At 38.9% G+C, this 144,179-nt stretch overlaps 2 protein-coding genes and 1 long non-coding RNA gene across 3 annotated transcripts; 1 reads left to right on the forward strand and 2 right to left on the reverse strand.

Annotated features, from left to right (window-relative positions):
• Positions 1-1,859: 1,859 nt before the first annotated feature.
• PPP2R5A (protein phosphatase 2 regulatory subunit B'alpha) lies at positions 1,860-63,628 on the reverse strand. Its single transcript, XM_079107601.1, has 13 exons — positions 63,267-63,628; positions 31,751-31,947; positions 28,723-28,824; positions 17,972-18,064; positions 14,359-14,489; positions 13,167-13,226; positions 12,259-12,367; positions 11,557-11,610; positions 6,382-6,432; positions 6,007-6,126; positions 5,798-5,925; positions 4,984-5,085; positions 1,860-3,045 (listed from the first exon to the last, which is right to left on the reverse strand). Exons 1-13 carry the CDS (start codon positions 63,445-63,447, stop codon positions 2,913-2,915), a joined length of 1,461 nt encoding a protein of 486 aa, XP_078963727.1. The 5' UTR covers positions 63,448-63,628; the 3' UTR covers positions 1,860-2,912.
• Positions 63,629-85,992: 22,364 nt separating this feature from the next.
• LOC306641745 (mitochondrial import inner membrane translocase subunit Tim9-like) lies at positions 85,993-86,886 on the reverse strand. Its single transcript, XM_079106984.1, has 2 exons — positions 86,765-86,886; positions 85,993-86,671 (listed from the first exon to the last, which is right to left on the reverse strand). The coding sequence occupies exon 2, from the start codon at positions 86,643-86,645 to the stop codon at positions 86,376-86,378; it is 270 nt and encodes an 89-aa protein (XP_078963110.1). The 5' UTR covers positions 86,646-86,671; positions 86,765-86,886; the 3' UTR covers positions 85,993-86,375.
• Positions 86,887-98,187: 11,301 nt separating this feature from the next.
• On the forward strand, positions 98,188-100,383 carry LOC306641112. The gene is made up of 3 exons (XR_013758033.1): positions 98,188-98,315; positions 98,685-98,859; positions 99,719-100,383. It is a non-coding gene; the product is annotated as an uncharacterized lncRNA (long non-coding RNA).
• The last annotated feature ends 43,796 nt before the right edge of the window (positions 100,384-144,179 follow it).

The following is a 144,179-nucleotide window of genomic DNA, read 5'->3' on the forward strand; positions in this document are numbered from 1 at the left end:
TCCAAAAACAAAAGGTAGCAAGGGTCTGGACTCCCAGCATGGATGGAGCTGACTCCTGAGGTAGGTCATGATTGCTTCCGGGGCAGGTAAGTTGGGTGTGGTGATTGATCGTAGGTGGCCAGGAAGAGGAATCCATCACAGCCCATGAATAAGCTGGGCAGTGTGTCCTCCAAAACCACCTGAGAAAAGGTATGCAGTGTGACCCTCAAAGCTATCAGTCTAACTTTTGACAGAGATGAGTACCAAAAAAAAAAAAACAAAAAAAAAACCAAAAAACTAGTATTTTTCACATTGACTGACTGAGGATTATAAAAATTGTTTTCAGAGTTTCAAAGTATTTACATGCCATTGCATGCAAAGAAGATACGGTAGCATTTTCTGAATTCACAATCTGCCATTAGATAATCCAAAGAAAACAACTCGGATGTCTAAGTAGGACATTTTTATCTTGTGTCTAACTTAGCAGTAAGAAACGATTTTTTGGTTGAATAGTAAAAATGTACTTGTGTAAAGAAATAGTTCCTCCTGCTTTGCTGTTCCACAAAAGCATGAGAATTCAATTTTTAGCCTAGGTCTATTAATTTTTACTGTACGATAAATGCAAAGCCAAGCACAAAAGCTTATATTTACAGTATTGTAAACAGGTTTGTGTTGTTTTTTAAAGCTTTGCTAAGGATATAGTTCAGTGATACAGCATGTGCTTATTTGTCCCAGCACCCAATAAAAAATTTAAAAAAATAAGCCCCAACTAAAATCCTTGTAATATTACTGAAATATCTATAAAATTTGCTTCAGGGAACATGCTAAATCTATATCCTGGTATTGTGGAAAATGGAGAGGCCTATTAAATGTGCTTTAGAAAATAAGCATAAATATTTAATAACAGATATACAAGAAAATATTTAATAAGTAGGAAATAAGTGAGCACATTTACCTGTTCAAAGAAAAATAAAAACAAACCTTTAACAACTATTAGTTGTAGCCTGTCAAAATGAACTCTAGCTGGTCTTCAGTGAAAGAAATATCCCCCCGAAACCTACGAAATAGACATTTAGTTGTGTTCGATTCTTTGGTATTTGCACAATCCCAGAGGGCTGGGGACTCGAACCTGGGTCTCCAGCATGAGAGTCAGGCACTCTACGAAGCGGGCTATTTGGCCAGCCGAAATAGACATTTAGATGTGACTTTCCTGTTTTGGGAAGTCAAGAGCTTGCCTTCTTGTCAAGTGTTCTGTAGGATCATCCTTCAGCTGTGTGGTCTCGGGCCCTCGGCACTGCTGCTGGCTCGGGGCTAAGTGTGGCAAGCTTGAAAGGGCCCCCTTGCTGGCTCTGTCGTTTGAGAATGTAGTGTGACCTGTGCCACTGTGCAGGAAGTGGGAGTTTTTCCTAGGGCTACAGAGAACAGAGGATGACCTTCACAATGACCTGGGAGTATTGTGCAGCACCTGTGCTGGTTTTTGACTGAAGAAGTAGTGTGTGAACATCAGTAGTTGGAAACATGTTATAGTAATGTCTGGCTTGCAACTGCTATAGTCTCCTTGCCCTTCACATTCAAAATGTGCTGTTCTGTCTGTGGATTATGAGATTTAGCATCTTGGCTCAATTTTAATTAAAACTGATTTTAGAGGTAAACATGAAGGAAGATGGAAGGATATCTGAAACTTAGAATTTGATGAAAATACTTTGTAAAATAAAGTTGGAAAATGACTAGAACACTAACCTATGAACCACAATCTTCCTATTTTTAATTAGAATACATTTCACAATTAGTCTTAATTTTCTGTAAATATGTTTACATATGTTAAAGGGGAGCATGCTTCCTGGATGCTAAGCTTACAGCTGAAAAAAGCAAAGACCACATAAGGCAAAATACAAACATAGACTTTATTAAATGCTGCTCAATCCCCCAATGAAGATCTTCCATTACAAAACACTTTTCCACACAACTGCAAATTAAGAGATTGGAATGGTACTCTGATAACAAAAGATGTGAGAAATACTTGACCAGGTAAAAACATACAAGACCTCTATGTAGTCAACTTTTTCAGAACTCTACAGAGGAAGTCTACTGCATTTCCTTTAAATAAAGCCAGGCAGTGACAACTAGCAATCTGCACCACCACACTGTGGGACTTGTAGCCTCCATCCCTGGGTCAGGAGGGCCTGGGGGAAGGGCAGGTTCGGGGACTGGAAAGGCCCTGCCTCCAGCCTTGCAGAGGAAGAGGAGGAATGAATCCAGAGGCAGCGAGTGTTCACCCTGGGGCGCTGCAGATGAAGGGGGACATTCATGAGGAACAATCTGAAGAATTTTGGTTTACTTTCCCAGCTTTTATTTATATTTTGTGCTTTAAAAGCCTGGAGATTGAAGGTTTTACTCAATTCCTGAATATAGTAATATATTTAGTGAGGATGGCTGAGGGCAGGTAATCCCACCATCCTGGTTCTGGGAGAGACAAAGGGAAGGGTGAGGATGTTACCTTAGTTTTATTTCAGGACGTACTCTTTTTCCTAAGATGTAACTAAGGTCTGCAGCAATGTCAAAAGCACATTATAAAAGGGGAAAATATACAGAGCGGACTACTTGATCTATGTGCAACACAATCAAAAAAGAATTCAAGTCATAATTCTTACCACTCCCATAATTTTCTCACTCTTATCATAGATGATAAAATTCATTTCTGTGAAACTTCAGAAGTGACACAATAAATCAATGATTAGACAAAGGTTACAATATACTGTGGCCATACAGCACAGGGCTATGTTTAGTCCATATATTTTTTTCATTTACAGTTGCCAGAAAAAAAATTGGCCTTTTAATTATATTATACTGATGAGGTTTTGCTTTGCAATTTTTACATATTCCAAAAAAGTGTACAAAACTCTGCCTATCCAGCAGACGTGATAGGCTGTTTTTTATTCGGCACTTTTATTGCTGAGAATACTGTGCATGTTGTAAGCACTGTTCTGTTTTTCAAGAGCTTTCTTTAGCTTTAGCTCCTCTAATTTTTTCCATAATTCTTCACGTTCCAATTCCTTCTTTTTCTCTCTGTAGATAAACCAAAATTTTTGTAATCAGGAATTATTTCAGAAGATAAAGAAAGGTGCTGTTTGGGAGTTTATTGAGAACCCACCGTTGAACCACATGTCACTTATATCCCTCTGCGACAGCACCGGTGCTCAGCTACCAGGAGCATCTGAGTTCTTCCTGTCACTCACTGAGTGGGATTAGCCTGCTCATCGTGGCCCCTGGCCTTCCCTCCCCACACATCACCCCTACCACAAGCCTGCTTTACTGTAAACAAGGCACTTTAACATGAAGTTTCTAATGTTAACTTCTGCGGTTGGTGTAGCAGCTGGATCACTGTGACAGACCAATGGCAGTGGCCACAAGGGCATTCTGAAGCACCCTTCTGTTGCAACTCTAGTCACCACCAGCTGGTATCTTACTCTCCTCTGTCTCTTATGTATCAGATGAAAACCTTGAAGTCTGAACAGTCTCTCAAAGTCAAAATGTTTTATATGTTGTTTCAACAAAAATTGCAGTTCCAAAGTGAATTTGTTTTGTGGCATTGGTGACTGAACCCAGGGCACTCTACACTGCATTCACATTCTTTTTTATTTTTTGAGACAGGGTCTCACTTAGTTCCTGAGGCTGGCCTTTAACTTGTGAAGTCTCCTACCTCAGCCTCCCAAGTTACTAGAATTACCCCTGCACCCAGCTAAGGGAAACATTTCTAAATAACTTGGAGCAGACCATTCTGAATGTGTAAAACAGATGCTTGTATTTTTGTAGTTCTATGTAATTTAAAAGAACTTTAAAAGGATTTGCTGATTTATGCAGAGAGTAAGAAATGACTACTCTTAGTCATGTGAAATAATACATTTTTCATGGGGCTGGGGCTGCAGCTCAGTAGGAGAGCACTTGCCTGGCATGTATGCAGCACTGAGTTCAATCCTTAGTACCACATAAAAATTAATAAGGTATTGTGTCCATCTACAGCCTAGTCACTTTTCTTTCTTTCTATGGCTTCCTGGGACTCAAATCATGTGCCAATTTCTATTCCTGCCTAAAGGCTGCTACTTAAGAGAAATAATACGTTGGATTCTTGAGGAAGGGCTAGCTCCTTTCCGTATCTGGCAAAAGAAAACCATTACTAGGAACTTGTAGTAAAAAATAAATCAGCTTTTCTAAATGGAACAGATAATACACTTATTAGAAGTAAATGGTCACTATCCTTGAATGATGTGTGGACTCAGGTACAGTGATCACTTGCCTATCTTATGTTTTATTCATAAACATTTATTTCAAGATTATAATAATTTGTAAAATTCTCAAAAGGAGGTAACCACTAAGTCAAGGTCCCTAAAGGCTGATATGAACTCATCTCTCCTCTAAAATATATTTGACACAAGGAGCAGCACAGTGCTAGAACCCAAGCCAGAGGTGTATCATGTGAGTTCCCCCTTCCCAAAGGACAGCTGCATTGCCCTTATACCCCACTTTCTGATGATCCACAACATCAAAACTGTGAAAACTATGATGTAAGGGACAGTTGAAAAGTGATGCTCACTATGGAAGCCCATGTGCACAGAAGTTCCATAAATATCATAATCAAATTGTTTACATTGGTATTGAAAATTCAGCATAAACTGTATTTCGCAATGTAGATGCTAGCAGACTGTTGAAATCTAAGGCTCAGAATGAGATAAATAGGATTTATGATCCACAATGAAATCATAATCTAACCATTAGGGTAAGTAAATTATATGACAACCTTAAATAATAAATGTCACTGCTTTTTCTGCTTAGCGTATTTATAAAAGCACTGGGGCTAGTTTATCTGGAAATGACACATTTAGAGACTTTCAAATTATGTTTCATGTAAGTGACTTTGTAAACATAACTCAGAAGATACCTTGCTGAACTGCATCACATTCAGCTAAAATGTTAAGCTAATTTTAAAATTTCAAAATATCAAAATACCTCTGTCTTTCAGCTTTGTATGAGCTGGTAAGGTCGTCAAAGAGCTTGCCGTTCATTTCCATTAAGGTTTTCAGCACATTGTACACCAGTGCTACGATGGTCCTGAAACGAAGCAAGCCAGTCCTGTTACTGATGCTAGCAGACAGAGTACCGAGGGTTAAATGTTGGCTGATTCATTTAATTTGGGGTGTTTTAGAGATGACAAAACTGAGTTTCAGAGACTTATAATGTGATCAAAGTCCCACGGCCAGTGGTGGTCAAGCTGGTCTACTTCCAAAACTTACATCCTTCCCATGCTATGCTTAAACTCACTAAAAATGTTCTGGTTATCGTCATCTCTGCTTTAGTCTCATTATTTGACACCCCGAGCAACAACATTAAAATAAGATAAAAAAGATCTAATTACCATAAATCAAAAGTGGAAAGCAGCAATAAGAACATTACAGGAAGGAGAAATACACATGCTTTCCGCATATCACTGTGGCTTAAACGGGTCAGCTTCTCCCCAGGATCTTGCAACCCCAGAGGTGACCGAGCAGCGCAGCCCTCCCCAGCACAGCAGTGTGCACATCCTCCACGGACGTCTGGCTTCTTCCATGGGGTTTGACCACGCACTGGTACAGAACCTTACACCAAATACTAAAGTACATTTACAACTTTATAAAACTCTAGTATATAAAATACGGAACAGAATAAAACCATGATGTTAACCGCTGGCATAAGTTCCCTCTCTACAGGTTTTCATGTATGAGTTAGGAAATCAAATGATAAAAGGGTTTGAAAGACAACACAAGACCAACATAAAAACACTTACGGATTCCAGTGTTCTTTGGAAATTTTGTACAAACTGGCAAACATAATTGGCAGAATCTTATCAATATTCTCCTCAATCAAACTGAGAATGTATTCATTATTCCAGAAATACAGGGCTCTTTCTGCAACCTAAAAAACATTCAGAATGTCAGAACTCGAAGAGAAAAGCATAGTAAAAAAATAAGAATGGTGTCACTGGAAATAGCGTACCTGAAAATGGGAACTGGAGACACACTTGGATATCTGCTTAAAAAGTGGCTCTTCAATTTTTTTGAACTGTGTTGGTTCAATGACATCTAAGATTTCTTCAATTTCTCCTAAAAACATCACCTAGGTTAAAAAAATTTTCTTTTAAAAAAAATGACAAATTATATGATGTTTACATAGATACCATGTTGATGAGGTTAATCTACAAATTATAAAGTGAGCAAAAAAGGTCTGGTTGGTGTACAGTTTACTGACACAGCTGTCCCACCAGGTCCCCCACATCTGCATCAGCAGCACTGCAGCCCAGCCCGAGAGGCAGTCCACAGCCTGGGGTGCAGCGGTTTTGCCAAAGTGCACCGTTCAGTGAACAGAACCCACCTCTTTCTGACTGCATGTTTTGGGCCAGAATTTCAGCAGTCCTCTGATAACCTGCAGAAAAAGAAAACTTTAGAGTGAATTGAACAATGAAGCTAGTTAATCCCAGGACATTTTTAATGGCGATGATTATTGACATTTATTCTGAAGTAAAATACTTAATATCTAAGTTTATACCCCGGTTTTCTGCTCAGCTTTAAACCGTCAATGTTTACTGAGTGCCTGTTATATACCAGGTAGTGTTCTTAATGCTAGAAATAGAGGTTTCTGATTTTCATGAAGCTTCTGTTCTAATGGAGGGAGACTGACATAAGTGATCAACTAAATATACAAATAAAACAATTTCAATAGCAGTATATGCTAATAAATAAAAAGACATGATAAACTGGTGGGGTAAAGGAGGAAAGTTATTTTAGGGAGAAACCGTAAAGAACAGATAATTTGTTAACTATTATGAAGCACACACACACACAAAGCCAGTGTTTCCCTGTGTGTTTCATGGCTAGCATAATCTACATAACCAAAATGCAAGAAAGGATCTTGTATGTAAACAAACACAGTTGCCAAGAATTTGTGTTAAACTAAATCTAACAGTATATTAACAGAACAACATTTCATGGCTAATTATAACTTGTTGTAGAAATGCCAGGATGGTTCAACTCTATAGGTTAAAAGGAAAAAAATTGTAGAATCTTAAATAATTTTGAACAGTTATTTGATTTTTTTGATGGACACTATATATATATATATATATATAAAATATATATATATTTTATATATATATATATATATTTTTTTTTTTGTATCTGGGAGTGATCTAAGGTATACTCAACCACTGAGCCACAGCCACATCCCCAACCCTATTTTGTATTTTAGAGACAGGGTCTCACTGAGCTGGTTAGTGCCTTGTCCTTGCTGAGGCTGGCTTTGAACTCGAGATCCTCCTGCCTCAGCCTCCCAGGCCGCTGGGATTACAGGCATGCACCACCATGCCTGGCTGACTATATATTCTGATTAAAAAAAAAAAAGAAAAAGACAAAACCAAGAGAATTTATCAGAGACCATCAGCACTCATTTTACATAATGGTTTTTTAGATACAGGCTACAAAACCATCTAAGCCTGAAGGAATTGTGGAAATACGTTTTGTTTTGTTTTTTTAGCCTTATAGGTCACTTAATAGTTTGCTGATCTGATCCAGTAATGAAGAACTCCCATTCAAGTTAAATTTGGGAGGAACACAGTTTGGAAGCCATGATTCAGTAAGATAAAAGGAATTAGATGAATAATGATGGCAAGGAATAATAGAATCATATTTAAGTATATAGTAGTATATGCTTCCTTAAAATTACTAGAATGAGTAGAAAAATTCAGTATGTGACTAGATAAAAAGTAATATATAAAAATCTTTAATAGATTAAAAATGGCTTTCATAAACAACTACTACAGTTATTCTTTCTCCTGTCCTTTAAAAAAATCTATTGGCCACCTAATAGGACTATTAACTATTTTTTTCTCTTGTACTTAATCTATAAATTCCAAACACCAATTGAGTTATCTTTGGAACTATGTAAATATTTATTTTAAAATTGGTTAAATGTAATCAATAGCCAAGATTTATTTATTTTTTGGTGAGGGAAGATTAATGGAACAGAACCTATACTACCCATATCAGCATAGAAACTGACAGAAAAGATAAATAAAATAGAAGAGTATCTAGACAGACTCAGGCATATATGGTTTTAATACATGACAAAGGTGGCATGGAATAGAATGTCTGTCTCCCTTAGGGCCTCTGGTGACATCTTGACTTCTGACCTCCAGAAGTGCGAGAGTAAGTTTCTGTTGTTTGAAGCCACCAAGTTTGTGCTGACTCATTATGGAGCCTAGGAAACTATAGCTAGAATAAAGATGTAAAAGTAAAAGGTAACTCTAAAATAACTGGAATATATAACTAGAAAACTACAAAAATTAGTGAGACTATTTTTATAATTTCAGGGGGGGTAGAAACAGTTTTCTTTTTCCCTTTTTTTTTTTTTTTTTTTGTGGCACTGGGAACCAGGGCCACTCTACTACTGAGCTACAGCCTCTTTATTTTGAGATGGGGTCTTGCTAAGGCTGGCCTCAAGCTTGCGACCCTCCTGCCTCCTGAAAAGCTTGGATTTACAGGTGTCTGCCACTGCAACTGGCAAGGGGATAAGATTTAAAAAAAAAAAAAAAAAAGTATTTTTTAGTTTTAGATGGACACAATATCTTTATTTAATTTGCTTATCTTTATGTGGTACTGAGGAGCAAACCCAGTGCCTCCCACATGCTAGGCAAGCAGTCCACCACTGAGCTACAACTCCAGCCCATAGAAAGATTTTTCTAAGTATGACAAAGAAATAGATATGACATAAAAATATTTTCTTTAAAGATTATAAACAGTATATTCAAAAATAAACTCCAAGTGGACAAAAAGTCTTTGCAAAATACAATAGGGAAAGGGATAAAAGAAGGACAGAAATATAAATAACCAGCCTGGGGATGTAACTCAGTTGATAAGAGTGTTTTCCTCGAATCACATCCACAAGGCCCTGGGTTCAATCCCCAGCAACACACACACACACACACACACACAATATATATATATATATATATATATATATATGTATGTGTATATATATGTATATATATGAAAATGACCAGTAAACACACAAAAAGGATGGCTCGATCCTGGTATAACAAAATAGCAAATTAAAATATTTCACACCTTTTAGGATAAACAAAGATCATTAAACTTAGGATTTAGCATTGATCAGCTAACCGTAAAGGAAAATAAGTATTGTCACATTCTGGAATAGAGTATTGTGAATACGGTCTAAACTTTTTGGAATGCAACATCTAATATGTTAAAATTTGCACATAGTCTGACTCAGCAGCACAAATTTTACTTTTCAAATGTTTTTATTTCTCAAATTTTCAGATAGTAAAATCCCTCTTTTGCTTTTGACAGATTGTTCTGAGGATTTACAAAGACTTGTTTGTAACCAACACCACAGAGAGGATACAGAACACAATTCTAACACCCCAAAACACGCTCTCCCCAGCAACATGTTTATGGCAGTAGAAATCTCAAAAAACTCAAGTGTCCACTAAGAGAGGATTAATTAATAGTTACCCATTAATGAGATTTTATGCCAAAGTGGAAAAAATGAAGTGGATTAACATGGAGAGATAACCATGTTATCTCTATAACTATATTCAGGACTATATTCACCAACTTATTATAGCTAAAGGACAAAATTTCAGGGAACTTTCACATTGTGCTTTAATTTTGTATTGTGTGAAACTAATTTAATATACATTATCTTTACAAATAGAAGTAACTGTGATTTCCATTTCAGAAAGTAACAATAATTTCAAGATTTAGATACTTTTAGATATAATAAGATAGCAAAAGCCCTAGCCTGTTTATAATTTGTAGGTGGCTTTGATATGAGTGCAGGTTTCCAGATAACTAGTACAGATGATGATGGTGTTGCCTCCCAGTAAACCCATCATTAAGTTGGAAATAGCCTGTCAAAAACGCCTGTGAAACATCTGACCTATGAAATATCATGGTTTGGTAACATGGTGCCCCATGGAGTACTGGCTGTTGACTTGTGATGGTAGCTGACTGGGAGCTGTGGCTCACTACCACTGCCCAGCATTATGAGAGTGTATTATACCATGTATGGCTGGCTTGGGGAAGGGTCAAAATCTGAAGTATGGTTTCTTCTGAATGAAGATTGTTTTCAAACCACCATAAAGATGAAAAATCATCAACTTGAACCATCATTATGTTGGGTACTGTTTGAAGGCTGAAACCCAAGTAATGTCATAATTTGGGCATTGGAATGGCCTATGGTAGAAATTGCAAAATCTGTGTATGTAGAAATCTTTATGAATTGAAAAATATTTTCCTTTGTTTACCTGGACATGAACCTTCCTCTTGCCTGTTTCCATTAACCCAACTCACCCAGGCCAAATATCTGGGTATCATTTTTCTCTCTAATCTTCTCTTTAAAAAGAAATCACCTATCCTCCTTATCTACCCCAATCAACAAGTAAAATTATACTGTTTACTATTTACCAGGCATGAACCATGACTTATATGTATTTTCTTTTTCTCAGTTCTAAGAGGAGTTAATATGGATTTATATTAAGTGTTGATCTCCTTTAGAGGTTATATATTTTCATGTGAAAATACTGAGCGCCTATTTCTCCTGATTTATCTTTCAAAACTTTTCAGCAACAACTGTGAATCTAAAACTCAAAAAAAAAAAAAAAAAAAAAAGTTAAAAGAAAAAAAAAAGGAAGTAGAAAAATTCTTGTTCCTTTATAAAAGGTTCAAGTGAAAGAAGACATCATCAGTACATATTTTTTTCAAGCATCCCTAGGGGGCGCCTAAAAAGGTTTTTAAAAATCTTTAAAAAATAATCCTTCAAACCTTTTGCTCTTCTTCACAACTATCTTAGTTTAAATATTAATTTAAAATGTCTAGAAGGCATTCTCTGAAAATACTTATTTCACCAAGGTTAAAATAGTTTCTATTCATTTGTATTTCACCCTACCTCAGCTCTTTTTGCATAATAAGCTGTCTTTCTTTTCTCCTTAATTTTCATTTTATGGACAAATAAGCCACAGAGTTCAAGGACTAAATTGCTATGCAAATTCATAATGTAAACAACCTTTATTCTCGGATTACATCTTAAAGGCAAGGAAGTGTCCTATCTTGAGATTTATCTTTAATAATAGGCAACATCCTATTTCTAAAAGTAAAACAAAAACTCAAGGGATTAGTTTTGAAACTTCACCGTATATTTTAATTCTGAAAGGTAAATTAAAAGTAAATATTATCAATAAAGATAATATGCATATAAAATTTCACTGTGGTCGTTTGATCCTATCATCACACATCTCAGTTACTACCTATTAATATTCATCTTTATTTATATTATTCAAGACACATAACTCATGAGCAGTCTCCCCCGCCCCCAGCCCTGTTCTTTACAGATCAACATCACATTCCTCCTCCTAAGTGATTTTAGCTTAAGGTACATTATTACTACTGTTCAATAACTGTGAGACTACACAGAAAGTTAAAATGAAATGCTATTAATGCAGACCAAAAACATGAACAAGAATAGAATACTTACTGGTTCTGTCAGAGTTGTATCTTTCTCCAGGAACTGTACAACACAGTATGCTAGCTAGACGGTAAAGAAAAGTTTATAAATGTTATTGAGTGAAATAACATGTAGGGATGGAAGTTTTTTGTATTTAGCCAAAAAAAAAAAAAAAAAAAAATACTTTGACAAATTTTACTCTAGTTTATTTCAATATATAAAAATGAATATACTCAAAATGTATAATTTTTTAATCTTGAAAGTAATTTCTAGTTCAAAATTTCTTTTTTAAAAATAGTGATTTCTGACTATGATGTTCACTGAAATAAGTCTAGAGCTAACGATTTAGTTTTTTAGCATGTATTACATATGTGCCTATACTGACATAGTATTATTCTCTAAATATTAATAGAGGAGACCAAAATCTTTCTAGTTTTCATGATTACAAGTACAGTCTGAAGAAATGTGGGATTTATTCAAAGTCACAAAGTTAATGAGGTCAGGACCTGGATCAGAACATAAGTAAACTTGACATTAATTTAATTTTTCCGTATCTGCACTTAAGAGTCCAGTGGTTTTGTTTAATAACTAAATATAATATTTTAAACCTATAATGCAAATTTGCTGTAGGCAACTTACAAAGCAAACTATGTAAACTTAAAATTGTCATCTCAATATTTCTCTGCCTTTATATTTGTCTTTTAAACAAAATTCATTTCATTTGAAACTTACCTGAGCATGAAACAAAGATAATCCTTTTGCAGTATGCATAGGAATAAGAACCTTCATTAGAAATTGTTTATGTTCTGCTTTCAGTGGCAATGCAAAGCCATTGATAATACTGGAGGGAGAAAAAGGCAGGGAGGAGGATTCAGTAGTTACTATTTTGTTCCTAATAGTGATACTATCCACGAATACATAAGGAACAGTGCTCTGCTTCAATCCTGGTGTTGTGCATTCATTCATCTTTGAACTACTTTAGAAAGACTAGTACTATGAATTCTGTTCTTCTGTCATTCTAAGTAATCCCAAAAGAAAATTATGTCTGCCAACTAATGCCATAGTGTGTAATTTGTTTCATTTTCTATAAAGACTTTCACTTTATTTATGCATTTTGCCTTTATTTTTCTCCCTAAAGCCATAGGAGTCAATGTCACAATAGTTAGAATTTTCAGAATTTTCTGAAGTAAATGGGTAGTTTCTTTTACTTTGTTGGATAATCTGCAATTAAGTCGTAGTTCTCTCCATGCTTATTTTCTAAATATTAATTCTCTGAACAGTAATAGAGGGTTCTAAATTCTCAGGTTAATACTGTTTTGTAGTGAATAAGGCAGTTTTTTGCAAAATGTTTATGCAAACTAAAACTGAGAGACTGAAGATTATGATAAAAAGAAGAGATGAATAAGGAATGATCTATCAATACTGAACAAGAATTCCTTTAACTTCATCAAATATTCACCGTATCCTGAGAAACAACTACTTTTCCCTGTAGTACAGGGGACTGAACCCCAACTTCTTGCATTCTGCTCTATATTTAAACACTAAAATAGGAAATAAATGCTTCAATTCTAGCTAAGATTTAGTATACAGAATATTCAAAGTTACTTAATGAATAAAAAGAACAAGAAAACCTGACCTACCTTCCTAATATCTCAAGGAGTTCAGCGACACCATTGAAATGTTCTGTTTCATATATAAACCTGAATTTAAAATAAAGTAGATATAATAAACTTCAGAAAACCAGAAGAAACAGGAAGGTGAAGAAATCATGCTACAGGCAACAGTGTGAAATACAGGCATGCTTGGGGTTTTCTTCGTAAGCTCATTTGCTCCAAATCAGTTAATTCATAGCAATCTTAGCAAAAGATCTATTTCCTACTAAATCATATACTTTTGTGAAACTTGACATGTGGAAAGAACAAATATCATTTCACGTGGAATATTCCATCTTATTTAATATATAAGATGGGGGGCTGAGGATATAGCTCGGTAGAGTGCTTGCCTCGCATGCATAAGGCCCTGGGTTCAATCCCCAGCACCACAAAAAAAAAAAAAAAAAAAAAAAAGAAAGATGGGTTTCGAAATACTTTTCAAAATAGAAAACCGCTTCTCACAGGAAAATCCAAGAAAAAAAGACTGGTATATAGTAATGCGACTTTTGTTCAAATAACATAGGCTGCCTAGCCCTAAAATACTAGGATCTCCTTTGAAGCTGGGGATCATAAACTCAAATACAGTAGGCCAGCACACGACTGAAGTGGACTTAGATGACGAGAGAAACGTGGAAGATGCTCTCCCTGGAGGAGGGAGTTGTCACTCATCCACAACTACTGAACATGGGAATGCTGGCCTACTTTGGCCAGGTCTTCAACTAATTTTAAAAAAACCTGAAATGTTGGGTGTTAAATGTGAAGTATCCTGATTTGAAGCAAAATATTTAACAGATTAACAGTAGTCAAATGAGAGTCCCCATAAATAGTTAAGTAGATTGTCAGAAAAGTCAATAGAAAGTAATTTCAAGAGCCACTGGTTTAAATAGTACTTATACAAAAAAATTAAATAAGCTCAAAAGGAACAGATAAATTCTCCTCTCAATAAACCATAAATATGAATAAGATTGGTACTGTCTATCAAAAAATTAACCTCATTTACTACTCTCCACTGTGGTTTCTAAAAAGATGCAATCAAACGATATCCACGAAACAAACTAAAAATGACCCTAGTACTATCAGTTATATTTGCAGATTTCAGATGTCAAAAATTAATGTAAAATGATTTGAATGAAGACAAGATGGGGGGGGGTGTCTATTTAGGAATATATGAATAATTTACCTGAGGAAAATATTGTTAATTTGTTTTCTGATGAAAGCTCTTAGTCCAAGAAATTTCCCATAAATTCGATGCAGAACAGTCTTCAGGAAGTCACGTTCTCTGGGATCTTCACTATCAAAAAGCTCCAGGAGCTTTAAAAAAAATCTGAGAAATTACTTTTAAAAAATAATCGAGCTAAAACTTCACTTTATTTTGACTTTAAGAGTATCCATGAAATCTTTAAATTTTTTCTTAAAAGATTCTGCCTTATCAGATTGATTTTATCCTTGTAAATAAATAGAGCAAAAGAAAAGCTTAGGGAGTATTTCTTTTCATTAATTTCATTTTTAAAATGACACAACAAATAATATAAACAATGTAATGCTTTTGGGGGGCTATGGATATAGCTCAGTGGTAGTGTGCTCTGGGTCCTTTTTTTTTTTTTTTTAAATTTTTTTTTACTTGTAGATGGATACAATACAGGAGCCCCACATGCACCAGACAAGCACTCCACATTGAGCCACAACTCCAGTCCAGTGCCCTGGGTTTGATCCCCAGCACTGGGAAAAAAAAAAAAAAAAAAAAAAAAAATCCCTTTACCTTACCATTGATTTTTAACATTCTATCCTTCTCTTGATTATTAAACATAGCTTATAATTTTTAGAGTGTAAAAATTTGAGAGGTGTTTAATGCTTCTTGATAGTAAGTTAACACCTTAAGCTTTTAGATTGCACATCATCAAATAAATGAAGTTTTAAAAACTTAATTTAAAAACTTCAAAACGTCATTACCATATGTGTGTCATGTGGATTTTTATGTTCTGAACTTTGGTACTGATAATTATACTAAGTTTAGACCCAAAGCTTGCAACCTCATCAGAAGTTTTTATTCCATTGTGCCTTTAATTATAATTGTATATAATTGCATATATATACAACTCCAACACAAGTGGGTATTTTGAGGCTTAGTGATGGCTTAAGTTTTTTTTTTTCTTCTTCTTCTTATGGATACCAGGAATTGAACCCATGGGCACTCAACCACTGAGCCACATCCCCAACCCCATTTTATATTTTATTTAGAGATAGTGTCTCACTGAGTTGCTGCTCAGTGTCTCACTTTTGTTTAGGCTGGCTTTGAACTTGCAATCCTCCTGCCTCAGCCTCCCAAGCCACTGGGATTACAGGCGTGCACCATGGCACCCAGCAAGCCATTTTTATATATACCTGACAAGTTAATTGCTCATAGTTTGCACTCTTTGTTGGCTAGGTTAAGTAAGGCAATGCATGAGTCTCCAGTAAGAAACAAAACAAAACAAAACAAAACAAAAACCATGGTATGTGAAAATTATGTTAATATGCTTAATTCAGTTTAAATGATTTTAATTAAAAATAGTTAAACTGCTCATCTTACACTCAAATTCAAGTTTCTGATGTTGGGTTTACTTGAAAGACATGCTTCCAAATTAATGAAAGGGGCCTTTAATTGTTAAGGTCATTGTGTCTAAGTCAAGAACAAATATTTCAATACAGTTGATTTTTAAGAGGAAAACATAAGAGAACAGTTGTTAGCTAAGTTTCAAACCTATTTAAATAAATCTATTTTCAAATATTATAATCTAAACAAATAATTTAGAAATATAATAGTCACATGATGAAACATACACAAAACTAATAATCAGGAAACCCATTATCCTGGTTCTGCTACTAATATCAAGGTGCTTATAAGGGTCATTCATAACCTCTGAGCCTGTATCTTTATTGATAAAATAAGACCAAATTTTCCTTAGGAGAAGGTGCTAACATAGAGACTTTAGCTCAAATCCTGATTGGGCCTCCAACTAGCTATGTGAAATTGGATGTGGTCTGGCTTGTAATATAAAAGCAAATAAGGACAGTGCTCAGCACAATCTTAGCTTCCTCCTTTCTTCTGAAATTCTAACTTGAACATAAATTATAATTATGCAGCTGTTTTCCAAGTTTAATAATTTTTCTCCTGCCTTTTTAAGTCTTAAATCATTTTAAAATACAAAAGCTAAGAGTTCTCATACATACATTTTTAAAGTAGCACCCCAAGAATACCTCAGGAAGTGATCTGTGAAAGCAGATCATTGCCGGGTGCGGTGGTGCATGCCTGTAATCCCAGTGGCTTGGGAGGCTGAGGCAGGAGGATCGCAAGTTCAAAGCCAGCCTCAGCAGAAGTGAGGCACTGAGCAACTCAGTGAGACGCTGTCTCTAAATAAAATACAAAGTAGGGCTGCGGATGTGCCTTAGTGGTCGAGTGCTCCTGAGTTCAATCCCAGGTACCAAAAAACAAACAAACAAAAAAACTCAAAAAAACAAAAAACAGATCATATAAACTGCTAAAATCAAATTCTGGGCCTTAGCTTCTCAGACAATTCAGGCATTTGAAGTAGAAGGTAGAAAATGGGTTCTACCCTTCCAGTTTTTTTCTCTCAAACTCATAGAAAAATCCAGCATCCAGTCAAAGAAAGCACTAAATAAGGTTCCCCTTAACCTGCTGTTATCTGAGATGTGATTTAATATGGCATTACTAGAGTTCTTTAAATATATCTCACATGAAGCCAGGTGCAGTGGTACATGCCTGTAATTCCAGCAACTTGGGAGACTGAGGCAGGGAGATCACAAGTTTGAAGCTGGCCTCAGTAACTTAGTGAAACCCTGTCTTGAAAATAAGGGCTGGGGATGTAGCTCAGTGGTAGAGCACCCATGGGTTCAAACCCTAGTATCAAAATATATTCTGTGTGTGTTTGTCTGTGTGTATAACCCCCATGAGAAATACAGAATGAAATAAAATATGCTTTCATTTGCAATCACCCAAATAATACAGCTTGATTTAATCTGATTTTTACTCACGATTGGAATGTATATTTTACTGTTAACACACATTTAATATTTCTGTGCAATTTATGAAGAGGTACTTGAATAGTTAGGCAGACAAATGTTTTTCATTTATCCACAGCAACTGGTCAGAATACTTTTTTTTTTTTCAACAATTTCTAAAGTGTTGAAAAGAGTTTGAAAATAAAAAAAGTGAGCATACTCCTAGAAATTGTGAGTATGTAAGCTCCAAAAATGATCTAATAACCAATTTATAAAAAGACAGAAGATACTGCCTGTGTTTACCACTTCATGATCCCATTTTATCTGTGGTTTAGGAACTGGGTGGCTAGGATGCCTAAGGTGGTAAGGGGAAAGAGAACTGATGCTTGTTGATGGAAAGGAGCCTCAGTTCAAAGTCACAATGCCTAAAACATACACCAAGTTCAAGTACAAAGACTTAAAAATCTAAAACAAAAGTTGGACCCTTTGATTGAATGGTCATACCAAATTTTCTCAGTAGATACTGCAGAAAGGCTAGCATCTCTGGTCTTTATAAAATAACTGAGAATTCAGGACTGGATAGGATGATTTGATTGACTTCATTAGAAGCTCACCCTTGAAAAAAATACTTTTATATTCTTAACACTTCTTCATTTTTATCCTAATTGTCTGGCAAGAATATTAAATGATGTCAAATTAAAATAAACCATTTTAAGTTTTGGAAGACTACTTTAATTATAAATTAATCACTGCTGAGATGAATATAAAAAATTTAGGACATAAGAGTTCCTTACCTGTTGTACAAATTTCTGATCAATGTATCGTTTTGCAATGCTAGGCTGGAAATCAGGGCTCTCCAAAAATCTCAAGAAGAATTCATACACCAACTATGAGAGAAAGTCAAATAAAAGCTAAGATGATGCTAGAAAATTCTACACCAAGTTATCGTACCTTATACAAAAAACACACCTCCCTTACCAACTTAGTAGAGAGATTTCTGAAATTATAAAATTAGAAAATAAGAGTTTTTAGGGCTACATATGTAGCTCAGTGTAGAGCACTTGCCTAGAATGTGCAAGGCCCAAGGTTTAATCCCCGGCACCGGGAAAAAGGAAAAAAAAAAAGTACAGTTTTTAAAAAACATTTTGCTGTTTGATCTCCTAAGCCAATAAATTCTGTCTTGCTTCCCTGGTTAGTGAACACGCTCTCGGGAGCTGTGCAATGCCTCACATCTGTTCACATGGCCCATAGCATGGTTCCGGACATGAAAACAGGCACTGAGTGAGTGGTGTGGTCAACAAAACTGCACGGCAGCCCACGGGAGACCAACTCCATGTGTAGTTTTGAGCATTTTTTGGTATGTTTGTACCCAAAGCAAAATTAACTATATTGTTGTTTGAAAATTATCCATAAGTAAACATTGGCATCAACCTCTTTTTCTTGTTTTATCATTAATGCACAATAAATGAAAAAAATAGGTAATATTAGACCACATAAGCATTGCTTCCTTTGCATAGATGGGGAAAGAGGCATCAAACAAAATAATATATGCTTAGATCACAAGACTGTTGTTAGTCTTAGAGTATTATCGATCTTCATAGTAAAAATCTGCTCTATGGTGAATGCTGTAGGGTCTGTGGATTTAACATAGTCATCTTTTTTCCCCCTTTCTTCCCTTCTCTCACTAAATATTTAGTATTTAAATATTAAAAATATATAAAAGGTATACTAATCGTATTTATTAATTATGTGGCACAGACTATGAGTGCAGAAGACATTTAGCAAAGGGCTGTTACACTGTGGAATGAGGTCAGCAGGACAAGGTTTGAGGGAGATGTACAAACTGAGCCCTGCATTCAGCTGGATTCTGGACAAGCCAAGAAGAAAGTGGAGGTACATAATAGAAAGGCAGGTACATGTCTTGAAGATGTGCAGGGTGTAAGTTGGTGGTACAGAATCCCAGACTCAGTATCCTTATGCAGATCCCTAGTTCAGTGGAAGTTAAGAATCTGTGGAAAGGTGGTGACAGTTAGCCAAACGGGCACGTGCTAGCCTATCTACTCTTCAGATCTACATCAGAAATACAGGATGTTAAGATTTAACAGTTTTAAGAGTAACAGTGTGTCCTCTGGGAGACTTGCCTGACATCAAGCTCTAAATCAAACTAAATTCTCTAAAATATACATTGTTGTGTGTGTGTGTGTGTGTGTGTATTTATATATATAGTTGAAAGTTGTCATTCACAAATACCACATATAATTTTTAAAACAGTTTTCATCTACATCATTTACTTGACGCAGTGAACATCAAATGATCCATCAAGATTAGATAGAAAGTGCTGTTATACAACCAACTCAGCATCTCTAAAGAAATGAGCTGGGGAGATAGCTCAGTCGGTAGAATGCTTGCCTTACAAGCACAAGGCCTTGGGTTCCATCCCTAGCACCGCATTTAAAAAAAAAAAAAAAAAAAAAAAAAAAAAAAAAAAAAGGATGGCAATTTTATCTATTTACATGATGCATAATTATTCCAGATAGAAGCAGAAAAACACTAGTGATCTACAGAGATGAAAATCCTCAAAGTGGCACAAGATTTTTCTTCTGTAAAAATGAACCCTGCCCCCAGAAACACTATCTACATATCCCTTAATCCTGATTTTTTCTTGTACTTAATCATATCCTGACATAGGATGTATTTATTTGATTATTATTATTACAAAGGTCTACATTGTAAGATATGTAGTTCTTTTCCACTAGAATGTAAAGACCTTTGCTTAGTTCTGTACTTTACCCCAATGTTTAGAATGCCTGGCACAAAACAGATGATTAATAAATATTAATGGAAATCATAGTTGTTAAGAGATCGTGTTTCTGTGTTAGTTTCTCTATATTCTTCTACATGCTCAAAGAATCTAAGAAATGGGGTTGCGAAGAATAACAGACACTTCAGCAATGGCTTTAGTTCACTAATATTATATGTATATTATACACATGTATTATATGTATTATAGGTATGGCTGTTCCTACTTTTGCACACCAAAACATACCCTAAAGATGAAGAATAAAAAAGCATAGGGAATGGAGGATAATGTTCCTATGCTACGGAGTTCTGACCATGTCTTTTCTAAGGTAGTCAAAATAAAATATAAAATTCTGGTCTTCACCACTAAAAGATTTTATAGACAGTATAACAGAAAACAGTACAGATGATTTAGTATCTATAAAACTTATACAAAAAGTTAAGGAAACTGAAAATGTTTGGTCCTAAGAGGATAAGACTTCTTTTTAAGGGGTATAGTGACCACATGCTTTCCAACTTCTATTAAGAGGAAACTATTGTAAAGGGGTTTTGAAAATTGATTTAATATATGAGAGAATTCAGATAAGAATTAACATATGTAGATCTATATGAGACACATGAAATGCCTAGAGCGCTGCCTGGCACACAGTAAACACCAACAAAACCTTAGTTCTCTAAGGATCTATTTTTCTCCCTGTAATCCTGTGAAAACAGAACAGATACTGCATGAACATTGAACAGTTTAAGTCTGGTAAGGCTTGTTTTTTTTTCCCCTTTGTTTTTTTATCTGTAGGACTAAAAAGATGCCAGGTGTGGTTCCCACACCTACAGTCCCAGCTACTTGGAAGGCTGAGGTGTGGGAGGATCACTTGAGTCCATGAGTTCAAGATCAACCAGGGCAACACAGCAAGATGCTGTCTCAAACAACAAACAAACAAACAAAAGAACTATGAAGAGAGGGAGGGAGAATGGGAATGGAAAAGACAGTAGACTGTCTTGTGTTCATATGTGAATTCGTGACCAGTGTAACTTCACATCATGTACAACCACAAGAACGGGAAGTTATTGTATGTCAAAAATACAATCTACTGTCATGTATATCTAAAAAGAACAAAAACAAAAAAGAACTAAAAAGATAATAATAACTGTTCGTAATTTAAAATGTCAAAGTAATACAAAATTTTCTCAACCTTCCATAAGGAGAGAAGACACTTCTTTTTATTTCTGTGTCAATATTGTAGTGACAGAGGCTATGATCCCTATCATTTTACATTCTTAACACATGCGAATATTTAAAATATACTATCTGACCAACAAGAGTTATTTGAATGTAAAGGTGTACACTGTAAAATATGCATGTTACTAGTCTAAATTTCTAATTATAGAGGCCACAGAGAAGATCCTTATATTCTCTAAAATACAGGTTATTCCTAAAAAGGTATATGTTCTTTTGAGCAGCACATGCCACCATGCCTGGCTTTATTAATTAAATCTTAATTATCTGTGCCACTGAAGTAATTAATAAAAGAAAAAGAAAACATTATACAATATTGGTATGTGTATTCCAAGCTGGTAACCTCCTAATTACCTAAAAGGATATAAACAGAAATTTACTATATTATTCTTCATCAATAAACAGAAAACAGTAACAGGAAAGAAAAGAGAATATAACTTTGAACTGTTATACGTTAACCATTACCGTTAACAATTACCATGTAAAACTACACTTGGTAAGTTAAAATATATAACCCATTCCTGGTACTGAAAAGGTCTTTTGTCTCTTTTTTCTGTCTCCCTTTATTCAATTGCTCATTGATATTTCCATTACATGTGAAAGGAAGCAGGAAGAGAAAAACTTGTGAATTAGCATTTTTAGAAAATTCACAAAAAGGGTTAAGGAACCAAAAGTCTGGAAGGTTTTGGGATTACTTGTGATTACTCTTCTTCATTAACAACTCAGTGTTTATTTTCTACCATATCAAAATAATTTCTCATGTTAAGGATCTGATAAGCAAAACATAAAAATACAAGCCATTTGATTCAAAGCACATTTATAACAGGGGAGGAAACATTCATTGAACGAATTTCTTCTGTGTGATAACTCTCTATAATCTCATTACCAGAGCAGCTTTTCAAATATTCTGTAAGAAACCTTAAGATGATTAAATATGTATGTAGCCACAGTATGACAAATCCTATAAATCAAGTGACAGTGTTTAGTAGTTTCTGATGTCCTTAATAGCCAAATTTAAAAATTATATGCCAAATATTAATAATTAGGAATATTTTTAAACTATAAACATATGTATCTAGAGCAATCTTTTATTCAAGGAACCATGGATGAATGAAAATGTCTTGTGGGTCCCTGTGGGACGTGTCCTGGGTGAGAACCCATTTTTTAGAAATCCTATTTTGAAAGTAATTTACCACCTCCTAAAATGTTAAGAAATACTCATTTCAGGGAATTTAAATAAAAGTTCAGATTATACCAGTGAAAAGTGGAAAGCATACTGTTTATTTGGCTGAATTTCTACTGTTAATTTCCTTGAGTATATAAAAATATTCTAATGGAAAAACTGCCTTTATTTTTAAAAATTCAGACTAATTAAGGAATCTTTTTCAGACCATCCTGCTCCACGTTATTAAAAAAAAAGTAATGTCAGCTAACGAGAATGTCATGTTTTTAAAATCTTTGTGATATGAAATACAGTATCACTAATTTTATACCAATTATGGCACAAAATTTCGGATGTTTCAGATGATCTGGCATACAGTTCTATTAAAAATAATTTACCACTTCACATTTTCTAATTATATAAGCTTTAATGTGCTGATAAATATTAAAATTATCAGCTTTCACTAATTCTAGAGTCTACTTCCATTGTATGTGGAAGAATAATTAAATAAACAGAATAAGTAAATAAGTAATGAAGCAAACTACTGCCTGAAGTGTCCTGAATAGAATGTAATTTTATTTCTCTTGTCTTTAATAATAAAAGAAAATATAATGGCCATTAAAAATATAAGTCCTTGCAAAATAAAAAAAAACAATTTAATCTGACGTAATGCCTTGCACCCACATATTAAGCAAAGATCCTCTATATCTCCCAGGGACTATGTTGAAAGTAGCTGATGTTACTGATGATCTATCCTATTGTTTGTTATTTAAAAATGCACCATATTTATTTTCTTTAAGAGAGACGCTTCCCTCTTATAGTTCTTGTCTGTGGTAAAGCACTGCTGGTTAACTAACCTAACACCCATTCTATTCCCTTTACCTAACTCTGCAGAAACTAAATATTCACTCTCTCAGACTGCCTTGTAACTAGAGTCAGGGAATAAAGGAAAAAAGAGGATGAGACAGAAGAAAACCTAAAATCACCCAAAAGAATGAAGAGATTAAAAACAAGAGTTTAAGAGAAAATAAGAGATCACAGAGGCAAAAAAGAGCCAACACTATGAATAGCAGGCACCCCCAAAGAAGAAAAGCAAGTTAAGCAAAAAGAGAGATAAAGAACTATTAAGGAAGAAAAATACTTTGGAAACATAAGCAAATTTTTATAGTGAAAGAACATTAACCAAATAGGAAAACTGACCCAGAAAAACCAACAGTGAGGTATTGCCGATAAAGCAACAGGCCATTAAAAGAAAAGTATCCTTTGGGCATTTAGGCAAAAAGTCTAAGTGTAGAGACAAGGGAAAGAAAATCAAAGTGAAAACAGGAGATAATGGAATAACATAGTTGAGGTACTCAGTAGAGAAGCTGAACCATGAATTTTATGTCAAGTCAAATCGATCTTTAAAAATGAAGGATATAGACAAACATATAAAAACGCAGGAAGTAATGTTTTCATGAGCCCTTCTGAAGAATAAGCTCTAAATTATCCCAACGGTGACTAGAGATACTTTGATATAAGGACTGATAGCAAACATTTAAATATATTACCTGTAGAACTACTAATGAATGGTGGGAACAAAAATAATAGAATAGTATGCAATTAGTTAAAATGTCCTGACCGTGTAGGTATTATACAAATATCTAAAATATGGAGCTGGGGACTGGATGAAGATTTTACAGAAAGTAGAAGAATATTCAAATTGTCATTAGAATTTACTGTGATAGTAAAAAGGTGTTACTTTACATTAGATGCTAAGGAAGAAGGAAGTAGGAAAAGTAGAGACTACTTTCTATTTCAGTATTCTCATTCTAGGGAACCAATAAGTCAGTTACAGAAGAGAAAACAGGTATCATATTGTCGTCATAAAGATAACTGTAGAGCAAAAATATACTTATTTTAAAATACTAAAAGTAATATATCTTAAGAAAACAAAAAGGGAAGAACAACAACAAAAACCGAGAATATAGCTTTTAAAAATTATATGAGGTTTTGTATATACATTATCTCTTCAATCCTTGAATCACCTTTTCATCCTAATTTTAGAGAGTGCAGGCTCAGAGAAGTTAAGCAGTTAAACCAAGATCGCATAGCTCAAAATGTATCGAAACTGGAATCTGCCCTGGGCACTAGTACACACCTGTAATCCCAGTGACTTGAGAGGCTGAGACAGGAGGATTTCGAGTTCAAACCCAGCCTCAGCAACTTAGTGAGGCCATAAGCAACTTAGCAAGACCCTGTCTCTAATATAATATTAAAAAGGGCTGGGGATGTGGCTCAGTGGTTAAACACAAACAAACAAACAAAAAACCCCATACCAACAAACAAAAACTCCCCATAGAACTGGAATCTGAATGGAGATCTGTCACCATGATAATTTTCTTTCACTATGCTTTGCAATAATAACTCCCTTACTAGTTAGAATTGTATATATAAACTCTTGCTCCATATACATAAGGCACATCTCAACTCACTTATGAGGGCTAAAAGAAAAAAGTGATGGTTAGTTGAATGATTTGGGAGACCTAATATACTGATGCTATAATGATACTTAAAATATGAATTTAATCTCATAAAAATTTATATATACCTATTTTAGGGTCATAGACTATTATAGGGTCACAGATGAATCTAAGAAAGATAGTAAAGCTTTTGGGTTATAGCAAAAAAATTTGGAACAATACCTAAGTTGTAAACCTGATTCTGCCGCTTACTATTTGTATCATCTTGGGCAGATTTCTTAATCTTTTACATCTAAGCTTATCTATAAAGTGTAAATAACACCTACGTTATAGTGCTACTATAAGGACCAAATGAGATGATGTACAAGAAGCAGTTTCCACTATCTCTAGAACAGGGTAAGTGCTTGACAGTTGCTATTATTAACTAAACATGATCAGTAGTCTAATAAATGAACATCATTGGTCATACATAGGCAAATATGTTACATTTCTATAAAAAACACTTCACTGTGCTTGCCTGCAAATTTGGGACCATTAGTATTATCTTTAATGTATGAAAGACATTATATTAGAAGCATCAGACATGGACTTGAAAACTTTCCTTTTCTCCTTCAGAGTCCGGATTGTTTTAGAAATAAGAAAGCATCTGTAAACTGAATGTGCCATTTGAGCATCTCAGAGCATTTTAACTAGATATTTTAAGGGAACAAAATAAAACCTAAAGTATACTGTCAAAAAGATCACAAATACCAGATATATAAGAACATATGCATATATTTTATGACTATAATGAAATCTTTATATTAATTTTTATAACACAAGTGGTATAAGAAGATCTAACCTGAGTTCCAGTTATTAATGTGTCAAGTGAAGTAGTACCAAAGTGATTCTACTGAGTGAACCCTGGTTGATGTATTAAAGCTACTATAACTAAAATATTTGAGGGAATGTTTATATGAAGTAGCTGAAGCCAGACAGAAATTAGGGAAGGCTGAATGGAAGAATTAGTTCCACCTATAAAACAAGTTTTTATTCTCTTTTGTGGTACTGTGATTGAACCTAGGGGTGCTCTACCATTGAGCTATATCCTCAGTCCTTTTTATTTTTTAAGACAGGGTCTCTCTGAATTGCCCAGGCTGGCCTTGAACTTGTGATTCTCCTGCCTCAGTCTCCTGAGCAGCTGTAATTACAGTGCACACCACCACACCCAGTTAGAAGTTTTTATTACTAACTTTCCAGTGATTATTGGGGTGGTGAGTTGTCACACATGGCATACAGGGTAGGAAGACTACTGCACCACCAATCTCTGCCAAAGATGTGTCACAGAGATGGACTTCTGCAATGGGAGAGTGAGGATATCCGTGAACTTGCATTCCCATAAAGACAATTCTGAGCTGGCAGAGAGAATAAGTAAATGTGAAAATAGGTCAATAGACATTATCCAGTTTGAGCTTGTTTATCCAGTACAGAAAGGGAAAAGAATGAAGAAAAATGAACAGAATTCAGAGACCCACAAGACACTATCCATTGTAACAGTATATATGGGCGTCCCAAAAAAGAGGATGAGGGGCAGAAATATTTAAATAACAACCCTAAGCAACTCAGAGTTGATGAAAAACATTAATTTATACAATGAACTCTAGTTGAAACTCAACAAACCCCAAGTAGAATGAAGTCAAAGAGATCTGCGCCTAGATACATCATAGTCAAACTGACAAAAGTTAAAGAGAAAATGTTCAAAGCAGTGAGAGAGAAAAAAAAAAAAAAAAAAAAAACAGCACATACGACATCCTCAGTACAATGAATGGCTGACGTGGCATCAGGAAATCATGGACACAAGAAGACAAATGGGATGACATCTTCAGAGTGTTCAAAGAAAAAGACTCTTGGCTAAAATTACAGACCTAGAAAAACGCTCCTTTCAAAGTGAAGGAGAAATTAAGACATTCCTAGATTTAAAAAAGTCATAACAACAACAAAACACCCCAAAGAGAATTTGTCGCTATCAAACCTGCCCTAGAAGAAATACCAAAGGAATTCCTTCGGGCTGAAATAAAAGGACACTATATGGTATTTTGAATCCACAGAGAGAAATAAAGAATGTGTGTAAGGGTAACAGTATAAGTAAATACTAAAGACAGTAAATGTATTTTAATTTATAACTTTTATTTTCCCCCTTAACAAAGCAGTAACATAAAGCAATTAGTTAAAACCTGTGCTGATGGATATATGTGTGTAAAGATGTGATTTTATGACAATATCACCACAAAGGAAAGGGTAGTAATTGAAGGAATACTGGACCAAAATTTTGCATATTACTAAAATTAAGTATTAAAACAAACTAGATTGTTCTAAAATGCTAACTGTAATGCTCAGGGCAACCACTATGAAAATAACTCCGAAAAAACCCAAAGAAACAAGGGAATTAAAATGATACCCTAGAAAATACCCATTGAACACAAAAGAAGACAATAAGAGGGAAGCAGAGAAAAAAAAAAAAAAAAAAAGACATAAAACCTAGAAAAAAAATGGCAGGTATAAATTCTCCCTTATTAGTAATTACACTAAATATAAATGGGTTAAACATTCCAATCAAGAGAGATTATATAAATTGTTTAAAAAACATGTTTCAACTATATGCTATTTATAAAAGACATACTTTAGAGTAAAATAAACACAAAGGTTAAAAGTAAAAGATGGGAAATATATACCATGCAAACAGTAACTAAAAGAGAAGTGGAGTGGCTATAGTAATATCAGACAACATACACGTGAACACAGAAGTTATTATTAGAGACAAAGGACATTTTATTATGGTAACGGTCATCTGTGAGGATGTAACAATTATAAACATACATGTACCTATCAACTGGGTCCTTACAATATCTAACATGAAAACTTAACAGAAATGCAGAGAGAAATAGGTAACTGAACAATAACAGTTGGACACTTAAATGTTACTTCCGCTTAACAGACTTCTACCAAACATTCTACCCAATAATACAACATATAATATTCTCAATGGGCACACATGAAACATTCTCCAGAATAGACTATACACTAGGTCACAAAATTCAAAAGAACTGATATCATACAAAATATATTCTCCAAACAATGAAATAAAATCAATAACATAACAAAATTTGGGAAAGTCATAAACAGATAGAAATTAAGCAACCTATTCCTGAATAATTAATGGATCAAAAAAGAAAAAACATGGGAAATTAGAAAATATTTCTAGGTAAATGAAAACAAAAATACAACATATCAAAACTTATGGGAAACGAATGTTCAATAAGAACTTGTACATGAATGTTCAAAATAGCTCTAGTCACAATAGCTAAAAGATGGAAATAAGTATCAAAAACTGATAAATGAATAAAAACATAGTAGTAGCCATACAATGGACTATTATTTAGCCACAAAAATGAATGAAGTATTAATTCATGCTGCAACATGAATGAACCTTTAAAATATATGGTAAGTGAAAGAAATCAGATACAAAAATCCACATATTATGATCTCATCTACATAAAATATACAGAACAGGTATAGACACAGAAAGCAAATTAGTAGTTGTCAGAGCCTATGAAGATGGGGAAATGGAGAGCAACTTCTAATGATAAAGGGCTTTCCTCTTGGAATGATGAAAAGTTCTGGAACTAGATAGTGATGATGATTTCAGACCATGGTCAGTGTATAAAATGTACTTAAAAATGGTTTAAATGGTCAATTTTATGTGTAGTGTATTTTATCACAACAAAAACATTTTGGGGAAAGAAAATGTATTAAAAATGTTTAAATAGACACTCAGAATCTGAGAGAGACCCATGATTTCAGCAGAATATCAAAATATAAACATTGTCAATGCATAATTATGTTCCATACTTGTATATGAGGCCAGGAGGCCTCAAGTGTGGGTTCATCCTCTTCTGGATCAAAATCTGGATTATCACTTGGAGGAAGAGTACGGAAGATATTAGCACTGATCTGCAAAGAAAAATACATTTAGATTTATGTTCTTTGTTATATAACTGAATTTAGTAAAGCAAAATGGAATATTTTTTAAGAACCTTGATTTAAGAAAAAAGTTGTGACTATAAAGTTAGCTTAAAATTCTATAAATTTCTTCAAGATATGAATGAAGGAGGCAGGTGTTTCTCTCTTTTCTCTATCTAATAATGGACTTCCTGAAGTTACTGAAGATTATGGATTACTTCTAGATTCCTCTTCCTTAAATAGAAGTTCTTTCTAAGTTTTGCTTAAAATGAAAGAGGGGAGAGGACGGCAACATTACTAATTTAGCCTATCTCTAACTTGATTCTTTTCATCTTTCCACGATTCCTCCCATATTCTGACAGCCATATTCAATGCTTGCAACACAAACAAGTTCAATAAAACAACTTCATTCTTATAGGTACATGCCACACTAAAGGAGAGGTAAAATGCCTTCACCGTTATTACAGCTGTACCTTATAACAACTCATCATTTAATTTATTTTATTTCCTCTACTTTGAAACTTTTTAAAAACACATGATCTGAAATCAGGACTTGCTTTGAGATTCCTCATTTTAGATCAATTAAACACAGTATTTACAATTTCATCCTGTGCATCATCCATCCCCACACCAAGGTAACCACATATTCTTTTTCTCTAGTGAAGGACAGACCATAGTCCCAACCCCTAGTTCTTTTAAGAGTGATGAATGGACTGACAAACCAAATAGTTTAGTAAACATTTAAGGACAATTAAGGGGTTGGTCATTTGAGATAAACTACCTAGGGGACAGAGGATAAGATAAGCAATGCTTGATTATGCAAGTAAGTTTCCAAAAATTCTTTTTTTTTTTTAATAAAGTGCATCTATGGTAGAATGATACTTCTAATACTATTACTCTTACTTAACTAATAACTAAAAAGAACCAATAAAAAGACTCAACTACGTCTCACATTTGTCAGCAGTAAAAGTTAACCTTGTACCCATCAATAAAACTGCCTGTATATAACAAATATTCAGGAGAGTTTTAAAGGACTAAGTGGGAAAAAAATGGCTCAACTAGAAATTAAACAACAAAACACACACATCTTTGCACTTGGGCAAATAAATTAAATAGTAGAATATATGTAGCAAATTTGTTCAAATATTTGAGTACTTTCAACATCTATGAACAACTTTATAAAGATTAAAAATAAAGAACAGTGTGCAAGATTTTCAAAATTCCTGAATACAAACCATTAGAAATCAATAACATTAAGAAATGGAGATTTTATTCTTGGAATTTTTTTAAAGGGTAAAATAAAAATAAAAAATAGTAACTCCATTAATATTTATTATTTATATCCTCAAACTGTTGCTCCCTTTTTACTGTCTGTGCAAGTTTAGGAAACCAGTTTCATTTTGATTAATATATAGGTTATACTCGCTATTACCTTTTTAAAAAATTGTTCTTTTTAGATATACATGACTGTAGAATGTATTTTGACATATTATACATACGTGGAGTATAACTTATTCTAATTAGGATCCCATTATGGTTGAACATGATGTGGCATTACACTGGTTGTGTATTCACACATGAACATAGGAAAGTTATGTCAGATTCATTCTACTGTCTTTCTTATTCCCATCCTCTGCTTCCCTTCATTCCCCTTTGTCTAATCCAATGACTTCTATTCTCCCCCCACCTTTATTGTATGTTAGCATCCACATATCAGAGAGAACATTCGGACTTTGGTTTTTTGAGATTGGCTTATTTCACTTAGCATGATAGTCTCCAGTTCCATCCATTAACCAGCAAATGCCATAATTTCATTCTTCTTTATGAATGAGTAATACTCCACTGTGTATATATACTACGTTTTCTTTATCCATTCACCTACTGAAGGGCACCTAGGTTGGTACTTGCTATTAAACTTTATACTATAAATAATATAAATTTAAATTGTGTATTCAGCAAATCTCTATTCCAACTAATTTTTTTGTTTTATTAGAATATAATGAAATACATAGATCACAAATCCTATGCAAATTTCTGTTTGATGAATAATCAAGTTGAATTATCAATAAATAGCATCCTGAACAACATTAATAAAGTTGGCAAGGGTTAAATTTTCACATCAGATATTATAAACATTTACTTGTACAGGCTGAGGATTCCTTGTCCAAGATGTCTGGAGAAATGTCTTGAATTCTGGGTTATTCTGGATTTTGGAATACTTGTATATACATAATGAGATATCTTAGGAATGGAATCCAGATCTAAACACAAAACTCATTCATATCATATATACATCTTATAAACATAGCCTGAAAGTAGTATTTTATACAATATTTTTAGTGTGCCCGTGTTTTGACTTCAACCCATCATACGAAGTTAGGTATGAATATTTCCACTTGTGGATTCATACTAGTGCCCAAAAAGTTTTACACATCTTATTTTGGATTAAGGATGCTCAATTAGAAGGCATTACTTAACTTCTCAAAGGACCCAAGTTTCAATTGAAGTATTAGTCTACATACACATTAAAATGTCCTAAATACTATTTTTAAGCCTAACTCCCTTAGCTAACACTGCTTAAATGCAGAGCTCCCCAAAGTTTTTCACTGGTCCCATGACACCTCCATGACATTACCTATTATCAATCTATATGTATACCTTAAGCCTACATTTTTCCCTAAGCTCAAGACTACACTATCCAAGATGGTAGCCAAGAGTAAATATGACTACTAAATTTCCTAACTCCTAAGCATCTGTGAAATGGATGGATAATCTTTAAATGGACTATTTTATAAAACATGCTTTTGGATGTATTAATTATGCACATTTATTAAAAATCAGTCTCTAATTCATGGTTATACCTCAGATCTTACTTTGAATTTATATCAATCTGAGGAATATAAGACTAGAGGCTTACCATTTTTACTATATCAGAATACGCTGATTCAACAATTACACCACGATTAGTTGAAACATACTCAACCAGTTCATTCAGTGTTGCTCTTTTAATTTCTTTGCTCTTCAAGTCTGAAACAGAGTCCATGAAATCAAACAGTATACAACACTGCTGTAACTTCTGACAGAACAGTTCTTGTTGTTCATTTGAAGTGGCATCTATAAATAAAAAAAAAAAAGAAAAGCTTAGAAAAAAACCTCAAAAGTTACCTTTATATATTTATTAATTTTGTAGAAGTTACTCACATACATAAAACTTTTCACAGAAAGCTAGTGGTAAATTCACCCATCTAATACTATGATTTAGGGACTTAAGCTGGACTCCTCTCATTGCCTATAATCATTACTAATTCTGTTTAACATATCTAAAATCTATCCTTTTCTTCTTGCTCCCCCTATCACTTTAGACCTTTATCATACCTCATCCAGACCACGAAAGACATCCTAATTGTTCTCTTGAACGGTCTCATAACCATTATCACTCCTGATTTATCTTCCAAGTTACTTTGAAAAGATAAAATCTTGCTAAAATTAGAATCAGTATGATCATACACAATACTTTTCAGCGATCCCCAATAATAACAATCTGCTCATTCTCTGCAAAACTAGTTGTATTTTGAATAATAATTCTTTTCTTAAATTCTTTAGTTATAATCCTTGAAATTAAAATGGTTACATGCATTTAATTTCAATTAATAACCTGATGTTTTCCAAAACTGATACTCAGTTGATTTTAATAAATAAGCAGATGTCTGCTCAATATTGATACTTGCTCCCTACTTGTGCTAAACTTACCAGATTGTATATGTGTGTGTGTGTGTGTGTGTGTGTGTGTGTATCTATCTATAGAAGATGGTGACTAATTAGGCTGGTAAGAATCATTCTCAAACTTGATAAGAAGTCACCATAGGTCTCTCAGTTGCTTGATATCTCTACTTCCAAAGATATCTATAAACATTAAATAGCTTTATTATAATAGATAATATACCTGCCTGACATCTTTTATAATTAATACACTTAATTATAATGATAATTTGGGAAACATTTAAAATATTTTTAGCTTTTTTCCTGATGCTAAAAGTAACACACAATATCCTGCTTCAATATGTGATCGCCTTTATGGCCAACTCCTATTCTCTCCTTCCTCCCACTCCTTTCTCCTTGGCACAAAAACAATTACCTATTTTTAAAGGCCATGTCTTTGTTCAAAATCTTTTCTCTATATGAATTTTTTTTTTTTTTTTGGAAGTACCCAAGGGGTGCTCTACCACTGCTACACCCCAGCCCTTTTTATTTTTTTATTTTGAGACAGGGTCTCACTAAGTTGCCCAAGCTGGCCTTGAACTTGTGATCCTCCTGCTTTGGCCTCCTGAGTTACTGGGATTGCAGTTGTGTGCCACCATGCCGTCTATCTGAAATATTGTGCCAGATTTCCTTCCCTGTCTTTCCAAATTCTATACATTCTATAAGAATAAACTTAGATCCCACATTTTCCACCAAATTTCCCATGGGTAGGTCAGGATACAATGATCTCTCCTTTCACTGAACATTTACAGTACTCAGAACAACAATTACACAGTTGAATATGTATTATCTTTAAGGTCTATATTCAATGTTTCCTTATCAATCCCCAAAAGATACCAGGGCTTCTTAAGGGCAAGGATCATTCGCTGACTGAGTAGTGTTTCCCTTATCTAGTACAGGGTATTTAAGAAGTTGATGAACATTTTATGCCTGAAAAAAACTCTGAATTTGAACAATAAAGATTATGCACTGCATAAGAGACTACTGAACAAAAAGTTCAAAATTGATACTAGATACCAAAAATGGCATAGTGAATTTTTATATCATGGCTATGTTTAAGAATGGATAACAACCATTTTTATCGAAAGTATACCCTGATGATAGAATTACATGAATTAAATGAGATAATGATTATGAAGGTTAATGCATATAATACTTCAAAATGGATTACAAAAGGCCTTTCCCCCACCCTTACATCACAAGCTAGATTACAAAAGGTCTTTTCCTTACATCATCAGACAGAAGACAGAAAATGGTTTCAGGACTGGCAAATAGTAGGTTTAAAAAACGTTACACATTTTAAAAAGGATTCTGAGCATTTAATTCTTGGTCTTCGGAAATAAGTTAAATGTTTTTCATAGCTTCTCCATTCAATAATTCACTTCTTGGCCTAAAGATTTATTTGAATTTTTTTTTTCTTTCCAAGAACTATATCCAAGTATTCAACTGATGCTTTGGTGAGATAGATCACATGTAAATTCCCCTCAAACATTAGAAATTAATTAGATAGCAGTTTAACATTTCAATTCCTTTAGCTCTGGGTTAAAACAGAAGTTTCCAATTCTAATTATTTTTAGGTATTATGTAATAGAAAAATCTTTCCTATTAAGCCTTCCCAGAAGTATAAAACATTTACTGAATGCTAAGTCTGCTGTGCTACATAATAATACACGGCACTATCATTAGTAACCTCAGTACTTTCTTCATGCCAAAGATAATTCCAAGTGTTTTATATGGACTAATTCAGTTAACTATCACAACCACGCTTTGAAGTAGGTTCTGAAGGTTAGAGTGACTTTCTACCTTCGAGAGATTAGAGGGAGATTGGGAAGACAAGACACCAAACATAAAAAGATGATATTATCAGAGCTAGGTACAGCGGCACACGCCTGTAATCCCAGGGACTCAGGAGATTGAGGCAGGAGGACCCTAAGAATTCAAGGCCAGGCTCAGCAACTTAGTGAGACCCTGTCTCAAGTAGAAAAAAAAAAAATTGGGCAGGGGATATATGTGACTCAGTGGTAAAATACTGCTGGGTTCAATCCTCAGGGACATTAAAAAAAAAAAAAGATAATTTTATCAGGCAAAACACAAAAAGTATTGCCATTTATCATACACTCTAGATAGACACGTACCAATATATATACATACTACCTATTCTCCATACAATCTGTAATCAAAAAAATTTTGAGTATTTAAAGATTAAATATAAATAAAAATTTAAAATGAAACCAAAACTAATTAAAAGTAGGAAAGTATTAGTTATTACAGGGTATTTGACTGCTATATTTAAGAACTTTCTTTGCACTGAATTTGTTGTCAGCCCAGGTAAAGCAGCTCTAAAGGTTAAATGAGAGAGGAAGCTACGGTTATCTACTTATGGGTGTGAGACGTGCAATATTTTTACATAGGTCAAAACCTATATGAGGGTTGGGGATTTAGCTCAGTTGGTAGAGTGCTTCCCTCGCAAGCACAAAGCCCTGGGTTCAAATCCCTAGCACCACAAAAAAAAAAAAAAAAAAAAAAAAAAACTGTATGATAGTAATCCCAGGAGGAAAAGAGAGCAATCCAGGGTTTTCATCATTAAAACATCAAGGAAGTCAGGACTGGTGGCTGCACCTACAGTCCCGGCACTCAGGAGGCTGAGGTGGGAGGCCATGTGAGACTGAGGCCTGCCTGGGCAACACAGTGAGACATCGTCTCAAAGAAAGAAGAGTATCAGGAAATATCTTGTAATTGTAACATTTAATCTGTCCCAACTCTTAAGTACCTTTCTATAACAGTACCACTGGATTTTTCCTCTTAATAAAAAAAGAAAAGTAGAAAATATATTTTCAAGAGTTAAAAAAAAAATCAGACTATCTACTTCGGATATTTCATAAACATGAAGAATAATCTGAGAGAAAAAGAACACAATAAATCTGTGAAATATAAAGAGTATTGACAACATCTACACTGGCTGCTTACAACTTCTCCACTGTAAGAATTGTTGCAAATAAAGTCCGTTATACACTCAGTATTATTTCTGTCTGGCAATGTCTTACAGTAATGTCACATACTGTTTTTTCCTTGGCTATTTTTTTCTCTTTTCACTTTATTTTAATTGGCGCATTATAGTTGTACAAAATGATGGGATTTGTAGTTACATATTAATACATGTATACAATATAGCAATATAATTTGGTCAATATCACTCCTAGTCCTTACTCCCTGTCTCCCACTCCTTGGTCCCTTTCCTCTACTGATCTCCCTTTGATTTTCATGAGATTCCCCACCCTCTCTTCCTTTTTCCTCTCTAGCTTCCACATAGGAGAGAAAACATGACCCTTGATCTTGTGAGTCTGGCTTATTTTGCTTAACATAATCATTTCTATATCCATCCATTTTTCTGCAAATAACAATTTCATTTTCTTTATGGTTGAGTAAAACACTGCATATATATAAACCACATTTTTAAAATCCATTCATCTGCTGATGGACACCTAAGCTGGTTCCATTGTTTGGCTATTGTGAACTGTGCTGCTAAAGTCATGGGTAAGCATGTATCACTGCAGTAGGATGACTTTAATTCTTTAGGATAAATACTGAGAAGTGGGATAGCTGGGTCATATGGTGGTTCCACACCTAGTCTTTTGAGGAACCTCCATACTGACTTCCATAGTGGTTGTACTAACTTACAATCCCTCCAACAGTGTAAAAGAGTTCCTTTTTTTCTCCACATCCTCTCCAGCATTTATTATTATTTGTATTCTTGATGACTGTCCTTGAACTGATGTTGATTATCCATTTGCCATTCTCAATGTGGACAACTCCATTCTGACTGAGATGCTTCCTCACCTGGAATTCATTCTCCCTCCAATATTAACTATATTATCTACCAGAATTTTACTTGAAGTCTTAAAAATAAAAACATCTCTAGACACATGCAAGTTCACAGGAAAACTTCAGAACATCATACAGCAACTAGAATTGTGGATGCTGACAGAGTAATTATTTCCCATTATGTCCTGAGTACTACAGTGTAGTCAAAAAGCAGTGAGAAGGAATATGTTCAACAGAAAGCTACTTTGGATTTTGATTCCCTGGGATAGAGATACATGGTATGATATCCTTTCACAATGCTGGGCGACAGTAGCAGCAAGTCACAGTTCATAGTCTTATGATCACAGGGTAAACAACCAATACTCTACACACTGTGTTGCTAACCTATGATATTCACATGACAGACTAGGTGTATTAAATAATTTTTTTTTTTTTTTTTTTTGATACCAGGGATTGAACGCAGAACACTTTACCACTGAGCCACATCCCCAGACTTTTAAAATATTTTATTTAGAGACAGGGTCTCACTGAGTTGCTTAGGACCTCACTAAATTGCTGAGTCTGGCTTTGAACTCATAATCCTCCTGCCTCAGGCTCCCAAGCTGCTGGGATTACAGGGGTGTACCACTGCGCCCAGAGATTACATGCATTTATGACAGTGTTGTTTTTGACTCAGAATGACTTTGTTGACTGTTATCCTGTCATAAGTTATAGAGCATCTGTATTTGCTCAGTCACGATGAATTGAATTATTGTTAAATTGCTGGGGCTGCCCTTGAATTTGTGATCCTCCTGCCTAAGCCTCTTGAGTTGCTGGGATTAGAGGTGTGTTTAGGACAATTTTAACAGTCTTGCACTGAAGACATGTATTTTTTTCAAAGGGATATTATTTTCTTCCAAAATGTATAAATGAATCATGAGTACATTAAGAACCTATTAATTCCATTTAAATCAAGAAAAAACTCTATCCTACATGTAAACTTATAAATACACATTTTGATCTCCCAAAGTATTTACAATGGAGCAATTCAGACCACCAACTACTATCAGTGCATCATTTTCAACAATTTCAAATGCCTTAAGTGTTTATGTTACCTCAAGGAAACTTGACCACAATTTTAAGAATACTATATAATAATTGATCTCCAGCACCACACAAGAGTATTATGCAATAACCTGCAATATCAATTTGTATTCATATTATCAATAACAACCCCAGAGCTAAGTATTTATTAAAAGCACTCTGCTAGAAAACATTACTAAATTCCCAATAAAAAAAGCTCTCTGCATGAATATTATGAAAGGTACAAGACAAACTGCACAATGAAGGAACTATCTAAACAAGAAAAACAGATGTGCCTTGCTTTTGCAAAATACATAATTAATTTAAACTTGGCTGGAAGATGATTTTCAAAATGCATCTTATCTGTTTTCTATTTTGTTATGACTACAATTTGATCCCACTAATGAATCCTCGCCACTGTAAAAAATTCCTGCATGGTGTCTAGTAGAGAGGGAATCCGACAACTCCAGGCAAGTGAGGTATTTCATCATTGGAGAATGGTTAACACACCTTTTTTTTCCCCCTTTTTTCTTTTTCCAACACCCAACTTGAAGATGTATCTGGCTTACACTTTTTGAAATAATGCTTTAGAGTACTGTTTTTCAAAGTGTGGGTTGTAATCAACTGATGTGTAATAGGATCACTTTACTGGGTCATATCTAGAGTGAACAACAACAACAACAAAACAGGCTAACAGACTAAAAGCAGGAGGATCGCAAGTTTGAGGCCTGCCTCAGCAACTTAGTGAGGCCCTAAGCAACAGAGACCCTGTCTCCAAATAAAAAATAAAAAGGACTGGGGATGTGGCTTAGTGGTTGAGTGTCCTTGGGTTCAAGCTCTGGTACAAAACAAAACAAAATAAGCCTGAGTATATTGCAAGTAAGGGTAAGAGTTCATTTGAACTGAAAAAGGATACTGAGTTATGAAGTAAGATGTGTTTCATATTGTACTTTGTAGTTAAAAAAAAAAATCAAATTTTAAAAAGTCACTGCTCTACAATATATAAAATGTAAGATCAAAGCCTGGGGTATAGAGTAGTGGTTGAGCCCTTGCATAGCATGTATAAGACCCTGGGTTTGATCCCCAGCACCCCAAAAATAAATAAAATTAAAAACTAAAAAATCCCATCCCATATAGCATGCCTAAGACCAGAAAATAAATTTGTAACAAAGCTGGGATTCAAACTACTAGAATGCAAGGAGCACTAACTTTGAAACAGCACATGTTCATTTACAAGCTGTATTCTAAATCCTCAACCACTTAAGAGATGTGCACGCACACTAATTAAAAGTGGCCATTTTGTTTAGCTCTTACCCCTCCCTCTAATGTCGACAGATGAGGGGCGGGGAAGGAACCGACAATAACAGAACAGAAAAGGCCTTAGGCAAGAGACTTCAACAAAATTTCTGAAAACTCAAAGTAAGAAACTGACAAAACCATGATAAGGGAAGTCACATGCTGGAATAAACAGAGGACTACAGATGAGGGTTCTACAGAACTCCAGTGTAGTTCAAGACTAAGAAATATCTAGTGAAATAGAGGAAGGGATTGAGACATGAGCTGAAATGGGGGAATAAATAAAACGTCTGGTCTGGGGATGTAACTCTGGTAAAAACACACACTTAGCACACACAAGGCCCTGGGCTTGATCCCCAACACCACAAAAATTTTAAAAATATATTTAAAACAGACCCCACTCCAGAAGGAAGTCATGCAGTCATACTACTGGAAGAAGAAAAAAAAAAATTAAAAGGTTCTTCTCCAAAGAAATTGAACAGTCTCAGAGAGTCATGCATTCTAACTTTTAACTAATTCCATGCTTGGGGTAATTGCTAAGCAAAACCAGAGTCCATAACCACATCTAACTCCTGAAATGATTCTTGTTCACTCATACACAAGAAGTGGAAAATAAAGAATCAACAGACATTTGAAGAAAGCCTGCAACAGGAAAGAAAACCAAATAAAAAGAAAAAATGACTCAGACAAAAGGATAATCCAGCAGATCCCTGAAAATTCAGATGTCCTGGAGGAAAAGCTAAAAGCTTTTGCATTAAAAAAAAAAAAAAAATGCATCCACAAAAGAACCAAAAGTAGATATCCATCAGATTTCTTATCAGTAAGAGTCATGCTAGATACGGGGTTATACCCACAGACAAGGGAGAAAGCTACGCAGCCTGGCTGATTACCCTGACTCACCGGACAATGTAAGGCATCTTGAAGTAAATTAGAATCTGTAGGAAAGTCTTGCAAAGAAGTTTTACACTGTATTCTTTGATGTTATTTTATGAGTCCTACTTAGGAAAAGTTGTACCACTAAATTAAGAGGACTTTAAGACAAGTTTGGTCCCACTCCCACTGTTATACCTGACTACAAAAATGTCATGGAAAATGAAAACTCTTACTCTCAAACACATACCTGGTGTTCATGAAGAATTTTCAACATCTAAGTCTTTAACTTATAGACTCATACATTTTTAATCACATACAAACACAAATTAGCGAAGTTCATAAGACAACAATAAATGCCAACTTATTATTTTAGGATTAAAAAAATATTCCCCTAAGTACTATAATATTCTAATTATGTGTTCTTGTAGATAGACCTACAGGAGAAACCAAATCAGAATCAGAATAATGTCTGGTGTATTCATTTTCTATTATTTGGAAACAAATTACCCCCAAAAACTCAGCTGCTTAAAAATAACAATTGTTATTTCTCAGCTTCTTTGGGTCAGGACACAGCAGGGACAAGCTTATCTCAGTTAAAAAAGCTATAAAGTTAGGGACTGGAATTCTGTGAAGCTAAATCACTCATATATGCCTGGCAGCTGATTCTGGTTTTTGGCTCAAAGATAGTACCAGAACCCCGACGTGTAACCTTCCCATGTGGTCTAAGCTTTCTCAGAACATTCTGACTGGGTTTGAAAGGCAAAGAATCTAAGAGGTTTAACAAAAGACACACAAGAATTTCATGAAGAAAATTACAAAACTTTCATGAAATAAAGACACAAATGAAGATATACTATATTCATGGATGAGAAAAATTAATGTCTTCCCAATAAATATATGCAAGATATGCAATTTGGATCAATATCAACATGGTGCTTTGATGGAACCAAAAGAGTTGTTCTTAAAAATTCACCTGAAAAAATAAAGAGCCAAGAATAGCCTAGATGATTTAAAAGAAAAATTTTTTTAGTTGTAAATGGACACATATCTTTATTTTATTTTTATGTGGTGCTGGGGATCAAACCCAGTACCTTACACATACTAGGCAAGCAAGCACTCTAATGCTTACAAGCCCAGCCCCAGCCTAGATGATTTTTAAGAAGATGAAGAAGTGAAGAGTCATCTATCCTTATTAAGTAATTAAAATGGCATGGTGTTGTGCAGAAGTAGACAAAAAGACCACTAGGGTGGGGAGCATAAGACACTTAGAAACATGCCAGTGTACACACATCCAGAAGGTTAATATGTGATATAGTTAGCTGTAAGTTCCTTTTAAAGTCAGTAGGGATTTTCTTTTTTCTTTTGGTACCACAGATTGAACCCAGGGGCACTCTACCATTGAGCTATATCCCTAGTCCTTTTTATTTTATTATTTATTTATTCATTTAATTGGTACACTATAGTTACACATAAAAGTAGAATTTACTGCAATATGTTTGTTCACACACGCACATAACATAGTTTTATTTTTTATTTTGAGACAGGATCTTGCTAAGTTGCTGAGGTTAGGTTCAAACTTCTAATTCTCCAGCCTCAACCTCCCAAACTGCTTGGATTATAGGTGTGTGCCATCACACTCAGAAGTAAGGAATTTTAAAAATTCAATAATTTATGGTGACTACTTATGAAAAAAATAAAATAGATCCTTCCCTCACACACACAAACTTCCAAGAGAACTAAAAAACTATATGTGAACAGGAAAACTAAATAATTTAGTTTTATAACCAACAAAGGACTGGTATCCGGAACACAAAAGAACACCTACAAATCAGGAGAAAAAAGGCAAATAATATCTGTAAATAAAAATAAAAGGTCATGATACCTAAATGACTAGTAAGCATACGAAAACACACTCCAGCACAATGATAAGCAAAAAAAAAAAAAAAAAAAAAAAAAAAAAAAATGTAAATCTGTATAAACTATACTTATGAATTTAAGCATGAAATGTCATGCATCACTTTATATCCACTGGATAAGGAAGACAAAAAGCGTGGGCAAGACTTCTAGCAGACTAGGCCTGACACTGTAAACTACTAAATGCTAGACAACGCATATGAAACAATTATTTCAGCTGTTGGCAAACAGGACCTTGATCCCTGAGAGAAGGAAAACAGTGAACGCCACAATCACATCAGTCATTTGGTGGCACTTTTCAGAAAGAGGAAGCACTGGGAAGAGAAGACCCACCCAAATGAGCAAGCAGGTTAACACAGAGATGGAGATCAGGTCTACTGAGGCAGCTAGAATCGACAAAGAAAAGTACAAAAGTGTAAGGAACTGTTCAGAATAGCAACTTTCTGTGTGTCTCTATTGGAATGATATGATTCCCCCCCTTTATTCTATTTATATAGTGAGTAAATTTTAAATGTATACCCAGCCTTGCATTCCAGGTTTAAATCCCACATGATTATGACATATCACCCTATTTTATATTGAATTAACGGAATTCAATCTGTTAATTTTTTCAAAAGATTTTAAAATCTATGTTCATGAGATACCGTGCTCTGTAATTTTCTGGTAATGTTCTTCTTAGGGTTTTTAATTAGGATTCAATCATACAGGCATAACTATTCAGATTTTTGTTTCTTCTTGAGTCAGTTCTAGAAAGTGGTTTATTTCAAGTAATTTTCCCAAAGATTTCAAATTTAGTTACAAGCTTATATACCTGAAAGCTACGAAGTCCTACATAAGAACTAATTATTACTTTAAAACTAATTAAAATCATAGTCAAGAGAGAGAAACATCTGGCAAGACCAGGAAAGGAGCTCCACAGTCCTGCTGCCCAGGGAAAACATGAAAGTTATGTTCAAAATAACCATTTAAAGCCTCTGAAAATGGCAAAGAGCAAATGAGGAAACATCTATCCAAAAGCCTCTATAAAAATTAAGTTAGAATAGTCAGTCTGTGGTATTTGAACCAAGACAGCTTCTTCCCTCTTGGATCAGCTAGGTAGGAACTCCACTTCAAAGAAGTGAGCCAAGAACACAGCGATCCCTCTACCCCCAGCTCCCTGCCAGCTTTCTTCAAGTGGGGAGCAGGGCACTGGCACTTCTCACCCTACCCACAGCTGCTTGTTGATACGGCTAAGTTCTAAGCAAGAGCAGCCGAGAAGTGAGGGCTCCCCTGTGCCCACCTGCCACTTGTGGGACAGAGACTACACCTTTTGGGCAGCATCACTGAGAGTATTGGGGCCCTGATCACTCTAGCACTGGACCTACTGGACCTCTTCGGCATGCCAAAAATACCTAGGCCAATGCCACCCCTTCCATCAACAGCTCTTCAACTTTTCCCGAAGGAATCAGCTTTATGTGCAATGAGCCTGAAAAAAAGTTCGAGCCTAAGAGTGCTCTCAGAAACAGGGGAGGATGAGTGGGGAAAGGAACGGACTAAACTACAGGCCAAGCAGTCTGCAGGAGACCCAGGAAGAGAGAGCTTGGAGGAGTCCTCCTGGTGTCAGGGCAAATATACACTGATCTTGGGAACTATTCCTTCGAATCCTGAATTTGATTGGATTAATCTGTCGAATAATTTGTGCCCCAGAGCACTATTAAAAACAATTGAGAAGTCAGCTGAAAAACAGCAAAATTTAATAGCAGGGAATATGGTTAGGAAAAGACAAAGAAAACAATGCCCACGCCACCACCATCCCTGGGTGACTGTGGGCAGAACCAAATCTGCACCTCTCAGAGGAACATCAGGGGCCTGACATAGCAGTGTACGTGTGTATGTTGGGGGTTTGGGGGTTTCACTCAGGCATTAAACAAATAAACAAGTAACAATAAGCCCTGAGGATGAGGACTGAGATCAGAACTCTGTGTTGCTACAATATGTTTTTTAAATGTCCAGCTGACAAGATACACAAACAAAACAGGAAAAGTATGGCCCATAAGTCAGAAACAAACAAACAAAAAAAACCCAACAAGGCAGCAGAAACTGCCTCTGAGAGTGACCAGATGCTGGATTTAATAGAATATGACCTTCAGAAGTAGCCATTACAAATACATCCAAAGAACTGAAGCAACTGTAATTAAAGAAGTAAAGAAAGGTATGATGATAATGTCAGATCATAGGTTATTAACAAAGAGAATTTATAAAAAGAGAATCAAACAGAAATCCTAGTGTTGAAAAGCATAACAAAATTAGAAAAACAAACTAAAAGAACACATTAGAAGATATGAACTGGCATCAGAAAGATTTAGGAAACTTGAAGATATATCAGTAGAGATTGTGCAATCTGAAGAACGAAAAGTAAAAAGAATGAAGAAACCTGTAGAACACCATCAAGTGTACCAATAAATGCATAATGGGAGTAACAGAAGGAGAAAAGAGGGAGAAGGAGCAGAAAAAATATTTAAAGAAATAATGACTGAAAAATTCCCAAATGTACTGATACCTTGAACCTAATGTATCAAGAAGAATTAAACTCAAGGAGATCCACAGACTCACTGCAGTAAAAGTGCTAAAAGTCAAAGACAATGAGAAAATCCTGAAAGCATTCACAAGGGCTAAGATTAATAGGTGACATGTCAGCAAACACAACAGACGCCAGAACGCAAAACAATTATTTTCAAAGTACTCACAGAAAAACAAAAACAAAAACAAAAACAAAAAAAACCTGCCAACTGAAACTATTATAGCCAATAAAGCTATCTTTAAAATAGAAGTAAAAATAAAGACATACCCAGATTTTTTTTTTTTAAATCTATTCCTTGGAACCACCAGTTGACCCAGTTGTCCCACTCCTTGATATATACCCAAAGGACTTAAAAACACACTACAATGACACAGCCATAACCATGTTTATAGCAGCTCAACTCACAATAGCCAAGCTATGGAAACAACCTAGGTATCCTTCAACAGATGATTTAATAAAGAAAATGTGGTGTATACATACACAATGGAATATTACTCAGCCATAAATGAAATGAAATTTCATTATGCCATTTTCTGGTAAATGGACAGAACTGGAGAATATCATGCTAAGTGAAATAAGCCAATCCCCCAAAACCAAAATGTTCTCTCTGATTTACAGATGCTAATCCAAAACAAGAGAGGTTGGGGAGGGGAAGAATAGAAATCTATTGGATTAGACAAAGGGAAACGAAGGGAAGGGAGGGGGGAGAGGAATAGGAAAGGCAGTAGAATTAACCAGTCATAACTTTCCTAGCCTTTTATTTGTATACACTACCAGGGTAACTCAACCTCATGTCGAACCACAAGAGTGGGATCCTAAATAAGTTATACTTTACATATGTTATCACCTGCCAAAATACATTCTACCATTATGTATAACTAATAATTTTTTAAAAAATCTATTCCTAATACTTGTCTCACAAGAAACACTAAAGAAATTCCTTCGAGCTGAAAGCAAGTGACCACAGATGATAATCTGACCAAAAACAGAGATCACCTGTGAAAGTAATTATGTAATTTATGACATATAAAGGCATTTTTTCTTAACTGATTTTAAAAGTGATTGGCTAAAAGTAAAAGTGATTGTCTAAGTACAGATAAACTGTATTGCTGTGTTATTAATATGTAGAAATATATTTTGCTAGTAATAGCACAAAGGAGGTACTGGAATAAAAAAAACTACTAATGGTGGTAAAGTAATAATTATAACAATGTATTATTAGGGTTGTAATATTAATAGATACAATTATGTAACAACAATACCACAAAAGGGAAACAAAGTATATCTTACTAGAATGAAGCTGATTCTAATAAGAGGCATATGATAAACAGAAGAACAACTGCTTTAAAAATGCTTAATTAGAAAAAGGTCACAATTCTGGGTCTGGGGAGATGGCTCAGTCGGTAAAGTGCTTGTGTTGCAAGCACAAGGCTGTGGGTTCGATTCCCAGCACCACAAAAAAAAAAAAAAAAAAGGTCATAATTCTAAAGCAGTAAAGGAAGGACACAGAATAAAAAGATACACATAGAAAACAAAAGATGGACATAAATCCACAACAATATTAGTTAAATTGTATCAATTTACATTATATGTGAATGAATTAAGCCAAGGAGACTGGATTTTTGAAAAAATGATCTAACTATATGATATTGCCAGAAAATACAATTTAGATTAAATATACAAAGAAATTGAAAGCAAAAGGATAGAAAATGATATATCACGTAAACACAAAAAACTTTAAGTGGCTAACTAGTATCAGACAAAACAGACTTTTAAAAAGTTACTAGAGTCCAGTGCCATAAAGCCTGTAATCCCAGCAGCTGGGGATGAGGTAGGAGGCATAAAAGTTTGAGGCCGGGTGCACAACTTAGCAAACTTTTAAGTAACTTAGTGAGACCCTGCCTCGAATTAAGAAATAAAAAGGGATGGAGATGTGGCTCAGTGGTTCAATCCTCAGGATCAAAAAAAGGTTACTTGAGATAACAAGGGTCATCCATTAGAAATACATAACAATTATAAACATATTGCACCTACTAACACAGTACCAAGACACATGAAAGAAAAAACCAACAGAAATGAAAGGAGAACTAGATAATTCAACAGTAATAGTTGCAGGCTTCAATACCTTATGTTCCATAATGGGTAGAACAATGAAGCAGAAGATCAAAAAAGAAACAGAAGACTTGAATACGATACAAACCAACTAAACTTAACAGCTTTCTACAGAAAACTACAAAATTTATGTTCATTTGAAAACACTCCACCCAAGAAGAGAATATATAGTCTCAAGCACACGTGGAATATTCTCCAAGACAGACCACAGGCCAGGTCATAAAACCTAAAAACGACAAACAAACAAACAAAAACAACAACAACAAAACACTAAAAGAATAGAATTAAGTATGTTTTATAATGAAAAAGAATGAAATTAGAAATCAATTATAAAACAGAAGGACGGGAAAAGGGAAGAACAGTGGAATAAAACTGACTGAACTTTCCTATGTACATCATAGCACAGTGAATGTCAACATCAACCACATCCACAAGACACTAATTTAAAAAAAAAAACTATAAATGAACTGCAGAAAGATCAGTAGAGTAGAGGGAGGGGGGCAGGGGAAGTGCAGGGGACTAATTAGAGCAAATTATATTCCATACTTTTGTGATTATGTCAAAATGTACCCTAATATTATATATAACTAAAAAAAGGGGGGACTCAACAATATGTGGAAATTAAACATACTAATTAACTAATTAACTCATTCTAAATAACTAAGGAGTCAAAGAAGAAACTGAAAGAAAAATGAGAAATATTTGAGACAAATTCCAGAAACTTACAGAAGTTCGGAGGGGAAGGTATAGCTATAAATACCTATATAAGAACAAATATTTCAAATCAATAGCCTAACCTTTGCAACTGCAAATGGCCCAGAGTTGTCTGAACAACTTTGAAAAAGAGAAACAGACAGGTGTGCTAGCACACACCTGTAATCTCAGCAACTAGCAACTTAATGAGGTCCTAAGCAACTTAGCAAGACCATATCTCAAAGTGAAAAAATAAAAAGGACTGGGGATGTGGCTCAGTGGTTAAGCATCCCTGGGGTCAAAGAAAAAGAGAAAAAGGAGGAAGATTTATATGTCTCCCCATTTTATAACTTACTATAAAACGATAGTAATCAAGACAGTGTGATACTGACACAAGAACAACAGACAAATCAATGAAATAGAACTGAGAATTCAGTTAATTTTCAATAGGGTGGTAGGGCCATTTAATAAAGAAAGAACAGTCTTCAACAAATGGTGCTGGGACAGCTGGATAGCCACATGCAAAAGAATTAATTTGGACCCTGACATCATATCCTACCCAAAAATTCATAAAAATGGCCAAAGTCCTAAATATAAGGGTTAAAATTCTAAAATTCTTAGAAAAAACAGGGTAAATCTTCAAGACCTTAGATTTTGGAAATATTCTTAGATATGACATCAAAAGCATGAGCAAAGGAAAGAAAAAAGACATTTTATACTCAATCAAAATTTTAAAACTTTTGGGTTGGGTAGCAGTAGAGTGCTTGCCTACCATGCATGAGGCACTGGGTTTAAACCCCAGCACGCGTGCGCACATACACAAAAAGCAACTTTTGTGCTTTAACAGGTAGCATCAAGAAAATGAAAAGCCACCTGGCATGGAGGCACACACCTATAATCCCAGAACCTTGGGAGGTTTGGGACAGGAAGATCGCAAGTTCAAAGACAGCCTCAGCAACTTAGCGAGACCCAGTCTCTAAATAAAATACAAAAAAGGGGTGAGATGTGGCTCAGTCCCTGGGTTCAATCCCTGGTCTAAAAATAAAAAAATGAAAAGCCAAAGGAATATGTAGCAAGAATATATAAAGAACTGTTATTACAATTCAATGATAGAAAGACAAATAATGAGGGAATGGACTGGGCTGGTGCTACAGCTCAGTGTGGAGAGTGCTTACCCAGCATGTGCAAGGCCCTGGATTTAATTCCCTAAAAAACAAAAAGGGGTGGGGGCGGGCAAAGCATCTAAAGAGCCATTTCTCCAGGTGATACATACCAATGGACAATAAGCACATTAAGAGATGTGTGACATCAATAGTTATTAAGGAAATGCAAATCACAACCACAAGTAGCCCGCTACTTCATATACATAAGGATGGCTATAATCAAGAAATCAGAATAAGAAGTATTGGAGGGTATGGAAAGATCAGAACCCTCAAACCCTGCGAGTGTAAACATAAAATGGTGCAGCTGTTGTGAAAAATAGTGTGGAAGTCCCTCAAGCAATGAAACCCTGTATTATCATATGGCCCAGAAATTCCACTCCTAGGTGCTGGAAGTCATGTGTAAATTATGGGTTTGTTTGAGCCAACATAAGGCAGGAAGGCTACATTTCTGGGAACTCCTGGGTGAAATTCCCTGGGTTTGAGAAAGCCCAGATCGTGCTGGCACCATGCCTTAGCTCACACACAGCCCTAGGTTCAAATGCAGCCTCCAGGAGATGGGCGTAACCTGCCAAGCCACAAACAACCTGTTTTTCCTACTCTGATCCTGTTTTCCTCAAGAAGCCTGCCACACTGAAACTGTTTGATGTATTTCCTCTTAGATAAAGGACGGGGGCCTTTTTCACTTGTTCAGTTCCTGTTCCTATCAGTGTTGGAAGACCCACCAGGTGCCCCCCTTTTAAATCTAATTTCTAGCTTTGTCTTTTATTCCTTGCTGATAATTTTCAGACTATTTTCCTAGCTGACACCTCCAAGCAGGAATCTGCTCTACTGGGGTGCTGGTAATCCCAGCACCTAGGTATACACTCAAGAGAAATGAAAACATTCACGCAAAAATTTGCACACAAATGTTTATAGCAGCATTACTTATATATAAACAAAAGGTAGGAAAAAACACTGATGTTTATCAAGTGATGAATGGATAAAATATGGTACAGTCATACAATAGAATACTATTCAGTCATAAAAATGAATCAAGTACTGACACTGGCTACGACATGGATGAACCCTGAAAGCACACTAAGTGCAAGAAACCAGCTACAGACCACACATCGTATGATCCCATTCAATGAAATGCCCAGCTACCTAGGGAAACCTAAAGAGAAGAAAACAGAGTAGTACTGCTTAGGGGTGGCAAACAGGATTCTAGGGGCCTAAAGGGTGATAGTTAAAGGGTAGGGAAGTTCCTATTTGAGATGACAAAAATATTCTAAAATTGACCATGGTGGTTGCAATTATCTGTAAATATACTAAAAGCCACTAGATTCTATAATTTAAATGGGTAGATTGTATGTATGTGAATCACATTTCAAAACAGTTGTTTTAAAAATGTAGTCCAGTCCTGGTATCCAAAATATTTTCTTATCAAAATCCCAAGACATTACTGAAAGTCAGTAAAGTGTAAAGATCAGCTGTGGTAATGCCACTGACCAACATGTCCACCACACGTGGAAATGCCAACTGTCCACCACAAATATGTACGGTACACATCTTAGAATCCCCCTGTATTGTCTTTTTTTCAGCCTAATTTTTAACACTAAATTAGATTAATAAAAATTTTGAAAGGACAGAAATGAGAATTCCCAAATCACATAAAATGAAAAAGAGGTAGTAATATTCTATTAATATGGCTATTTAGGACTGATTTTAAGAATAGTTCACTGAGTTTTTAAAAATTTAGTATAGTTAGACAGAGTTTTCCCCTACATTTTGTTTTGCTGGTACTGTTTCAAATGTATCTTACCAGAAAATATAGTCTATATTCATGTATCTCAAGATTTTAAATAGCAAGGAGAAGTACAATGAAAGTTGAGTGTATTAACCATCATACAGTCTTCCTTTTCTTGCCCATCTTCATTAGAGTATTTTATAAATTAAATTTCTTAGGGATAACTAATTTCAAGTTGTTCATTTGTTAACCCTCTATATTTAAGGATAAATATTTGAAGTAGCAGGTATCATCATTTATAATAGAAATAAGTTATGTATATATAATTTTGCTGAAAGGAAAAAGCTATCACATTCCCAATTACTGCTGCTTATGTATTTGAAATTTAAAGTAAGATCTCATATAGGATTCATGCTACAAATTATAGCACAAGCACTGTATCATAGCAACCCAGCAATACCACTAGTGACATGCTGAGGATGCAATCCAAAATTCTAATTTAAGAAAAACTGGCACAGAATATAGGACATGTAGCTTTTTTTGGCAATATCCCTAGAACATTAATAACTAAGAGTCTAAAATCAGCTTTTATTTGAAACTTTAGAGATCAAACTACTATAAAGTAATAATGGAAATGTTTATTAACAAATGACTCACAGCACTATGACTAAATATGACTTAGTTAAGTTTCCGGGTTTTGTTAAAATTGAAAATGGTGAGAAAAATTGTGGGCATCACACTTTAGAAAATCTGAACACAGGCACACTACCAGTTTGATAATATTCTAATAAATAAATGTATGATATTTTAAGAAAACTTCTAGAATACTATCTAAAAACTCTCAAGAGCATGAACATTTCCATGCTTTAATCAATTATCAAATTATAAGTATATCCATAAGCATTAAATTACAGAAGGGTTAAAATACACTGGTCAGTTTTTATTTCAAAAAATTATCTTACGTTTGTACTCGAAAAATTCTTCTGATAAAGCAGAAAGAGCAAGAAATGAAGATAAGCTAACGACATGTAATAAGATTCCTTGGGATGCAGAACCTTGGACTTCAGAAAGCAGAATACTGAGAACATTCCATTTACTCCTACGAGAGTAAATGGAAGCTTTATTATCTCCTTAATTCAATTTGAATATAAACCTGCTAGTCATTAAATAAGTTTTCACAAGTATCTTTCTCATCTGTAATTTTCAGGAATAAGAAATATTAAACAGATCTCTATAGATGGAATGGAGGGCGATAGTTATTTTCAGTTTTGATGGTGGTGATGAGGATCTACCTTGTAGCTATGCCTACCTGTAACTCCTGAGAAACATTTGCTACTGTGTTAGGAGAAGGTATTATTCTAACAAGGTGTTCAAGTGTCCACAGGAGGACCTAAGCTCTACAGAAACCCCACTTCCCTCCACCATCACCACAGATTAGCCCTGGGGCCATGGCTGAAGGCAGAAATCTAAGAATCCTGAAATTATGTACAAAATATTGTATATATTTTCTGAAAACAGATGCATTCTTTTAATGGGATTTTCCAAGAGATCTACATATAACTTCTCTAATATTGATTACCAGAACATTTAAACATTATTTCCTCTCCTATAAATGTAAGGAATGTATAACCAAAGTTTCAGAGGAGTTGATTCAATATTTCCACAAATAAAAAAATTATTCAAAAACAATTTAATATTGATTTCTTTCTTTCAAAAAAACGATTCTATTATAAATATTAAGTGAAAACAATGGGTTAGAGAACAGTACAATGCATGATCTCACTAAAAGGAAAATGCTAAAAAATGTGAGGAGTTTCCTCTGTATGGGGATTTATATTTTCTACCTTTATAATTTTTTAGTTGTTTTTAAACAGTCTAAGTTTTTACAAAAATAATAAAGCCATTATAAAATAAATAGGGTAGTTAAGACTACAACAGTTCTCATCACATATTCTTTAAATAAGTTAATTTTAGAAAACCATGAAAACTGAAACTCACTTATGACTCACAGCAAGTATTGTATCCTAAAATAAAGTCATTACCATTCCATAGGAGAAACTTCTCTTGATCTTTAAAAAAAAAAAAAAAAAAAAAAGCAGTTCTCAAAATATGTGAAATATGTGTAGGATCACTCAGGTAATTCAAATTTAAAAAAGATCATCAAAACAAATTAAGTACCAAAACCAGTTCCTGGGTATCTGGCAGCTAGGTAAAAGCTGTGTTATTTTTACCTCTCCCATGTGAATAACCAAAATTTCCTATGAAGGAAATGTGACTATGGGAAATAAATGTACCTTAAAAGCATTTAATTGTTATATTGGCTACTATAGTTCCACTCTGGATTCCAAGTTAGGCTGGTTCATTCACTGGAAGCACAAAATCATCTGGAAAGCTATTTAAGGAGAAGACATGTAATTGTTCAATTTCATCTTGTCTGGAGGTTTTAGAATAAAGTCAGTAAACTGATAGATGAATTAGACCAAAATGACTTTTATATCCAAGTTTCAATTATCTTGCCCCAATTTATTTTCCTTTCTCAAATTGCAACAAATGAATTAGAAATTCAGTGCTATGCTAATGTGGCCACAGTATAAGAAAAGTTCAAAAATCTATGTAGAAGGGTACTGAAATACATCCAGCATTTCCAAAAGAGAGGCAAAAATAAGTAGACAGAGTCTAATCAGTTCTTGATCATCTGTAATAATTAATCCATGTTTCTAATTACAGATCATTATAACTTGAACTGAGTGGTTTGACTAAATTTTAAATCTAGCTGTGCCACAAATGTGCTGCATGATTAATAATTCTAATTCACTTCACCTTGTTTCTCGGTACTCATTCATAAAACAAACGTTCTCAATTTTTTTTCTTGAGAAAAAACTTCAGGTTACTTAGGAGGGTTGGTGAAGAGAATGGTACCAGGGAGACTACAAAGAAAATCTATGGAACTTGTTTATATCAGAAGAGTTTAGTAAACAAAGATCCTCCACTTTAAAGGTTCTTAGAAAAACCTATGTTCAATAATGGCCCACTTTCCCATTACTTAAAGAAACCAGTTCTCTCTCTTGGTAAGGCTCTCGATTTCAAATATTTCTCTTTTGATGCTCAGTTTTGCTTTGGTGCAGGCAATACACATCTTCAGTTTAACTCTGTAAAAGAGGAACCGATAACCAATTGAGAAGATCAAGCTACAAATAACCTGCAGAAATATACCTAAGTTTTGGATTCTTCATCTACAAAATGCTAAGAAGTTCGGGGTTGTATGTAAACATTACTCAGTTATAATTAATTATATAATTGTGAACTTCTGCATGATACAAAATGGTATTTTTCTTTAAAGCAATTTAACAGTGTTCACTTCATTATTTCATTCAATAAATATTTAAACAGCTCTGATTCCTAAATGCTATGTGGGAAGATATGGATATCAGGTGTCAAAGCACTTACTTTACAGTCTAAAGGCAGAAAGCAGGCCATTAAGTAATTTTAACCTTATTCATAAACATCTCCCAATATATCTTGTGATCTCCCTCATACACATACTAAACCACCTTGCTATCAGGTATACACAGAAGATATTTCATTGAGGAGTAGGGAATATTTCATTGAGGAGTAGGGAATATTTCATTGAGCAGTAGGGAATAGTGCTAATTTGGTCAAAGACCAAGTAGCCAGCAACTTAAATTATGGACATCTAATAAGTAAACTTGAAAGTCTTGGCAAGTCACTGAATGTTATAGTGAAGTAATTAATGTTTAGAAGTCATAAAATTACCAAGTGGGTACTCTTTGATTCATATTCCCAAAGGTCTAGCTGGCATTTATAACTGGATTTCTAAAAGTCATATCAAATATAAAGTTTTCAAAATTAGACTGGATTTTCCCTCTGTACCTGGTTTCTTCTCTAGGATTCCCCTCTCAGTGGTAGTACATATGCCTATTCACCCAGGCATCCAAGTTAAAACACATTGGGAATCAAGCATCCTGGATGCTGCCTTTCCCCTTCTGTCTGCCCTTGCCCCAAATACTTCATTCACATGTCTTATCTAAGACATATCTCAAATAAATCTCATTCCATCCCTACTGCTCCCACCCTAGATCAAGCCATATCATGCCTTATCTAGCCTATTAAAATAATCTCCTAAATGGCTCTCCTTGTAAAAATCTTGTTCTACTACAATCAATTCTCCCCTCAGCAGCTATGATAATTTTTTAAAAAACTGTCAAAGTTCCTGAAAGGGTTGTCCATATTACTCAGCTTACACAATTTCCACTCTATTCACCTTACAGACATCTAATTTCAAGTCTATCAATCCTCAGAAATGCCTACCAAGTCACCAGTGATGCCTGAAGACCGCCAAATCATTTGATTTGTCTGCTTCTTCAGTGCTACTCCACCCATCCTCCAGTTTTTTTGTTTGTTTTTTGGGTGCTGGGGATCGAACCCAGGGCCTTTGTGCTTGCAAGGCAAGCACTCTACCGACTGAGCTATCTCCCCAGCCCCCACCCTCCAGTTTTTAAGTCTCTTTACTGCCGCACTCCCATGTCCCTTGTTTCTTGGCTGTTCCTTTTCCTTGGCCATCCTAAATGCTGGCAGTCTTGGGCCTCTTCTCATACTATGCATTGTCACTGGGCAGTCACTTCAACTTCCACTACTTCAAAAGTTACTTATAAGCTAAAGACTCCCAAATTATCACCTCTATTAGCACAGATCTATGTAGCTCCAGACTCAAATTATTTAACTTCCTCCAAGGCAGCTTCACTTGGCTTTTCTACAGGCACTTCAACCTATCCCACAAGAACCATTCTCTTTGCAATCAGTCTCCTTTTTCCCTTTCAGTAAACTGCTGTGGTACATCTAGTTGCCCAAGGCAAAACTCAGTCATCGTTGGTTCTTCCCTCTCACCAAGTCCTGCCCGTGATACCACCCCATCCCCACTTAGCCAAGACCATCTTCATACTGTATCTGGATTGCCATGCCAACATCTTACTCAGCTCCTCAAACACTCCTCATACTACAACTGTCAGGTATAAAGGCAGCATAATGTTTATGCCCTAGGATCAAGAATATGACCTAGATCTTAAATTGTTGCTCCAATCTCTCCTCCACTGGGACCCTTATTATGTCCTATATCATGGCCAACATAAATGTCTGGCAATTCCCCATACATGCTATGGTCACTGATGAGTCTGTTGAATTGTTCTTTAGGTGGACTTTAGACCCATCTCTCTTGCCCTGACACCTTCTAGTCTTTCAGGTCTCAGTTTACCTATCACTTTCTCCAGGGAGATTTCTTTCCCCGTTCTCTCCCCTCCCATGCCAACTAGATTGAGTATCTCACACACTCCCCTAACAACTTGACGCATCGCACCAACTGAAAATGCCCCACCAACTATAAGCTCCTAAATACATATAATTTCAAAAGAAAAAGCATTCATTGTTTTATTCACTTAACTGAGTAAAATTTTAATCTTTACAATGGTTCACCTACATTTTCAGCATTATGGAAATAGAAAAGAGGAAATATCTCAGTACTAAATTTTTGAAAGCAAAGTATGTGTCCAATTTTATCCAGGCAAACAAACTCCTCTGGTCAATTAAAAAGAATGGTAGTACAAGTTTTTTTTTTTTTTTTTTAATAAGATACATATTTCTACAGAAGCTATGTCTTATTTTACTTATAACATGTTTATATTTAGAAAAGTCTGTCTGAAAAGTTATGTTTTGAAACCTATCCAGTTTGCTAAGCAAAATTCAGAGGTTATAAGCAAAACGTCTCATCTTTTTCACATTTATCAATTTAGAGGTACAGGACCAACAATGGATTCAAATAATCTTTGACTTCTGACGATAACTATAATTCTAGAACATCCTTTACTAATAAGTGTGAAACAAAGACAAAACTAATTAAACAAAATACAGTTTTTGAAGTTACATTTAAGATCTGATAGTCCTGAATGCAAGTTCTAACCAGTCATTTAAAAAGTCTTGTTTCAGGCACTTAATCTCTTTAGCCATTGTCTATAAAGTTTATTCATTAATTAAGCAAAACCTGAGAGAGTCTCTAAGAGATAAAAATCCCATGCACTGTCTTTCCTACTTACAAGAAAACTGGTCTGATGAAATGACTAGAAAGCTAATTATTCAGAACAAGAATAATGAAAATCAGTTCCCAAAGGAGGCTAAACAGAATGACCTCTGCGGTCTCATTCAGCACTGGAAGACTCAACTAAATACATCACAGTAAGGTTATAGTAGGTGCAATTAGCATCGCCATTCCAGTAGGAGGAGTGTGTTCCCATGAAATCTCCTGCCTTCAGTATCTACGTTAGAAATAGGTTCTTTGAATTTCATCATGTGAACCTATCATATTCAGCAAACTGCAAAAGAAAGAAAAAAAAATTCCAGTAGGCTTCTTTAGTAAATCTGAATCAAATTACAGGATTTCTAAAATTCTTCATTACTCACTCAAAAAGCCCACATAAACAAATTCCTTTACGGCAGAGTTCAAAAAGATATACATAAAAAATAATCTTGAAACTGCTTATTAGTTAATTATCCTGCTCAGACAAGTAGAGTCTACTTTGCATAAACCTAGACTGTCATGTAAAACTCTTGCAGCAATTAGATTCCTTGTTACATAATAACATACTAAAAGTAATTATATATTTTAAATATGTTCCTTTCATCTCCTTCAAGGACATCCTTGTAGTAAAGACTGCACCTCAACTTTAGAAATTACTGTTAACAAATTATTTCAGTTTATTCAATCTTAAGTATACATATGTCCAAGTCAGAGAGTCAACCCAGTATTACCTTTCCACACAAGCTTTATACAATAACTTTCTTAGCGACAAATCAGTGTTACATATCACTCACACTAGTCATTGGCAAAATACAAGGACAATCTTTTGTTTTAAACCTACATACATTTACTGTTTACTACCAAACTATTAAGAATAGTTTGAACTCAGAATTCATTTACTTTAAAAAGGTTGAGCCAATTTTAGGAAAAATATATTAAAACCCAAATAAACAGAAGAGAATCAATTTCTGGTAGACAGCATTGAACATCGCTGGAGCAGGGCACAATGGCACACACCTGTAATCCCAGTGGCTCAGGAGGCTAAGATACTAGGATCATGAGTTGAAAGCCAGCCTCAGAAACTCAGCAAGACCCTGCGTCTCTACTATAACCCAAAAAAGGGCAGAGGATGTGGCTCAGTGGTTAAGCCCCCCTGGTTCTAATCCCTGGTCCAAAAAACAAACAAAACAACAAAATGATCACTGGAAAAAGCACAATCAATGGGGCAGGAGAGTGGCTAGAAGACAACCAACAGGTAATTTCTTAATCAAAGTAGGGATTCTGTCTACATGTTCACATTTATTATGCACAGAATACCACATTAAGTACTATGATGAGTTTAAAAAACCAGAAAATGATATCTGCTTTCACACACACACACACAAAAGTTACCATCTCATTCTGGACAGAGAACATCACTATATAACAACTGACCACTCCCCCAAAACGACAAATGAACAAGTATTATACAAACTGATCAGCAAAAAGGCCAAAGGAAAAATAAGGACATGGAACAAAAGTGGCCCTGGATTCTCACTGCTATACCTTCAATAAAAAGCTGTGGTCATGATTACATAAAATCATAGATATGAAAACACTCTGGAGAAAAATATTTCTTGATCCGAAATAAATACAAGGCATGACCAAAACCATAGTAAAGTTCAATAGTTCATTAGTTCAGTACTTTTTATTCACCATGCCAGTACAAGTAGGTCTAAATCTTCAAGAAGCTGATCAATATGCATTATATAAAAGAAATCAGTTTTTGTCTTCTAAACACATTTATTATGCACAGAGTACCACATTAAGTACTATGATGAGTTTAAAAAACCAGAAAGTGGTGGAAGTCATCACCGTTTTCCTGAAATGATGGGATTAAAACTAGGCAAACCTCTACTATGTATTCTCAATTTTACCTACATACTCAAGTCTCCGTTCCAAAAATCAGAGTAAAGAAAACTGACCACCTGGCACTGAATGATAGCTGAGCTTTAATTATAATACAGCAAAATCTAATAGAATCATCTCATCATGCCTAAAACTCCAGAATCTTAACAAGTACTATCCCCTTCAGGAAAGCAGCTGATTAGCCACAGGGGGCAGCAAAGTTAAGAAAGTGAATGTAAATACCAGGAGGTGAAGTGAGGGCAGGAAATGTTAATAGGCTGGGTAATGAGCCATGAGTATCAGAGAAAAAAGGACAAAGTCTCAATTAATGAATTAAATCAATAGACAGATAATGCTAAGCCAGTGATTCTCGACCCTGACTGCACATTAGAATCACCCCGGGAGCTTTTAAAAATACACAAGCATGGATTTTACCTTAAACCAATTAATTTAGAATCTTCTGTGAGTGGGGCCCAGATATTGATATTTTTTTAAAGCTCTCCAAGTGTATAACAAGAACTAAGAACATTAAAAATAGAAATAAACTCATCTCCATCCCCAACTGTTTACAATTTTAAAGGTTAAATTGAAAATGCAAAGCATAAAAACCTATTATTTCCCAAATGTATTATTTTTGTTGATAAACCTGTTTTTGAAATCCAAAGGGGGGATAACTCATTAAAGACTAATTCACCTACAATTTGTATCAATGGAAAAAATGTTATTCCTGCAGGTGAAAATAATTAAACTAAAGTTCAAAGGGGTTAAATAACTCTCCCAAAGCAATTGTGAATCATCAGTGATGCAGTAAGACAACTTAGATCTACTCTTCACAGGACAGGGCTCTTCCCCAATGGTCATACGAGTTTGGCAAATACATTTTCCTGGATTGTCACTTTATTCATTTAGACACTTCATAAAATAATTCAAAATTAAATTAAGAATCAAAGAAGGTAATAAAATAGGGGAGAAAATATGATCCTGAATAGGATTTCTGGAGATGTTAGACTTAAAAAGCTTTGCCTCCATGTGAAGAATAGCACTAGACACTATACTTAGCAATTTCTCTAAGCAGTACATGCTAAAAAAGTTTTTTTTTTTTTTTAAATTTAGGTTAAGTCTTCCAGAAAACATACGACAATAATCCTAAAAGAAAATAGTCCTAAAATGTTATATCCCTTTAAAAACAATTTTTTTAAACATTCAGATGAATTTCAACTTTCTCCTAATGCCATTCCAATTACAAAAAAGGGGTTTGTGGCTAGATGAAATGAAACTAACTTTGTGAACATCTATAAATCTTAAAAGTTAAGAGAATAGTAGTATTACCTGTCCCCCACAAAACTTAAGATAGTTATGAAACTTCAGCTGTCAGTGTTCTTGTTTCAGTTAACTCAGAAGACCATATACCTCAACACACACACACTCTCTTTTCCCCTAATGCTAAGCCAGCCACTTCAATCAACAGCACTGTTTACTGGCTTCAATACTTCCAGTGGGATCCAATTTCTAAGAACCGACCAACAAAGAATCTGAGTGATACTTGGGAAGTTCTTTTACCTCATCTGAAGGGGACATCAATCTCAAAATCAGTTTCATCTGTTCTTTGTGATTTACTGGTTGTATCCTATGAGAAATGAATATCTATACAATTCTACTAGTCAACTGAATTTCTTTGGTAAAAATTTTCTTACAACTTTTAATATTTTAAAGAGTTTGACTTAACCCTATTTTCATTTCTACACTCATACTGAAAATGTTACAGCCTCATCACATAAACCTCATCACTTCACATAAACCACATCTGAAAACTCATTATAAATCATACTTTAAGTACATTAGGAAAGTTTACTATTTAAATAATCCTATTAATTCTTCATTTAAAAATATTTTTAACCTAGATTTCAAATATCAAAGAGAATGGGAACTAACATTCTTTGCCTATTTTTAGGCATTTAAATTATTCCACTAAATCCCCTCAATCCTGGGAGATAGAAGGCATTATTCCCCATTTTACACATAAGGAAAATGACTCAGAATAATAAAAATTTACCTTTCACTCGGGACTAACCTTAGTGACTCAACTTTTTCTATCATACTGCTTTAAATTTATGTAAAACAGGTTAGTAGCAAAAATACTGAAATCATTTAACCTGAGTCCCAAATCAGTTGCAACACCATCCAGATAAATAATCATAGGTCTGAAACTAATCTGTTTAAGCTTCAACTTTCTCATCAACAATATGGGAATAATACTGATTTTGCAAGAAGTTAATAGAATGTCCCAAGGAAATATAATATTTGTAAAAGTATATTCAGCCATGGCCTATCATACAACAGCATTACCTTACTGGTGTGAAAAAAACAGATATCAGAAATTAAGAATTACACACCTTCGGATTATTCCACTTGTCATGAGCAATACAAATTAATAATAAAAATAAAAATACAAAATAACTTGAAAATGCTAAATTGTCATAAATGTAAGGCATTACCAAACCAATCCTTCCACTAACTTTAAACAAAATAGGTTAAACAGGCTGAAAAACGTCCTACTGTAACAAATTTTTTAAAAAAGTTTCCTAATTGTTGGTTACCAGATGAAAAGTTTAAGGTGGAGTAATTAAGTCCCACACCAATGTAAATTTCAAATACATGATTGATAAGAAATGACTGACAAATGTTCCTAATTTTATTTTCTAGTATCTAACTCTCAGATGAGCTTACATAATTAACAAGGGATAAAGTGTTTTGAAAAAAAATTAGTTTCACAATATATGGCTGTTTAATTTTCAAGACCCACATAACAATTTCTCATTTTTAAAAGCCTTTTAACAAGACTTGTTTATTTATTTTCTATAACAAAACTATTTTGTACATTTTCACTATTAAAAACCTGCAACCCACTTACTAAGTGATTGTACAAACACAAACTTCTGGTAGATGAAAAGGCTGGATTATTTTGTTAATCCTTACTCACAGTATGCTTTCAGGAAAACTCATTGGCACCTTTCCAATTTAGACCCACATGGACAAAGTGTAACATAAGCAGGTTGTTATAAACACTTAAAAGATCTTGGATGCCCACAGATATCTGAATCATTCCACACTAAGATTATATTTCAGAGGAAGAAGAAAAATTCTCTTTCATACACATACTAAATGGTTCTCCACTGTTTTTTGTTAAAGCCACAAATGGAAAAAACTACTACTGATAGAAAAACACACAACACTGTGGTATCAAATACACTGCCAAACTACAAACTGAAACAGTTGAAATTTTCAAAAAATCACTTTCAAGCACTTGGCACCTACAGCAAAAGTAGTTTTTCCTATTAGTAAGGAACCCAAGTAAGGGGCTTATTTCCTCACTTAAAACTGCATAAATTTTCCTTGGATAATTTTCCTATGAGGAATACTATGCTTTCATGTAAGTATCTAAAATTAATCTAAAATTCTAATTTTATTATATTTTGCCCTACTATGACCAAACCCTATAAATAAAATATTTAAGGCACCTTTCAACTTCTTGAAGAAGACACCATATAACTCAGATGATTACTGATTCTATGCATATTTTCCCCAGGCTTTTAAAAGTAAAATGCATACAATAAGGTGCATCTCCTGGCTGAAACAAACCACATGTTTAATATTCAATTTATTCTTATTTTTATTACATAAAATGAAATATGAGGACTGGGATATAGCTCAGTTGGTAGAGTGCTCGCCTTGCATGCACAAGGCCCTGGGTTCAATCCCCAGCACCACAAAAAAAAAAAAAAAAGAAAAAGAAATAAGATATTAACAAGTACAATACTAGGAACCAGAATATCTTACTAAAAAGCAAGTTCAATAAATATGAAAGAAAAATGTTAGCACCAAACCCTCAAATTGCAAAGATAACTTGATAAATTAATGAAAAAATAAAAAGCATAACAGTAATGATTTTTAATTAAGTGTAAAATAGCAAATTTAATACATTAATAGGTAAGATGATGTACTTTTATAGTCATGACATCACTCAAGAATTAAAGTCTTAGCAATGCCTACCACTGTGGTCTACCATTGATTAACATGTAAATTTTAACAATTTTAATATGCTAAGGAGCCATCAAATGTGATAGCACAGACTAAACATATCTTAAGCCCTCTTTTCAAAAGCCAGTTTATTCTGGCTGTGAATTGTCCTTGATTTAGAAGAACCCCAAGAGGCAGAGCAATGTAGGATCTGAATGGGGTTCCAAAGCCATTGTAGGTCAGCTGTGATTTGATCTGGGGTTTTCTTCAGACTCCTTGCCAACTCAGGCTGGATTCACAGGCCCAAAGACAAATCAGAACCAGATTGGTCTTAAAGGAGATGCTGGGTCTTTTTCAAATGGACTAAAAAAAAAATCTGCTGAATGTTTATCTATTTTAGTATGAAACTTCAATTTCCTGGCCTTGTAAAACAGATTACCTAGATTTCTATCGGGTATCTTTTGTTGCAAGAATTTTTAAATGTCTGGGAGCATAATCATTTGTTCCATAATGATTTCTATCTCATAAAAAGCAAAGATATTAAAATGACAAAAATTAAAAGCCAGTAATTCTCAAAGGAACAAGCAAGAACACCAGAAAACAACTTATTGAAAAACTTCTAAAACCTAGTGGGAAAGTGTGCCAAAGCGAGAGCCAAGTACTCCTGCAAGGCATTAGGCATGGATACCAACTTGAATTACTGTACAAACCTACAAAATCCCTGGAATCACTGCCTAGTGAACTAAGTTCCCACTGCTTTGCAAAGCAATACTATCTATTCCTTGATACTTCTTTAAACTAGTCGTGTGTATCCTCTAAACGACAGAGTATTTTAGGGGAAAATATTTAAACTTAACGATATTGTTAAAAAAAATTACACTGATTTGATTTTTAGGTTTTTTTCTTTATATCTAAAGACAGCTAACTCTTAACCATTGGTTGCACTCAGATTCCTGGTCTGATGACTGAGGAATAATCAATGGGAAGGAGAGTTAAGAAGAGGGTGGTGCACACATATTTATAATAGAAAAAGTGAAGGATTAGCTAGGAGCGGCTAAAAGATGAAGAGATGAGACTCGGAAAAGTGAGGGTCGAAAGACAAGATGTTAAAGCAGGACCGAGAAAGGATAAGACAGAGAAGAGTGAAGAACTCTACCTGCAGGACCCAAGAGTCCTAATTGGAGGGGCAGGTTAAGCAAGCGCGCAGGTGGGAAGGGGTGTTGACCTCCAAGATGGGAAGAGTTAAGGTGAATCAGGGAGAAGTAAGAAGCAACAGCCTTCGCATCAAACCTGTTGGAATAAAGGGGGAGGGGGACGCCAAGGTATCATGGGAAACACAGTTCACACACTAAGACCCCAGCAGGGCAGGAAAACCAAGCCCCAGAAGGAAATGGCTCTGCTGACACAGAGGCGAGCGGAGCCAGCCCCTGCGCTCGCTCCCGGGGCTGCGCCCTCGGAGGTTACCTTTGAGCTGGGGCAAGGGGTGCAGCTCCGCTTGGCTACCCTGGCTGCGAAACTGCGACGAACCCTGGGAGCGCTTCTGTCTCTGCGCCTTGCGCACCGATTTCCGGGTGAAGCCGTCCACTTTCTCCGAGGCCGAGATGGCGGCGCTGGCAGCCCCCGCCGGCGGCGACGACGACGACATCTCCGCGGCCCTGGCGCTTGGCAGCTCCGGCGGCTGCTTGCAGCGCACGGGCAGCGGCAGCGACGGCAGGAGGAGGAGGCGGGGGAGAGGCACGGAGAGCTCGCGCCCCTGCGCCCCGTGCTCCCGGCCACTCCGCCCTCCCGCTCCCGGGTGCCGCCGAGCTTCTCCTCGCCGCCCGACAACGCCTCACAGCCACATCTCAACGCCGGAGGTTCCTGGTCCCCGCTGCGCGGCGAACTCCCGGGGCTGACGGAGGGAAGGGCGGGGGTGGAGGGGGGTGAAGAAGTTGTTGACTCCGGGCGCGGAGGGCGGGTGGAAGGGAGCTTGAAGTTTAGACAACTGAGACGAGGGCGCGGGGCTGCGGACGCGGAGTGCGCCTCTCGTCCCGTCAGTGCTGGTCGCCAGCCGGCCGGCCGGCCAGCCCCTCAGCACCCGCTGCCAGAGCCGTCCGCCCTGCCTGGAGCCTCCTCCCAGGGCGCTGCCATCGCGGATCTTCTTGGAGCCGTCGTCGCGGTGCCTTCTCTTCCCTGTCAGCGCTGGCCCCTCATCGCCCGGGCGGTGACCCGCTGCCCGGACCCTCGGTGCACACACACTCGCCCCTGGCAGCGTCGCGCGGTGCGAACCCCCTCCCCCAGGCGCCCGCCGGCCGCCCACGGAGAAACCCGGGCGAACGACCGCTACAACTTGAGAAGGTGGTTGGTACAGGCTAGGGGAATGTGTGTGCGTGTGCGCGCGCGCGAGGGCGCGCGGCCCGGGGGAAGGGCTTCGCGGGGGGTGGGAGGGAGGAGTTTGACTGACAACTTCCGCGGGGTCCCACCAGCCTCTCGAGGCTCCGGAGGGGGTGAGCGAGCATGCCAGCTCCATCAGCCAATCGCAGGGCTAAGCGGCAGAGACGGGGTAAGGCGTGGCCTCCTGGGCAATCTCTCAAGTGTCAGGAGCTGGGAGGGAAGGCAGAGATGGGGGCGTGGAGGGGAGACGGACTTCAGCCACAGCCAATCGCAAGTGAAGGCGGTGAGCGGAGTGCCATCTGCGTCACAACAGTGTAATAAATTCTCTCGCGAGGGAGGGGACGTGCCCCTCCACCAGCGGGCCTTGTACGCCTGCGCGCAGCTCCAGTCTACAATTGCTCTGCTGACGGACTTTGACACCAGACTAGAGTGGGTAGTTCAAAAATCAAAATAGATCGCCCCTTGCTTTCCCTCTCCTCTCTACTAACCAATGAGGAACTGGAGCGACGAGTGGGGAGCTTGAGGGCTGGGGCGCGAAAGAGCGCCAGGTTTGCGTCACTAAAAAGGGGCGGAACAAAGATTGGGTGGGCGCGCGAGCGGTGTGATTGACAGGCAAAGGAGCCCCGGGTGTAAGCGAAGTGAGTTTATCCAATCCGAACGAGGTACTGGACTCTGGGGAGGGCTTTAGCTCTTAACTGGCCCTAAACCGCATAATTGGTAGTTGGGTAATAAATTTGTAGCTTTGGTGGTTTAAGCACCGCAACTCCCTGAGAGGTACTCTTGCATGGGGTTTGGGCAGTCTAGCATCTACTATTTCAAAGAGTTCTACAGGTCCATGACCTTCAAAAAGAGGTCCTCATTCCCAACTCAGTAATCCACTAATTTTTCACTCCTTGAGCAGAAGGCCTCATGACTCCAACACAAGTGCAAATTCTCTGCTCAGTGGTTTGTGGATTTGGAAGCCTACTATTTATTCTTGGGGTCTCTTCCTTGGAGGTGCCACCCAGATTTTAAATATCTTAGACAAGAATTGTCCATCTTAGTTTTTTTGTGCAGTGCTTTCCACATAATGATACTTAACCAAGTGATATGAATAGTATGTCTCCTTTTACTCTGGAGCACTTAAATCCAGTCATCTCCTGCAAGCCCCAGATCTTTTCCTTTCAACATGATAAAAACAACTGCCATGTATTCAAGCAAAGCTACCTGCTACATACGAACAGAAGATTCTAATTTGGGGTAGGAAGTTGAATCTAGACCTGAACTCAAAACATTTCCTGTTCAGACTCACTGGGTGGTGAAATTGTAGTCTACCTGGTCAAGGAAGATTGGAAGCCTCAGATGCATCTAATAAGACACTTTTCCCTTTCTTATCCTATCAAGCTCCAGATTGTATTGAATCTACGTTCACAGAAATTCAACAGTCTTTCTTTAGAATTTGCACAACTGACCACCAAACATAATTGAGGACTTTTAAAGTCATTTCCACTTTTTATTTTATCTGCACCTTTGAAGAATCATCCAGTACCTATAGAATACAGTCCAAACTCAAGGATCTCTTCAATCTCACCCCTGGCTGTATTCCTACTGCATGTATTATTCATATCATTCGTAGTGTCAGTCATTTTCTGTCTGAGATGGTTGTGTTCCTCATCCCCTGAAATTTGTAAATACCAAGAGAGTAAGAATTTATTTTTGTCTTTGTATTCTGAGCACAGAATAGATGTGTAGTATACAACAATCTAATTTTTAATTCTCAACAACAGAGTTCTGAAAGTGTGGTTATTGTATAACCTTCATCAGCATCCTCTGGGGGTACTTGTTTAACATTCAGATTGCTGGACCTTATCCTCACCTCGAAACAAGAATCAGAGCCTATGGTAAAAGCTCTAAAAAATATTTATTTATTTATAAATAACAGGGACTGAACCTCGGGGTGTTTTGTCACTGATTCACATCTCCACCCCTTTTTATGTTTTATTTTGAGACAGGGTCTCACTAAGTTACTTAGGGCCTTGTTAAGTTGCTGAGGCTAGCTTTGAACGTGAAATCCTCCTGCCTCAGCCTCCACTGGGATCACAGGCATGCACCACCTTGCCCAGCTAGAAGTCTACTTTTAATAAGCTCTTTAGGTTATTCTTATGCACCCAGAAATTTGAAGCCACAATTCTCACAATCTGAATTAAAAAATAAATGGAAATATCTGGAAACCAGTGGTAATATTATTGTAATAAAGGTAAGTCATAAAATATAAAGGAGCAACAAAGAGCAGGATGCAAACTAATGCAGTAAAACTAAAATTTATACTAGAATGTGATAGATAATAGACGCTAGAAATACAGAATGGATAGAATAGCTAGAAAATAGATAGTGAAAACAAGTTGTTGGGGGGCTTGGAACCAGCAAAACTGTCCAGACTTTGTCTGAAATGATCCTTTTTTTAAAAAGCATGTTTCAAAGAAAGAGCAAATCAAAACCTGAAAAGAGAGGATGACATTCCAGATTCATGTCACCAAACATTTTGGGGAGGAAAGAACAAAAAGCTCAACAGGCAAAGACCCGACTTTAAGTCAATAGTATGATTCTTTCAAATCATTCACCCTGTCAGAGCCTAAGTTTCCACAATTTATACATAAAAAAAAAAATTTAAAGTGAACTGCCTTCTTCACAGGTTGGCATGGAATTTAAATACCACATGACCAAAAACACTCAAGGTCATGAAAAATATACAATGATGATCTTACACATACATGTACTTACCAAACGTTTGTTTTCCATTCCATCTTGAATAAATACGGTGTCTGGTTTGTAAACAGAGACTTGGTCTCTAAGAACCATCTCCAGTGTCAATTCTAACCTGTGTGTACCCTTGAAGCAGGAAGAGTGTTTGATTCTGTGCCATAGAAGCCCTGCTCCTTCCCAGGTATGAAGATCTTTGGCAAAGAGCAGTTCAGAGGCCAAGACTTTATCACTAACAAATTTCTTGGTTTGTCTTCATATGATTTTACTTCCTTAGTCCATGAAAATACGCAAACTTCTGATCTCATTCTTTAATTCATGTTGCTCAATTGCTGGGGAAAATGATTCATGAAACGAACAATATCCACGGTAATCAAAATGATGGTCCTTTAATGATGCTGAAGAGTGTATCTGAGAGAATAGTCTTCCTATATCACTGTGAAAATCCTCTAAAGCATATCCAAGCAAAATTTTGATTGTCAACATTGTCTTAAGGGCTAGATTCCCAAACTATGCTTTACTGGAACACCAGAGCAAGGTACTTTATCTACAGAATCAAATAGTATGGTATTTCCCCAATTAAGAAAAATAAAATTTCTCCCTTATGTCTCTTTGAAATGTTTGTTTCTTACTACCACCTTACTAGAATTTAATCAAGGGAGTATCTGGTTTATCATCAAAATGTTAAATTTTTGTGCTCATTTCTTTTATTTAAATACATTCACATTATTGAAATTTCAAAGGAGGTAAAAGGGTAAAAGAAAAAGTCTCACTCTCACCCATGTCTCACAATATCCAGATCCTGGTGACAACCAATTGTATCATATTTTATAAATCTATCCAGAAATACATATATTTAATCATTAATGTTTAATAACAGTCTCATTTTAAGAAACTATACAACTTAGAGGTATTTAACTTCCTGAAGCAATTTGAAAACCAGTACCCTAGACTTCAGTATAGGGCTTTCCAGAGCTCATATAAGCTTTTTTATATTCATTCTTTGGTTTGTTAATTCACTCACTCATGTAACAGATATTTATAAATGTATGCAGTACCTCAATAGAAGATGGAAGTTGAAAAAAATCTTCAAAGCTGATCAGTACAGGGACGGTCAAATTGGTATCCAACCTCAAGTCAACCAACAAGTTCCTTAAAAGATTTTTTAAAATGCCTTACAGGAGACTTTCATTTCTATTTGCAACTGAGCATTTTTCTAGACTTTACAAGATCTCAAATTCCACAATGCTTATCAGACCACTTTGTAAGCACAAGTGCACGTGGATTTTGAGTTTGTTTTTGGGGATTGAACCAGGGGTGCTTTACAACTGAGCCACATTCCCAACTCTTTAATTTGTGGTTTTGTTAAGTTGCTTAGGGTCTTTCTAAGTTGCCCAGGCTGGGCCCCCAACTTGTGATCCTCCTGCCTCTGCCTCCTGAGTTGCTGGGATTACAGGCACGCACCATGCCCAGCACAAGTGTACTCCGAGGTGATTAGAACTCCTGCAATTTTTAGGAAAGAACTTTATTAATAGGGCAATATTAGAGTCATTGTTTTCAGTATAAACTTTTCAGTAAGTTTATTATTTTTAAATTCAGTTTGTTGTGGGCTATTGTACAGGTTATTTTGTTGGTCAATCAGGAACTTACATTAAGTCAGTAGCAATTGAGATGATTAGATTAGAGATTTAATTTGGATAAGGAGTAAGGACTTGCTGATAGATTGAATGTGAACTGTTGGAATTTATTTGTGGTGCTTGGGATTGAACCCAAGGCCTTATGCATGCAAGGCAAGCACTCTACCAACTGACCTATATTCCCAGCCCCTGAGCTGTTGGTATAGCAGAGCTAATATTAATTCCAAACATGCCAATGTAGTTATACTTTCTGATCACTGCCAAATTCCTTTTCTATAGCTATTAAGTCTTTTAAGCTATTAAGCCCATCTAAATGGGCTATTATAAATGTCCAATAGCTCCTGGTCTACCCAATCCTTTACCTGTGTAGATGAGAAACTAGGACATAATTTGAAAGGGCTCAACTCATGCCACCTACTACTGTCCTTGAAGAGTGAGACTAAAAACCCTGAAGCATTTAATTCAACTTTAATTCAACCCTGCAAGCATTTCTCAAGTGTCCCTTTTGTGTCAGGCAATATGCCAGTCACTAGGAATGAAAAGATAAAGAAAGCACAGTCCTTGAAATTAACCCAGTAAGGAGGGATAACGTAAGTGGATAAACACTTACCACAAATTTTCTTTTTTTTTCTTTTTTTTACTGGTCCTTTTTAGTTATACATGACAGTAGAATCCATTTTGACATAATTATAAAAGCATGGAATATATCTTGTTCTAAATCAGTTACCAGTATCTCCCTCCCCCCCCCCCCCGCACCCATCCCTCTATTGATCTTTCTGCCAATCACAAATATTCTTTATGGTGTCATGGGGAAATGGTGGGAAAAAGACTTCATCTTGTTTGGAACAGGTGCTCAGAGTACAGCAATGAATGAGCAAAAGCTCCCATCAGTGTTGAAGGTTCACGTCAATTAAAGTCCAACTATGGAAACAAAGTAGGAAAATGCACCAGAGAAAAATACCCTGTGACAGTATGCATGGGCATCTGCAGTGGCTTAGGTGAACCTGTAGGGTGACCAACTCGTCCTGTTTGCTAGAGATTTGCCCAGTGCTAGCACTGGAAGTCCCATGTCTCAGGAGCCCCCTTCATTCTGGATAAGCAAAATGGTTGGTCACTCTATACACAAAACAAATGGCAGCTCATATTTATTGAAGGCCTTTCATTAGCAAGGGCCATAGGTAAGCATTGTGGTCTCCACGCTAAGGGAGTATGAGCTCTAGGGGAAGAGAGGAGACACGTGTTTAGGAAATGATAATCACTCATTGAAGCCAAGATAGTACATTCAGAACACGCTTACAGGTGGTGTGTGTGTACTGAGATGGAGGACATGGGATTTAAGGTAGACCTGAAGAACCAGCATAATTACAAAAGTAGAGGAAAAGGAAAGAGGTAAGGGAAAGAGCACTAGTCAACTATTTACTGCACAACTCTCAAACTCAACGAGTTCAGCTTACTCTGTCCACCCCTTCCTCTTCTTTTCGTCTCACTGTGTGGCATCACTATCCATCTGTTAACAAAGGAAGAAACAAACATGAAGCTATGGAAGTGGAAAATACTGGAATATAGAGGGAAGGTTAGGAGATGTGTTGACTCAAGAAGGTGGTTCCTGAAGAGAGTGGAGGAACAGAAAACTGGAAAACGTACATTCATGCGCATACTCAGCAAACACTCAGTGCTTATTATTGGCTATGTTTTGGAAAAAAAAAATACCATTTCCTCTCTCAGAGAGTCAATAGGGGAAGCAAGCAAATAAAAAAAAAAATAAAATTAAAAAACCACTGTAGAGAGAGGAGTGCAGAATCTGTATCTCCTGGGTTGAAAGCAAGAAAGTCTTCTAGATTTAAGAATTGAAGAAACAGAAGGGAGTTCGTTGGAAGAACAAAGAAAGGAAATCATTCAAGCAGTGTGGACGGAACACTTAAGGTACAGAACCCTGAGAGAAGGGAGCACATTGGGAAGCCTGAAGGAGTTAGTCTGAACTTTCTGTAGTGAGTAGAAGGTAAGTCTGTAGAAGGGCAGAGTGAATCACGGAGAACTTTGTGGGCAGCTTTTGGACTTTATCCTCAAGTAAATGGGGAAACACTTAAGGGTTTTAAGCAGAAGGGTGGCCTGATCCAATTTGCATTCTAGAAATATCAGACTGTTGGCAATGGGGAGAATAAACTGATTACAGAGGGCACAGCCAGAGAGAGGGAGACCAGCAGGGCAGAGACTAACAAGCTCCTGAATAAGGAATCTGAGGTGAGATGCAGGGATAAAGTGACTTGGTGTTTATTGGGTGTGTGTAGGGGTGAGGGAAAGAGAGGAGGAAAGGATAACTCCCAGGCATCTGGATCAAGTGACTGGTGAGACAGAAAGGGGAGGAAGAGGTAGAAATAATTACTTGGACACTTTCAAGTTTGAGATTCACGCCGAAAGCAATTGAATGGTGCAGTCCAGCGGGAAAGAGATCCATACTGGAGAGAGGGGGCGTTGGTCATCAGCAGGATATAGATAGTAATGCAATTCTAAGAATACAATGATTCTTCTGGGCAGAGTGTGTAGAATGAGAAGGAAACGGGGTGAGAAAACTCCTGGGATATCCACATTTGAGGAAGCAGCAGAGAACGAGATAATTTCAGATATGGAGTCTCTACAAGTTTGGGCCTAATTCAGAGATCAGTGGGGAGATGAGGAAGAATGTTTGAGTGGAAGATGTTATGTTGAAGATAGTGCTTTAAAAACATTGGGTGGGGGAAGTGCAATCCAAAGATGATTACAAGTATCCAAGTGGCAAGACCTGAATGGTGCTAAGCAATGAGTCCGGAAGCACACCGAAAGCTTTTTCAAGCTTTACCTTCTTAGCTCTTCAAGCAGCGTAAGAATCTTGTGGTGGGCCAGCTGCGGTGACACACACCTGTAATCCCAGTGGCTCTGGAGGCTGAGGCAGGAGGATAGAAAGTTCAAAACCAGCTTCAGCAACTTAGTGAGGCCCTAAGAAATTTAGTGAGAACCTGTCTCAAATTTTTTTTAAAAAAGGGTGCTGGGGATGTGGCTCAGTGGTTAAGGGGCTCTGGTTGCAATCCCTTGTCCACCCCCCACCAAAAAAAAATCTTGTAGTGGTAGAGGCAAAATGTGTATTTTGAGAAAAATTCTCCTAATCCCACCCTATCCCTCATTTCTTGGTGATGAGTGTCTTACCATTTGGACATGAGGTGTCCTCCAAAAGTTCCTGTATTAATACAAGAATATTTAGAGGTGAAATAATTAGATTATGAGCGCTGGAATGTAAGTAGTCCATATAATTTGAATAAACTGGGTGGTAACTGTAGGGAGGCAGGGCATGGTTGGAGGAGATGGGTCACTGGGGGTGTGCCCTGGAAGGGTTCATCTTCCTTGTGGCCTTTTACCATTTTCCTCTCTGCTTCCTGGCTGCCATGAGGTGAGTAGCTCTCCTCTACCATGCCCTTCTTCCATGATGTTCTGTCTCATTGAATAGTCAGATAATAAGATAAAGGCAGACAGGACAGTGGGCCCCAAAGAAGCTTCTCTAAGTAGATAGGAAGTACAGAGTACTCCCCTGGCAACCTCCCTTTGACTCAGAGAGGCAAGATGGACCTAAGTGGAAACTACAGATACTTTCAAACAGCTTAACGGGCACAACCAATCAGAATGTTGCAAGCCCAACCAATGAACAAATCATCTTCCAGATACCTAATTATACTAAAAGTTAAGCAATATTCCAAAACTGTTGGACCAATAGACAGCATTCTTTGGATGCCTGTTCAACATAAATATTGAGCAATGCCCCCTACTGTGCAGACATATTACCCCCTACAGTAGTACTCTTGGGGGTACTATTGAGACCCCTCTCATATGACAAGAGCTCTGTTTCTTTTCTTCTTGCTTGAATAAATCTTACACTTTCTCACTTACCCTCCATTGTCTGTGGATTTCATTAGAATTCATGAGACAAGGACCTGAGAAGGAATTGCTGGTGGTCTGCTGCTGAATGGTAACCCTAGCAGGTGTTGCCTGCTGGGGCACTGAAAGAGCTGCAACCCAAACAGACCCTGCCTGCCATAACAGGAAGAGCAGAAATCTGATTTCATCACCTTGGGCGCGAAGAAATGGAGTCAGCCCACCATAGACTAAACCTCTGAAACCATTCGCCAAAATGAACTACTCCTCTACGTTACCCTTTCTCAGGTATTTTTGTCACATCAAAGAAAAGTTGACTAACACAAGTGTCTTTAAACTAGAATTGACCTTGGGATGAGTTCTTACAAAGAAATGCTGGAACTCTTTGAATGAAGATAGAGTTGGTGGGGTGGGTGGCATGTCAAAGGGAAGAATTGCTGGTGATTTCAAGGTTTTCAGCTGGGTAATCAAATGAACTTGGAACCCTTAACAAAAGAAACCGAGCCAGTTTTCTTTTGTGGGAGGGATGTCAGAGGAAGGAAGGAAAAGGGAAACAAAGATAAATCTAAGGTTAGACAAGTTGAGTTAGTAGAGGTTTTTTTTTGTTTGTTTTTAGATTGTTGAAGCTGGATCTTTATTTTTAAAAAGAGGTGATGACATGTTGTATATTAATTTGAGGAAAGAAGAAGATTATATTGAACAAAAAAGGAAATTATCTACCAACACAAACTTCTTTTTCCTCTTCAGGGAAAAAAAAAGCATGACAGATACAAATGCATAAAAGATGCATAGCACATTATTTGCTTCAAGGTTTTCTTCAGTGCCAAGAGGTCAGTAGGATGACACAGGAAAAGAACCCTGGAGCCCAGAATAGTTCCTTCTATCTGCTGTAGCAGTGAGCCAAAGACCAGAAACAAGACGGCCCTCACACCTCACAAATAGGGCTGAGTGACCACTTGGGTTATATCGTGTGCACACACACACACACACACTCTCTCTCTCTCTCTCTGTGTCTCTCTCTGTCTCTCTCTCTCACTCACCTACTTGTATTCTTAATCCCTAATCGCCTTCCACACAATATTATAACATATCATTTCATGCTAATTTTACAGAGGAAGCAAACATCTATCTACCAACTAAGTACTTCCTCCCTCTTTAAAGCAAGTACCATGTGAGGTTTTCAGCATTCTTAGCTTCTTGGCTAGCTAAGTCCCCATCTTTTCTTTTTAATATTTTTAGTTGTAGATGGACACAATACCTTTATTTTATTTATTTATTTGTATGTGGTGCTAAGGATTGAACCCAGTCTCTCACACATGCTAGGCAAGCGCTCTGCCACTGAGCTCCAACCCCAGCTCAAAGGCTTCATCTTGACTCACTAAGTCCCATTCACACACAGTGAGCATAGTGATTGTCTTTCCCAGCTTCCTGGGGTCTGTTGGATGAGAGTAGAGAGTAGACCTTAATACTGTGTAAGGTACGATTTCATTCCTTGCACTTGTTGGACTCCATATTCCAACATGAATTGTTTGAGTATTGGTCTAAAGTATTACATCAATTCAATGATTTAGTACAGCACCATTTCCTTCTGGGTGTTAGGAAGGGTCAGGGAATCAAGGTGAGGAGGAAACAGCTTTATACTCTCTTGAGCAGAGGGGGGAGGTCAAGCACACAGAAAATTATAGAATAACAAGATAGAGGACATATGATAAATGAGAGAAAAAAGGAGGAAAAATCATATTCTGGTGGGAGAATGAAGACCAAGTGACAGGGAAGAGCTAAAAATTTAAACTTGACTTTCAAGAGTGCATAGAATATCAATGAGTAGATATGTAGAGGAAAGAGAGAGAACAGCCACATAAGAGGAGAACATGAGCAAGGTCACTGAGATAGGAATACATGTGGTTATTTGGAGAACTGCAAATAGTTTTGTTTGACTGGGGCATGAAGGAAGAGTAGGCGATAAAGTTAGGAAGGCAGGTTGGGGGCCTATGATAAAGGATTTGAATGCCAAGGTGAGAACCTTGCACTCAATTCTTTGGGCAGTGGGGAGCTATGGAAGACTTTGGAACTGGGTGGTAACCTTAGACCTGGATCTAAGAGGCTTCCTCCCACAGCTGTTAACAGAAAGAATTAAGAGGGGAGAGGCTATGAGCAGAAAGGAATTTTGGACAGGTTGGGCTTAACATGCCTGTGGACTCTCCAAATACAAATGTTCATTAAAACTTGGAATAGTTAGAGTCTGGTATTCAGGAGGAAGATACGGTTCAGGTGTTTGTAGCCTGTTTCTCCATCTATAAACCGGGGACAAGAATGCTTACTTTGAGGATCGTTTTAGGGAATCAGAGAGAATGCTTGTAAACACTTATCACAGTGCCCAACTCACAATGAGCATGTGATAGAGATTTAGTGATGGTAATTGTGGTGGTAGTACCAGAAGCACTTGAAAGTCCTTCCCTGTAGTCCTTTTGTTCTCCCCAGAATTCTGCCATGAGTTCAGGAAACAAAACCATATGACAAACCCCTGTTGTAGCTGGAATTGCCCTTCCCCTAAGATAACCAAGCCTGTATGTTAGGACACAAGGTTACACTGGCTCCTTTCCCCTTAAGGTAACCACTCTCACTGGAGAACCCATAGTCCCTGCTCAATAGAACTCTGTTGAATGTCTCTTTGTTTTCTCTTCTGGGTCCACACACAGCAACTCAGAAGAGTTATAACCTGGGATGGATAAATGAACGGAGCTAAAAACATGTCAAGTGCTATTTATTGTTTAGGGTCATATGGTGAGTATAAATATTTGTAAAAACACAAACAAAAAAATTTACATACCCTTGTCTTAAACACACACATATGCACACATGCACATGCTAAATGGACATTTAAAACACTGAATTCAGAAAACTGGTTACTTCCTAGAAGTAGGGTAGGAAGGAGAATAAAAATAAAAGAGATATCCAGAGGATTTCAACTATATCTGTAATACTTTATACCTTTTATATCTGTATCTTAGACAGGTAGGTGTGTACTATATTATTCTCTACCTAGCTTGTATGTAGGAAGTAATATATTAAATATGTATATATTTTTAAATTTTAGAATGAAGAAGGTAGGGTCTCTATTTTACAAATGGTGAGCTTGAGCTGAAATTTGGACTTTCACAAAAAGGGAAACTAATGTAGAGAAAATCCTTTGCAGCCTGCATTTGATCCAGCCAGCAGACAGACTGCCAACTTTCATGCACCAGAGTAGGGATTTCCCCCCAGAAGAGCTGGGTAATGGATGAGATAGATCCTCCAGCACTTCCCTAGAGGATACCCTTCACAGAAAAAGTGACACTGAAGTAGCATCAGCAGAGAAAAAGCTAGAGGAACAGATGGTTTGCTGAAAGAAAAACATGGAAAATGCAATTCCTTAGATTCCTGGGGAGAAAGGAGCTTAGATGAGGAAGTAATTGCCTGTGAGTGTCAGCAGTCAAGAAAGTTAGAAAGAGAAGACAGTTTGATTTGTCCAGAAAAATATTTGTATTGACTTTAGCAAGAACAAATTCAGCAGTACAAAAAGCTATGAAGAAACTTCCACTTCCAGACCTGAACATTACCTAGAACTGAACTTGCCCTCTCACCAGTAAATAACTAGAAAATTGGGTAAAATGTTCGAAACAATTGTTTTCATTGGACAACACACAGGGCAGGATTGTGATCCCTGAGAGGAGAGAAGCAAATGAAGTGATCCTTGCAATATTCCTGGCTCTCTGCCTGGAGGCACTTTCCAGACCATAAGGAAGGGAATCCAAGTAGATGCAACACTCTTGCTAAGTTGAGAAGGAAAATATCAGAGTTTGGGATACCTGAAATTTGTGAGGCAGAGTCCCAGAGAAGAGGGAGGTATGCAGAGAAAGAGCTCCAGAAATCTTAAGTCCACTTGAATCTTAGGCTAAATACTAAAATCAATGAGCTTCCTAAGGTACACCTCCATAAGAATGGGCAAAGAAAGCTCCCAGGAAGCTGCAAGTTAAACCATTTCCTGAGCTTTCAAGTTCTGACCAGGCTGAATGGAGAGACCTGTTGAACCCCTGTGGCATTCAGAAGAGACCCTGTCCTGGGTTTGAACCCAGCACTACTTTAAAAAACCCACCAATAGAAATGGACTCCAAAATAATGGCAATTATGCAATGAAGTGGCAAGAATTATAATAATATTATTATAAATATGCTCAATGTAAAGGAAAATATAAAAGTAATGAAGAATAGATATGAAACTATGAAAATGACATATCTAGAGTTGAAAAGTACAGTATCTGAAATGAAAAATTCACCCAATAGACTTAACTGCAGTTTGAACAATGCAAAAGAAAAGATCAATGGACTTGAAAATATAGCAACAGACACTATCCATATTACAAAGAGGAGGAAAACTGGGAAAAAAAGAAGGAAGAGATCCTCGGTGACCCATAAGAATATGACATATTATTAAACATAGTGTAAGCGAAACCCAAAAGAAGGGTAGGGAGAGCAGAAGAAATAATGGCAAAACATTTTCCAAACTTGATGAAAATTATAAACTCATAAATTTGAGAAATGCAACAAGCCTCAAACGGGATAAAAATTGACATAGAAAGTGCATTCTGATTCTTTTTTTAATAATGGAGTGATTTTATGAATGGACTGTACTGAAAGGTGATAGTTCAGGTTGGAAGCAACGGCTCAAGCCTGTAATCCCAGGTGGGAGGCTGAGGCAGGAGGATCATATGTTCAAAGCCAGCCTCAGCTATTTAGCAAGGTCTTAAGCAACTTAGCAAGACCCTATTTCTAAATAAAATATAAAAAAATGGCTGGGGATGTGGCTCAGTGGTTGAGAGCCACTCAGTTCAGTCCCTAGTACCAAAGGAAAAAAAAAAGAAAAGAAAAGAAAAGAAAAACGTGATAGTCTAGGAAGGAGAAAGTCCTGTAAAATGTAGGGAAATGTACAACTTGTGACGTAGAAAATAGAAGGCAGCTAAGGGAGCACAACAGGGAAAAATGATAAAGGAGAAGAGATGGATCATGTACAGGAACCAAATACTGAAAAGTACAAATTACATAATAAAGAGAGAAACTCATGGAAATAAAAGAGGGTGGAGTGGCATCTGCAGTTTTCATCCTTTCCCCTTGTCCCTTTGTCCCCATACTTTATTTTGAACAACAGACATCTCGGAACAGATCTTGAAGCTTCATTCTCTTCCTAGGCAACCTATCCTGCAGTTCAGTGACAGCATAGTAACCTTCCTTAACCAGAAGAATCACATCACTCCTCTGTTAAACATCTTTAGAGAGATTGGAACCCTCAGCAGACCCTCTGTAAGGTGGCCACAGAGGCAGACCATGCCTCTCCACTATTAAGTGTGTCAGCTTGGCCCTCGACTTCTCCAAGCTTCCTGTCTTTAGAGCTTCATGCTATTCCCAACTTTATTTTTCTTTTATCAAACCCAGATCTCTTTCTATCTCTGAACCACAACCACTAGAGGAGGTTTATGCTTCATTTGCCTCTTTTGGCTAAGTACACCCATGTCTCCTCTCTGTCTCTTACTTGCCTGGAGTCCTGATTGTTGGAAGTTTACATTGGCTCTCAACTGCAGTTTATAGATCTTGAACCTGGGAAGCCACAAAACTGTCTTCCTGTAACCAGAGCTCCTTGCTTGAGAAGCAAAGAGGCACCAAGGAAAGCAGGCCGAACTTAGAATGAGGCTTGCCTCACGGCCCTGATTCTGCCATAGACAGTCTAGGACTATGTTGTTCAATACTGTAGCCACTAACCAAATGTGGCCAATGAGCACGTGAAATGTGTAGCTGAAGAACTGAATCTCAAATTTTAACTAAATGTAATTAATCCTAATTTTGATTTAGTACATGCAACACTGTTAGTCATTTTTCCATTAAACATATTGTGGAAAATGTTGTTATATTGTAATGCATGTGTTGGGTGCATGTATAGCTTCTAATATACACAAAAGCACATGTCTAGTTGACATTAATAGATTGATTGATTTTTTTTTACACATCAATGCAACACTATGTTTTTTTTTTGGGGGGGGGGGTGCTGGGGATCAAACCCAGGGCCTTGTGCTTACAAGGCAAGCACTCTACCGACTGAGCTATCTCCCCAGCCCCCAACACTATGTTTATTTGAATATTTTATGCAGGCAATGCAAGTTATAGTAATATCTATGTAAGTCAAAATTGGTAATGAAATCGAAATACTTATTTTAATCTTAAACATGTATTATAAATTATGTATATAATATATAATAAATTATAATTTATTATGATATAATAAATTATATTCTAGTTTTAAAAATAAGTATGGAAAAAATTTTAATACTTAAAATTAAAAGACCTACTACTAACACAGAACTGAGTAGAAATACAGAAACTAGAAAGTACTATGACTGGAACAATGGAGAGAAGACACTGAAAGAGAACAAGTCCTAAATTACAAAATGAATGCTGCTGTGATTTGAATGTCTGCTTCAAAATTATGTTGAAATTTAATCACCAGCATGATAGTGGGAGATGGGACCTTTAACATTATCACTGGAGTGGGTTAGTTATCCTGAGCGTGCCTTTATTATAAAAGTAAGCACTTTCTCTGAACTCTCTCTCTCTCTCTCTCTCTCTTTTTTTTTTTTTTTTTTTTGTCAGTAAGAAGAATCAGATAGGAGTAATCAGGGTGTTGCAAGTCCTGAGCATGCAAACACATTGATCACATACCACACAAACTCCAATTATCATGTTCTATTCTGCCCTTGCAAAGGAGAAACAGGTAAGGATTATGCAACCTGATAATGCTATTGCTCTCTTGTTCCCAACTTTTCTCTGCTTGCTTGTAGGCTTCTTCACCTTGTGATGCTTTTTGCCAAGATATGACACAGCGTGAGGGCCCCTAACAGATGCCAGCACCATGCTTTTAGAGTTCTCAGTCTTCAAAACTGTGAGAAATAAATTTCTTTTCTTTATAAATTATCTAGTCTGTGGCGTTCTGTTATTGCAGCAGAAAACAGACTTAGACAGATGGCAGTTGCAATTTGCTGCAACAGAGCAAAATGAAGATGCTGTTTTATAAAAATCTTTTAAATATAAAGTAGACAACAGTAGGAGACATCTCCAGAAAACACATAGTGAATTTAATGTTTCTTTCTAACAGCTAAAACAGAAAAAATATTAGTTGCCTGAAATTACTATTAGATGTCCAACAAATATTTTTAAACAATTTTTAGCAGGATCTAAGTTTATAATGTTGGCCAACTATAAGATGACTTGGATACTTATACAAAAGAACTGTTTTTAGATGGAGAGGTAGTCAAAGAAATTACTATTTTAGTTATGGAAATTATGTTGGAAAAAGTATGAGGAAAAACTTGTAAGATATTTTACAAATAGTGAAAGTTTGGTACAGCCAATATGGAAAACAGTTAGGAGGTTTCTCAAAAAATTAAAAGTAGAAAAACTACCATATGGTCCAGCAATTCCACTTCTGGGTATATATCCAAAGAAAATAAAATCACTATCTTGAAGAGATATCTGTACTCTGTTCATTGCAGCATTATTCACAGTAGCAAGATATTAAAATACCCTAAGTGCCTGATGATGGATGAATGGATAAATAAAATTATATATCTAAATACATAACACATTTATATATATTTTATATATAAGTATATATAATATATTTTATAAGTATATATAAAACATATGATTTTCAAAATTATATGTAAAATTATATATTTTTGTATATGTAATTTTCTATATCCTTATATAGTATATACACATAAAATTCAACCTTAAAGAAGGAAATTCTGCCATTCGCTACAACATGGATAAACTTGGAGGACATTATGCTAAGTGAAATAGCCAGATACACAAAGAAAAATACTGCATGATCTCAATTATATGTAAAATCTAAAGAAGTTGAACTCGTAATGAAACAGAGTAGAACGGCGGTTAGTAGGGACTGAGGATGGGTAAGGGAAATAGGAAGATGCTGGTCAGAGGGCACAGCCTTTCATATATAAGATGAATAAGTTCTGGAGATCTAATGTATAGCATGGTGACTTCAGTGAATAATAATATATACTAGAAATTTCCTAACAGTGGAACTTAAGTGTTCTCACCACATGCACAAAATAAGGGTTACTATGTGAAGTGCTGGATATGTTAATTAACTTAATTTGGTAATCATTTCATGATGTATGTCAATCATATTATACATCTTAAATATACATGTTTTTTATTTGTCAATCATACCTTAATAAAGCTAAAGGGGAAAAAAAAAACCCTGAAAACGCTTCAGTTATGCAAACAAATAATTGTCCATTGAATACAAAATCTTTCTAACAATATCAAACTTCAACTGATTGAAATTTTGAAAGATTGCTTTGACTTTCTTCAGCTTTAGAGGAATCATGAGATTTAAGAGACACCACCTATTAACACTTTGAATATGTTTTGTCTCAAAAGACATTCAGACATTTAAAAAATTGTTGTCATATTGCAGCCTAAAGATTGAATTTAGTGGTATAGATATTTTTGTCTTTCACACCTGTCAAAGAAAATCTTTAGCTAGATATGGAAAACAGCTCCCATCACACTGAAGGGTGCCCTGGCTATGTTAAATCAAAATTTTGGATTTTTTATATTTTAAAGCAAGAAACTGATCTTTTGTCTCTTGCTTTGCTTCTTTTAGATGATATATCTTAAAGATATTTAAATGTGTTCAGCTTTCTGAAAAGTGTCATGAATATTGTGAAAATCGTTTTATACGGGTGCAAATGTTATGAATCATCCTGTGATAGAAAGAAGTAGAAGAAAAGTAATTCAGTGACCTTGTGCTCTTTGCCAATGCTCATTGGTTGAGTAGTTGAGTTTTTTTTTTTTTTAAACTATTATATTGTTAATTTTTACTTGAGATTATCTTGAAACAAAAGGAAGACTTACCAAATATTCAATAAGCAAAGATAGCAGTGTGATTTGTTTTCTCACTGATATCACACTGCATGTGAATGAGCTAAATTTGAAGCTCCAAGGCAAAGAAAAGTTTATCTGTGACCTAGCTTGACAGGTACAAGACTTTATGTTGAAATTGAAATTTTTTTATTTGTCAATAGACACAAAATTTTATTTTACTTATTTATTTTTATGTGGTGCTGAGGATCAAACCCAGTGCCTGACACATGCTAGGCAAGTGTTCCGCCACTGAGCTACAGTTGACACCCTGAAATTGAAATTTTTTATAATACAATCATAACATATTCATCTAACATGAATTAATATGCAGATTTTCATTATAATCAAGAATATTATGCAAATTAACTGTAAAGAGTAAAAGAAAAATGCAGAACACATTAATGATATTGATGAATTTATGGTCGCTTTTCAATTTTTGCAATACCCTTTGAATTCAGTAGGTGTTTTTTGTTTGTTTTTGTCTTTGTGGTACTAGAGGTTGAACCTAAGGTGCTCTACCACTGAAATATAACCACCAATCCTTCTTATTTTTATTTTTAAATTTTGAGACAAGATCTCCCTAAATCACCCGGGTAGACCTCAAACTTGTGATCTTCCTGCCTCAGCCTCCGGAATTGCTGGCATTACAGAGTGCACTACTGTGCCCAGCTAAATTCAATGTTAATAATTCTGAGTTGGCCAGGTGTAGTGGTACCTGCCCATGATCTCAGCTACTCAAGAGGCGGAGGCAGGAGAATTGCAAATTTAAGGTCAGCCTGGGCAACTAAGTGAGACCCTGTCTTAAATCTAAATTTTTAAAATGGACTGAGGATGTAACTTGCTTCCCAAGTATGCGTGGGGCTCTGGGTTTAATTCCCAGTATTATAACAAAATAGCAATAAAAATAAATTACTGAGTTGACACAAAAATTAGTGACTTCCTTAAGAAACATAATTTTGAAATTGATGGGGTTTTGCTTCAAAGTCATTTCTAAAATAAATAGATTTCACAATATGGATGCAAATATTTAAAAAAAACAAAAATTATTTTTGGTATTCAACTCAGTTATTAGAAAACTGTTACATGTGTTGGAAATAAATTGAGCATATGGAGCTATTTTTTTCAACTAAGTATTATGTAAAATATAAATACAGGTCAAGTATTTCTGATGCAAATTTAGTATTTGAGTTCAAATATGATGCAAGTTTTAAAATATACACTGGATTTAGATGATTTCACATAAAAAATATAAAACATATAACTAATAAATTATTTACAAGTTGAAATGATAATATTTTGGGTTGTTGGCTAAGTAAAATGTAACATTAAAATAAATTTAACCTGTTTCTTGTTACTTTTTAATGTGGCTACTAGAACATTTAAAATTATGTGGTTAGCTCACATTATATTTCTGTTGGCAGCTTTGCTCTGGGGTTGAGGCTTTGGAGGCTGGGTTCTGAAGCCAGGCAACCTAAATTATTCATGAGTCTAGTCTCTGACACCCGGTAGTTATACCACATTAGACAAATTTTTAAATGTCTCCATATTTCATTTTTTCCCATCTAAAAATGGGACTAGCAAGTGTTCTTACCTCATCTGGCTGTTTTAAGCATACTTAAATAGTGTCTGGCACATAGTAATTACCATGTGTAATAGCTATTATTATTTTTACCGTTATTATTAATTATGTGATCTTGAGAAGTTCCTTACCATTAATTTACTCACGTGTAAAATGGTGATAACAACATCTACCTCACGAGTTTATTCCTTGAGTTAAATGAGACTATATACAAAATTGCTTATCAGAGGTAAGTACCCACTGCATATTTGCCGCATCTTCCAGATTGTAACTGGTTTCAGAAGTCTCTGTAATCTGTCTCAGCCACAACTCAAATCCAATAGTGTGTGTGGTGTGTGCGAAAGAAGTTGTAAACTATAAGATGCTCTTAATTGCTAAACAGTATTTTTACTGTTCTTCATTGTGAGACTCTAATGAGGATATGTCGCTAACGGTATGTCAGAGACTCCCTGCCTCCACTTTCTTCCTATCTAGGCTGAAGAGTCATTTTTCTATAAGGCCCTCAGTGTAGACTCCAGCCCTAGTATAATCATTCTCCCCACTAAATTCCTGAAACATTTCCTGCCCAATGCATATATTTGGCATTTGGTCCTAAGCTACCTTGTATTGTTGTTTAATGGCATTGATTTTGTTCCCCTGGTCAGGTTAGGGAGAGTGTCTTATAATTTGTGAATTCCCCAATGACATATGATAATTGCTCAAAAAATATTTAGCTAACAAATGGAAACATTTGGAAAAACTAAAGGGAAAAAATTTGACCCGGGAGAACCTGGTATCCTCTGCAAAGAACAAAAAATGTCACTGGAGAGAGGATGTTTTACGTAAAAGTTTGAGATAAGCATGAAAGGACTGAACAGAGCTGATATGAAAATTGAGAAGAGCAGAGGTGGTGGCCAAAGGCAGAGGTCAGGGAGCTCAGTGGACATCCACCCCTCTGGACAGTCCTACCACTCAAAGCAGAGCTCCTTTCCCATACACCCAACAACTACTATTTTTGGCCACACTTAATTTTAGAAAATGATATAAAGCCTCAGTCCAATCAGTTCATTTGCCAATCTGACAGTTTATACCCAGAGTTTCTTCCTCCTGCCCTGGAAGCCTTCCCCACACCTACATAATTAAAATGTTGGAAAATTCTTCCTCTACATGAAGTTTTCGGTGAACATTCAAAAGTGAGTAAAATTAGGCCCCTTCCTCTCCTGCTTGCTGAGTTCACACATCTTCCCTGGACACTCTGTTAGGAGAAAGCATCTGGGTTACTGCAGCTCCCACCAACCCCAAACACAGTGCCTACTCCAGAACACTACTCCGTGGCCACTGAATGAATTAATATCACAAAGTTGATTCTTATTTGGGCCACCAGGGAGGAAAAACACAGCTAACATGGAGAGAAAGGAGCTGCTGTTCAAGCATGACTCAGGACTTAACACTCAACACAAGGTTCAGCTTTGTTTTGCGTTTTTGTGTTTCTGAAGTTATGGTGAATTGGCAAGAAGAAAGAGAGACAGTATGGTGGGAGTCAGGAGAGGTGTGATTCCATTCTTGTCACCAACTGCTCTGTGAGTTTGGGCTGGATATCAACTCATTTGGGTTTGCAAAATACAAAGGTGCCTTCCTGCCTCGAAATTCTGTTATCCTAAAGTTAGACCGCTTAACTAGACATCATACACCAATGACAATCACACCAGGAAAGGGATCGATTCTTTCCAGGGAGGAGGATTGGTACTAGACTTGGGGAAGTAGGACTTATCGAGCATGGTCAAGTTGGCTACCAGTTTCAAGGTCATGGACCAGCAGAGACCAGCTTGCTTGGGAATGACGTGGCTGTCCTGATTACTTGCGAATACTCTCTTTTTATCCCACTATGTTCATTCGAATCCCTCTCTGTCTTTCTAACTTTATTTCCAGACCCCAAACCAAAATCTGATTACATAGTTAGCTACTCAGGAAACGCTCTCGGATGCTGATTTTTAATGGACAATGCTGCTTCCTGTTTGAAAAGATACAAACCCATTTTAAAAGCTAGGCTGTGCCCTCAGTATCTACTGTGTCTTGGAAATCAAATGGGCATCTCTATCATTTTAGAGGAAAATTGGACAAAAGTAGGTTAAACTTCTCACAACAGAGTGGGGTGGGGAGCTGTTGAAAAGAGAAATTTTGTTAGCAGGATATGACGAAACTAAACTAAAACTAGTACTGGACGATCTCTCTCTCTCTCTCTCTCAAAATGCCCTTTCCCACCTTCATCTTCAATTTTCTATTTTTTTGTTAGATATAGTTATACATGACAGTCGAATGCATTTTGACACATTGTTCACAAATGGAGCACAAACTTCTCATTCCTCTGGCTGTGCACCATGCAGTCACACCGGTAGTGTAATCATACATGTACATATGGTAATGATGTCCATCTCATTCCACTGTCCTTCCCATCCCCCCTCCCCTCTCCACTCCTCTCTGCACAATCCAAAGTTCTTTCATTCTTCCCTAGCCATCCCCCACCCATTATGGATCAGCAGCCACTTATCAGAGAACATATTCAGTCTTTGGTTTTTTTAGGATTGGCTTATTTTGCTCAGCATGATATTCTCCAGCTCCATTCATTTACCTACAAATGCCATAATTCCATTTTTCTTTAAGGCTGAGTAATATTCCATTGAGTATATGTACCACATTTTTTTTATCTAGTCATCTGTTGAAGGGCATCTAGGTTGGTTCCATAGTTTAGCTATTGTAAATTGAACTGCTGTGAACATTGATGTGGCTGGATCACTGTAGTATTCAGATTTTAAGTCCTTTGGGTATAAATTGAGGAGTGGGATAGCTGGGTCAAATGGTGGTTCCATTCCAAATTTTCTGAGGAATCTCCATACTGCTTTCCAGAGTGGTTGCACCAATTTGCAGTCCCACCAGCAATGTATGAGTGTGCCTTTTCCCCCACATCCTCGCCAACAATTATTGTTGCTTGTATTCTTTTTTTTTTTTAGTGATATTTCCATTTATTTCACTTTTAGTAATAAAATTTTTTTCTATCTCATACATGATTTGACACATATTTTGGTTTAAAATTAACAGTCACAATGGAAGAAACAATGGTTTATTTTTCTAATCAAGTGACCAAGCTGCTAAATCTTAAGGCCTCAACAAATATATCTTATTATTTTCTCTGAACAATAAGATCTTCTATTTTGATTATTCTTGGTGAACAGCAATGTTGTTTCTTCATTGGTTTCCATTGCCAAACAGTCATGACAAACGGTTTAACATGGTGCCTACTGTTTTCAGGGGATTCCATCATATGAATCCTCATTTCCAGTGCAACAGCTATTGGCAATCTTTTGTTGAAAGTCCATCCATCAGGATTTCTCTATTGTGGTTGACCAAGGAGTCCTGCTTTGGCTGCCAGGGCTTCATTCTGCTGAATATGATATTCCTGGAATCTCATGGATATTCTTTGTGTCATTTTCAAATATTTCTGTAAGCAATGTTCTGAACAGGTGATCTCTTCAGGTTTTACTTCTCTTGTTGTGAAGTCTTTTACACAGTCCAAAAAGCAGGTTTCTGTAAGTTTATTGTAGGTTCCAAGGAATTCCCTAAACTGTTTTATCTGATCAGATTCTGGTATTTGTGCAGCCATATTCTTTTGGTATGTTTATTAGTCACCTTTTCTGATGCATGAGTTTCCTTTCTGTTCTGGAAAAGTGGTTGTCCAGCCTTTGCTTGAACGTCTGTCTCCAGTGAGGCCTGATTTCTTACTTAATCACAGGCTCTCGCATCCGACACTGGTACGAGGCTGGGGGGCTGCAATACAGGTCGAGTCTGGGGGTTGAGGGTCGGGGTCAGGGCGCCACGGGCCGCTGGATAGCAGAGAACACCTGTTGCTTGTATTCTTGATAATTGCCATTTTGACTGAGATGAGATGAAGTCTTAAAGTAGTTTTGCTTTTCTATTTATTCTTGTTTTATTTTGGCTTGTTCGGTACTGGAGATTTAACTCAGGGGAACTTGACCACTGAACCACATCCCCAACCCTTTTTGCTTTTTATTTTGAGACAGGATCTCACAGAATTGCTTAGGGCCTTGCTAAATTTCTGAGGCTGGCCTTGCACTTGCAATCCTCCTGTTTTAGCCTCCAGAGCCACTGGGATTACAGGCAAGTGCCACCACACCCTGCTCTCTATTTATTCTTTAAGATAATTCAGATGCCACCATCCCTGACACCCTCTGAACTTGATCTCCCTCCAATTACCTCTGAGCACCCCCAGGCAGATCTCTATCATGGTCTTTATTACAGGATGCTATGATCATCTTTGCTTTGTTTCCTTGACTAAACTAAGCCATAAGTTCTTTGAAGGTAAGACTATCTATTAACTGTTGTGGTGTGACTGGTGGCTTGCACAATGCCAGTCACTTGTAGAAACTCAATAAATATTCATAAGTTAACTAATTAGATATAGGTTGAAGGTAGAACCATCCCAACCAAATGGCACTGGCATAGCACCACAGAATACGCCTGACCGAATTAATATTGTCAAAATGGCCATACCACCAAAAGATTTATACAGATTCAATGCAATTTCTATTAAAATCCCAATGACATTCTTCATAAAACTAGAAAAAACAATCATGAAATTCTTTTGGAAAAATAAAATACCCGAAATAGCCAAAGCAGTCCTTAGCAAGAAGAGTGAAGCAGGAGGCATCACAATACTAGACCTTAAACTATACTACAGAGCAATAGTAACAAAAACAACATGGTATTGGCACCAATGCAGACATGTAGACCAATGGTACAAAATAGAAGACACAGACACAAACCCACATAAATACAGTTATTTCATACTAGACAAAGGCACCAAAAACGTGGAGAAAAGATAGCCTATTCAACAAATGATTCTGGGAAAACTGGAAACCCATATGTAGCAAAATGAAATTAAACCTCTGTCTCTTGCCCTGCACAAAACTCAAATCAAAGTGGATCAAAGACTTACGTACTAAAACAGAGATCCTGTACCTGATAGAAGAAAAAGGATGTTCAAATCTTCATCATGTCAGCTTAGGACCTGACTTCCTTAACAAGACTTCTAAAGTGCAAGAAGTAAAATCAAAAATCAATAAATGGGATGGATTCAAACTAAAAAGCTTCTTCTCAGCAAAGGAAACTATCAATAACATTAAGAAAGAACCTACAGAATGGGAGAAAATCTTTACCACATACACCTCTGATAGAGCATTAATCTCCAGGATATATAAGAACTCAAAAAATTTAATACCAAAAAACCAAATAACCCAATCATTAAATGGGCTTAAGAACTGAACACACACTTCGCAGAAGAAAAATACGATCAGTCACCAAACATGTGAAAAAATGTTCATCATCTCTAGCAATTACAGAAATGCAAATCAAAACTACATTGAGATTTCATCTCACTCCAATTAGAATGGAAATTATCAAGAATACAAGCAACAATAATTGTTGGCGAGGATATGGGGGAAAAGGCACACTCATACATTGCTGGTGGGACTGCAAATTGGTGCAACCACTCTGGAAAGCAGTATGGAGATTCCTCAGAAAATTTGGAATGGAACCACCATTTGACCCAGCTATCCCACTCCTCAATTTATACCCAAAGGACTTAAAATCTGAATACTACAGTGATCCAGCCACATCAATGTTCACAGCAGTTCAATTTACAATAGCTAAACTATGGAACCAACCTAGATGCCCTTCAACAGATGACTAGATAAAAAAAATGTGGTACATATACTCAATGGAATATTACTCAGCCTTAAAGAAAAATGGAATTATGGCATTTGTAGGTAAATGAATGGAGCTGGAGAATATCATGCTGAGCAAAATAAGCCAATCCTAAAAAAACCAAAGACTGAATATGTTCTCTGATAAGTGGCTGCTGATCCATAATGGGTGGGGGATGGCTAGGGAAGAATGAAAGAACTTTGGATTGTGCAGAGAGGAGTGGAGAGGGGAGGGGGGATGGGAAGGACAGTGGAATGAGATGGACATCATTACCATATGTACATGTATGATTACACTACCGGTGTGACTGCATGGTGCACAGCCAGAGGAATGAGAAGTTTGTGCTCCATTTGTGAACAATGTGTCAAAATGCATTCGACTGTCATGTATAACTAATTAGAACAAATTTTTTAAAAATACAGTTGGCTTTGTCTCCAGGCCTCTCCTGGGTGTGAACCTGGAGCTCCAAAGGCAGCCTAGGAGTTGGGTGCTGTAAGTACACACATTCACACTGTTCTTTCCACCTAGACTTGAACTCTTCAGTTCCGAGCTCCATGCTCTCCAGCTTTTAGAAACTATTCTTATTTCAATCCACTCGTTTCCTTTCCCTTCACTTTTCTGCCCTCATCGTTCCCTGTGCCATGTTTTGGGTACCCACTTCCGCGTCTGTTTTTCATGTGTCGGTGTTCGCCCTGGCTCCTCCACCCAGGTCAAAGATCCCCAATGGCCATGGCTCTGCACCAACCCCATTTCAGTGCTGTGTGCACAGTGGAGTTGCCTTCTTCACTGGCCCTGGGCCTATTTGGGATAATTCATCATTCCTACAGTCCAAAGTCTTCACTGCAAGAGGCTAATTTTGCCGCTTTTCCCCGTGACTATTCATTTCTACTGTATTCTCAGCCCTGAATGGTGCTAAGTTACCCAACACTGAAGATTTCACTTCGGTTTCAGAGATATCTAATGAGAAGTTGGTCTGTCTTGATTTCAAAAAGCTCAGAACATTTAAACAAAACGTGACACTTGAACCGGGTTGGAACACATCTACTCTCTCCTAGTGCACATTCTGGAGGAGAAGGAGTAAATGTGGAGTTTGGCCTTTCAGGGATCAGGCTTTCCTGAAACACTACGTCTCTCCTACTGCAAACAGAAACCTATTTTTATATAAGGTCATAACTCTTGACCACGGGGCATATGTTTTTATGGGTTCTTTATTTATTTAAAAAATAATTAGAGGGTTATGCTAAACCATTTTCATTTGCATCCAGTGGTCTGTGCTTGAGAAACGGTGGCTAAAATTAGGAGTGCTGCCTGTAACACCGGGGTGGTTGGAACTGGCCCACAAAGGGATCAGATTCATGACCTTGGCCCTGTTACCACAAAACCAACTAGGATGTGGGCCCAGAGGCCTGGAAAACATGGCGCTTGGCCACAGCTCTACTGAGAAAGAGCAGGCTACCCTGTAGATGGCCAGTTACAGATCCCTATGGCTTCGGTGGCAGTCCCAGAAGGGATTCCTGGTGACCAGCTTTCCCCCTGACATGGCTTTTTACTTGAAATGGTCCCGCTCATGTCAGTAGGAGGAATAAGTCAAGGTAAAAGCCCTTCAAGCAGTGCCTTGTGATGGTGACAGAGCAGACCACGAGGACTGGGTGTATGTGGGTCTGCATCCCGGCACGGCTGCCTGGTTGCTGTCTCAGCTTGGGCAGGTTGCTTAACCTCGCTGACCTTATTTCCTGTGTTATAAAGAGGAATGGTAATGGTCCTACTTTATGTGTTTGCCAAGTGATTAAAGGAGAAAAGGCAGGTAACAGGCTTAGCACAGTGCTTGGAAGATGGCAGAAACTCCGCGGTAGCTCTCCCTCAGATATCAGTAAATTAGAAATAGTTATAAGAAGAAGCCACATTTAAAGTGATTACAAAAGGCAGGGCCCATGTTGGCTCTGCTCTCCGGCTACAACCCCAGTCACTGCTGCCTGCTTTCTTCCAAGGTGACCCAGCTCTGACCAGGGCTGCTAAGTCAGGTAAGACTCTTGACCAGTGTCCCCTGAGCTGGCAGCAGTGGGAGGAGGTGCAGAAGGGCCAGGGGAGAAATAGGGTATCAGTGGGCGGGCTAGGGGAGGAAGTAGGTTTGTGGTGGGGCGAGGGCGGGATACAGAACAGGGATGGGCAGAACTTGAGAGATTTTGAACCGGAAGGAAGGCAGTTGAGGGGGGAAAAAAAAGCCACATCATGTCTTGTTGGCCTCTTGGTGTCATTTTCTGACAATGAAGAATCAGAAAGAAGAACCAATGAAAGGTTTCTAGGGTACCACCAAACTTCAGGCTTTTCTCTTTTATGTTTTTTTTTGGGGGGGGGGAGTCTTATCATCGTCTTATCTGTAACTCTAAAAAAGAAAAGAATGGGCTGTGTTTTACAAATGGTCAGACCATCAGACTAAGACCGGAGTGTGCCTTCCTCACCCTAAAAATCGCATTGCACAACCGGGTGTTATTTCCACAGGCAACTGAAGTAACTCTGCTCTTGACATCCTGCCCCACGTGATTTGTTTTTTTTTTTTTTTTTTTCTTGTTTGTTAACCCAGTAATTAAACAATCAAGACAGAGAAACAGTCCTCCAGGTTGGTGGGGCATGACCTGGGAGGTCATCAGCATCTATAGGGACATCTCCAGAAACAATGCAGTCTATCTTGGGCCATCGGAAGGAGGTAACAGAACTGGTTGCCACCCTGGGGAACCAAGTCTGATGCTCCGGTTCCTTCTGCAGCCATACACTTACCCAACTAAGAGGCACCTTGGTGCAAGAGACAGCTGTGCCCCAAGGATCGCTGGGAAGGGTCCCCTATCACAACAGGAAGTCACAGGAGAGCAGGATTTCAGAAGCAAGGATTCTTCAAGGCCTGTGGACACACCCTCTTGCCTCCCCATCCTCCCTGTAATTTCACCTCTTGTTTCTTATCTCTCACTCACTTTTCCACACTCCTTTCCAGACTTTTGTCTCTAAGCTTTTCACCAGGGGAGGGGCGGGGGTGAAAGAGTCAAACAGTTGACCTAGTGATTCTGTGTCTCCTCCCCTCCCATAGGGTGAAATGGCCTATTGTTGGGAACAGTCTGTTGTTTGAAGTGTTTCAACTTGGTTATTCTGTCCTCACCTCCGATTTTGCACATTCAAATTAACCTCTCATCCTCATCTCCCAAGTCAGCACAGTTTCCTTATTTTTGTTAAACAGGACCACCACCATCTTTGCTTTGCCCCTGCTGGCTTCATAAGTGGTCTCCAGCAGATGGACTGATTCTTGACTCATCTGAAATATCCCTCATCAACTGTCACTCCTGTGCAGTGCAAGCTCTTATGACTTCCTCGTGCCTGAAGGGTAACAGCTTCTACCATGCCCCAGGACTCCCTCCTTCCTGCCCTGCATGTCCACATTAAGCCACTGGAGTAAGTGGAGACTGCACTGCATCACTCTTGTGTGCGCAGAAACCTCACTACTGCCTTTGGTAAAAAGTCCAACCAGGCCCCCAGCCTGGCATTCCCCACATTCCTCTGCTGACTGGCTGCAGAATTCCCAGAGCAGTTTCCCCACTCCCCAAAAGACACCCACTCTCTGCCCTGCCTGACTGCTTTTAATACTGCACCCTGCCTGGTATTTGGGAGACGCTAACACAGAGAAAGGAAGAGAGGAAAGCAAAGAAGAAAGAAGGAAGGAAGGAAGGAAGGAAGGAAGGAAGGAAGGAAGGAAGGAAGGAAGGAAGGAAGGAAGGAAGGAAGGGAGGGAGGGAGGGAGGGAGGGAGGCCTGAAAACAGTTTTATCTCCTCCACAAACCCTTCTCCAGGTGCCCTAGTCCTCACTTCTAGCCCCCTCCCTTCTACTCCTCCCCATTTGGTGTCTACAACACTCATTAAAAGACGAACGAGAAGGGCTAGGTGCAGTGGTGCATGCCTGTAATCCCAGTGGCTCTGGAAGCTGAGGCAGGAAAATGGAGAGTTCAAAGCCAGCCTCAGCAACTCAGTGAGGCCCTAAGCAATTTAGTGAGACCCTGTCTCTCAGTGGTTAACAGTGCCTCATGGTTCAATCCCTGGTACACCCCCTTAAAAAAAAAAAAAAAAAAAAAAAAGATGAGCAAAACCAAAACCTTTTTATTACAAAAATTTCCAGACTTACATAACAAACCCTTGTGAACCAATCAGCCAGCTTCAACAGACATCAAGTTTTACCACACTTATTTCGTCTATTTTCCTCCACCCCCACCACTACCCCTTTTTCCTTTTTCTTTCTTTTTCTCTTCATTTACTTGGGTCAGTTTACTCCCAAATACTTTAGTATGCATCTGAAAAAGGTCATTTGCTTACATAACCAGCATGCTATTATAAATTGTTAACAATTCCTTATTGCCTATTAGTCTCTATTCAAATTTCATAAATAATTTTTTTAAAGGCCATTTTTAGACTTGGTACTTTACTCAAGATCCAGAGTCAGGTCTGTTATTCTTTGTATTCAGTTATATCTGTAAGGTCTCTTTAAACTCTTTTATTTACTTATTTATTTTTTTGGCGATGGTGGTGAGGTTAAATCCAGGGCCTTACACGTGCTAAGCGCATGCTGTGGTACTGAAATACACTTCAGCCATCTTTTAACTCCTTTAAAACTAGAATAGTCTCTTCTTTGCTTTTTTTTCCACGCCATTGACTAAATAAATAAATAAATAATAAGCCAGATTAACTGTTCTGCAGAATATCTGACATTCTGGATTTGCCTGGTTGCTTCCTTGTGGTTAATTTATAATATATTTGTTTCAGCTTGTATACATTTCCTTGACCTGTCTTTGACCTAACTTTTGCATTTGTATGTAGTCCTGATTCCTGGGGGGAAGTACAAAGCTCCCAGAGAAATTCTGATGTGTAAGAGTGTGTGTGTGTGTGTGTGTGTGTGTGTGTGTGTGTGTGTGTGTGTTCAGTGTTAGATCCTCAATAAGCATGTATCCTCAATAACATTTGTTGAACTTTACTATCTGCATAATTGTGTACAAGGAGAGAGAGAGAGGGAGGGAGAAAGGGAGAGGGAGAGAGAGAGAGAGAGGAGACAGGTTCTTTTTAAAAATTAATTAATTTTTTTTTTTTTTTTTTTTTTTGTGGTACTGAGAATCAAATCCAGAGCCTCACACATTCTAGGCAAATAGTCTGTCACTGAGCTATATCTCCAGCAGGAGACCGGTTTTTAAACTGTGTTTCTGGTCCTGTTTCATTATACAGGACAGTGATTCTCAAACTTGCACATGCGTCGAAATCACCTGAGGAGCTTGTTAAAAACCTAGAAATAGATAATGCTCCTCAAAGAGAGCATGTTTGTGAGGAGATGGCGGCCAAGTTTAGAACATGGGAAGTGCCCATACATAATGGATGAATGGGACATAAAGGAATCCATTCCCCAAGAATGAGGTAGGGGACAGAAAGAATAAAGCAACTGGAATTATTGTAAGGAAAATATCAGTTAGGCCCTGGGAATTTGCATTTCTAACTGGTACCCATCTGATGCTGCTGGCTCAGGGACTAATCTTTGAGAATCACTAATGCTAGCTATGGATTCAAAGAGTCTCCCTAAGCCCCTGATGCCTAGGCTATTGCTACAGTACTAATTCCCAAAGCCGCCCATTCCTGAGGTCTCTCTGGACTCAGGGAGTGGCCTAGTCATTTAAAACTTTCAATGGAGAAGAGCTACTTTGAAGACATGTTCTCCAGGTGGAGAGGAATAGGGTGAGGGAGTAGACTGTGAGGTAGAGGACTAACAACTTTGCATGGAGGAAGGGGTCAGCTAGGTTCTGGAGTCACAGAAAATTTGAAAGGAGCGATGGGCAGCAGAGGCCTTGCCCAGGCTGGATCCTGGGTTCTTCAATCCATGTTCTCTGGGTTCAAAGTATGTGCTTGCTCTTCCGCCCTGTCTAGTGGTCCTACCCTCCTCCACACAGCACCACCACAGGACTGCAGGGCAAGACACGACTGAGGCTTGTCACCCCTGTTCCTGCTCCAGTGTCCGTCATCCAGATATGGAAGGAAAAGATGTCCTTGGGAGGGAGTGCACAACACGGGCGAACTTGAAAGTCTTCTGAGAGCATCCTGAAATCAAAGTGATTCAATAAAAACTCTTGCTTTGCCCAACACCCTCAACAAGACTTTTTTCCCATCCCACACTTATTTCTTTTCCTACAGACAATACCTAGTGATTTCCTCCTATTTTCCTCATGATAATTCCTTTACTTTATTCTTTCTGTTCCCTACCACATTCCTAGGAAATGAATCCCTTTATCTCCCATCCACCCCGTGCATATGGGAGCTTCCCATGTTCTAACCTGGCTTTAATCTCCTTATTCACATACTCTTCTTGAGAAACATTATCTATTTCTATAACTTCAACTTTTACCTACTTGTTCATGGCTCTCCACAAAGTATCCCCAGCCTAGATCTCTGGACCTCCAGACCATAGCGCCAGCTTCCAGTTAAATGTCCCCATCTGATGGCTCACAGGTACCTCCAACTCAGTAAGTTAATTCATCCTATTTTTCCATCCCAACCCTTAACCTCTTAGCCCTTCCCTGAATCTTGTATTTTTCTTTACTGCTCCTCCTGCTTTCCCAAACTCTGAATCACACCTCTTGTTTCAGCCTGAAATCAGGAAACACTCTTCAATTCTCTTTTCCTCACCTAACTTCTCTCTACTTGTTCCTCAGGTCTTATCTCTTCACTCCTGAAATATCTTCATAATTCATACCGTTCTTGCAATCTCCCTCGCCTTCGACTGGATTCCAATGCTCCACATCTCTTTCCTGAATCCCTGCAATGTATCAACGAGAGCTGCTGTGAATTGAGGGCATACTCTGTGCCGGGAACATGGTTCTTAAACCCTTATTTCCCTTACCCAATTTAATTACAAGTCAATGAGGTAGATACCATCATTCCCGTTTTACAGATAAGAAAACCGAGGGCTTAAAAGTATTAAGTAAATTGACCAAGAGTCCCTGCTTTTTGGTAAGTAGTAGCCAAGAGCCTGTGGTTTTTTTTTTTCCCCATATTTTTATTTGTGCATTATACTTGTTCATAATGATGGAATTCATTGTTATTTATTCATACATGAACACAATATAACGATATAATTTGGACAATATTATTGCCCAGTATTTCTCCTTTCCCACCCCTCTTCCTTCCCCCTGGTCCCTTTCCTCTACCCTACTGATCTCCCTTCAATTTTCATGAAATCCCCTTGATCCCCAACTTTCTTTTCTTTCTTCCTCTCTAGCTTCCACAAATAAGAGAAAACATATGACCCTTCAAAAACACATACTTGACCGTCTGGGCTTAGCTTATTTCACATACCAGATATTCTCAAGTCCCATCCATTTTCCTGTATGTGACATGATTTTTTTTTCCTTTATAAGATCCTGTGTTCTTCACCACTTCCCTGTACCGGTATGTTCCCAACCTAGGTTTTGTGTGTCCTGACCTTGGCACACTGGAATCACCTGGGTTTTTAAAGACCGTAGTATCCCAGCCTTATTCCAGATCGATGAAATGAAAGTCCCTGAGGGTGGGGTCTGTATGAGTATTTAAGAAGTCCCCTCAGGCAATTGTCTTGCACAGTCAGGGCCACTCTCTGATTTACTGCCTCTGCAAACCACTTTCCCTGTTCTCAGGCCACTCCAGACCTTCATCCAGAATACTGTCCAGTTATTCTTTTAAAGCACCACCATGTTACCGTCCTGCCCAAATACCTCAGCCATCCCCTCTGCCTGTAGAATAAAGGCCAAATTCCCCAGCAAAGCATCCAGACCTTCACGGCTTGCATCCTTACCTCTGAAGCCCTGTCCCTTTTCCCTACTTGCAGGCACACTATGCGCCTGAGATTTCCAGTAAACCCCTGCTCACTATTTGCTCAGGCTGAAGTGGCCTTCCCTCCATCCCTCCCACCCCAACCTCTACTCTGGCAAATAGCTTCTCTCTCTCTCTCTCTCTCTCTCTCTCTCTCTCTCTCTCTCTCTCTCTCTTTCTCTTTCTCTCACATGCAGTTAAAATGTTACCTCTACAATTTCCCCAGATAGTATGGATGTATTTTAGGAGGAAAAGTTTATTTTGGGGCACACGGTTTCAGAGGTCTCAGTCCATAGATTGCCAATTCCATTGCTCTGAGCCCGAGGCCAGGCAGAACATCATGGTGGAAGAGTATGGTGGAGAAAAGTGGCTCAGGACACCACACCAGGAAGCAGAGAGATAGCTCTCCCCACTAGGACAAACTATAAACCCCAAAGATATGTCCCCAGGGATCTACCTGCTACAACCGCACCCTACCTGCCTACAGTTACCACCAAGTTAATTTCTATCAGGGGACTAATGTACTGATTAGGTTAAACCTTTTATAACCCGATCATTTTATTTCTAAACTATCTTGCATTGTCTCACATATAAGCTTTTGAGGGACACCTAACCTAAATCATAACAGATGGCTTCTCCTTTGTTCTCTTGGTAATCTGCTCAATTCCTACAAATTGTGTAATTTATTTATATATTTGTCTCCCTCAAAATACTTTGAGTCTCAAGATCTGTATCTTGTTCACCCTTTTACCTCTGTGACCTAGTCCATGTTAAGCACTCTGTAAATGATGAATTAATGAATGGGTGAGCTCCAGGACCCTTGTCCAGTTGTGCTGCTTACTGCCACCTGACTCTATTTGGCAGTGGTCAAATTCAGTTCCTGGAGTCTGCTGGGTCCAAATCCCAGTTCTGACCTCTTGGCAAGGTTACCATGGCCACTCACTGGAGACTAACCTTATCTATTCTCTCTAGGCTTCATCTTCTCACTTGTAAGATGGGAATAGTGATAATACCCACTTACCTCAAAGGATTAAATCATGAGGATTAAATGAGATTAATCCATGTTAAGGGACAACACAGCCTGGCACATAGCAAGTACTCAGTAACTGCCCATTAGTATTAGCTTAGAAAATAGACTTCCAGTATATTGATAACACTAATGGAGAATTACATATACACACATGTATGTGTGTGAAGAGATGCATGAAAAAATGCTTACTGTGGTGATAATAGGGTGGTTCTTTTTACATATATTTTTTCTTTTGTTGTTGGTATTTATTTCACTATAAATACCAGTTTTCATGTGCACTTACCCTCTTTGACTGCCAAAATACACACACCCATACATCCACACAAACACTGCAACCCTTAATATACATATACCAAGCCAGAAACACACAGAAAACCACAAACACACATACTCACTTAAGAGGCAGAAACTCAGTCCAGATGTGACCCAGCCTCAGGGACATTGAGAATGTGCCTGCTTAGAATGTTTGAACCTCGGGCCATCTCTGGCTCAAAGCCAGTAGCCGGGTGGGCAGGCACACTGCCAGCCCTGGAACCAGGAAATGGCATCCCTGTTCATCCAGACCTCCAAGTAAACAACCAATTTGGGCTCCTGCAGACAGAGTCCTTATGAAGTAAAGACCCTGGAGGAGAGGTGGGCTGTGCCGATCTTCACCCCATGGAGGTGAGGAGCGGAGGGTAGAGCCACCCCACTACACACAGGAATATTGGGAAGTTAACTGCCTTCCTGATCATGGTTTCAGAGGAAAAGGAACTAACTAGTTTCAGAAAATGACTTGTTTTAGGCCCCCAAATTTAGGAAAGGCAGGAGGAACTGGATGGAGGGAGCTTCATTGGAAGCTCTTCTTTCTTCCCGTGAACAAGAAAACTTGAGCGACTTTTGAACTGACGTTAGTGTTTAGGCCTCAGTGTTGCTGGAGTTAATATCAACTGTGTTATCATAATCAGTTCACTCCTTGGTGGAGAGTAATGTCACCAAGAAAAATCAGGTGTCCAATGACCTCCAGAAATCAAACCTGCTTTCTTGTTACAGGGATCAAATGATGCCAAGAAGTATCAGGACAGAAATGAGGCCACTCTCTGGATCCATGAAGCAACCCTGAACTTTGGAGAAGAATCTGGGGAGATTCGAAGGAAATAGAACAGAGAGCCTTGTCCACGGTAAAGACCCTCAAAGGGTAGGCCTTGGTGCCCTGGTCTACTTTCAGGTAGGGAGATCACCATGTCAGGAAGCACCAAAAGTGCCCTGCTTAGGCCATGAAAGAAAGAGGAAATTCCTTTGCCTTAAAGGACATGACCTCTCCTCCCCAAAAGTTGACACGTAGTTGGGGATGCAGGATGGGCACCCATGAAATAATTAGAAGAAAATCTCCAATGTGCTGTCTTGAGCAGTGGAGATACTAAAATGTCAATGTTTGAAAAATATAAAACTAGCCATGGCCACCACATATACCACCTGTACACAGTGGCTGTACAGTACATGACCCATACAACCAAATCTCCTTCAGGACCAAAAATTTGTGCTGCACAACTTACCACCGAGTTATATACAGTATGCCTCACGCATCACTGTGGTCTCAACCATCACCAGCTTAATGAGGGACCATTTGGGCAACCAGAGAAGGGGTAGTAGTAACATTAATAACAAAATTTTTTACTAATGTACAGCCTCCCCTGTCAAATCAAGGCCTCAACCCTTTTTCCACCACCCCCAAATTTCCTAGTTTTTCTTTTTCAATTGATAGTTAGGTATCACAAAATTTACCCTCTAAAGTGTAAATTCAGTGACTCAGTATATTCATAAGATTTATAACCATCACTACTATTTAGTTCCTGCACATTTTTATGACTGAAAAAGAAACCCAACACCCATAGAGTGACTTCCTGTGCCCACCTTCTCCCAGCCCCTGACAGACACAAATCTGCTTTCTGTCTGTATGGATTGCCTGTTGGGCATTCTATATAGATGGAGCCATACGATCTGAGGTCTTTTGTGTCTTTCCTTAACATATGTTGTCAAGGTACATTCATGTTGTAGCGTATATTGGTTCTTTATTTCTTTCCCAGTTATTTCTGAACATCCCAGGTGATGGCTCCCAAGTGCTGAGACGTGCCATGGACATCTATCTGTTCCTCAGAAGCCACTTGGAAGAAGAACCTCACAGCTGCTACCTCTGCCACTTTGAGTATGTCGTTCTGCCTCAGTTCTGTCTTTTGGTTTTCTATGAACTAGAAATCCATCAGTCCTCTCTTCCCTGCAGTGGAGATAGGTTCTGTCCAGATTTGGGGACATCGCCTCTCTCCCTACCCGAGCGCTGCTCTTGTTCCTGGTCTGTAGGAAGTCTCCACCATCAGCTTTTAGTCACATCTCTCTGGTTCCTGAAGGCAGATCTGGTCTTCCATTTCTCCATCTCTCTCACTTACCCTGATTCTAGAGACCTGGGTTGGGAGGAAGCCCAAGACTGAACACAACTTTTATCTTCGGCTGGGTTTCTCCGAAATACATCCCAAAACGAGAACTGGTGTAAAAGTGAGTTTTTAAAGGGAAAACCAGTAGGGGAGTGAGAAAGTAGGACAGGGAACATGTGGAATCCAAAAAAGGATGTGAAATCAAGTGAAGTTCACAGAGGGTAACTTGAGCTCAGTCCCACAGGACAGTGACAGCTTAAGTCGGACCTCAGAGTGTGGTGTTTATACTCTGCATCTGTCAGTAAGAGCTGCTCTCTGGGCAGGTTAAGTCCAGGCCCTTCAGTGCTCTGCGGCCCCAGGCAAAAGCAGTCCTGGAGACTGAGAGCAGCCCTTTGACATGGAAGTACTGGTGCCACTGTTAGAAGTCAAAGCATAAGTTTCTGCTGCATTCCTTCAAAAGGTCTCCTTTTGCCACAAACATCACCAGAACCTCCAACCTCATCTAGCACAGTGCCAACACTTGGTACTTATTGATTGACTAATTGATAGACTTCACCAGAGGCCAAAAAGTAATTTTCTTTATGGTCATAATTTTCAACCATTTGAAAAAAATGGAATACATCATATACATCTCTGGCTAAGCCTTTTCCACTTACTATACACTTTGGCATGTGCAAAAGAAAATGAAGCCAGTACCTGCTAGATTGTTGATGTAAAAGAAGGAAACTTAGACACTTAGGAAAAACTGCTTATAAGAAGTTGCATGTGAAAAACTTGATTGTCAACAAAGTGTTCAATGTTTGATAAGCCAGGGATGCGGGCTCACGTTGTAAGTGGTAGCGATTCTTCTCTGGAATGAGTCTCATTTTTTTTCTTTTCCACAGTCCTCTGATTAGGCATACTACTGAATCTGTTTTTCTGATTCCTCACCAGCTCTGCCCACCTCCCAGGGTGATGTAAAGATGAAATTGTGGATGTGAAAGGCCTTGAGAAACACAAGGTGCTCACAAATATAATATAGGTTTTAAATGACTTTTGGCTTTTTAAAGGGGATCTTGGGCAACAAAGAAGGAAAGATTTGAAGAGTGGGCCTGAGAAAGTACCTTCGGGTCCTCAGTGAAGGCTGAGTCTCGGTGGGGAGACCTGACCGGAGACTATACATTCATTAACCCCACATTAGCAGTGACTTTAGACCTTCCAGGCTACAGCTGGGCTACTCATTAAAGGGGCCCCAACAGAACAGAGGTCAAGAGAGAAGGCGAAGGGGAATGTAAGAAAGGGTGGTGGGGGGTGAACGGGAGACGAAAAGAGATGTGGAGCAAATGGATAAAGAAGTGCAGATAAAGGAGAGAGGTAACGAAATGGCCATGCTGGGAGTGATGGGCGCCTTTGGCAGCTGCTCCAGTGACATCTATGTCATGGACTCCTTGGCACTGGTTCTGTGGTAGACGCCACATTCGACAAATTCTTGTTGGCTCTTGGTATACCTTTCCCAGTTATTTAAGGGGGAGAAAGTTGAGGAGGGACTCCAGGGCAACTTGATTTGTCCTCCCCACCCTCCCGGCTGGGTGTCCTACAGGCCTCAGGCAGAAGGTAGCCAGAGGAGCCAGAAGGTAGAGGCTACGACCCAGCCAGCAAACAGAGAGCCCTCAGTGAGCGTGCCAGCCTATAAATTGTCCTTTTGTTTTGCAGGCTTTACGGAACACGGTTTTATTTCATGTGACTGTGCTATTTCAGGAGGAGTAAATATTGCCGGCGGTCTGTTTAAAAAGGCCAATGACCTGAAATGCTTTTTTTTTTTTCTTTTCTTTTCCATTTGAATCATCTCCAAGAGGCAGGCCTGCCCAAGCATCGTGCAGTTTTAATTTCTTACCTTTGAATTCTAACCTTCCCCTTTTGCCTCATGATATGTGGGGCTGGCAAAAGGGAACAAAAACATAGGGATAAAGAGGTGAAGCGCTGGCCCAGGCTTGGGGACAGAAGGGAGAGGTGTCCAGGGTGTCACCGGAAGAGGGCAGGGAGTCCTCATCTCTCTGCTGTGTTCACTGCTTCCGGAGCTGGTGTCTGACCTATAATTACAGTCTCTTTCCTCTGATTTCCTCTGTGAAAATAGCAACATTCAGACTAAGAGGCATGTAGGAAAAAAAAAAAAAAAAAAAGAACACTACATAAAGAATCAGGGATTTATAAATACAGTTAAAATTACAGGATTGTTACCCCCATGGTTTAGTTCTCTAAAGAGAGGGCTGGGAAGAGGGAGCGCAGTTCTTCAAACTTGACTCAGGTCCTAAATTACCCAGGTGTGAATCTCTGGGGGCCAAATCAAGCAGAGATTCACTGCAGGTTCCTCCCACCCCAGATGGATGCAAAAACGTTTAAAAAAAGAAGAAGAAGAAAAAGAAGGATGTTCTTGGCCAGGATTTTTATTTGACTTCTTGAGGATTCTCACTTACCATTTAATTGGTCAGTCCCTTCTCATCAAACTTATTATCTCTCAGAACAGTTAGGGGGAGAGCATAGCCATGTCTTGGTCCTATACCTCTCAGTCTTCTGGGGTGTACATTCATTCCTTGGGGCAAACAATGTGTTCATGTTGGAATTTTCATCTTATATGACCCAGTATTCTGGTCACAGCTGATCCACACTGGCCCTCTTGAGGGATGTCTTAACTTGGAGCAGATGAGAAGTCATTGGCTAAGTTCATTTCCGGTGATGGAGACAGATGGAAATACAGCCAATGGAAATGGAGACAGCCTATCTACAGTGAAAGAGAAGGAAGCACCCATGAGTGAGGAAAAGAGACGAGAGACAGAGACAAAGGCTTGGTGCACTCAAGTCTCTGGTTCCTGTGGTTCCTGAGGCCAGGACACAAGGTCCCCTGGCCTTTGCTTAGTTTGGATATTCAACTTTTACATGGATTTCATGAGCTAGTACTGTCCGTCTTTTGCCTAAATTAGTTCACGTGGGAGTTCTGATGTGTTCGACCGAAAGTCTTAACTAACACGATAGTGCTGGTGCCAAGAATTCTGCTGAAAAGTTGGCAATGCAATATTTTCATTGCAACATCTGAAGTTGGTTTCACAAGGGTTAAGGGCTTACTGCTTTACTTTTCAGAAAGATAAGTGTTAGGAGAAGAATGAAAATATCTCAAGTAGCATTTATGACCCAATAATTGAAAAAGAAGGAGAAACTGTGACCTGGCCTCTGCCTTCATGTGAATCATGTACAAGCTTTCCAAGTAGCAGATCTCCAGAAGAGACTACAATAATTACTTTCCTGTCACCCATGATACTGTCTTAACTCTAAGGAATCTGCAGTTGGCCCCTGAGTAGAGCTGCAGAAGTGACTGACCATCTTCAGTCTCATGGTCTTTCCTATGCTTAGAGTTGACACCTCCCTGCAGAGTCATCCCAATGTTCTCTGTGCGTCAGCGAGGGAAATGTAATGGCCTGACATGACGGTGTAGAAAATGTCCTGCACTGGGAATCTTAGCACCTGGATTCTGGCCAAAGTTTTGCCGCCCACCATTTACAGGAATAAGCTAAGACACTAGATCCAGCTTCTCATCTGCCAAATAAGGAATTGGGCCTGATGATCTCCGAAGCCCCTTTCAGCTCTCATATTCTGACTCTCAGGTCAACTATGGGCCTAGAATTGTTCTCCACAATGATCAGTATTTGCTTTCCACCAAAAACAAGGGTAAGAAGAGGAGAGAGAACAAGAAATCCTTCTGTTTTTTTGTATTTAAGGTGAGATGGTTCTTTTTACAAAATTAAGGTGATTTCTGATGTAGCATTAGGATTTTTAAAAAATAACAGGTTTATTGTATAAGAAGTGCAAGTTTTCTGTAGCCAAATGTAAATACAAATAAACAAAAGAACTTAATATAACTTGTAATCCTTCCTATCAGAAATAACTTCTATTAATGTTTTATGTGTATAAATTAAGATGTTTTCTATAAACATGCTGTGGTTTGAGGGTATCCTCCAAATTTTATCTATTGGGAACGTAATCCCTAAAGTCATGTGTTATTTGTATTTGGAGATGGGGCCTTTGGGTGGTAATTAGGATTAGATGAGGTCATGGGGATGGGGACCACTCTTTATAAGAGGAAGAGAAACTGGAGCTAACAAGAGTCCTCTTTCTCACCATGCGGTACACTCTACCATGTCATGACCCAGCAGGAAGTCCCTCACCAGATGCCAAGCTGATGTTGGCACCATGCTATTGGAATTCCAGAAACATGAGTTGAATAAACCTCTATTTTTTATAAATCCCCTGGTCTGTGGTATTCAATTATAGTAACAACAACAAAAAAATAGACTGAAACAACATGTGAATACTTTTTTTCTTTATGAAAATAGAATCAGACTATCCATTCCATTTTTCAAGTCGATCTTGATATTTAACAACAAATTGGAAAAATATTTTTTATGTTAAAACATATACTTACATAGCATTGCTTTCAATTACTATATGGTAATCTGGTGTTTGAGTGCACCTGAATTTATTTAACCTATCGCCTATGGCTGGATAGTTGGATAGATTTATTTTTCAGTAGTATTATCAATATTATAAACATACCTTCTGCAAACATGTGTTTTTTACAGTTTCTGAGTGAGCAGCAAGCAGCAACTCAGCATGATTAGGAAGATAGAGCTATCATGTCCCTCCTTTGTGATTCATGTGTTACACAAGCTCTTCCAGGTTGCAATGAACCATTTGCTACCTCTCTACCATGCCACCTCTACCATTCCAGTCACAACTGATTGCATTGGCATCTACTTCTGTAATGGCAGCTATCTGGAAGCAGACCAAAAGCCTCTGAGGTGTCTGGCACGAGACCTATTCCCTAAGACATTTTCTTCTTCTGACTGGACCCTGGGCAAGCTGAACAAATTCTCCTTCAGGACACTAAATGCAAGACTTATGAGTAGCCTCAGTAACAAGGGCAGAAGCAGACACGGTGCTAAATTCAAGGGTTAAACCCCATCAACTGAAGCCACCAGTGGGTCCCTCACAACCCTAGAAGAAGAAATGTCTTCCAGTGTGGTTCCCAGAGCCACCTTTCCTGACTCCAGGTAACTGAACCAGGAGGGTAAAAGTGTGATTTCCTGGAACCAGAGAATGTGAACCCTGACTCCATCATTTCTTACTTGTATGATCTTTGACTAGTCCCTTCACCTTCCTGTCCCTTGTTGCCCTATCTGAAAATGAGAATATTGAAACCTACTACAAAAGTCGCTGTGGCAAATAAATGGAAATACCTATATAATCCTTTAGAAGAATGTCTGGCATACAGCAGATATTATCATGCCTCTGCCAGTAAGCTTGGTTGTACCTAGAATCTCAGGAGGGTAAAGAGTCTCACAGGTCACTGATATCCACAAGGACAAACTGATGACTTCAGATATCCTATTATTAGTCTACTCTGTAAGTGCTCCTGAATTCCCCAGCAGATTGGTGAACTCCTTGAGTTCATGGCCATGTCCACTGTGCCCTCCACTGTGCCTTGTGCAGGGCAGTGCTCAATCTGTGATTGATTCTGCTGACTTGTGGGAATGCCTTTTCCTTGCAGACCCAGCACAGCCGATTTGGACCAGTGTAGCGGGCAGCTGGGCCAGCAGCCTAGCTCCCCTCCCCCCAGGGCAGCCTTCCAGAATCAGTCCTCCCTGGAGGGCAAAGCACCAGTAGCCCTCACAGCAAGCGGAAACCTTGTGTTGTATGCACAGCCAAAGCCTTGCGACTGGAAGTTGTTGTCACCTACTTTGCTTTGCAGGCTTAGAAAAACATCCCCATTGAAGCTAGCCAAGAGCCTCCATTGGCATGTTCCAGAGCTGACAAAATGTAGAGCTAAACTCTGTTTTGGGGATACCTCCTTCCAGAAAGGCAGGATGCTTGCCTGTTTCTTAAGCGGAACCTCCAAGTCATACACTGTGGCTTCCCTCTCTGAGGTGTCCCCAAGCTTAGAACCACAGGCATAAATAAAGTCAGTAAAAATTGGTGGTCCTTCTCACCCTTCATCTCCTCTGGATGCACCTGCTGACCTACCTGGGCCACCAAACATGGGTCTGATCCTGGCAAATACCAACACTCCAGTTTCATGTTAGCTGGGAAAAGTCTGCTAAACAGGACAGCTAGAATAGAAGGAGCTCCAGAGCACCCATAGCAAGTTTAGAATTCAAGGTGTCGGTGGACAGAAGATTCAATTTGCTTTTAGCACTACTTAGTGCTGGATATTCTACCTGGTATGTTACATAATCATATTAACAGCCAAGACATAGCACACACCACCTGATGATTGCTATGGCAAGCATCTTACACATATTAACTCATTTAATCATTATCAAAAACCATTGAATTGGACTGGGAATGTGGTTCAGTGGTAGAGTGCTTATCTAGCAGGCCTGAGGTCCTGGGTTTGATCCCTAGCACCACAAAAAGTAAAAAAGTAAGATAAAAAAATAAATAGAAGTAGGTAGTATTATTTTCTTCATTTTACAGTTGATGAAACTGAAGCACAATAACTTGTTCAACGTCTCATATCTACTAAATGGCATACCTGAATGTACACATAATCCCTGTTCAAAAGCTTTACAGTTTTTAGGATCAGGTATACATGTACAGATTTAATTCTTACAGTAGCTCGACAGTGAGGCTAATTGGTTCCATACTATGGATGAAAAAACTGAAGCTCTGACAGGTTAAATTTGTTCAAGTTTAATAACTAACAAGTGGCAAATATCATGCCAACCCTGTCTGACTCCATCACACCATAGCACAGGAAGAAAACCTTGCAGAACGACAGGAAAATGCTTAGTGAGCTTTGCAAAGGAGGCAACTGCAAGATTACAAAAGTTGGGAAAGTTCAAGTCAAGTCTGCTGGATGTGGAACTCAGGCACAGCGAAGGGTAGAGGTTCTGGATCCAAATCTCTGATTACCTGTCCTGTTGCTACTTTCAAACCACACCAATTAGCCAGATTGGTAAACTGATTTAAATCTGATAGTGGTGAATTTCTAAACGACTTTTAGAGAGGTGAACCATGCAATGCTGAAAAGAAAAAAAAAAAAAAAAAAGCGCTCTTAGTGCTGCTAAGTCTCAACTGGAAAAATCTCAAAGCTCTTCTCACTCTCCCTGGTCACTTCCTAGGCCATCTCATTTTTTATCTTCTTTTCTCCTCTGCCCCTGAGGCTTTTCAGCACAGCTTCCAGCTATCTTTAGCTCAAAGTAGCTGCATTCCTAGAGTCACAGACCTGCAAGGAAGCTCAGAGGACCCAGCGCTCCTCTGTCTGTTTTAAGTCTACTTTAAACAGCAGTTACCTCTCTGGATGTGTAGGCATTTTCTCCCTGCCTAGGTAGATTTGCTCTTGTTACTGGGGTTGAGTGATCAGCTAGTCGCACAGTTATTTCAGGCAACTGGAGGTAGCTTCTTAGAGATGACTTTGTCTTCCAATCCCTTACTATCACCACCACCAGCCCAGGTCCTTACTGGGAGAATCAGAGGGTCTAGCCTGCCTCTTCCAAGCCCAAAGGAACTCTTGGAAGGGCCACCAGAAGTACAGAAACAAATAGGATCTATTCAGGAACTCACATGAACTCACATAGCTACAATACCACGAACTGTCAACAATCTGTTAACACCTGTACGGAGTTTCATATGAGCCTGCAAAGCAGAAACTATCAGTGCCTTCAGGGGTCCAGAAAGCTCACCAAGGAGAAGGCCCCAGGAAGGAACAGGGGCCCCGAGAAGCTGCAGGCCTGGAAGGCAGGTGGCACAGGTTTTGCAATCTGACCTTTCCCTTGCTACCGTGAGACTACAACCACTGACACACCTTGGCATTCCCAAGCTTTATTTCATTGTGCAGCTGTCTGGGTGGTTCCCCACAATAAAGAGGAAATGAATGATGACTACAAAATTAAATTATATTTTAGATCGATCTTTATCATCCTCTTCAGGCACTAATTGATTGCCCAGCTCCTTGCAGATTGACTGCATGAGGTCTGACCAATAGAACAGAGGCATATGCTGAACTCAGCATCTCCAGTCCCATGCATGCTGTGGCTATGTTGCCAGCTGTGGCACTGTTGAAACCTGAAGCTCCCAAGTTAACAATTTGTCAATGGCGCCAGCAGGCACAACAGGACACCAATAATCTTAGTTGCACACCAGTTGTTTCTCAATAGAAGCTAACAGCGAGTACTAATTAAATGTCTACTAAGTGTCAGGTACTCTGATGAGTGCTACATGTGCATTATCCAATGAATCAGTATGTTACCGCCATTTTACAGATGAGGAAATCACAGTAGAAGAGATTAAGTCACTGCCCCAAGGTTCCCCATTGAACGGTGAACTGAAGACTGCTCATTACTGACATCTCCCATGCACCTAGAACAGTGCTAGACATGGGAAAGATGTTCAATACAAATTCTTAGCTGGGCATGTAGCTCAGTGGTAGACTGCGTACCTAGCATGCATGAGGCCCTGGGTTTCAACCCCAGCGTTACAAAAACAAACAAAAAAAATTTGAATGGATGAATGAACAGGCTGTAAATGGTGAAGTGAAGAGGAATATGCTCTTCAGAAAGGGAAATGTAAACAGGGAAGCAGAGAGGAATATATTCTGCGGGCTAAGTAGAAGAGCTATGATAACCGACAGCTGTTTTAGCCTTCCCTTTCTGTGTATTTATCCCATTGAGCATTTTGAATGGGAAGTGTCTAACTACTCTGTGGGCCTACGCTCTGGTTGCTAATTTTGGAATCCTGGGCCCAGAGTCATGACCAAGACTGGTGAGTCATACTCCCCATGCAAAGCACCTCCATGCAGGCTGTCGGGATAACCAGAAGTCCTCAGGGGGTCCCCTGCTCAGGCTGTCTCATTTTATCTTCTTTTTTAAAAAATATTTTTTTAGTTGTTGAGGGGCCTTTATTTTATTTATATGCGGTGCTGAGAATCGAACCCAATGCCTCACACATACTACGCAAGCGCTCTACTGCTGAGTTACAACCACCGTCCTCATTTTACCTTCTGAAGCTGAGGCTGGGGTCAGGGTCACAGCAGACCTCTGGATACCCCTGCCCTTTGGAAATCTATAGACTACACAGGCTCTCCTGGGGGCCTCCTCCTCTCTCCTTCCTTTCTCCTGAAGGAGTTCAGCCCTGCCCCCAGGATATCATGGTGAGCTGAGCAGTGACAGGCAATGTTTCCATCTGCGCCACTGTGCCTTTCTAGGCAGGTGCATAAAAGAACCTGTCACCAGGTGACTTGTTAGCCTCTCTACCAAAGGACACATCTAATCCCATCCTCAGAGAGAAAGATTTAGAAGTACAATTGCTCCAGAGAAAGAATACATGTTGGTTTAAAGTCACACAATGGCACAAAGAGCTGGCATAGAAAGAAGCAGAGTTCAGGGGCGTAAGACAGAGAGGGAAGTGGCTTGGCACCTATCACAGACTGTTGGAACTTCAAACACAACCTGCTGATTCTCTTCTGTATTGTGGGGTTTTCAGGCTCCTTTGCCTGGCCATGCTAGATGGCTAAATTCTTGCTTCTAATTCCCTCAACTGGGTGCAATTTAGAGTCAGGGAGAAAAGAAAAAACCCAAAGCAGATCACTTTACTTGTGAATGACACCCTGCTCAAGTTCCAATAGGTGAGGTGGTGATGCTAAAAATTCAATGGAGATTTTCATCCTCTCTTCAGATTTTGACTTGGATAACTTCTGCCCTTCCTTGAAAATAGAGAATGGGCTGGGAATGGAGGTGCACACCTGTAATCCCAGTGGCTCAGGAGGCTGAGGCGGGAGGATTGCAAGTTTAAAGCCAACCTCAGCAACTTAGTGAAGTCCTGTCTCAAAATTGAAAAAAAAATTTAAAAATGCGCTGGGGATGTGGATCAGTGGTTAAGCACCCCTGGGTTCAATCCCTGGTACAATAATAATAATAATTTAAAAATAGAGGATATAGAATGGGTAGTATTTGTGTGAGGAGGTTGTGACAGGATGACCAGACACATGCATGCTCTAAACACCAATTCCTTAGTCTAAAGCTCCCCATAGTTTCATTCCTCCTAACCAAACTGCATAAAGCAGGCATAAGAACCGAGAGAAGAATGCTTTTAAAAATAGATCTGACTTAGTAATCTTTAAATAACTAAGGATTATAATATGGGAGGGGGCTACTTTACATCTCCTTCTCCACTAAGAGCAGAACTCGACAGAACTGCTTTGAAGCTAAAGTGATTTATTTGGGCTTGCTAAGAAAGATGTTCTAAAAGGTAAGAAAGCTGCTAAACCAGATAACTACCTTTTTTTTTGTTGCTGTTGCAGGAGGGATTCTTATTTGACTAAGATGGTCATTGAAATGTAACCTACCTTGACTCCAAGGGGTAGAACAAATCCTCCATTGCCACTGTGGTCCCAGACCAGCAGCATGGGGGAGCTTGTTACAGTGCAGGCTCTGAGCCCTCCCCCTACTGACTGAATAAGAACCTTCTCTTTAATAAAATGTTCAGGTTAAATATGAACCAGAAAGACTGAAGCACTGGGCTCAATGACCTTCTCAGATTCCTCCTCTTTGAGGACTTTGATGAACATGACTAGGTCTCTGAGAGAGACCTCGGTGGAAGAGGCCCTTGGCTGCTAAGGAAGTCTGAGGTGCACTGGTGTCCCTTCCCATTCCACAGCTTTCCACATGTCTGTGTTTACAGGACACCTTTCTCCTCAACCACAGTGGTACCACAGCTGTAGGCCCCTGACCACATACTAGACTTCCCATGGCAAATTCCTGGCAAACCACAGCTGGTCAGAGATCATCAGAGTCTTTCTCAGAGCAATTGACGACTTCAGAGGAAGAATAGTGGACAGTCCACTCGTTTGTGCAGCTCCTACTCTCCTGTCAGTTGTGAGGGCCACCTGTGTTATGGTTTGGATGGGAGGTGTCTCCCAAAACTCATGTGTGAGATGATGCAAGAAGGTTTAGAGGAGAAATGATTGTTATGAAAGCCTTAACCCAATCAGCGAATTAATACCCTGATAGGATTATCTGGTGGTAACTGAAGGTGGGTAGGGATGGCTTGAGGAGGTGGGCATTGGGGGTACGCCTTTGGGGTATTTATTTTGTATCTGGGGAGTAGAGTGTCTCTCTGCTTCCCGATCATCAGGTAAACCACTTCCCTCTGCCACACTCTTCTGCCATGATGTTCTACCTACCTTGAGCCCCAAGGAATGGAGCCTGCTATATATGGATTGAGGCCTCTGAAACCATGAGCCCCCAAACATACTTTTCCTCCTCTGTTCTTGTCAGGTCTTTTAGTCACAGAGTGGATAAGCTGACTAAAACAACCGGTATACCTCCCTCTTCATTCACCTGGGTGCCACTGAACTAGAAAGGGTCCTCATCTGTTGAAGAATCATAAAGTACGTGGCTCTACATGCCTGTAATCCCAGCAACTCAGAGGACTGAGGCAAGAGAATCGAGAGTTCAAAACCAGCCTCAGCAGTGTCGAAGCACTAAGCAACTCAGTGAGATCCTATCTCTAAATAAAATATAAAATAGGGCTGGGGATGTGGCTCAGTGGTTGAGTGCCCCTGAGTTCAATCCCTGGCACAAAAAAAAAAAAAAAAAAAAAAGATAATGCAACTCATTATTTTTTCTAGAAAGTGTTAAAAGATATTGTATAAATTATTCATAAATACCAATGAGAAAAAGAGCATACAAATCTAATGTGAGTGAGGGGCCTCAAAATATGGCCAGCAACACCCTAAGAATCTATGTTACAGGCATGCACAGGGGAGTATTTGCCCAGTTGTGGATATGAACTACTATCTTAGTTCAGGCAGCCCTAACAAAATACCATGGACGGGGAGGTGTAAACATTTATTAGACATTTATTTATTATTTATCAGACATTTATTTTCTTACAGTTGTGGAGACTAGAAATCTAAGATTCAGGTGCCACCAGTTCCGGTTCTTAATGAGGACTCTCTTTCTGGCTTAGAGATGGCTGCCTTCTTGCTGAGTCCTCACATGACCTGTCCTCAGTTTGTATCCACAGAGAGAGAGAGAGAGAGAGAAAGAGAGCCAGAGAGCGACAGAGTGACAGAGCACTCTCTGGTCTCTCTAAACCTCTCTTATATGGGCACTAATCCTACCATGGGAGCTCTACCTCAGGACTCATCTAAATACCTCCAAAGGTCCTCCCTCCAGTTACCATCACGGCGAAGGTTAGGACTTGAACTTGTAAGTTTAGGGGGCATACACACATTCAGTCCACAACAACAACTGAAGTAATAGACTTCAAAGAACCTGTTTTCTAATCTGTTTCTTATGTTCTTGGCTAATATTATTGGGGCACACTAAGATTACACTTAACAGAATTGAAAACATTTTAATTAGGCATCTTCATAATTAATAATGCTATAGACATGCAGTTCATCACTCTCTAGGGCCTAGATCTAGGAGACATCACCATTTCTGTTGGGCTGTGGTCCCGTGGTCAGATGAAAGAGGAGCTGCACTGAATAGCTTCCAGCAGTGAGGAGAGCAATAGAGATCAGGGGCTCTAGAGTTAGAATGAGCTGGTTCAAACGTGACTCTATGGCGGTCCTACCCGTGACCCTTCCAAACTGATTTCCCAGCCTGTAAAATGGAGAGATTTAGTGTACCTTTTTTTTTTTTTTTAATATTTCTTTAGATGTCAATAGACTTTACTTTATTCATTATTTATATGTGATACTGAGACTCAAACCCAGTGCCTCACACATGCTAGGCAAGCGCTGTACCACTGAGCCACAACCCCAGCCCCTAATGTTCCTTTCATCATTAGGTATCATTATATAGTCATTGTGGGATTTAAATAATATATGAAAATCTGCCACTGAGTTGACACTGAATACACTGTGGCTATTACAGTGTATTCAGTTATTACAGTGTATTTAGGATATTGCAGTTGATATCCTTGGGTATGATATTTCCTGGCACATATGTGCTCTTTCTGCTATCAGCCTGAGACCTCCAAGGAGCAGAGATTAAGCTTCTCTCAATAGAGTCCCTTTCACCTTCCTGAGTGTAAAAATCTTCTGCTTTAAGTATAGCAGGGTGCACTCAGTCCTTGGAGAGCACAAGAACTGTTGTGACCACTTGCCTGCCTACTTGCCAGAGAACTCCGCCAGAATCCTGAGCTCCATAAAACTTGCAGCACAAGTTAGGCCTTGTTTTTTCACAGGCTGGGAGTCCTCCTCTACCTCCTTAACCCTCATTACCCAACCCTGGTGAGACTGATCTCCATTTACACTTTGGGGGTTACATCCTGCCTACTTCCCTCACATGACTCTCCCTGAGTGCCCACATGTTGTGTTAGTCAGGGTTCTTCAGTGGAACAGAACCAATAGAATATATATAAAATTATAAGAGGATAGTTATTAGACTGGCTCACATGTCTGAAGTTGGACAGTCTCAGAATGGTCACCTGCATGATGGAGAGTCAGGGAAGTCAGTAGCTGGTCAGTCCCTGAACCTGGAAACCTCAGAAAAAGAGGGAACAATCATGCAGTCTCAGTCCAAGGCTGAAGGGCCTGAAAGCCCCTTGGAGAACAACTGGTGCACTCTGTGTTCATGGGTTAAAGAATCTGAAGTGCTGTTCACAGGCAGCATGGCAGTGAAAAAATGCACCTTTTCAAGAAGGGTTGAGTGTGCATGTGTGTGAGCTTTGCCTTTCTTCCACTTTTCTGGTTCCATCTGAACCCCCATCCTATTGCGTGATGCCACCCATGTCTCAGGGCAGATCTTCCCCACTTGTTTGCTGACCCACATGCCCAGGTTTGGAAGCACCCTCACAGATGCACCAGAAGGGTCCTCTACCCATTTTCTAGGTGTCCCTCAATCTAGTCAAGTTGACGATCAAGATTAACCAGGATACATATCATGCAATGGCCTTCAAGGTCATGATCTTTCTTTCATTTTGACTTTGATTTCTGCTAACATTCCCTGTATCCAACATCTGAACAGGCACCTTAGAATGTGCCCAGTATTTCAAGGGGGGGGGGGGGGTCCCCTCCACTCTTCCAGAATAGCAAGAAACATCATTTTTACCCTGCCACTGTGACCCTAACCATACCTAGTGACATCAAAATTTATTGTCATACATCCATGGAAGACCCACATCCCCAAAGCCCTCTATCTCAATGCCTTGGTTCAATGCTCTTAAACCATATGAATGTTTGACCTGCTGGGTAAAGACCTTGACCCTGCTCCTCTCCTAGATCCACTCCCAGTCAATCACCCAGTTATCTCTTCTAGGAAACTTCCCAACTTTTTTCCCAAGCCAAGATAGACTAGGGGCGATTGAGCTCCAGCGAGCTCACATAGCATCCTGGCTTATCTCTGTCACTACCCATTGTATTGCCATGATCTCTTTCCCTCTGCCTCACACACTAAATTGCGTACCAGAAGGACTGGGATCATGCGTTCTTCTTCTTTGCATCCCCAGCACTTAGCACTGTACCTAATACCTAGTGAGCATGTGACACAAGTTGAAAGGAAGAGGGGAGGAAGAAAGAAAAAGAAAGTTAGGAAGTAAGAAAGAAAAATAGAGGAAAGGAGACAAAAGGATGGAAAAGTAAGAACAACAACAACAACAAAAAAAACTGCCTAGGAAGAAGGAAATAACAACAGGCCAGATCTAATTCTGTACAATTCCCAGTGGCCCTGACCAGTGAAGCTAAAACCCATCCTCCTCTATATTTAATCTTTCAACTTCCCCCTCCCTGTTATTAATATAAAAATAGAATGGGTTTATATGGACTCATTAAAATCGTTGGCTAAATAATCATGATGGTTCCTGGAGCCCTGGGCCATCAGCAAGCCCTATAAAAATACTTTCTACTGGCAGCAGGGCATAAAACCATCACCAAACACAAACACTGAACTTTTTCCTGATCACAGATACAGGCTGCACTCCATGGCCAAGGTCAGTCAATTCTTTTGTGTACATGAGCCCTCCACAGCTGACAAACAATTCCACATACATCCACAAAGATGGGAGAGGGACCAAAAAGTAATAATCACCTTATAGGTATTGGCACAAGTGAAGAGAAGCAAAGGCAGAGAAAAATAAACAGCAAAACAAAACAGTCAGATAATCAAGAAATTATCCATGTGTGTACACATACATACACACTCAACAGTTTAACTTCCCTCATAATGTTTTGCACAGATTAATAATTAAATGGCCTTGTGTGTTTTGAATAGAAGCCAACTCCTAGGCAAGGAGAGGTGACAAAGAAGCTTATCAACGAGGTCAACAGGAATGAGAGTTAGCCAGTCCACCATGCAGATAAGCTAGAGGTTCTTGCATCCATTCGCTCTGTTTCTCAAAAGTTTTATTTAACTCATCATTGATTTAACTCAAAATTTTGTTAAACTTGAAATTTTAGAGATAGATTAGAGATAGGGTATGGAGAAATTTCACTCTATAAACTTTGGCCTATTCCAGCTAACTCAGTCGATGGTCTCTCTACACAGAATAGAAGCCATCGTTTGACCCTGAAGCCTAAACCAAACTTTTGTTGGTTGTATTTGGAGAACATCTCCACTGAGAATGGGATCTAACCAAAGCATCGTCTCCCTTCAGCTTGTCTTCTATAAATGCTGTGCCGGCTCTCCTAACTGTATTTCTCACAATTTGCTCTGGGATCAGGAATTTTGTTACTGAATGTAGAAATCATGTGGAAGCTGCCTTCCAGAGTACTGGGAAAATGAGTGTAGGAAAAGATAATCTAGTGTAGATAAATTTAAAAATAATGTCGAATGTCAATCTCTCTGGGATGTGCAGAAGATAAAAGTTAACAGAGTCCAAAGGAGCCCAACTAGTGCTCAGGGTGGGAAGGTGGGAAAATGGGAAAGGAGATTGTGGAGGAAGAAGGCGTCCTTGGACACAGCAGGGAACCATATCTCCTAATCAGAGGAAGGCAGGTGCTTCCCAGGCGAGTAGAGAGTTTTGGGAGCAGTTGCCTGCTCATGCCTGCCCCTGCCTACTCTACCCTCTTTCTTCCTCCTTCTCTCCCTCCTTTCTTTCTATCCCCCCGCCACTTTTCTTTCTTTTTTTTTTTTTTTTTTTTTTTGGTACTGGGGATTGAACTCAGAGGCACTCAACCACTGAGCCACATCCCCAGCCCTATTTTGTATTTTATTTAGAGACAGGATCTCACTGAGTTGCTGAGGCTGGCTCTGAACTCACAATCCTCCTGCCTCAGCCTCCCAAGCTGCTGGGACTACAGGCGTGCGCCACCCCGCCCAGTCCATTCATTTTTATTGACCACCTGTGTGTTAGATTCTGCATGAGATGGGGAGTATAAAGATAATAGAAGAGCCCTTAAGCTCAAGTAATTAAGTAGTAAAGCTAATAACCAACAAGTTCAACAAACTAAATTATGTAACCATATCACAGGACCTGTGTTAATAAGTGTGGCCTCACCCAGTGGGCCTCAATGGAGCACACAGCCATTTCCACCAAGCAGCCAAAAGTTCAAGTAGCTGATTTCACCAACAAACTTGTCCTCAACATTTCTCCACATCTATGCTTTTGAGAATAAAGAGACAAGTCCACTAAATGCAATCTAAGAATTTTGATTAGATCTTGTTTGGAGAAAAAAATGTTAGAAGACATATTGGGGAACATTTTGGAAAAATTTTAAGTGGACTGGGAATAGGTGATATTAGGTGAACATTATTCAGTTTATTAGTAAAGGTGAATATGTAGGAGAATGTCCTTATTTTCAAGAGATTTTTTATATATTGAAATGGGTCAAAAATAAGTATGTATGTGTGTATATAGTAAAATGTAGAAAACCTAATAAGAAATTTGAGTGTCAACAATTATGCTTTTTTTACTTGTTTGAATTTTTGGATAATAAATCAGTTGAGAATTCTCTCCTCTTGCAAGTTGTATGAATGTCTACAGTACAATAAAGCCTTTTGCGTGTCAATTACCTAATAAATAATCATAGATGACATTTGTCGTGGGCCAGGTGAGGCTGAGTGCTAACATGCATTGTCTTCCGTCCTCACAGCAACACTGCCTTGTATATGGATTTTCCCTTACAGAGGGGAAATTGAGGCTTGGAAGGGTGAAGTATCTATCCCAAGTCACACAGCTGGTAACTAGCAGAGCTAGATTTCAACATGGTTTTCATTTGGTTCCAGACTAATCTCTCTCTTTCTCTTTCTTTCTCTCTCTCTCTCTCTCTCTCTTTTAATTTCTCACCATTCTGGTGACTAGAACTTCTTGGATCAAGGCACCAGCAAATCTGGTGTCTGGTGAGAGCCCACTTTCCAGTTCATAGATATATCTTCTTGTGTCCTCACATGAAAAGTGGGATGAGCGACTTCTCTGGGGTCACTTTTACATGGTGTTCACCTTATTTGTTTATTTATTTTCCTCTAAAACAACTTTTTCATTTGTTCTTTTTATTTACACATGTCAGTAGAACGTATTTTGACATAGCGTACATACATGGAGTATAACTTCCTTTCTTGTGGTTGAACATGAACTGACGTTACACTGTCGTGCATTCAATATGAACATAGGAAAGTTATGTCTGATCCATTCTACTGTCTTTCCTATTCCCATCCCCCCTCCCTTCCTTCATTCCCCTTTGTCTAATCCAATGAACTTCTATTCTTCCCCTGCCCCTCATTGCGTATTAGCATCCACATATCGGAAAGAACATTTGGAATTTGGTTTTGGGGGATGGTTTATTTCGCTTAGCGTGATTCAAACTACCCACCTTTAACAGCAACTCTACTGACAGCCTCCCAGGAAAAGCCTTGAAATGCAACATCTAGTTGAAGTAATGGTGACAGGGATCATTGCATGGTGAGGGAGGAAAAGGGTATAGAAAGAGGAAGTCGGGGAGGCAGACAGGACCTCACCCTGTGCACCAAATTCCTCCCCTAGATATTGCTGTAAAGGGCAACCTGTCAACCCATGAGTACAAACAACCATTACAGGAGCCTTTCCTGGTTTGCTAGGGAACAGAAAGGCCTCCAGCATCTGCCAGGGGAGGAGAGACCTTGGTGAGTGAGGGGAACGGAAAAGAAAGAGGAAGTGGGGAGGGATTGTGGCCTCACCTTATGGACTTAAAATTATTCGGGGCAAATTGAAGCTGTCAGGCAGGTATTTTGGATAGGAGTAGTGGACAAAATGTTTTCTGTTTAGTAGAAAAATTGCTAAAAATTGCTATGCTGTTTCACATCACTAATGAGAGCTGGAAAAATATCATAGCTGAAAGGTATAATGGTGTTTTCTTTCCAGAAGGTGGCTTAATCAAGGTCTCATTGTGTCTGGAGTCTGAATTACTGGCCCACCATTCAGGACATGCAAGGCAATTTTAGAGAGCAGAGCAGGCTGGGCTGCAGTGAGCCATTTATGCCCTCTCACCTAGTCCCCTTCATGACCTGGGCCAGAGGGAGCAGAGGGCAGGGTGTGCCCAGCCAATTGGCTTTTTACAGGAATTTCAACTAAGATCTCGACCTTATTTGCCCTCGGCTCCAGCCTCCTGACTAACCAGCCCGTGCACATGGCAAAGCCTGAGCTGCAGGCCAGCCTGGCAGACCCACCACATACTCATCCAGGGTCAAGCTGTGCTTTGCTCTTGGTGTATGAAGTGTAAGAATTGGAGAAACCATGTAAGAAGTCAGGAGGATGTAAACATTCCAAGCACCAGTCTCCTAGGGATTTGGCATTAGAACAAAAGTCACTTGCCTCTGTGCCCTTTTTCTTAAAGCTCAGCTTTTCCTCAGAGGACAGAGTTGCCTCAAAGAAGTCCATTTAGTAGACTGATCTAAGTCTGGATTAACTGCTTAGGCAGTGGGGCAAAGGGCCCCCTTACGCAGAATGTGGGGATTGCCTGGGATGTTTGCTTTTGTTATTTTAGACAAACACAATTGTGCCAGCTGATCTCAAATTTCTAGAAAATTCACAGCACTGTGGCAACCACAGACCTTCCCTTTCACTCTGAACCAGGAGCAGCACCACACTCTGAAGTTGGTCTTGGAAGATAAAAAGTTGAAGTCATTTCTGATGTTTTTCGATAGGCAGAATTCATTTTGACTCAGAGGAAAAAGAAATTGAAAGGAACAGAAATGACTGCCATTTGACAGTCCCCAAATGAAAGGCATTTCTGAGGGGGAAAGTATTTGTTAAAATAAATAGCTTTCATGGGCATTTTCTCCTAAAGGTGTCCCCAGTCCCCAGTGGTACTCCTGCCTCTAATCCACCTTGAGTACCACATATGACTATGAACACCCTGTGAACTGCTGCAATTTCCCTAATTAAAAGTCTTTGTGACCCATTTTCCTCAACCACCCGGCCACCCCACAACTGATCCCCCTTTCTCTGACTTTTCTAAGCAATAAGATGCCCTTCTTCCAGGGAGGAATTTTTCTGAAATGTCAGCATTATCCCACTTCCCTCTTAATTTGGTCTTCAAGGCTTGCCTGACCTTTGTGCTGTCCACTTGCCACGCCTAGAAGCATCCTTGTCAGACGTCTCTGAGTTTTCACCCTGACTTTATTGCGGTGTCTGTGCCTTTGGACTCCTTACTCTAGAAGGCCCGCTCTCCAAGTCCACAGATTAAACTGAGGCCTGAAGATGCAGCCCAAATGCCATGTCCGTAGCAGAGCCCATCCAGAAGCTCATTCTCTCTCTGCACACCACACACACCCCCTCTGCTTACCTCCCCAGCCGCAGGGTGATCACACCAATTATCAGTTTTCTGCTCTGTTCACACCTCTGTTGCCCACACCAGACTATGAGCACCTCTTTGGAGAGCGAGCCCACGAGGTGCCCATCTTTGGGTTCCCAGTTTTTCACACAGTGCCTGGCACCTAGTAGGTGCTTCATTGTCTAAATCCTCCAACCAGCAAGGTCAGGCTTAAATTCTACCTTTCCTTGATGCTCACAGGAAAAATGTGTCCCCTGTGTCCTGTATCGCCTATGAATCAGTATTTCTGTCTCTCTGAACACTTGTTTTATTTTCTGGGATGTTAAAATTTTGTTCTTCTAAACTGTAATATGCTTTAGGAAAGTCAATATTTTTTATTTCCTCCCTCCCCTTCACCAGGCTTTGGTTGTTGTTCATTAATTAATTTGTTAGTTGGTCCTTTAAGATATCAAGCTCAATTGTTTTCAAATCTCTTAGCTTATATATATAAAAAAATAAAGTTACCCAAAGACTGACTCCATTTGTTCCCCACCCAGAGGCCTAGAGTTTCTGTAAGATGAATGTTGTATATTTGGAAGTTGCAGGGACGCAATGGCCTAACAGGATAGAATGTCCTGGCGTCATGCCCTGGCCACCTTCCCCATTGTCTGTCCTCCTGCTTGGCCTCTTCCCAGTCTGGGCTCTGTTCTCCCTTCCCTGGGCCAAAGGATTCAGAGACAACCCCAGATTTACACAGTGAAGTCCTTCTGATTTTCTTGGTATAACTCCTGTGGTGTCTGGCTCCTTGCTATTCCCATAATACTCCATCAACAGGACCTGCAGCTCCGTAACTTACCATGGCTCAGGGGCCTAAGGCGGGAAATGAATATAAATTGCTTCTTTCAAAATGACCTTGGAGAAACTTTTCTGTCCCCCAGTGTCACCATTTCAGAAATCCTAAAATGCAGATCTGGGGAACAAGAAGAGTGTGGGAAAACTCCTGTTGGCCTTCTGCCTGACACTTAGTATCACCTGGAAGCGTCTAGTCACATGGAGGCCTTTAGCCAGGATGGCTGTGTGCCAGTGTCCCCAGGCTGCCAGGGGAGGTGGGGGACCTGCATTCACAATGGCCTCAAGGTTGGAACCTGCCATCAGGAAAGCAGCTGGTGTCTTCACCCATCACTCTCCCTCTACCTCAAAGACCCCACTTTATCTTCCTGTGGCCATCCTGTCACAAACTATCCCTCAAGGCCTTGGCAGAGGGCCAAGAATTTTGTTAGTTGAAGGAAGAGTCTGGATTCAATGTCAGATCGACATTTGTACAGGTTCCCCCAACACCCGCAGCCTGTCTTCTTCAGATCTGGGGCTTGAGTATTGGTGAGGTGGGAAGCTAAATCCATGCAACTGTGAGGAGTCAAGGAGTGAGAAGGTGTTCAGGACAAGAGGACAAGGTCAGGGACTAGTTTTGGGAGAGATGGACACACAAGGTCCCAGCCTGGGATGGTAAATGTGTGATGTAATCACTATTAACCAAGGATGACCCAAACCAAACCCAAGATCCAGAGAACCCCTCCGAGTGTGTATGTGGGGTGGGGGGGGTGGGGGCGGGGCAGATAGCCAAGCTGCTCACAGCATCTTGAGGATTTTAATAGCAAGTATAGGAACTCAGGCTGGGGAAGTCTAGGTTTGGGGACAGGAAATAAAAGGTTGGATTTTAGTGGGCGAATGCTGAATTATTCAAGGCAGGTTCTTGGTCCAAATCGCAGAGCAGATTGGTAACAAGGAATCAGGATACTTAAGTGGGCTATAGGCTGAGGGTATCTCATCTTCCTCCTACTGGGTGCTGGACCTGGTCCTAGACTTGGACAGGACTAACTCTACAAATAGAGTTAGATGATCAGCACTGTGAGGACAAGAACCATACCTAGCTCACTCTCTACTCAGTAAATGCCTGGCATATATTAGGTGCTCAATAAACACTGATTTAGTGAATAATCATTGTGTAAGTTGTAGGGGGCAGAATCAGGATGCCAGGCACAGCCTCTGTCCCCTAAAAGAGCAGAGTCATTCTTGGTCTGTCGGTTCTATTATTGTCAGGTATCTATCGAGACCTGCCGTGGTGTAAGTATGTCTTCCCACAGTTCATATCTTGGAAATTCATTCTGTTGCAGTGTTGGGAGGCGGGGCCTATTGGGAGGTGTTTGGTGTTGCAGTGTTGGCAGTGGCGCCCACATGGGTAGATTAATTCCTTTCTCAGGGGAATGGGTTAGCTCTTGGGGAGTTTGGCCCCTTTCTCTTCTGCGTGTACCTGCTACTCCTTCTTTCCGCCACGAGCTGAAGTAGCACAGGGCCCTGTCTAGAAGGGAAGATGTTGGTGCCTTCCTTTGGATGCCTCGGCCTCCTGAACTATGACCCCCGAGTAAACTTCTTTTCTTTACAAACACTCAGTCTCAAGTATTCTGTTATAGCAACAGAAAACAGAAGGACCCATATATCTCTAGCTTCTGGATTTGTTTGGACAAATACGTGGTGCTTGGCATGTGTCAGCCAATAGGGACTAATTTAATCCTCATATAACCCTCGAGGTAGATACTTTTATTTTTTTTAATTGTAAATAAATGGGGAACAACTTGTTTCTCTGTACATGAAGTAGAGGCATACCATTTGTGTAATCATACATTTACATAGGGTAATGGTGTTTGATTCATTCTGTTAATTTTTTTCCTCCCCCCCCACCCCTCCTACCTCTCTTTTCCCTCTATACAGTCCTTCCTTCCTCCATTCTTGCCCCCTCCCTCCCCCCATTATGTAACATCATCTGCTTATCAGTGAGATCATTTGTCCTTTGGTTTTTTGAGATTGGCTTATCTCACTTAGCATGATATTCTCCAATTTCATCCATTTGCCTGCAAATGCCATAATTTTATTATTCTTTATGACTGAGTAATATTCCATTATATATATGTACCACAGTTTCTTTATCCATTCATCAATTGAGGGGCATCTAGGTTGGTTCCACAATCTGGTTGTTGTGAATTGAGGAGCTATGAACATTGATGTGGCTGCATCACTGTAGTATGCTGATTTTAAGTCCTTTGGGTATAGGCCAAGGTACTTCTTTTAACCACATAAAATAGAGGAGGAAACAAGTTCCAAGAGGTCAAGTAACTGACTGAGGTTATACAGTAACCAGTAAGTAACAGAGCCTGGAAATGAAGCTGGACTTTCTGACCCTACAGCCCGTGCTCATGTAGTCTAGTGTAAAAGCTAGAGGCTCCAGACCCGCCACTACCCCTGGTTGAGAATTACATAGCATCGATCTATGACCTTCTGGAAGCCATTCATCCCTGCTAAGCATCCTGACAATCTAAGATGCTGGTGGTAGCTATCAGATGCAGGAAGGATTCCTCTGAAATGCAAACCAGACACATGCTGGCAAAGCATTGCCTTGTAGTACAGCTCCCTGGGGCCTCCTGGACTTGGCCACCTGTGCAGTCACACAGGTCTCTGTGCTCTGTCTCTGTGCTCAGCCAGGGTCCCATGCTTGGTTTAATGCTCTGCTGTTGCTACCCTGAAAAGCCTAGGCTTTTTATTTTGTTTTGGGCCCTGAACATAGGTGGCTAGTCCTGCCTGTGCTTTTGTGCTGTCTTTCAGATTCACCCTGATTTCCTTTCTCTGGCCCTCCCACAGGAATCCAACTCTTAAGATCTTGGTAAATTCTTGTCATTCTTAGGTGTTAGGAGAGCATGCAGGTCAACTCCAGTTATTAAGAGTCTCTTACTCTAATCTGTTTCTCTTGAAACTGACTAGGAATTTCTTTTTATAAGATTTGAGGACTCTGAATACTCCTCCATCCCCCTACTTTCTCTCCAAACAGACTTCATTCCTAATCTTTTAGCTCCCTGCCAATCTAGGGTGAGATAAAGGCTGTGAAGTTGGAGGCAGGTTGTCAGCAAAGAAAAACCCCAGTCAAAAGAGAACATCCATAGCCTGGATTAAGAGATTTAAGAGACAAGTCACAAAACTAATATGTGGACCTCATTTAGACCATGATTCCAATAAATGAACTATAAAAAGACATTTTTTAATCTATCAGGAAATTTTGAATATGGACTGAATAATAAATGATATTGAGGAATTATGCTTTACTTTGTTGGATGTGAAAAGGTATTGTGATTATGTAAGAAAATGCCCTTATTTCTTTTAGAGATGCATATTGAAGTATTTAGGAGTGATATGATATTGTATCTGGGATATGTTCTAACATGCTTTAGTTAAAAGAGAGAAACAGAGGGTTGGGGAGAGAGAGACCGATAAAACGAATATGGTATTGATGCTTGTTGAAGTTGGTGATGGGATTTCTTGTACTTTCTTTGTGTACATTTGAGAGCTTTTCATAATAAATAGTGAAAAGTGGAAGAGATGAAGAGGGACAGAAAGTGTCCACAATGTTTCCAGAAGAGCAGAAGCAGATGTTAAGACTCTGAGCAAGCTATTTGATTAACTTTGCAGTCTCCTTCAAACATAATCCTCGTGAGTAGTTTCGGGGAGGGTAGGAATAACTCTGTGGAACCATCTGCACCAACTGTCCTGCCTGCTCTCTGTTGGGATCAGCAGCTTGTGTAGGCATGTGTATAATAAGAGTGACAGAGGATCCAACTCATGACCTGGTCACATTAGCCTCCTTCCTCAACTTCATTGCATCTAAATCCTGTTGCTCCTCTGGCCCTGGCTCAGGTGCTGCCTGCTAGATGAGGTTTTCTGTGACCACCTGACCTACTCCATCCCTGATTTCCCACAGCATTTACAGTCCAATATCTGGCATTTCACTGTCATTTGGTACAGAGCTGTTCCAGAATCATCTTGGGCAACCCAGTCTCACTCTCCAATAGGTTGCAGTTTCCTGTGCCTCCTCCTCTGGCAGATTTCTGAACAGGCCTCTTCCATGCTGAGCACACAGAGTCCATACGGTCACTCCTACATTCATTCATTTATTCCTAACATACCTGCTGTATGCAAAGCACAGTGCTAGATGCTGAGAATTCAGCAAGGGACAAGATAGACTCAGTCTCTGCCCTGAAACACTTGTCGATGAGGAGAGACAACACTAAACAAAGAATTACACAATGGAACGATTCCAAACACTCACTCCAGGGGAGTGTTGTAACTCAGCAACCATAAAGCTCTGATGTGCAGCACAGGAGACCCGGTCTACTCTGAACAGTCAGGAAAGGCTCCCCTCAGGAAGTGACTTTAGGAAGGGACTTAAAGGAAACGTAATAATTAGCTTGGCAAGAAGAGGGGAGGAGCATTCCAGGCAAAGCAAACAGCATGGGAATGGCCCCCGGGGGAAGAACTCTGGCATGCCAATAGAAGTGCAGTTTTACTGGCATGCAGAGACCAAGGTGGAGGATCAGCATACTTCTTGAACTGAGATGAATTTTGAAGTATCTAAGTCCATTGGAAACTGGAAGCATCTGTGTTAGATTGTTGAAGTTATAGCCTTTAATTTGTTCTTGTTCTGCTTTGAAATGTGGTTTTGTCCCTCTACCCAATAAGCAGTAGTCTATTTCTTTGTCCATTGAATATAGGCTTGACTCGTGACCTTCTTCGGCCAAAGGGAAGTTAGCAAATGTGACACATACAGACACTCCCGCTGGTGGGAAACCTCTGCCACCATGCGAACGGCCTGGTCCCACCTCCTTGAGAATGGAAAGAGGCCCCGCGTGCGCTCATTGTCCCAGGATTCTGTGAGGCCCCAGACATATGAGTGAAACCATCCTAGGCCATCCAGCCCCAACCAACCAAACCAATCCAGACCAGAAGAACAATCCATTTAACATATACCACCATGAACTCTAATGAACAATTGTCATTGTTATGGACTGATGCTTATGTCTCCCAGAATACATATGTTAAGACTCTTCCCTCCTAATCTGGTGGCATTAGAAGGTGGGATATTTGGACATTAACTGGCCTAGATGAAGTTGTGGGAGTGGAACCCATCAGGGATGGTATTAGTGTCCTTATAAAACGTGCCCAGGGAGTTCATTCCTTCCCCCAATGTGAAGGCACAACTCTTAGAATGTGCTGCCTATAAAATAGAAAGCCCTCGCCAGACACTAAATCTGCTAGCACCTCAATCAGAGACCACTTAGCTTCCAGAACTGTGAGAAACAAATGTTTTTTGTTTGAGCCACCCCACTTTATGGTATTTTTTGAATAACACCCCCAGCCAACTTAATCATTTAACTGGAGAAGTTTGGAGCTAGTTTGTTATGACAAGCTGATAGATCATCCTTACATTGACACGCTTATCCACCAGCTCCTATGCACAAAGCACCTTAGACACTAGGGACACCTTAATAAGTAAAAATTCAAAGGTTATAATGCAGTTGGAGAGATAGCTATTAAAAGATTAGTAACAACAACAAAAAAGATCAGTAACACTGCAGTTCAAAAGGATAAATGTGGAAAAAGTTCTACTAATAATTCTATGGGAATTGAGAGGCCAGAGGGATCCCCAAGGCAGAGATTACTTCCTCAGAAACTGGACCTTAACTTGATCTTGAAGAGCACTGACTTAATCTTAGGTAACTGGAGAGGAGTAGAAGCAGAGTGACCAAGAAGAGTGCAAAGAGCGTGCACAGGAAACTGGTGGGCAGTCTGATTTGGCCAAAGCATAAGGTCTGAAGAGGAGAGTGAGAGGAGGTAAAGTTGGAATGGAGACAGGTGAGGTATTTGAGAACTGGAGATCTGGGGTTAGAATTTAGAAATAAAAATACAAGATACTCAGCAATATTTGGGGCATATTTATACTAAATTTTTTTTGTTTATCTGAGATTAATATTTAGCTGTGAGTTCTATTTTTTGTTTGCTTGTTTGTTTGTTTTTACTTAATCTGGCAATTCTAGCTGGAGTCACAAACTCAAATGCTTACAGGAGGCCAAGAGATTTGCAATACACTGCAATGAGGGCAGCGTATTGGTTTCCAATTGCTGCTGTAACAAATTAGCACAAATTGAGCAGCTTGAAACAACACACATTTACTATCCCACATTCTTTTTTGTGGAGGGAGTATACCGGGGATTGAGCTTAGTGGCACTTGACCACTGAGCCACATACCCAGCCTATTTTGTATTTAATTTAGAGACAGGGTCTCATTGAGTTGCTTAGCACTTTGATTTTCCTGAGACTGGCTTTGAACTTGCAATCCTCCTGCCTCAGTCTCCTGAGCTGCTGGGATTACAGGCGTGTGCCACGGAGCCCAGCTATTTTCATACATTCTTGAGGTCAAAAATCCACAATGCAGCAGCAAAGCTGTTTTTGGCTCTGCCCTCATGAATGGATTAATGCTGTTATCATGTGCCTGGGTTCATTGTCACAAGTCTGAGTTCCTGACAAAAGAATGAGTTCTCTGTCTCTCTTGAGCATTTACACACATTTTCTCTCAGCAGGTGATTCTCTCCACCATGAGATGATACAGCAAGAAGTCCATTGCCATATTTGCACCCTTGACTTTGGACTTCCCTGACTCCAGAACAGTAAGAAACAAGTCTCTGTTCCTTATAAATTACCCAGTCTCAGGGCTTCTGTTAACTCACAGAAAGTGGATGAAGACAGCCACATCATACCAGTGTCTGCTTCACCGCCACCAACCTCATGCGGTGTTGTCACATCTTCTCTGACTCTCACCCTCTTACCTCCCTCTAATTAAGACCCTTCTGATTACACTGTGTCCAGCTGGATAATCTAGAATAATCTCCTCATACCCAAATCCTGAAATTAATCACATCAGCAAAATCCCTTTTGTCATCACGTAAGGCAACATATTCAACATATTCACCAGTGCTGGGGGTCAGGCATGATGGGGATAAATGGAGGAAACTGGGATTGGGGAGATGAACTAAGAGAACTTCAACTTTACCTGCCAGTTTTTATTTCTTTACTTCAAAAACCCTGTCTGAGACAAATATGTCAAATTGTAATTTTCTGATTATGGATGGTAGGTGTATTTATATTGTTCCCTGTACTGTTCTCTATTAAGTTTTGTTTCTCAAAATTACAAAAAAAAAAAAAAAAAAAAAATGAAGAGAGAGAAATGAGACTAGAAAGGGAATTTTTTTTTTTTTTTTTTTTGGCTCTTACTTCATACCTGTGGAAGATGTGTTGTGTCACTGGGTGAATCTATAAGGGAACAATCAGTCTTTCTTTTTGAGAAAGAGCAGAGCCTCAGTTTTAGATGTGAAGGGACCTTAGAGAACTGCTGGGACAGTGGTTGTCAAACTGCCTGGGAAAGCCATGGCCTGGGGCAGTTCTTCAAGGGAGGCCCAGTCCAGGATTTAGAAACTCCTCTGTCTTAGTCCAGTTGCTGCTACTATAACAGAATACCACAGGCTAGGCAAATTATAAACAATAGAAGTTTATTTAGCTCAGGTTCTGGACTTGGAAATCCAAGATCAAGGGGCTGCATCTTGCTGCGTCAAGGGGTGAGGGCCTTCTTGCTGCATCATAACGTGGTGAAAGGCAAGTGAGCATGTGTGAGGCAGAGAGAGAGGGCAAGAGGGGGGCCAAACTTATAACCAACCCACCCTCTCAATAACCAACCCATTCCCATGATGATGACATCAATCCATTCATAAGGGCATCTAATTACCTCTTAAAGGTCCCACCCCTTAATACCATCACAGTGGCAGTTAAGGAGTTCTGGAGAGGACATGCAAACCATAGCATCCACTTCTCCCGCCCTTCCCTCAATCAAAGCACCTCTGCTTTCACCTGTTTTTTAGCTGGAGCTCCCCATAAGATGTCATTATTTGAAACGACGCTCTCTCCTTTGAATACATACAAATATACATGCATACAAATAATTTTAAAACTGCTAATCTATTCCAAGCTTCATCATTGTGTGATTAAGAAATCTGAATTAAGACAGATGAAGTGGGAGCTGGGGTTGTGGCTCAGTGGTAGAGCACTTGCCTGGCATATGTGAGGCACAGGGTTAGATTCTCAGCACCACGTATAAATTAATTAATTAATTAAATAAAGGTCCTAATATTTCTTTATTCAAAAACCCTGTCTGAGACAAATATGTCAAATTGTAATTTTCTGATTATGGATATTATTTTTAAATGACAACTAAAAAAAATTTAAGATATATAAACACATAAAATAAAGTTTTTGTGTTCATCCACAACTAAAAAAATTATTAAAGAAAAAAAAGATGAAGTGACTTGCCTAATGCTGAGGTAACATAAAAGGTGTTGTTATTGCTCAGTAAATATCTTTTATTGGAGGTCGGAGGCCAGGCTGTCGTGAACTCACAGAGGAAAGCCTTAAGATTTTCCAGTAACTGGAATTGTTTTCTCTGAACATGTTTCCTGAATTCAAGGCAGGGGTGTGGAGATGGGGTCGGTGAGGAAGTGGGGGATGTTTCTTGAGAAGGAGCGAGACTTTGTTCATCCTCCTGCCTCAGATGAATAAAGAAACTGCTGAACAAAGGGCTGTTAGGAAGAGGAAGATGGATAACAAATCTTAACATTTAAAAAATAGTTTTAAAAATACTGATTCCCCAGAGTTCCAGTGAACAGAGGTACGTTGCCCCCTTCGCGTCCTTTTACTCTCTCTTGCTTTTGGGAAAGCTTATGTTTTCCTAATTCTGTCTTTGAGTCTGCTTTTTGTCAGTCTGTCTTTTGTTTTACTTTCATATTTATTTATTTGAAGTGAAAGGACAGGACTGGGAGTCATCTCTCCCCAGGAGTATGTGGCTCTATCCCAGAGGAGATTCCCTTTGCCAAGTGTGGAGTGAAGGTTGTATAGACGTGTGAGGATCCTCCAACACAGGACAGCAACCCCAGATCCTTGGGGCCTCAGAGCAGAGGGAGGAACGAGCCCATCCCCAAACATCCACTTGGCCATGTGCTGTGCTGGGTGACCTTTAGTGAGCTGCGAAGAGGCAGCATTCACTTCTGAAGACTGTTGATCTGAAGGTATTGCAAATTTTTTCATTGGTACCTGTCAAATGACTTGATTTCGAGGTAAAGGGGTGCACTCAGATGTTACCCTCAAACCAGTGTCTGTGTAGATTAGGTTTCAATGTCGTTGAAAGTTACCAACGAGTAACTTTTCTTAGAACAGACTGGGTAGGCACTAGTCCTTTGTAGCAGGCATTTGTAGACTGTAGTGGAACCTGTTGGCGGTCTACTCAACTTCTATTTCTCCTCTCTTCCTTGCTAACAGAATTCCAATTTTGTTCATCGAGTTTTTCTCAAAGATGACCCTATCCCCAATTCCAAAGGTAAGTATTGATTAATCTAAGCCAATCATAGTATTTCCACTCTCCTTGCCAAGGAAAGGTCAATGGAGCATAAAGAAAAGTGCTGGCGGAGTGGCAGAGGTTGTGAGAAAGGGATGCAGAAAGGGATGGCCTTTCTCCTGGGCACTGTGTCTAGATGAAAGTCCTGAATTTGCTGTAGCCATCGTGTTATCAGCCTGAGAATGAATGTCAACACACTGAGAAGGATAGAACGGAAACTCGTGCTATTGCCTCCTGGAGTTTGGGATATCTGTGGACTAGTATGTGACATGATGATTTCTTACTGATCAAATGTATTAACTTAAGGGTTCTATTACTTGCATCAGAAATCATCCTAACTGATGTCTATACATTAATTCATCTACTCTCACAGCTGTCCAGGTGGTATCTATTTCCTTTTTATAGGTTAAGACATGCATTTAAGTTAATACAGTTGGTAAGCAGCAGATCCCAAGTTCAGTCCAGTTTTCTCTTCAAAGAGATGGGCCAGGTCTCTTCCCTTGAGAGCAAGGGTAGAATTTTCTTCACCAGTGTCTACTAAGTGCCTGTCACTTAGTAGGGGGTAGCCATTGAATGAATTAGCCCAATCCCAGGTTTATTTTACTACCTTATACCATTACTTTAGAAATATCAGTTAATGTCTACTTCCAGAAATAAGAAGACCAGTGTGTTAGTGAGCTTTGCGTGCTCTCATCAAAGAACAAGTAGGAGGAGAGAAAGTTTATTCTGGCTCACAGTTCCAGAGGTTCAGTTCATGGTGGGTCCAGTCCCTGGGGGCCACGTCTGTTACTCTGGGCCCAAGGTGGAGAGAAGCAGTGGCAGAAGAGTGTGGTGGAGGAGTGCTGCTCCATCCAGGGCATCTGGGAAGCAGAAAGATAGGGAAGAGAGAGGGAGGTCAAAGGAAGCTGCACCCTTCCAGGGCAAACCACCAGTGACCAACCCCTTCCATCCACACCCCTCCTGCCTACAGTTGCCACCTAGTCAGTCCTTTCAAACTAGGATGAACTGCTTAGGTTACAGCTCTCATTATCGGATCATTTTACACAGCAGAGAGACTGACCCTCCAAAGCCAAGAGTTTATTTGGGAAGAGCAGAGGATTGCAATGGGATCCACATGCTATGGTGGATCACAGGCACATCCAAAGAGGTTAGAGCAAAGGCGATGCTTTTAAAGACAAAAAGAAAAAAGAAAGAAAATTCATGTAAGCTGTTTTGAAATCCAAACCATTGGAGTTGAATGAGCCCATTGGTGGAGACAGCTGTTGTTAGGGAAGTGTCCTTGTACAAGTTCTATTTGTAATACTTGGGTTTTGAGGAAATCCCTTGCATAGTTCTCAACATATGCATACATGCGTGATAGCCTCCTGGCTTCATTGTGTTAGAGTTTGACAGTGGTGACTCTATTTTGATGCTGCTAACTCCCACAGTCCCTTTCAGGGCCATGAAACTCCCCTGGAGTTTGGGGTGTATTTGCTTCTCCTTTATTGGAGTAGATGTGCCTTGAAGAGGAACTTATAGCAGCCTTATTTCCCAGAAGTGACTGTTTTTAGTAGGATAAAGGAAGCTTCAAGAAAGTTTGCTTCTTGACTCTGTCAAATCTCACATTTCTTGAGTTGGAACTGATTTTTAAATCAACTCTGGGGTTCTCTGTGGTTCCCCACAATATAAAGTCACAGTTTTTGAAAACAAACCATAAAGTTCATAAGGAAACAAAACACCATGAGTGAGAGTCAGCAGAGACAATAAGTACAGGCACATCACATTGCAAATACTTCAGATATCAGAATTATCCAACCAGAATATAAATTAAACACATTTATTATCAGTGGAATGAGGAAGGAAGTCTTAAGAGCAGGAAAAAAATAAAAATAAAGGTGAGAAAATAAAGGAAATCTCGAACTTATATTCTTTCTTTAGAAATACAGTTAATATATATTTGTTATGCAAATAATACAACAATATATAGGAGTCATAAAGATTCTAGCAATGCAAAACTGTAAGGAAATTTGAATTTGTAGATTTGAAAGTTATTGGATGTCTCCAGCAGAAAAATATGAAGTCTTTAGAGCACACCTTTTAGGATTATCTGATTCTAGACTTTCATTGCCTTTGATCTCTTTTACAGCTCTGTAAATAGTAGAGAACTGATAGCAATGCAAAAAGATTCTTGTCTATAAACATGCAAATGAGTTTTGTTCAGTGAAGGGACAATAAACCCTTTTTGTACACCAGGAAAAATGTTTTGTATTTATTTCAGTATTTCTGATCTGCAAATGTGTCTTCTAGATTCCTTTGAAATCATTTTAACATTGTTAAATCAAACTGTTTCATCTGAAGATACCTCCATACTTGGGTCCTTCCATAAAGATGAACTTCAACCTCGCTTAGTATGTAAACTAACTTCAAGTCTAATTTAGGGGTATACTTTTTTTTTTTTTTTTTTTAATGCTGGGAATTAAACCCAGGATCTTCAGCATGCTAGGCACCAGCTGTACCATTGAACTCCACACACAGCCCCAAGAGTATACTTTTGTAACTAGTTTCAGAATCTCAACCAATCACAACAGCCAAGCTTCAGTCAGTCACAGGAAGCAGACACATCAGACCATATTCAAATAATGCAAAAGTTGAGTTGTAACCCATCAAGCTGTACCTCACTTCCTGTTTCTGACCACAAAATGTTACTTGACCATGTTGCAGGTCAGAATTCTCTGAACCTGTTCTGCCCCATTAATCAGTCTTGGCTCAGTTAAAGGCTGTAAAATGTCCTTTGTCTCAAGTTTTTCTTTTACCAACATATACCCAATCCTCTCATAATAGCATGCTTTTAAAATCCTTAGTACATGCTCATTTTGTATCTGTAAGAGTCACCATTTTACCTTGTTTTTTGTTTAAGTTTGTCCTTTAACAAGAAGTATAAAGAATAATAAAATAGACGGAAGAGTAGAAAGATTCCTTCCTTCCTCCTCAAACCTTGGGTAACCCTTAAGGATCTGGTATTCCTGGCAGCCAAGTGATCATTGAGAGGTCACTCAGAGCTCCTATTATCTTCAAAGTATGCTGTGCCTCCTCCTGAGCAGACTCTGTGGCTCATCCAAGTTGCTGCTCTCAAGGTTGGCAGCATGCTCTGTTCTCTTTGGTGCAAGAATGCTTGGGTTCAAGTCATGATTCACCACTCAAATCTGAGAGACTTGGGGCAAGTTACTCAAACCTTCTGTGCTTCAATGTCCTCATCTGTAAAAATGAGGAGAATAATAACAACAAACTTCAAGGGGTTCCTGGAAAGATTAAATGAGCAACATATATAAATCACTTGGGACTAGTACCTGGTCTATTATTAAAGACAAGTTTTAGCTAACACTCATATTTTTCCTCCTACAATACCTACTATTCAAATGCACACCAATACAGGAAATCACACAGTCTCAGTGATGCATATGTAACTCCAGCAGAGATGATATTTGGTTATTTCTCAATATTCCTAGAGTTGGTGGCTAACCCCACTGGGTATAAGTGAGGCAGCCCAGTGAAGGGGGCCATTCACTGCTGGCCTGAGGGGTCCTGAAGCCAATGAGGATGACCTCTGTCTTACTTACAGCTTCAAATTCTTCTGAGGATGAAAACTACCTGCTGCTTTATTTAGCAAAATAAAACTACCCTGAGGGCACCCCAGGCTGGGGCTGCCTGTGAACAGCATCCCTCTTTGAGTTCCCTTCACAAAGCACCTTTCACTTCTCCAGTGTGTCCTTCTTTTTATTTTATTCTTGTTAAAAAATTTTTATTTTTGCAGACTGCATTCTGATTCATTGTACACAAATGGGGTACATCATTTCGTTTCTTGAAATGCCTGGCACCGTGCCCAGCACATAGTAGGTGCCTAATACGTTTGAAATACAACACTTTGAACCCACCAGGGAAATTACTTTATGGAAAAGACAGCTGTCATTCCTGCGCTTCTTTAAAAAGCATTTTCATAAACCTTATTTCTCTAACTGTCACGATTTATTTGATTGTGAGGCAAGAAGAAAAAAATCTTATTACATTTTTTCAGGAAACAAATAAATAAGCTGAGGTCCAGGGAACTTGAGTAAATAGCCCAAGGTTGGTCCAGTTAGTAAGTGGAGGGTTTGTGTCTTGAGTTTAGGCTTCAGGTTCCAAATCCCAGGCATTTCCCTTGCCTGGGAAAGGAGCTGGGAAGCTGTTAGTTCCTCTCTTCCCACTACCCCTTATATGTCCTCTACCCAGGCAGGCTAATGATGGACAGAGCCACCGTCTAGAGAACGGTAGCAGAGCTACCCCTGTAAGTAAGTGTCATTGCCAGAGCTATGACAAGCCACTCCACACAACTGATAACTACGGCTGAGGAGCATCGCAGTGGTGAGTCCTGTGCTAGGAGCTAGGGACATGAAGAGGTAAGGTCCTACATTCTAGCACAGCTGCAGGGGGATTGGTGTGCTCCTGGAAAATGGGAAGGAGGCAGCAAGGGCCAGGATTAAGGCAAAATGTCAACAAGAACTTAAAAATAAGGGAAGTTATAGTGTGAATAACATCGAGACAGTTGCAAAGAAAGCTATATTTGACTTCCAAACCTACCTGCCTCTCCCATTCCCCATGTCCCTTGTTAGAATGTCTTCTGGCTAGAAAGATCTTGGAAACACCTGGTTGTATCTTGAACGAGGCAACGCCAATTGTACAGGGGAGATTTCCCCTTAGAGGACTTCCTTCTCACCTGGTTACATGGGGGACTGCTGCTGGGTGTTTGGGAGTGGAGTATGGAAAATCGGGAGTGGAGAATCATCCTCTCATCTCTGTAGATAAACCTCAGCACCTCTTCTGGCATGGCCTTTGTGTCATACTGTGTGTGCGTTTGTGCATTTAGTGCTGAGAATTAGATCATTCCAACACAAGATTGTGTAAATCAGAGTGAATGGAGGGAGGTGTCAAAGAAACTCTCCTGGCAGGGTGGGAGGGAACACCACCACTGCATCCCGCCAATCACAGAGCTCATCTTCCTTTTCCAAAGGGTCCAGACTAGGTGGGATCTTTTCATTCCATTGGCAGGCAGGGAACATATCTTAAGTTAATATGAAGGCTCCTAACTACTTGAAATGAAAAGGAATTCATTTTTCAGTAAAGAAGCAGCCAGTGAACCCTCCACATTGCCTATTTCTTCCCACCCAGTTTCTTCAATACTGACATCTCTGGGCCGTTCCAATACTTAGGAGTCTGCCCACCAATGACGTGGCAACTGTTCCTCCTGCAGAAAATTCAGTACCACTCAATGTCAGCTCTATGGCTAGACAGCTCCACTGCTGCCTGAACTCCATCTTCCCTCTTCTCAGAGGGCCAAGGGGTTGAATGAAGTGAGCACCCCATCTTGACCACATTGACTGTCCACTAGCACTGCTGAGCCTAAATTAATCCTTATCCCAAACTTAAAGTAAGCTACAATGATCTCTGCTACACAGATGGGAAAATGAGGATGGGAGAGATAAGTGCCTCCCCCAGTTAACAGAGCTGGCAAGCGATGGGGCCAGAGTTTCCCCATGGACCTGTCTGACGCTAAAGCCCATGCCTTTCCCACCACGTTGTTTGGCCTCTTAGTATTTTTGGCACCATGCGGATAAGGATTTAGTATTCTGGTACACCAGTGCCAGTGGAGGCAGGGGACAATTGGGACTTGTTTCCAACCCCTCCCCCTCTTGGGAAAATAAGTCTGCTTCTCCCCCAGGGTTTCCCATTCAGTGTAAGGCTGGGCCCTTGTATTTTAACAAGCTCTCCCAGTGATATCTGAGGTGAGATCCTGGTGAAGGGCTGGGGAGCCATGCAGTCATGCCATGTGCACCATTGGATTACTGAGTGCCAACCCTCCAAGCACTTTGTATTCCTGCTTTATTTAATCCTCCTGAAAACCCTATTGGGTAAAACTACTTTTATATCCAGTTTTAAAAAGAGAAGTCAGAAGAAGATTTCAGTAACTGTCCAAGGTGCCACAGCTAGAAAGCCACAGACCAGGGTGTCAACACTGGCAATATGGCACCGGAGCCACCAGGCTTAGCTGCTACTCTATCTTGGCTCTGAAATAACCCTGCTTCATTATTACAGGGTCTTCTGGAGAAAGTGCCTTCCGTCTGGTAAAATAAATGATCTGTGGGAACAATTCACTAAGACTGATGGGATATTTTGAAACAAACAAAAATTTTAACATTTCCCTCCTCGCCCATCTCAAATCAGAAGCCACCAACACCTATGTGGATAGTCGCTCATCCCCACCCCCGCCCCTCTACTGGCATTCATCTCTCACTTCCTTACTATTGGAGTCTCCTATTACCCCCATGACCCCCAGAGCCCACAGATTTTTTGCTCCCGGGAGTCCCCAAGAAATAGTGGGTGTGTGAAAATGAATCACAAAGAGAAAAATTAAGAAACCGCCACTTTGTTGGAAAGCACTGATGCTGTTTTAGGTCTTAAAATTTTCCTGAAAATAAACCATTCAGTCATGCGGTTAATAATACATCATATGGAAACACCAAACACTTGTGCACATTTAATGCAAAAGTCCATGCATACACTGAGGTATCTGGAGATGGTGTGAGAATGAGCTAATTGAGCCCAGTGGTTAAGGATCACGTGTTGAAAGTCCATCTGACCTGGGTGCTGAGCACTGACTCTGATAATTTCTAGCTATGTGTCCTTGGGCAAGTTCATGACCTCTCTGTTCCTTGATTTTCTCCTTTGCAGAAGTAGAATGATACAGTACCTGCCTCATGGAAAGCCTGTGGGGACAAGGTGAGGAAAGCACTTAGCTCTTCCTTTGGTGGCTCTGGAAAGAAACAGTGACCCTTTGGAGAGAAACGGGCCCCATTTCTCTTCTCTGCTTTCCTCCCTCCTCTTGGCAATGACTAACCTCCTTGCCTCCCATACAAGGGCACCTGATTCTGTGCAGTCTTTTCCTCCTTCAAGGCATCTAGCCCAAAGGACTCGTCTCCCCTCCTTGTACGTGGGGAGTTATGTTCTTGGCTTTGAGACAGATTTCTTAAATTGTCTTCCGCAGTTGCAAGTGACTCAGCTGTTGCTTAGGGATTTAATTAACCAGCAATAGGAGGCTTGTATCTTTCAAGCCTTTGAGGACTTTCTCCCTTCCTGAGTTGACTGTGAGCAGGGTAAGAATGGAGCAAGTCACCTTCTAGAACTATATTGTCCAGTATGGTAGCCACTGGCCACATGTAGAGCTACTGAGTACTTGAAATATGACTGTTCAAAATAAGATGTGCCATAAGTATAAAATAGTCACAGATTTTAAGGATTTTAATAGTCACAGATTTTAAAGATTTATATGAGAAAATAAATATCTCATTGACTTTTAATATTTAATACAAAAATAATATTTTTGATATATTGGTTTTCCTTTTTTAAATGTGGCTATTAGGCCATTTAAAATTCTTAAATGACTGTTGGATGGTGCTATTCCAGAGTATTAACAATTTAATGGCTTAATAACATGCCAACACTTTTTGAAAGTGACTTTAACATAGATCTATGTTTTAGTCTGTTTTGTGCTGCTGTAACAGAATAGTGAGATGGGGTAGGTTATAAAGAAGAGAAGTTTTATTTTCTCACAGTTCTGAAGACTGGGAAACCCAAGATTGAAGTGCTAGCATTTGGTGAGGCTCTTCCTTCTGCATCCTCCAGAGAGGAGGAATACTGTTGTAGTCCCCCCACTCCATAGTGGAAGGCAGAAGGGGAAGAGAGGGAAGGGACGGGGTGGGTGGGGGGAGATAGAGGCAGAGGAGAGAGAGAGGGAGAGAGGAATTCGCTTCCACAAGCTCTTTTTATAAGGACACTGATCCACTCATGAGGACAGAACCCTCATGACCTCATCTAGCTTGAGGTCCCATCACCACACTGTTGCACTGGGGATCAAGTTTCCAATACATGAATTTCTGGGGAACACAGTCAAACTATAGCTATCTACTTCCACCTTTATGAACTAGGTATTGTTACAAACAATTTTTGGATTAGGCCCATTGATTTTTGAACTACCAGTGAACTTCCATGGCTGGAGCAGATGGAAGCTGGGAAGTAATGAGAGGGAAGAACACTGACTTGGGAAGCAAGAAACCTGGTTCTCAGCCTTGCTACCTCACTAAATAGCTGTGCGACCTTGGGCTCACAGCTGGACCTCAGGTTCTTTTTTTTTTTTTTTTTTTTTCTTTTCTTTTTTGCGGTGCTGGGGATTGAACCCAGGGCTTTGTGCTTACAAGGCAAGCACTCTACCAATTGAGCTATATCCCCAGCCCTGTACCTCAGATTCTTAACTTAAAAAAATGAAGAGGCTAGCTGGATGAGAATTTAAGAGTGGGACATTAGTAGCTTGGGGACCAAATAGAGCCAGATATTTGTTTGTTGTTAGGTGTTTTGGCCACCATCATTATTTTTTAATATTTCTTTGGTTGTTAATGGACTTTACTTTATATATTTATATGTGGTGCTGAGAATTGAACCCAGTGCCTCACTGCTAGACAAGTGCTCTACCACTGAGCCATGACTCCAATTCACCTTCGTGTTTGTTTTAAAAAATGTATTTGCTTATTTATTCACATACATTCAGAGAGGAGACCGTGGTTTCTATCACCCCTACCACCTCTGGAACCCCACTTCACCATTTCACACACTTAGCATTACTAGCCTCAAAAGACTGGAGGCATTTGAGTTTACAACCCTCGGCTACAAATTTTAAACTGCAGGGAGATGCTAATGCGAACCATTCTTTACAGTGGTATAGGAAAGGGTCCTAATTGGTGGTCACCAATTTGTTCCAGGTCACATTTTAGTTTCTCCTTCTAATTTCCTTTTTGTAAGATGTTACCATCTTGAATTTCCAACAAAAATCACACCATATTCTCCTGTAGCAACACAGAATATTAAACTAGAGGGAAACTTAATTAATTCAGGGCAAACCTTTCATTTTACAGATGAGGAAACCAAAAGAAACAAGGGATATATAGTGCTTTCATACTTGTGTATGTCAGTGATTATCATCTATCTTGGAAAATAAAATTTTTAAATAAGATAAAATACAATTGTTCTTTATTCTGTCTTATATTTACTTGCAATTCCTTTACATGAAAAAATTTTCACGTCCAGGTAGATTTTTTTAAATAAAGATTCAGTGAGATAACTGATTAGAAAAAGAAAACAGAGTACAGAACTACCCTTTCCTTGTTATATATATAAAACTCACAACAAAAAATAGGTAAGTGTAACCCAAGCAATGAAAGCAAATAGGGAAAGGATTTTAAAGCACTGAGAGAAGTCTTTTTGCAGGGATAATAGCAATTTGGATGTGAGCTACTGCTTTTGCATATTAAACACAAGTCTTTGTCTCTTCCACCTCAATAGTGAGAGGAAGCAAAATCTGATTTGATGGGGGAAAAGGAGAAGACCATAAATAAAGGGGTACGTTGTTCCCTTGGGGGACAATCTTCTTAGTGGCATTCTGCCCAGAAGCCCTTTCTTCTTGCCTAGACCACAAGGCCAGGATAAGTTGAGTAACTAGATGAATGATTGAGACTGGAGAGGCTTAGTAGGGACCTCAAAGTTGGTCAGCTCCCTCAGGGCCCAGGCTTGAGCCACGGTGCTGTGAGGCCACACTAGTTAGTATTGCTATTGCATAAATCCAGTCATGGACATTCCAACAGTGATCTCTCTCTGGAGAAACTCAAGGTCACTGCTAAGGGAGACCCCTCCAAAATGAGCAGGTCACAGGCAGCCTGGAGGTATGTAAAAATACAATTTCTGCTGAGCACTAGTCTCAAAACAGAAGTCTAACCTAACTTTGGGACAGGAGAAACTCCTTGCAATTTTCCCAGAGACATTGCACATCACAGCCATGATCTCTACCCTCAGGAAACCAATGCCCAAAAAAGGAGAAAAGACCTATCTGTCATCTATAGAAATGTGGAAAGGCAAATGCTGTAGGTTGCCTTAGGGATTCGAAAAGAGGTGGCAAAATGGCAAAAAACAATTCAACCAACTGAAGTTCAGGAGATGAAGAAAATGAATAGTGAAATGGCCTGGAAGATACAGGTTTTCCCAGTCTGCTATGATCATTTCCTACTCTGCTCACATATTTACTTTCTACCAGTAGAACCTTAATTCCTTCTCAATTCCTCAAAAAATCTGTCTATCTTTCAAGGTGGACCTAGAATCCTGTTTCTCTCATAATGCTTTCTCTAATTCTCCAGTTACAAGAGATACTATCTGTATCATTCATTGGTGATATTCTTAACTATGGCCTTGAACTGATTGTTAATGCATTTGTGTATGTGCACTTTGCCTTCCGGACTAGGCTAGAGGAGCTTCACAGGCAGAGCTGCATGAGTCACTGTGGCTCACTAAGTTGAGCAGAGAGTCATCAAGAGGAGCCCAGGAGAGCAGCTTCTTTGGCAGCCATGACCCTGGGCCTCTCTGCTTCCCTTTCCCAGCATGCCCTGAGACTCTCCACTCATCAACTCCTCCCCTGGCTCCCTCCTTGTCCAGACTGGAACAGCACGGGTCTATTTTACTTCTTTCTTTACCAGAAGCCTGAGAGAAACCTAGAGATGTCTATCTTTTTATCAGAGAAACAGAATGCATTATTAGTTATCTATGGAGGTTTGTGACAGAAATTACCATTATCTAAATTACTAGGATTTCCTTTGAGGGGCGGGGGAAGCCTTTTACTCTTGAACAGAGCTGAGCCATTAAGAAGGAGGAGGAGGAGGAGGAGGAAGAGGAGAGGAAGGGGAGAACAGTTTTCCACAGCCTCTCTCTGGGTGTGGTTACCAGGCATCTGAGAACTTTTATCCTTAAAAAAAAAAAAAAAAAAAAATCAGATATGTTTATATTCTATTCAAAGTCCACAAGTTAAATGCAGGTGGGTCCACAAAACAAGCATTAAAAATAAAAATGCAGCCTGTATTCAACCATACACTTTAAAATGGTTAAGATGGTTAAATTTTATGGTATATGTCTTTTAGCACAACTAAAAAAATTTTTAAAAATACAATCTGTACATGAGAGCAAGCACTTAAATAAGAGCAACAAGTTGAAAATGAAAAATGCAAGAACACAAAGTTATGATAGAAGAGGGGCTAAGCTATCTCACTTTACCTGAAGGGTGAGTGTGGTCAGTAACTGTGATATGCTCTGTTGGATAAGGAATAAAATAACCATCAAAATGATCCATAGAACAAAAGTAGGCATTTGTTTAGAAGTTAAAATTGTACTTGGAATTCAAACGGAATCAAATGTATAACTAAGTGCTATGTTTACTAGATGTCTGCTTTTACTTATATATTCTCAAACTCTGAAAAAGAATATGAGGGTGGAACTGAGAAGTATAATAATATTATGTAGTTGAATAGGCAACTTCATCCTTTTCCCTGAGTTAAAAGTCAGAACATGCCAAGGACATAAAATTCCAGTCAGACAAATGAGGTAAGGAACAAAGGAAGGAAATGGTCAACGTAGCTGGCTCTCTGATGGGCACATCTGCAGAGAAAGTAAAACACTGGAGCAGATCCTTCCTGCTCTTTCTAAAATCTTCCCCATTGTTTACTGCAGCATTTCTCATGCCTGTCATACTTCAGAGTATTTTTTATAAATCATATATTGAAAAAAATACCTGTAGAAACTCATGAACTACATAATAATAATGATGATGATAGCTAGTGTTTGCTGATTGCTTACATGCTGTTTAAGACCATTTTCTGTTACTATAACAAAATACGTGGGACTGGAAAATTTATAAAGAATAAACATTTATTTAGCTCATTGTTCTGAAAGCTGGGACGTTCAAGAGCATCAGTTTGACATCTGGTGAGGCTTTTCTTACTGCTCATAAGAGAGGACATCAACAGGTGAGACAGAGCAAGTGTGTCAGCTTGGGTCTTTTTTTCTCTTCTTATGTAGTCACTAAAGCCCTTATGGGGACCCCATTCTCATGACCTCCTCTAATCCTTATTATCTCTCAAAGGCCCCGTCTCCAAATATTATTAATATATGTGTTTGGGAATTAACTTTTCCATACCTGAAATTTTGTGGATGCACTCAAATTACAGCAAGCACCAACACTATTCTAAGCACTTCATATACATTACCACATTTAATCCTCAGAACAACCTGCAAGGCAGGCCTTGTTAATAACCCCCATCTTATAAATGAGAAAACAGCAACACAGACAGACATAGAGTTACAGGGTCACAGAGTTATAGGGTCACAGAGTTAGTAAGAGGTAAATTCAGAATTTGAACCAAGTTTGTTTGACTCCAAATTCTGGGGGCCTTCAACACTATTATGGACAAAATATTTGTGTCTTCCTCTGCCCCACCCCACAAATTCATATGATGAAGTCCTAATCCCAAAAGTGATGGATGGTATTTGGAGGTGGGGCCTTTGGAAGGTAATTAGGGTTAGATGATCTCATGAAGGTGGGACTCTCTTAATGGGATTAGTGCCCTTACACCTGAGAGTTCTCTCCGCCCCTGTATGGGCGCTCAGAGAAAAGGTCATATGAGCACACAGAAGGGTGACAGCCACCTATAAGCCCAGAGAAAAGAATGCAGAATGAAACCTACTTTGCTGCAACTTCACCTCAGACTTCTCAGCCTCCAGAACTGTGAGGTCCCTCAGCGGTATTTTTCTGTGGCAGCCAAGTGGACTAAGACAACCACGATGCCACACCCTCCTGCCCACCACAGTCTTAGGGAATGTTTAGGTTGCAATACAAGCTGACCAGTATGCTAATTTACACTGAAATCACATATATGACATCTAATGAGAGACCATCGCTAATTGGCAAGTGTTGTCCCTCCCTTCAAGCCCCCACTGGGTGCAGGTCTGCATGGACACACAATTGTTGTCCCTCCCTTCAAGCCCCCACTGGGCGTGTTTGTATGGACACACAATTTCTAAAGGCAAGGAGAAACAAATATGAGTGTGTTCAATACCTTTTTAAAATAAAATCACTTTTAGAAGTGTTTTAGATTTACAGAAACTTGCCAAGCTAGTAAGTACGGAGAGTTCTCACATACCTACACCCAGGTTCCCCTCTTATTAACATGTCACATGAATATGGTACATTTGTGACAATTAATGAACCAATATTGTTGCATTACTATGAACTAATATCTGTACTTGATCAGGTTTCTCTATTTTTACCTAATGTCCTTTTTTATTCTAGGAACCCATACAGAATGCCACATTGCATTCAGTTGTCATCTTTAATCTCTATTTGGGCTCCTTCAATTATGACACTTTCTCACTCAGACTTTCCCTTTTTTTTTTTGATGATGTTGGCTGTTTTGAGGAGTACTGCTCAGATAGTTTATAGAACAGCTCTTCGTTTAGATTTGTCTGTGTTTTTATCAAGATTAGACTTGGATTTAGTGTTTTAAGGAAGAAAATCGCAGGGGTAAGGCACCATTGTATCACATCATATCAAGGGTCCATACTATCAGTGTGATTTATCACTGTTGATGTTGACCTTGATCACCTGACTAGGTATGTTTGTCACATTTTCCCCTTGAAAAATTACTCCCTCTCCTTTTTTCATGCTCTCTGGAAGGAAGCCATGAGATGAAGCTTACATGAAAGGAGTAGAGATTTATGCTCCTCCCCCTTTCGAGTGGAGTATCTGCATAGATTACTTGGAATTCTTCTGCTTGGGAGACTTTTAAAACCCCACCATTTATTTATTTCTTCACAAAATCTTTGGTGAGGGGGAAGGTCTTCTTCAACAGATTTTTTTTTTTTCAGGTATTATAGGTTCACAGCAAAACTAAGCAAAAAGTACAAAGTCAGCAAAAACAAAATGATAACAAATAATTCCATGAAATGGGAAAGGACGTGATAGACATTTCTTAAGAAAGACATACAAATGGCCAACAGGCATATGAAATGTCGCTAAACATTACTAACCACCAGGAAATGGGATTTGAAATCCCAATGGCCTCACACCTATCAGGATGGCTATTTTTAAAAAGACAAGAGATAACAAGTGCTGGCAAGAGTGTGATCAGGAAACCCATGCTCTCGGATGGTGGGATGTGAGTTAGCAC

The sequence above is a fragment of the Sciurus vulgaris genome (genome assembly GCF_902686455.1).
Source record: "Sciurus vulgaris genome assembly, chromosome: 12".
NCBI lineage: Eukaryota > Metazoa > Chordata > Mammalia > Rodentia > Sciuridae > Sciurus > Sciurus vulgaris.

Bases quoted from the DNA above. Each gene is read 5' to 3' on its own strand.
- LOC306641745 (XM_079106984.1), bottom strand. From the start codon at position 86,645: ATGGCTGCACAAATACCAGAATCTGATCAGATAAAACAGTTTAGGGAA.
- PPP2R5A (XM_079107601.1), bottom strand. From the start codon at position 63,447: ATGTCGTCGTCGTCGCCGCCGGCGGGGGCTGCCAGCGCCGCCATCTCG. The intron at 18,065-28,722 runs GTATGGAACATA...TTTCTCTCATAG, and splicing joins CCTCCTGGCCTCATATACAA to TTGGTGTATGAATTCTTCTT. The intron at 14,490-17,971 runs GTAAGGAACTCT...TTTTTTTTAAAG, and splicing joins ATCAGAAATTTGTACAACAG to CTCCTGGAGCTTTTTGATAG.